We start from the raw sequence: 144,179 nt of genomic DNA, 5'->3' as shown, positions 1-144,179 counted from the left end.
CTTTCCGGAAACATCGGTGAGGCTTTGTGCAGGTATGCCGGTGCACAAAAAGTGGTGTCCTTTCTTTCTTTTGACCGGCAGCTTTCTCGACTCCTCCGGCGTGGTCACCCTCGGGCCAAATTTGAACCACAACAATACCCATCTTCTTTGAAAATATTTTAATTTTAAATTTTATTGAATATATTTGTATTGAGACCTATTTGTCTTATCAAAATAAAAAAAGGGTTTTTTGCATGGATACCCTTCTAAATATCAGATTTTGCATGAATACCTTCCAAAATTGATATTTGCATGTATACCCTCGTAAAACTCTGTTATTGTATAAATAACCCCTAAATATACGGTTGTTTTAAACGGTGTTAAAAAAAATTATATTTATATTAATTAAAATAAAATTAAAATTTGAAATGATGTTACTATCTTTTTTTTTTTTTTTTTTTTTCTCTCCACTTTTTATCTCTCGCAGAAAAAAAAAGAACTTTGTGTCGCACTTGGTTATCGATTCCGTGCGCACCTCGCAGCCCTCCCCGCTCCCTACTAAAACCCTCCCACGCCCCCCACCCTTCTCCCTCACTGCCTCTGGCCTCTCCCCACCCCCACATCAAGTCACTCTTTTCTTCTCTCTCCACACACAGCACACGACAGAAAAGATAAGAAAGCTATCTTGTTCTTCCAATCGCGTGATCCCACATAGCAGCCTATCTAAACCTTTTTAGCACCTAGAGAATCCCATCTGCTGCGTACCCTCTGCCTGCTTCTAATCCAAATGGCTGTTCCTCATTCACCCCATACGTTTCCTCGGCCGCCCTTTGAACACGAATTCCCAGGAGATAACTGTTTCAGCCGTTTCGGAATCGAACACATCGAATGGCATCCTCCGTAACCGAAACTAGCTGCATGAACTCAATGCCATGCTCATGGTCGTCCAATTACTCGCCATCACCGACTTCAAAGAAGAGAGGTTTGACGGGAGGCGGGGGGAAGCGGGTGCGGAACGGGAGCAAGCACCCGATGTACCGCGACGTGCGGAAGCGGGCATGGGGGAAGTGGGTGTCGGAGATCCGGGAGCCCTGTAAGAAGTCGCGCATTCTGGCTCGGGACCTTCCCGACGCCCGGAGATGGCTGTGCGAGCCCACGACGTGGCGACGCTTAGTGTGAAGGGCACCGCCGCCGTCCTCAACTTCTCCGACCTCACCGCCTCCCTCCCCCGCCCCGCCGCCTCTCCCCTTGCGACGTACAGGCCGCCGCCGCCGCCGGCGCTGCCGCTATGGACCCTCCCCTCTGCCGCCCACCCCACCTGTAATATCCGGGCCCAATTTGAGCCCCAATACCTTTTTGGGCCCGTACTTGAGCATTGGGCCAGGACACCTAATGGGCCCAACTGGGGCCCATTGTTAGCAGCCATTTGATGGCTGCTATCTCATACCCTGAGGATGGATGTGACTGTTAGATGTATGCCCTAGAAGCCAAATCTGGCTGACACATTATTATTCTAGGGACATAATTTCGTACTTGACTATTTATTATTGAATAAATAAAAGGTATCTTTTCATTCATATTATTTATGTGTCTATGAATCGTCCAAGAAATTAATAAGATGATGATACATATTCTCAAGGGTTGAGAATTTTGAGCCATGTATCATTGGTGATTAATTTCTAAATGCTCCTGATCAATGGATCATCATGAGGACGGTGATCGATCCGATCAGTGCATAGATCACTTTCCTTCTGGATGGACGAACTTGAAGTCCACAGTGTAGGGACACTGAAGTGATAGTGCAGATGCTTGTTTAGAGAACAAGGGTACTGAGCGTGACTAAGACAAGAAAGTCCTTGGATGTCTATCCACTCGTCAGTGACTTGCTTGATGTTGCAGCAGTGTGACTGTCCTTTGACACTACGGTGCTTCGGCTACTCCACAGTGAGGTTATTGTAGTTTGACTGCATACATACATGGTCCCTCTAGCCATATGGGTCCATGCAGTGTAGATTGGCTGCAGTAGGTTCACTGTAGGAGTAGGGTATGCACCTACAAGGAATCTATCGACCTTGATAGAAGAGGAGTGATCCTATGTGATTTGTTAGACTGAGTTCTAAGACCTTGGCCAGGGCAGTAATATAAAGTGGAGAAAGAGTTTTCCACTATCGAACTCGAGTCGAATAAATCTTGACATATGACAGACGATGGGGTTTGACGAGTTGTCCATGACTCCGTCCTGTAGGGATCCACGATAGTAGGACTGTATCACACGTTAACTGCACCTAGAGGTTCATCATTCCATTCTGCTGGGTAGCCACTACATGCTGCTAGGTGTCACTGGTGGATGGTGGGACTCACAGGGATTATCTCGATGATCGATAAATCCTAATGAGTTGAGTTGGAATCGTTCCAACCCATTGAAAGGAGTTTTCAATGATATAGTGATAGAGATCACAATATATCTCACTACCAGTCAGAATAGAACCTATGGGGTCACACACACTAGAAGTATTGACCGATCCGATGGTTGAAAAGTGATTATGAATCACGAGTAATCAATTCGATTGATAAGAAGTTGAAGAAGGAAAGGGAATTAATTAATTGGACTTGAAACAAGAGTCCTACTTCGAGTAGGATTCCTAGAGTCCTAATTAGATTAGGACTGAAAATCCTAGTTGGAGTAGGACTGGGATTCCTACTTGGAATAGGATTCCTGCAATCCTAATGAGATTAGGAGTTTTGAATCAAAATTGGATTCCTACTTGGAGTAGGATTCCTAGAGTCCTAATCGGATTAGGACTTCAGATTCAAATAGAGTCCTAATTGGATTAGGACTAAAATTAAATATGTCCTAATTTGGATTAGGATTTCTTAAGTCACAATTAATTATTAATCTAATGAATCAATAAGACTCCTAATTGGATTAGGATTGAAGAGTTCAATTGAGTCAAAATTGATTTAAGTTCTAATTGGATTAGGACTTACCTAGATTGGATCCAAATTGGTTCACCCTTGGGCTAAGCCTAGTTGGATTAGGGCTTGACCACATTAGGGCATTCCAATCCCTACCTAATATGGATTAGGGTTTACCATGAGGAGGGGGATAAGCCCCTCCCCTTTCCACGTGGAGAAGGGAGAAGAGACGGCGCCCCCTCTTAGGAAAGACATCAAGAGCTCCTAAATGTTAGGAGCTCCACATGTCTATAAAGGGATTGTGGGCGGCACCTAGGGCATAGAAGAAGTCCTCTTCCTCCTTGCGTACGCCTCCCTCTCCTCTCCTCTTGGTTCAGCCGCAGCAAGGAAGATAAAAGCCAAAGGTGTTGGCGGCATCCTCTTCCTCCCTTCTTCTTCCAACGCAGGGAAAGAAAGAAGGCTGCGTGGGGATTCTTCTTCTTCCTCTTCTTCATCCTTCTTCTTCCTCCTCTCAAGTGCATTCAAGAGTTGAAAGAAGAGAGGAGATCAGCCATCAAAAGCTATCTCTGCAAGGGAGCTAGCACCCGGTGAGATAGAGAGCTTGGATCGGATCTTGCTTCGTGTGGATACCCGTAGAGGCCGGACGTTTGAACGGCTTCAAACGAACCTTCATCCTAAAACCACGAACTTTAGTTTGCGGTGATCATCTACCCGCACAAGGTGAAGATCTGATCTTCCTAAGTATTTGAAAGTTTTAATTCTTATCTAACTGCGAACGGTTCATAAAACAACGTTCATGCGATGAACGTCGATCCCGCTTATGCCGATTCCGCTGCCATCTGATTTTTTTTGATTATCAGCAGCATGGGCGGGTTCCCAACAGTGGTATCAGAGCCTAGGCTTGTAGATTAAGGTAAGAATTAATTATCTAAAGGCATATTAGATTTGAAATTGAATGATCATGCATGCTGAAAATTTCTGCATGCAGATTTTTCAGGGGTGCTGATTTTTGCATGCTGATTTTTATGTGATAAAATGATGATTCTAATTGCGTTGTTAATGAGATTACAAAGTTTAGAATCATGATTAGCATGATCAGCACCTATGTCATGATATAATCAGTTAGTTTTCAGATCTGAAAATTTAATTGTTGCATATGGTGATGATCATAGGATTCCAAACCCTTTTGGTATCAAATGTAATGACCTGCGATGTGATCTGCGATGTCATGTAATTTTTTTCAGATGCTTGCATGCATCTTATTTGATGTTTTTGAGAGGCCCTGCGTGCCTCCTAAAAGGAGATGTATTATTTTTATTTTATTTTACATCTGGTTTGTATTTGTGTGATGTGATGTACGTCAACGATCAAGTTGAAGACAAGGCATGAGATGAACAGGTGATCTAAGCGGTTGATGGCGATTGGATCAAGAGTGATCAAGGATCGAATCAAGGAGGCTTGGAACCAATTCAAGAGTTGAAGACCAGTTGATCATTGCGTGCATTGTGCTTGTAATACGACCTAACTAGAATCCATGCATCATCACCTATTAAAGTTTAGCTTTAATTATGCTGCGATTATAACTGCCTGCAATGTGCCGTTTACATGTGATGTGAATGTGAGTCGGGTAGATAAGGTTTACAATATGATGTAGCCAAACCCAATTGAGACCTAAATCAAAACCTCCTCAATCAAGTCGAGAGTGAACCCGACATGAGCAAGTCATATTAGATTAATTGATCTAATTGGTGTCTAGGAAAGCATGAAAGGTGGTTACTATAATTAGGACCTTACTCTCTGAGTAAGGGGAGCCTCCACCTGCTTACCTGGCCAATTGTTCGATTACCTCTATGAAAGGCGTCAAGTTGCAAACACTAAGACCTGATTAACCAATTTAATCAATAGGTTTCCACTGTAGTAGAGCTGCTAAGGCCTTTCTGATGTGATTTGTCTCGGCTGGACACAGTGGTCAAGTTGCATCGGGGGGCTGGACCTCTCTATAGACATGAGATGTTGTAGGGTAAAGGTGGGGTTGGGCACTAATAACTGTTAGGTGAGGACCCAATGACGACTTTATTCCACGGTTATACGGTGGGTCTGACTTAACTAAGAAATGGGACCAATAACTGTTAGGTGAGGTTTTCATGGCTTTAGAGACCAAGTTGCACTGGCACATGCTTGAGAAGCATTGTACAAGAGTTGTACATTCATCAATCTATGTGTCAACCAATAACTATTAGGTGAGGTGGCATGTAAATTGGTGGGGAACCGCAGTACCCACTAGAAACCCTAGTCGTGTGGGATTTCCGTTTTCCCTACCAGGGGAGTGTGAGGGATTCCGGAAAATAGTGGGAGTTACATTTGTTCTAAAAGATCTTAGAATAGATTAGGACCAAGTACCAAAGTCTAACTCAGAATCTTTACTCTCTGCAGATACAATGTCAGCTTCAACCCTTTTGACCCCGTATTCTTGAGACCCAACCGACTGACCGAAACCAATTAAAAGACTGGCTTAGAATCTCAAATTATTTTGGACTGTGAGAAAATAGGCTACATACTCGATTCAGATATCCCCACACTACCAACACGTCCTACTGATGTTCAGCGTGAGATGCATAAAAAGTGGTTGGATGATGACATTAGAGTAAAATGCTATATGATGGCATCCATGTCAAATGAACTCCAATGCCAGCATGAAATATGAAGACTGCTAGGGACATACTGGCACCACCTGCGAAGAGTTTGTATGGTGAGCAGAGTCGCAGAGCTCATTTTGAAGTGTCCAAGAGGCTTTTCAAAGCGAAGATGCGCGAGGGGCAGTCTGTCCACGATCAGGTCTGACTAGATCAAGGATCTAGAGGAGCTGTGAGAGCTCAGTATGGACAGCACAAGGAATTACAAGTGGATTTGATCCTACAGTCACTTCTGATTCATTTGGTCAGTTTATAGTAAACTACCACATGAAATAAGATTGAATGCACTAAGACTGAACTGATAAACATGTTGGTAACTGCTGAGGGAGCCTTGAAGGTTCAAGGGGGCAATGTCCTTGCTGCTGAGCTGACTTCTGGTTCCCAAGAGACAGTCTACTTGGAAAGAAAAAGAAGCCTGCTAAGAAGGCAGAAGAAAGACAAGGAAAGCCAAGAAGCGAAAGTTTCACAAAGAAAAAAGGCTAACGACAAAGGAAAATGTTTCCCACTGCCAATGTCCGACGGCCACTGGAAGAGAAACTGTCCCTTCATACCTCGAGAGCCTTGTTGCCGCAGATAGACAACCCAAGAGGGGGGGGGGGTGAATTGGGGTTTTAAAAATTAATTTAGATAATTAAAAAAACGATGTGGTTGAATGTAATTAAAAACTATTGCCAGTTAATTAATTAATGCTAAGTGGCTGTGGAGTGGATGTGAGGGGAAGACGAAGAGAGATTAATCCAATGCCAGAACACAGAGTTTTATACGTGGTTCGGCCAGCTACCCCTTGCTCCTACGTCCACTCCCCAAGTTCTCTCTTGGGGAATTCAACTATAACCCCTGGAATTACAGTCGTTTTGTTTTGCAAGCCTCACAACCAAATTGTTGTTTTACGAGCTCACAACGACTCGGTCGGTTTCCAGGCTCACCGACTAGAACCAACCCCGATTGATTTTCCGGGCTCCACAATCAAAACCCTTACACGGGCGTTGGTTTTAACTTGGCTCACCAACCAACCTTAGTCCCTTGATTCATCCTCCGATTGAACCAAGTAAATACAAGTTATAGAAGGAAGGGAAATAAGCTTCTCAAAAGCAGATGTAAACAATATAATCAAAGAGGAGTTTAGAAGCCCTCAACGCTTTTAAGCTGAAGTAGAGGAATGGCTTCTTGAACTCCGGTCTCCTCTCGAATTGGTAGTCGACTTGAATGCTTGGAGGACAAGGCTTTAATTCCTGGAAAGATGTAGGTGGAGCTGTAAATGCAGATCTTCCCTTTTTCGTTGAAGAGCACGTTGCAGAGCTTGAATCCTTGATTAGTTGGAGTGGAATAACTGTTCTCCCTCTTGCTACAGTCTTCTGTGGCTATTTAGCCAACCCCCACGGAAATAGCCGTTACACTGCTTTTTCTGTCGTTCTGCACACTCTGCGCAGCCTGACAATATGACCGTTGGTGGGTTGGAGTCGACTCGCGCGATTAGGAGTCGACTCGGCTGTAGCAGGAGTCGCCTCAAGCTTTTCCGGAGTCGACTCGGCAACTGTTCCAAATTTGAATTAAAGTTGCCGTCACGACTGGGAGTCGACTCGTCTTGACCCGGAGTCGACTCGCCAACTTCTGGAGCTGACCTGGCAATTTTGGAGTCGGCTCATCCACTGAAGTCCGTGGATCCAATTTTGAATTTTGTCCACTCGAGTCGACTCGACTGTCCTTGGAGTCGACTCGAATTCAGAGCCCGAACTCCCGATTCTCTGTCTTTTGGCTCAATCCAGTCTTGGAGTCGACTCGAACTTCCTTGGAGTCGACTCGGCTCTCAGTTTCCGAAAGTTGGTCTTCTGCCTTTTGACGTGAAGCTTGTCTTGGAGTCGACTCGAGCTGTCTGGGAGTCGACTCGATCTCAGAGGCAGTAACATGGTTTTCTGTCTGTCGATGGTCGCACAGTCCGGAGTCGATCGGTATTACGGGAGTCGACTCGAATCTCAGAGTCCATAAATGCTCTCTGACCTTTTCTTTGTGTACCTCTTGGAGTCGACTCTTACTATCCTGGAGTCGACTCGTTGAACATTGGGAGTCGATCGCGCACTTCAGGAGTCGACTCGTGACAGGTTCTGAGATGAGGCTTTTCTGTTTTCTTCTTTCTGTTTTCAGTCGGAGTCGACTCGTACTCAGTCTGGAGTCGACTCGAGCTCGTGCCAGTGAACTTGATACGCTTGGAGTCGACTCGTGATACTCGGGAGTCGACTCGAGTCTCAGACTTTGGTTCCAGCCAGAACTTCTTAACTTATCCAAAATATATGAACCAAATCTAGAGACACTTGGACAGGATTTTCACTGAAACACTCAATTGATTCATTAGTAATCACAAGATATACTCAAATGCTTTGAGCTCATCAAAATCAATGGGTTTTAATCATCACTCCACAATCTCCCCCCTTTTTGATGATGACAAAACTTTGAGTATATGTAAAATGACTTGCTCAATAATAATGAAATAAAATCCATAATGAATTCAAATGTCTGATAATTTAATTTTATCCAAGTTTGAAAGGAGTGAAACAGCAAATTTCGGAGTTAAAGCTCCCCTTTCATTTGGAATTATATAAGCCTTCATATTATGCAATCAATTGTTTGGCTTATATGTCATTAATGATTTAGCTTGATTAAAATTCAGATTCTCCCCCTCACATATGCATTCAACTATGTTTTGATTCTCTGAATTTTCTTTTAATGCTTTGAAGTTTTTGAACTGAATTTTTTGTTTTAGAGGAAAAATCTGTCAATTTGTTCTTGAGTAGGATTCAACTAATCTCCGAATATCCCTTGAATAGATTCTGGAGATTACTCCATTAGGAGCCCCAAAAGAGAGATAATGAGCTCGAGGTACCGAATCCACTTAGAACAAATTTGTGTGTCTTTTTATTGATTTCCATTGATTTCTTTTACATATTTCATCCATATTTCTCCCCTTTTACATATTTTATACATATTTCTCCCCCTTTTTGTCATCATATCAAAAAGGAGGTAATCACACACAATCAATGGCACAAATGGCACAACCAATCATCAAATGGCACAGAAATGAAGATAAGATGTCTACTCATTGTATTGATATGAATGTGAATACATTTGAGCATACAATAAGTAAAGCAAAACAATACAAAACAAAACAAAAAGAACATCTATAGTCTCCTCGAGGATGAAGATCCCCCCTCGAGGATGTATCTCCCCCTCTCGATGAGGTGGCTCCTCCTCTCGAGGATGTGGCTCCTCCTCTCGAGGATGGTGCTCCTCCTCTCAATCGCTCTGCTCCATGAGGAGGGTGACTGCATCTGTAACATGTCCGAGCTGCGTGATGATAGACGTGGTGCTCTGCTATGTGTAGTGGAAAGCTCTGTCACCGACGCCTGAAGCCCAGTCACCGATGTCTGAAGTGCGTCCAGCTTGTCGATGAGTACATTCGCCAAGCGCTCGGCCCCCTCGGTGGTGGTGTGCATGTCACGACCTATCTCCTCTCGCATCTGTCGAGTGGAGCTCGTGACCTCACTCAATGCTGTGGAACTGGGCCTGGACCAAACTCCGGACATTGTAGATCTCTTCCCGTACATGAGCCGTCATGTCAGTCACGGCTGTCAAGGAAGGGACCAACTGAGAAGATACGGGTGCAGGAGTGGGAGCAGGTACCGCACCTCGGAGCTCCCGAAGCAGCTCATCCCTCACCTCTCTGACTATCTCCTGTCGCAGCTCCCGGAGCTGCTCAGGATCAATCCGGACCGCCATAGAGGGTGGTGCCGAGGAGGAAGGTCGGCGGAGGTGGTAGGAGCAGGAGGAAGTGGATGGGAGGTCTGGATGGTCTGGAAGGTCTGGGTAGTCTGAATCGAGCTTAGGACTAGGTGAAGGTCTGGTGGTCTGAGCGGTGAGGGTAGACTTCCTAACCCAGATCCCTTCTCTCTTCCGAAACCCCATCCTGTGCATGGTCCCCGTACACAAGCGATCTGTCCATCGCAATGCACGAGAGGGTTCCCTCTCAGGAATGGAAATCTCGTACTCCCTAAAGAGAAGAGTAAAAATCATGCCGTATAGGAGGGTGAGCCTAGGTCTATCTAGGGGCTCACACATATACCTATATATGAGTTTGGGGAAGTTGACCGGGGTGTCCTGAAGAATGTAAGACATAATAGCTAGGTCCCTCTCATTTACAAAATCAAATCTTCCTGTCTTAGGGAAGACAGACCTGGACAGAATACTCAAAAGGATTCTCACTTCAACAGGAAGTGAGCTAGCAGATACCTCGTCTAGGGGGACTGAGGTGGATGCCCTAAGACGACCGTAAGGGCCTCAACTCTATCCTCAGGGTGTGCGGGAGCCACCCCTACTAGTGGAAGGTGGAGGATGTGGCCAATAAGATCCTCCATGACAAACACAGGGACACCGGCTACTGTGCCCTCAATACCCCCATCTCCCCGATGGACGGTACCGTAAAACTCTCTAACGAGCCCTGGATATGTGGGGAGGTCCAATGTAAGGAAGAACTCTAAGCCCTGGACCCTAAGTCTTTCACCTATGGTGAACCCTTCCCGGGAGAGGAAGTCGAAATCGACATACCTCCCGGTGGAGACGACCTTCCCGGCCAATGGCCTCGCGGGAACCGCCCTAGGCGGGGAACGAGCCGGAGGTGGTTGCCTCGCGGGATCGTGCCGCGCCTTGGAGCGCCGCTCGGGACCGGCCTCGGGACGGGACCTCTTCCTAACCACGGTCTTACGTGGCATTCTGACCTAAAATGGAATGAAGAACCTAAAGGACGGAGAAGGGTCGACGGAGGAAGCTTGGGACGGACCGGAGACGACCTAGTAACGGACGAAAACCCTAAAAACCGGTGAAAAATCGACGGAAAAAGGGTTGGAGACGATCGGGGACGACCTAGGAGTCGGCTCTAGGGCTTTTTGAACAGTGGCGGCTTGAGAGAAAAGTGTTTGCGAAACAACAAACCTAGGGTTAAAAAGTCGGATCCCGACTGCGAGTCGACTCCCCTGAGTCGCGAGTCGACTCGACCTCGAGTCGACTCCAGAATATGCGCGAGTCGACTCTCCTTATGCGCCTGTAGACTTCGAGTCGACTTCCGACAATGTGCGAGTCGACTCCCCCTCAGCTGCCATCTTTGCGAGTCGACTCCCGCAAATGCGCGAGTCGACTCCCCCTTAGGAGCCGGCTCTGAAACTTACTCGAGTCGTCTCTAACCTTGGCACGCACCTAAAAGTCATGCTATAACCGTGCCAAATGAGGGAAAATCACCTAATTATGATCTGATTTGATGATCATTGAAAAGAAACTCTATTTTAACCGCATTCTAATCATCAAAATCAATTAATCTAGTGAAAACTCCCACTAGGATGGATCAATCACTCCTAATCCCCTCCTAAGCACGCTAAACCTCTCTTCACTTAGGGGTTTTGTAAAAATATCTGCTAATTGATTATCAGTACAAACAAATTGGAGTGACACATCACCATTCAATACATGATCTCTTATGAAGTGATGTCTTATCTCAATGTGTTTAGTTCTTGAATGTTGAATTGGATTTTTAGTTAGATTTATGGCACTTGTATTATCACAATTAATGGGGATTTTATCTTGTTTAATGCCATAATCTTCTAATTGTTGTTTAATCCACAAGATTTGAGCACAACAACTCCCGGCTGCCACATATTCAGCTTCTGCAGTGGATAATGCAACCGAGTTTTGTTTCTTGCTAAACCATGAGATTAGGTTTTCTCCTAGAAACTGACACGACCCGCTGGTACTTTTTCTATCAAGCTTACATCCAGCGAAGTCTGAATCTGTGTACCCTATTAAGTTTAGGCTAGATTCTTTAGAGTACCATAGCCCTATGTTCTTAGTTCCTATTAAGTATTTAAAAAATTCTCTTAACTGCAGCTAGGTGTGATTCTTTAGGATTAGCCTGATATCTAGCACACATGCAAAACACTAAACATAATATCAGGTCTACTTGCAGTAAGATATAGTAAAGATCCTATCATACCTCTATAAAGTTTTTGATCTACAGATTTACCTGATTCATCTTGATCTAATTTGCATGATGAGCTCATGGGGGTGCTGATTGATTTGTTTCCTTCCATATCAAACTTCTTGAGCATCTCCTTGACATATTTTGCTTGATTGATGAAGATGCCTCCTTCAGATTGTTTGATTTGAAGCCCGAGGAAGTAGTTCAGCTCTCCCATCATGCTCATCTCAAACTCACTCTGCATCAAATCAGCAAACTCTTCGCAGAGACGATTGTTAGTAGCACCGAAAATGATATCATCAACATAAATCTGTACTAATAGCATCTCCTTATTTTCCTTTTTCAGAAATAATGTTGTGTCTACATTTCCCCTAGAGAATTCATGTTCTAATAGGAATTTACTAAGTCTCTCATACCATGCTCTAGGTGCTTGTTTTAATCCATAAAGTGCTTTGTTCAGTTTATACACATGATTAGGGTATTGATGATTTTCAAAACCAGGAGGTTGTTCTACATACACTTTCCTCATTAATATACCCATTTAAAAATGCACTTTTTACATCCATTTGAAATAGTTTGAAATCCTTAGAGCATGCATATGCTAATAATAGTCTAATAGCCTCAAGTCTAGCTACGGGAGCAAAGGTTTCATCAAAATCTATGCCTTCTTCTTGATTATAACCCTTTGCCACTAGTCTAGCCTTATTCCTTATAACAATTCCATTTTCATCTAGCTTATTTTTATATATCCATTTTGTACCTATAATTGGATATTTAGAAGGTCTCTCTACTAGATCCCACACTTTGTTTCTAGTAAATTGGTTTAGTTCTTCTTGCATTGCATTTATCCAATTTACATCATTTTCGGCTTCTTCTATATGTTTGGGCTCAAAGTGTGAAACAAAAGCTAGATGGTTATTTAGATTTCTAAGTGAAGCTCTAGTCCTAACCGGTTGAGATGGATCATCTAGAATGAGTTCCTTAGGATGCCCGTGAGCATACCTCCAAGCTTTTGTTAGCCCATGATCCACAATAGCCTCTTGGCTTGATGATTCTCCTTCAATCAACTTTTGATTATCATCTTGTAATCCCATCTCATCTATCTTTTCCTCAAGTATTTCAACATCATCATCAAAATTAACTTTCTTACTAGAGGAGATGTCACTAGAGTCATCAAATACTACATGTATAGATTCTTCTATGACTAAGGTTCTTTTATTAAATACTCTATAGGCTTTACTAGTTGTAGAATAACCTAAGAATATTCCTTCATCAGATTTAGGGTCAAATTTCCCTAGATTATCTTTCCCATTATTATGCACAAAACACCTACATCCAAAAATATGAAAATAATTAACCTTTGGTTTTCTGTTTTTCCACAGTTCATAAGATGTTATCTTTATAATGGGTCTCAATAGAACTCTATTTAATATGTGACAAGAGGTATTAATGGCTTCTCCCCAAAAGTACTTAGGGAGGTTACTTTCACATAACATAGTTCTAGCCATTTCCTCTAGTGTTCTATTCTTCCTTTCCACAACTCCATTTTGTTGTGGTGTCCTAGGTGCTGAGAAATTATGGGTTATCCCCTTTTTACTACAAAATTCATCAAATGATTGATTTTCGAATTCGGTACCCATGGTCACTTTTAATGGCTATGACTGAAGACTCTCTAGCATTTGTTACTTCCTTATGGAACTTCTTAAAAACAGAAAATGCTTGATCCTTATGTGCTAGAAACATGACCCATGTGTACCTAGAGTAATCATCTACTATAACTAGACCATATTTATTTCCACCTAGGCTTGTTTGTTCTAGTTGGACCAAATAGGTCCATGTGTAGTAATTCTAGAGGCCTAGAAGTAGAGACACATTTTGTGGATTTAAAAGAGTTCCTAAATTGTTTGCCAAATTGACATGCTTCACATATTTTGTTCTTTTCAAATTTTAATTTTGGCAAACCTATCACGGAGTCTCTTTTAACTAGTTTAGTTATTGTGTCCATGCTTGCATGACCTAACTTACGGTGCCATAACCAACTAGCATCATTATCTTTAGTTTCATTTACAACTAGACATTGGTTATGTTTTGCAAGATCTTCTAGGTCTACAACATATACATTTCCACGTCTAATTCCTTTAAAAACTAAACTATTATCATTAGGATTTGTTATAATGCATAGTGATGGTTTAAACATAACATCATATCCTATATCACATAATTGACTAATGCTTAACAAGTTATGCTTAAGACCATCAACATATCTAACATTATCTATAAAAGTAGAAGGGGTGATTTGAACTTTACCAATACCAATGATATGACCTTGGTTGTTGTCTCCAAAAGTCACAGCACCTCCCTTCTTAGCTTCAAGGGTGAAAAATTGATCTTTATCACTCGTCATGTGCCTTGAGCAGCCACTATCCAAATACCAGCGGTTTTTGTTGACCTCGGCTGCAAGACACTCCTACACAAGCAAATCATGTCATCTTAGGTACCCAAGTTTTCTTGGGTCCTTCATGGTTAGTCAAGTTGGTTCCTTTTGGAACCCATACCCTTTTAATTTTTCTTTTTGTTTTACTTTTCCTATAGTCACATGCATTTGCCTTATGTCCTATAGTTCCACAACAAAAGCAGGTTATTTTCTTAGTTTTAGTTTCTCCAGCTTTAACAAAGAAGTTACTAAGAAGTTTTTGTTTATTTCTTGGTTTATACCCTAAACCCGCTTTATTAAATACTGCTCGTTGACTATTTAGTATCATGTTTAATTTTTCAGAACTATATGTAAATTTTTCAACTAAGGGTTTGTATTTGTTAAGTTCTTTAGTTAGTGTTTGATTTTCTGCTTTTAGATCATAAAGTTCTTTTGTAAGATCCTTATCTAAGGTTTGTTTATATTTTTTAAGTTCTAAAAATTCCTTAGTTAGTTTTTCATTATCTTTAGTTAAGGTGTTAGTCTTTTGAGTTAAAAGTTGGTTGTTTGTTTTAAGTTCAATATTTTCTTTGGTGATTAAGTCCTTATCCTTAACTAATTTATCGTATTTATGTAGGTATGATTGATTAGCTATTTTCAGTTCTTTATTCTTAAGATTTATAGCCTTATATTCTACCATTAACTCATTAAATGCATCATAAAGTTCATCAAAAGAAAAATCAAGATGCGTATCGGAAGTTACCCTCGTTTTCGTTGGCCATGAAGCAGAAATTGGCCTTCTCTTCTTGTTCATCATCTGATGAGGAGGATGATGAGTCGGAGTCGGATAGTGTAGTGACAAGAGCCTTCTTCTTCTTGTACTTACTCCCCTTCTTCAGTAAGGGGCACTCTGCTCTTATGTGACCCGGCTTCTTGCACTCGTAACACCCAATCCCCTCGTTTTTCCTTTTCTTACCTTTGTCCTTGCGGTAGAAATTTGAGGGGCCTCTCCTTTGATGATAGGACTTCTTGTGGTTGATGAATCTCTTGAACTTGCGCACAAGAAGAGCCTCACCATCATCTTCCTCATGTTCTTCTTCTTCACTGCTGCTACTGCAGAACAAGTCCTTGTTAGATGAAGTAGATTTAAGTGCTATTATCTTTTTCTTATGGGAGGACTCTTCTTCGCTGTGTTGCTTCATGGTTAGCTCGTGAGTCATTAGGGATCCAAGGAGCTCTTCGAGTGGAAGCTTGTTCAAGTCTTTAGCTTCTTGGATTGCCGTCACCTTGGCTTCCCATGACCTTGGTAGACAGCGAAGTATTTTCCTGACAAGATCACTGTTAGTATAGCTCTTGCCAAGGCTTTTTAGGCCATTGACAATGTCAGTAAACCTAGTGAACATGCTAGTGATTGTCTCATTAGAATCCATTTTAAATAGTTCATACTTATGAACCAATATATTAATTTTGGATTCTTTAACTTGATTCTTGCCCTCATGGGTCACTTCAAGTCTATCCCAGATCTCTTTTGCAGAGTTGCAAGTAGAGACCCTATTGAATTCATTTCTATCTAAGGCACAATAAAACACATTCATAGCTTTAGAGTTTAATTGTGCCTTCCTCATGTCATGTTCATCCCAATCCTTTTCTAATTTGGGTACCTTAACACCCTCTACATATGTGGATGGGATGTATGGGCCATTTACTACAATGGTCCACATCTCATAGTCTTGGGCTTGGACGAATATTCTCATCCTAGCCTTCCAGTATGAGTAGTCGGATCCATTGAAGAAAGGGGGTCTTTGGGTGGACTGACCCTCAATGTGAGAAGATCCAAATGGGGTTGTCATTTTGATCTTTTAACTCTTGAGTGGAAGAGTTTTTGGCTCTGATACCACTTGTTGCCCAGATAGACAACCCAAGAGGGGGGGGTGAATTGGGTTTTAAAATAATTTAGATAATTAAAACGATGTGGTTGATTAATTAAAAACTATTGCAAGTTATTTAATTAATGCTAAGTGCTGTGAGTGATGTGAGGGAAAGACGAAGAGAGACAATCCAATGCAAACACAGAGTTTTATAGTGGTTCGGAGCTACCCCTTGCTCCTACGTCCACTCCCCAAGTCTCTCTTGGGAATTCACTATAACCTCCTTGGATTACAGTCGGTTGTTTTGCAAGCTCACAACCAAACTTGTTGTTTTACGAGCTCACAACGAACTCGGTCGGTTTTCCCAGGCTCACCGACTAGAACCAACCCCGATTGTTTTCCCGGGCTCACAATCAAACCCTTACACGCGTTGGTTTTTAACTTGGCTCACCAACCAACCTTAGTCCCCTTGATTCAATCCCCCGATTGAACCAAGTAAATACAAGTTATAGAAGGAAGGGAAAATAAGCTTCTCAAAAGCAGATGTAAAACAATATAATCAAAAGAGGAGTTTAGAAGCCCTCAAACGCTTTTAAGCTGAAGTAGAGGAATGGCTTCTTGAACTCTGGTCTCCTCTCGAATGTGTAGTCGACTTGAATGCTGGAGGAGAAGGCTTTAATTCCTGGGAAGATGTAGGTGGAGCTGTAAATGCAGATCTTCCCTTTTTCGTTGAAGAGCACGTTGCAGAGCTTGAATCCTTGATTAGTTGGAGTGGAATAACTGTTCTCCCTCTTGCTACAGTCTTCTGTGGCTATTTAAGCCAACCCCCACGGAAACTAGCCGTTACACTGCTTTTTCTGCCCGTTCTGCACACTCTGCGCAGCCTGACAATATGACCGTTGGTGGGTTGGAGTCGACTCGCGCGATCAGAAGTCGACTCGGCTGTAGCGGGAGTCGATTCAAGCTTTTCCGGAGTCGACTCGGCAACTGTTCCAAATTTGAATTAAAGTTGCCGTCACGACTGGGAGTCGACTCGTCTTGACCCGGAGTCGACTCGCCAACTTCTGGAGCTGACCTGGCAATTTTAGAGTCGGCTCATCCACTGAAGTCCGTGGATCCAATTTTGAATTTTGTCCACTCGAGTCGACTCGACTGTCCTTGGAGTCGACTCGAATCTCAGAGCCCGAACTCCCGATTCTCTGTCTTTTGGCTCATCCAGTCTTGGAGTCGACTCGAACTTCCTTGGAGTCGACTCGGCTCTCAGTTTCTGAAAGTTGGTCTTCTGCCTTTTGACGTGAAGCTTGTCTTGGAGTCGACTCGAGCTGTCTGGGAGTCGACTCGAATCTCAGAGGCAGTAACATGGTTTTCTGTCTGTCGATGGTCGCACAGTCTCGGAGTCGACTCGCGTATTGCGGGAGTCGACTCGAATATCAGAGTCCATAAAATGCTCTCTGACCTTTTCTTTGTGTACCTCTTGGAGTCGACTCTTACTATCCTGGAGTCGACTCGTTGAACATTGGAGTCGACTCGCGCACTTCAGGAGTCGACTCGTTGACAGGTTCTGAGATGAGGCTTTCTGTTCTTCTTTCTGTTTTCAGTCGGAGTCGACTCGTACTAGTCTGGAGTCGACTCGAGCTCGTGCCAGTGAACTTGATACGCTTGGAGTCGACTCGTGATACTCGGGAGTCGACTCGAGTCTCAGACTTTGGTTCAGCAGACTTCTTAACTTATCCAAAATACTATGAACCAAATCTAGAGACACTTGGACAGGATTTTCACTGAAACACTCAATTGAATTCATTAGTAATCACAAGATATACTCAAATGCTTTGAGCTCATCAAAATCAAATGGGGTTTTAATCAATCACTCCACAAGCCTGAAGAACAAGAAAGATGACATACCTTCAGAAGGTATAGACTTGCTCATTATTGAAACTAATCTAACGGTTTCTTCTACTTCTAGTTGGGTTATAGATTCTGGTTCTAGTGCTCATTTGTGCACTACCATGCAGGGTCTAAAGGAAAGTAGAAGGTTGGCGGAAGGTGCGGTAACCCTTCGGGTTGGCAACGGGGCAAAAGTTGCTGCTGTGGCTGTGGGCACCTACCATCTGCGACTACCGTCTAGATTTAGTTTATTACTTAGAGACTGCTATTATGTACCTGCTGCTAGCAGAAATTTGATTTCTATTTCATGTCTAGCACAGGAAGGTCATGTTTTTTCTTTTGACAAAGACTGCTGTTCTATTTATTTCAGAAATAAAATAGTTACACGTGGTTTTATGATTGACAGTCTCTATCATTTACATATGGATGTATCTGTGAATGTTACCGAGCAAGAAGTGAGTGCCAAAGGATCCAAAAGATCCAGAGATGAGATAAACCAAAAATATTTGTGGCACCTCAGACTTGGCCATATTGGAGAAGATAGGATGAACAAAATGGATAAAGATGGGCTTCTCGGCTCATTGACTTCCGAGTCATATCCAGTTTGCGAGTCCTGTCTTCAAGAAAAAATGGCTAGATTGCCCTTTGTAGGACAAGGGGAGAGGACCACTGAAATACTTACCCTAGTACATACAGATGTATGTGGCCCATTCGATGTGCTATCCAGGGGACGTTATTCATACTTCATCACCTTTACCGATGATTATTCACGGTATGGGTATGTGTATCTTATGAGACACAAGTCTGAATCTTTTGAAAAGTTCAAAGAGTTCAAGAATGAAGTAGAAAAACAAACTGGAAAACCTCTTAAGGCTCTTCGATCAGATCGAGGAGGAGAATACCTTAGTGGGGAATTCCGGGACTATCTCAAAGAAAATGGCATAGTCTCACAGTGGACACCTCCGGGTACACCTCAACTCAACGGGGTGTCAGAGAGGAGGAATCGGACCCTATTGGATATGGTCAGGTCCATGATGAGCTTCACTGATTTACCTATGTTCCTTTGGGGAGATGCCTTACTCACAGCGATTTATTTATTAAATAGAGTTCCCTCTAAATCCGTTCCTACCACACCGTATGAGATATGGCATGGTAAGAAACCAAGTCTGGGTCATCTCAAGATTTGGGGATGTCCGGCCCACGTCAAGAGACTACAAGCGGACAAACTAGAGGCTAGGACCATAAGTGCTCGTTTTATAGGATATCCTAAAGAGTCATTAGGATACAATTTTTACGTCTCAGAGGATCACAATGTGTTTGTGAGCCGTCACGCCATCTTCTTGGAAAACCAGTTTATCCTTGATAGAGGCAGTGGGAGGAAAATTGAGCTTGAAGAGAAAGTCTCTGAAAAACAACGAGTCATGGATCCTATAGAACCCATTCATAAAGAGCCAGTACACGATGTCCCTCGACCACCTCGTAGATCTAGTAGGGTCTCCCATCCTCCCGATAGATACTTAGATATACTAGAAGAGGATACCGAGGAAATGTTCCTAGTGGGAGATAGGGATCATACACAAGATCCCAAAACCTACAACGAGGCGATATCTGATATCGATTCTGAGAAATGGTTGGAAGCTATGAAGTCAGAGATAGACTCCATGCATTCCAACCAAGTCTGGACCTTAGTAGACCCACCAGAAGGTATTGTACCTAATGGATGCAAATGGATCTACAAAAGGAAGATAGGTTCGGATGGAGAGGTAGAGACCTATAAGGCAAGGCTTGTGGCGAAAGGGTATAGTCAGCGCGAAGGTATTGACTATCAGGAGACCTTTTCACCTGTAGCCATGCTAAAATCCATCCGAACATTGCTTGCCATTGCAGCATTTCATGATTATGAAATCTGGCAGATGGATGTAAAAACTGCTTTCCTGAATGGATATCTTGATGAAGATATCTATATGGAACAGCCTTTGGGTTTCACTTCCAGTGATGGAGATCACAAGGTCTGCAAGCTGCAAAGGTCCATCTATGGACTAAAGCAAGCATCTCGAAGTTGGAACATTCGTTTCGATGACGCAATCAAAACGTTTGATTTCATCAAAAACGAAGAGGAACCGTGTGTTTACAAAAAGATTAGTGGGAGCGCTGTCGTATTTCTCGTACTGTACGTGGACGACATCCTACTGATAGGGAATGATTTTCCCATGCTAACCTCGGTCAAGGTCTGGTTGTCAAAAGAATTCTCCATGAAAGACCTTGGGGAAGCATCCTATATTTTGAGAATAAAGGTCTATAGAGATAGATCTAAAAGGATGCTTGGCCTTTCACAGAAGATGTACATAGAGGAGGTGCTCAAGAGGTTCAGCATGGAAAACTCCAAGAGGGGTCTCTTACCCCTTAGGCATGGAATTCATCTCTCCAAGAAGATGTGCCCCAATACATCTGAAGAGATTCAACGCATGAGCAAGATTCCCTATGCATCGGCAATAGGAAGCCTCATGTATGCCATGCTATGTACACGACCTGATATAGCTCTTGCTGTGAGTGTCACAAGCAGATATCAGTCGAATCCAGATGAAGAACACTGGACAGCTGTGAAGAATATTCTTAAGTACTTGAGAAGAACTAAAGATTTATTCTTGGTTTTTGGAGGATCATCAGAATTAAAGGTAGAAGGGTACACAGATTCAGATTTCATGACTGATGTCGACGACAGGAAGTCAACATCTGGATATGTGTTCTTGTGCAATGGTGGTACGGTGAATTGGAAGAGTTCTAAACAACCGATCATTGCTGATTCTACTATGGAAGCTGAATACATCGCCGCCTCTGAAGCTGCTAAGGAAGGCTTCTCGTTCAAGAAATTCATTGCAGAGTTGGACGTGATGACATCAGATGCCATAACACTCTACTGCGATAATAATGACGCCATAGCCCTTGCTAAGGAGCCAACGTCTCATCAGAAGTCTAAGCATATAGAGCGGCGCTTCCATCTCATACGCGACTATGTTGAGAAGAAATATGTAGAGGTGCAGAGAGTAGACTCCGCGGATAACGTGGCAGACCCGTTCACTAAGCAGCTAAGTCAGCAAAAGACTAAAGCCCACCTTGAGAAGATGGGGCTTAGATATATGACTGATTAGCTTTAGTGCAAGTGGGAGATTGTTAGATGTATGCCCTAGAAGTCAATCTGGCTGACACATTATTAATTCTAGAGACATAATTTTGTACTTGACTATTTATTATTGAATACATAAAAGGCATCTTTTCATTCATATTATTTATGTGTCTATGAATCGTCCAAGAAATTAATAAGATGATGATACATATTCTCAAGAGTTGAGAATTTGAGCCATGTATCATTGGTGATTAATTTCTAAATGCTCCTGATCAATGGATCATCACGAGGACGGTGATCGATCCGATCAGTGCATAGATCACTTTCCTTCTGGATGGACGAGACTTGAGTCCACAGTATAGGGACACTGAAGTGATAGTGCAGGTGCTTGTTAGAGAACAAGGGTACTGAGCGTGACCAAGACAAGAAGTCACTTGGATGTCTATCCACTCGTCAGTGACTTGCTTGATGTTGCAGTAGTGTGACTGGTCCTTTGACCTGCGGTGCTTCGGCTACTCACAGTGAGGTTATTGTAGTTTGACTGCACACATACATGGTCTCTAGCCATATGGGTCCATGCAGTGTAGATTGGCTGCAGTAGGTTCACTGTAGGAGTAGGGTATGCACCTACAAGGAATCTATCGACCTTGATAGAAGAGGAGTGATCCTATGTGATTTGTTAGACTGAGTTCTAAGACCTTGGCCAGGGCAGTAATATAAAGTGGAGAAAGAGTTTTCCACTATCGAACTCGAGTCGAATAAATCTTGACATATGACAGACGATGGGGTTTGACGAGTTGTCCATGACCTCCGTCCTGTAGGGATCCACGATAGTAGGACTGTATCACACGTTAACTGCACCTAGAGGTTCATCATTCCATTCTGCTGGGTAGCCACTACATGCTGCTAGGTGTCACTGGTGGATGGTGGGACTCACAGGGATTATCTCGATGATCGATAAACCCTAATGAGTTGAGTTGGAATCGTTCCAACCCATTGAAAGGAGTTTTCAATGATATAGTGATAGAGATCACAATATATCTCACTACCAGTCAGAATAGAACCTATGGGGTTACACACACTAGAAGTATTGACCGATCCGATGGTTGAAAAGTGATTATGAATCACGAGTAATCAATTCGATTGATAAGAAGTTGAAGAAGGAAAGGGAATTAATTAATTGGACTTGAAACAAGAGTCCTACTTCGAGTAGGATTCCTAGAGTCCTAATTAGATTAGGACTAAGAATCCTAGTTGGAGTAGGACTGGGATTCCTACTTGGAATAGGATTCCTGCAATCCTAATGAGATTAGGAGTTTTGAATCAAAATTGGATTCCTACTTGGAGTAGGATTCCTAGAGTCCTAATCGGATTAGGACTTCGGATTCAAATAGAGTCCTAATTGGATTAGGACTAAAATTAAATATGTCCTATGGATTAGGGTTTCTTAAGTCACAATTAATTATTAATCTAATGAATCAATAAGACTCCTAATTGGATTAGGATTGAAGAGTTCAATTGAGTCAAAATTGATTTAAGTTCTAATTGGATTAGGACTTACCTAGATTGGATCCAAATTGGTTCACCCTTGGGCTAAGCCTAATTGGATTAGGGCTTGACCACATTAGGGCATTCCAATCCCTACCTAATATGGATTAGGGTTTACCATGAGGAGGGGGATAAGCCCCTCCCCTTTCCACGTGGAGAAGGGAGAAGAGACGGCGCCCCCTCTTAGGAAAGACATCAAGAGCTCCTAAATGTTAGGAGCTCCACATGTCTATAAAAAGGGACTTGTGGGCGGCACCTAGGGCATAGAAGAAGTCCTCTTCCTCCTTGCCGTACGCCTCCCTCTCCTCTCCTCTTGGTTGAGCCGCAAGCAAGGAAGATAAAAGCCAAAGGTGTTGGCGGCATCCTCTTCCTCCCTTCTTCCTTCCAACGCAGGGAAAAGAAAGAAGGCTGCGTGGGGATTCTTCTTCTTCCTCTTCTTCATCCTTCTTCTTCCTCCTCTCAAGTGCATTCAAGAGTTGAAAGAAAGAGAGGAGATCAGCCATCAAAAGCTTCTCTGCAAGGGAGCTAGCACCCCGGTGAGATAGAGAGCTTGGATCGGATCCTGCTTCGTGTGGATACCCGTAGAGGCTGGACGTTTGAACGGCTTCAAACGAACCTTCATCCTAAAACCACGAACTTCAGTTTGCGGTGATCATCTACCCGCACAAGGTGAAGATCTGATCTTCCTAAAGTATTTGAAAGTTTTAATTCTTATCTAACTGCGAACGGTTCATGAAACAACGTTCATGCGATGAACGTCGATCCCGCTTATGCCGATTCCGCTGCCATCTGATTTTTTTTGAATTATCAGCGGCATGGGCGGGTTCCCAACAGTGACTAGGGTAGGGCCAGCTGGGAAGCTGTGGAAGACCCAGCTGTTAAGCCCTTCATGAAGAGGAAGCTGGGCGTGACACCTCGCCCCCCCCCCCCCCCCTTAACCACTTAAGAACCTACTGGTTCTTCCTTCAAAAATCTCAAGAACCTATGAACCGGCAGAAGAGGTGAGGATGATAGTGTTATTTTGATGATTAACAAGCAATTATCTAGAGTATGTTATAAGTTAAATCGATACTTCATTCATAAGTCCATTACTCTCAGTATATTTGTATGAATTGATATAGATACATTTCATTGTTCATTTGAATGAATCTAACCTTGAGTTGCAGCAAAGTGTGGATTGAGTCGACCCAAAGAATGATTGGGTCGACCCCGGCACATCAAGAAAACATTTGGCACACTTTTGCAAAAATGGCCAAGATGAACAGTGAGTTGGGTCGACCCAAGAAAAGCATGAGTCGACCCAAACATCAAGATCCTCAAAACAAGACAGAACAATGGTTCTCTGAATTTACTGAGAGGGTCGACCCAAGAAGTAGTTGAGTCGACCCAAGCTTGAGTCGACCCAAACCCTGAGAGGGTCGACCCAAAGGCAAGACAGAAAAGAAGACAGAAAATGGTTCTCTGGAATTACTGAGAGGGTCGACCCAAGAAGAAGTTGAGTCGACCCAAGTGAACTTTGAGTCGACCCAAAGAAAGGTTGGGTCGACCCAAGTGAAGGAAGGCTGAATTACAAGTTTCTGTGGATTCTGAGAGGGTCGACCCAAGGAATGTTTGAGTCGACCCAAGTGAAAGTTGGGTCGACCCAAGGACAGGTTGAGCCGACCCAAACACGGGCTGAAGCATAACGGCTAGTTCTGCAGATGTACTTTTTGTCCTTCCAAAAGGGAGTAACGGCTAGTTTTTGAATTCTAACCATTGGGGCTTGTCCAAAGGATGTAGGAAGCTATTTAAAGTGGCACTATTCATCAGATAGAACAACTTTTGCAAAGAATATCAAAGAGTACACAAGAAAATAAAAGTGCCCTAATCTTCTTCATCCAAGTGCTTCATTCAAGAATCAAAGAAAGGGGTTAAGCAGATTAAAAGAGTCATCAAGAGCTCCATCCTCCCTTGAAGAGTGAAGCATCCTTGACAAAGAAGAGAGAAGCCACTTCAAAGCGATAAATATTTTCTAACTCTTCTTTGTAGTTTATATTGTTTCATTTGCTCATTTAGGAGTTTAAATCTTTCTTTTTGGTTGTTAAACTACTTGTAAAGGTTGGTTGGTTAGCCCGCAAAACCAACGGGATAGGTTTTTGGTGAGCCCGGAAAACCAAAGTGTAAAGGTTCGTTGGTGAGCCCGTAAAACCAACAAAGGTTTTTGGTGAGCCCGGAAAACCAAAGTGTATAGGTTTTTGGTGAGCCCGGAAAACCAAAGTGTAAAGGTTTTTGGATTGTGAGCCTGAAAAACAATCCAATTGTAATCCGCGAGATTATAGTGAATTCCCAAGGGGTCGCTTGGGGAGTGGACGTAGGTGCTAAGGAGAGCACCGAACCACTATACTTTGTGTTGTTTGTATTGTGATTTGTTTCAACTTGCTAACCATTCATTTGACTCAAGTAAGTTAGTTAAAATTAAAAGAAACCAATTCACCCCCCCCTCTTGGCTTGTCACCTTGGGCAACAAGTGGTATCAGAGCAAGGTGCTCTAATAGTACTCATTGATTTCACAATCAAGAGTTAAAGATCATGACAACCCAAGTAGGATGCTCTATGAGTGAGGGGCAATCCACAAATAGACCACCTCTATTTAATGGCACAAACTACGCATATTGAAAAGCTAGAATGAGAATATTCATTCAAGCTTCAGACTATGAACTATGGTATATCATCACTAGAGGACCTCACACACCCACACTTAACATAGACGGCACTATCATACCCAAACCAGAAATGGATTAGAATGAGAGTGATAGAAGATTAGCACAGTTAAATGCAAAAGCTATAAATGTATTTTACTGCTCATTAGATGTAAATGAATTTAATAGAATATCTACTTGCACTACTGCCAAAGAAATTTGGGACAAACTTGAGGTCACATATGAAGGGACCAATCAAGTTAAGGAGTCAAAGATAAACATATTAGTACACAAGTATGAATTGTTTAAAATGGAATCTACTGAGTCCATAACTGATATGTTTACTCGTTTTACTGACATTATAAATGGGCTTAAGAGTTTAGGAAAGTCTTACTCTAACTCTGATTTGGTGCGAAAAATTCTCAGGTCTCTACCAAGGAATTGGGAGGCCAAGGTAACCGCCATTCAAGAAGCTAAAGACCTCAATACACTGCAATTAGAGGAGCTTCTAGGATCACTCATGACCCATGAGTTGACAATGAGGCAAAATTCAGAAGATGAAGTCAAGAGAAGAAAGCCCATTGCCCTAAAGACTACCACCCCTAAACAACAAACTGAATCGGAAGATTCAGATGATGATGAAGAAATTGATGAAGAAGGGATGGCTATGCTTGGAAGAAAATTCAGAAAATTTATGAGAGGTAGGAATAGATTCCATAAAAAGAAACCCTTCCTTAAAGGTAACTCAAGCAAAGAAAAGGGTAAGGACAAAAAAAAAGGAAAAAGAAACTCCCATTTGCTATGAGTGTAACAAACCCGGGCATTATAAGATAGATTGCCCAGATTTGAAGTGGATGGCAAGAAAGCTGAAAAAGAAGAATTTCATGGCTGAATGGAGTGAAAGTGAGGAATCAAGTTCAGAGGAGGAAGATCATCAAGAGACGGCCCAAATGTGTCATATGGCCAATGACGATGAGGTAGATTCTGAACTTGACTGTGATTTTACTGTTGATGAATTACATGATGCATTCTTAGAACTCATGGAAGAACATAAGAAACTGATTAATAAAAATAAAGTTCTAAAAGAAGAAAATCAATCTCTTATCAAAGATAAGTTAAAACTGTCTCATAACTGTGAAACATTAAGTAGGAAACTTACAAATGAAATCAAGAATCTGATTGCTGAAAATATCAAGCTAAAAGAAGATGCTGAAAAATATAAATCCTTGGTAGATAAATTTACACTTAGTTCTACCAAATTAAGTATGATTCTTGATAGTCAAAAAGCTGTATATGATAAGGCTGGCTTAGGATATAGAACAAATATGAAACAAAAATTCTTAAAGAACATTTTTGTAAAAGCTAAAAGTGAAAATATCACTTGTTATTGCTGCAATAGGTTAGGACATAGAGCATATGAATGTAACTTTAGAAAGTTCAGTCAAAACAAATCAAGTAATAATCAAAAGATTAAATTCAAGAAAGTTTGGGTTCCAAAAGGAACATGGAGTACTAACCCTAAAGGACCCAACTTAGTTTGGGTACCTAAAGTTTCTTCTTGATCATGATTGCAGGAGTGTCTTGCAGCTGATAAAGTGGAAAAACGATGGTATCTAGATAGCGGCTGTTCAAGACACATGACCGGTGACGTAGATCAATTTGTCACCTTGGAATCAAAGAAAGGTGGAGTAGTAACCTATGGAGACAATGGTAAAGGGCATATCATTGGAAAGGGTAAAATTTTCATTGCTCCATCTATTTTTATAGAAAATGTCTTATTAGTTAAGGGTTTGAAACATAACCTTCTTAGCATAAGTCAATTTTGTGATAAAGGGTTTAAAGTCACATTTGAAGCATCTGTATGCATAATCACAAATCCTAAAGATAATAGCATTGTACTTGTAGGACAAAGGCAAAGAAATATTTACTTAGTAGATCTTCATGAGTTAGGCAAGAAAAATGGTTTATGCTTAATTACTAATGAAGAAAAGAAAAATGAAACTAGTTGGCTTTGGCATCGAAGATTAGGACATGCTAGTATGGAATTAATATCAAAACTAGTTAAGAAGGAATTAATAAAAGATGTGCCAAAATTGATCTTTGAAAAGGACAAAATATGTGGACCATGTTCATTGGGAAAACAAACTAAATCATCTTTCAAATCGAAGAATGTAGTATCAACAACTAGACCATTCGAACTCATACACATGGATTTATTTGGACCTACTAGAACTACAAGTCTAGGAGGGAAGAAGTATGGGCTAGTTATTGTTGATGATTTTTCAAGGTATACATGGGTTTCATTTTTGGCACATAAGAATGAAGCATTTTCTGAATTCTTGAAACTATATAACAATATAATAAATGATAAGAAACTTATCTTAGTAGCAATTCGAAGTGATCATGGTACTGAATTTGAAAATCAACACTTTGAAGAATTTTGCACTAAAAATGGTATATCACATCAATTTTCAGCACCTAGAACGCCTCAACAAAATGGGGTTGTTGAAAGGAAAAATAGGACATTGGCAGAAATGACACGCACGATGTTGTGTGAGTCAAATCTTCCAAAGTACTTTTGGGCTGAAGCTATAAACACTGCTTGCCATATTCTAAATCGAGTTTTAATACGACCAATAACCAAGAAAACTCCTTATGAACTTTGGAAGAATAAGAAACCAACTGCTAAATATTTTAAAGTATTTGGATGTAGATGTTTCATATTAAACAATGGCAAGGAGGATCTAAGCAAATTTGATGCCAAGTCAGATGAAGGTATCTTCTTAGGATACTCCACATCTAGCAGGGCATACAGAGTATTCAATAAAAGAACCTTAGTAGTGGAAGAGTCAGTCAATATTATATTTGATGAGTCTGATAGTGAGTCTGCTAAGAAAGAAAATATTGTTGATGATGATACAGGAATTATCGACTTTGAAAAGTTGAATATTGATGACGTGCCAAATCAAGATAAGGGAGATGATTGCGTGCCACCACAATCCCAAAGCTTGCCAAAGGAATGGAGGTATGCATATGGACATCCCAAAGACTTAATCATTGGTGATCCATCTCAAGAGGTAAGAACTCGATCATCTCTTAGAAATTTAAATGATTATCTTGTTTTCGTTTCACAATTAGAACCTAAGACTTATGAAGAAGCTGAAAAAGATACTAATTGGATAAATGCCATGCAAGAAGAATTAAATCAATTCAAAAGAAGTAATGTATGGACATTAACTGAAAGACCAAAGCATAACTCAGTAATTGGAACAAAATGGGTATTTAGAAATAAATTAGATGAGAATGGATTAGTTATAAGAAATAAGGCTAGACTTGTAGCTAAGGGATACAATCAAGAAGAAGGAATAGATTTTGATGAAACATTTGCTCCTGTAGCTAGATTAGAGGCTATTAGATTACTTCTAGCATTTGCATGTTTCATGGATTTTAAATTATATCAAATGGATGTGAAGAGTGCGTTCTTAAATGGTTTTATTGAGGAGGAAGTATATGTAGAACAACCTCCTGGTTTTGAGAATCATGAATTGCCAAATCATGTGTTTAAATTACATAAGGCATTATATGGATTAAAGCAAGCACCTAGGGCTTGGTATGATTGATTAAGCAAATTTCTGCTTAATAATGACTTTAGTAGAGGAAATGTAGATAAAACTCTATTTCTCAAAAGAAAGGATAAAAATCTATTAGTGGTACAAATATATGTAGATGACATAATCTTTGGTGCCACAAATGATACTCTTTGCAAAAAATTTGCTGATTTAATGCACGGAGAATTTGAAATGAGTTTGATGGAAGAACTAAGTTTCTTTCTAGGATTACAAATCAAACAAACTAAAGAAGGCATTTTCATTCATCAAACTAAGTATACAAAGGAAATACTAAAGAAATTTGGGAATGAAAATCATAAGGGAGTAGGCACTCCAATGAATCCTACTAGTAAGCTAGACAAAGATGAAAAAGGGAAGAGTATTGATATTAAGCTCTATAGAGGACTAATTGGATCCTTGCTCTATCTTACTGCTAGTAGACCCGACATCGTATTTAGTGTAGGAATATGTGCTAGATACCAATCAGATCCTAAGGAGTCACATTTAAGTGCTGTTAAGAGAATCCTTAGATATTTAAGAGGAACTACCAATATAGGATTATGGTACTCAAGAGACTCCTGTCTAGATTTGCTTGCATATTCAGATGCTGATTTTGCCGGATGCAAATTAGATAGGAAGAGCACAAGTGGCACATGTCAATTCTTAGGAAATAACTTAGTATCATGGTTTAGCAAAAAGCAGAATTCAGTGGCACTATCCACAGCTGAAGCTGAATATATAGCTGCTGGCAGTTGTTGTGCTCAAGTATTATGGCTTAAGCAACAACTAGAAGACTATGGAGTTAAGCTAGATAATATTCCTATTAAATGTGATAATACTAGTGCCATCAATCTTACGAAAAATCCAGTTCAGCATTCCAAGGCCAAACACATAGAAATAAGGTATCATTTTATTAGGGATCATGTGCAAAATGGAAATATATGTATCGAGCATATATGCACTGAAAAATAATTAGCCGACATATTTACGAAACCATTGAGTGAAGATAGATTCTGCATGCTAAGGAGGGAATTAGGCATATGTGATCCTTTTTATTGAAGAAATATAAAAGGGAGCTAGTAGTCTCATGATACATTCCTCCAATCTCTAAAATCCCATGAAACATGAGTCAAATTTGTTATCTGTAGATTCCTTACTCATGTATCGTTGTCCCAGAAAGAATTTATAAGGATTGGAAGCAAAGAAAAGTTTTAGAAGCAAAAAGAAAGAAAAAAGAAAAATTCTGCACTTGGGTCGACCCAACCCAGAATAGGGTCGACCCAACGTTGAGTCGACCCAAGAAAATTCTTGAGTCGACCCAACGTCGGGACCCCACTGTTAAAAGGAAGACTCGAGAGCAAAGTTAGGGCACTGTTTGCCCTTGTCCTCTTCTGAATACTCTAATCCCCACTTTCCAAACTCCTCCAAGCAGTAGATTACCTTAAGATCTTGCAGAAATGGGACCCAAAAGAGCCGTAGCCAAGAGATCTGGAAGAGTCTCACGGATCCAACGGGAGGAAAGGCAACCTACGGAGCCATCTACCGTATCTCCACGACGTGAGGCACGTGCGGAGCCCCCTCCTCCTCCTTCCCCCTCAGTGATACTTGCAAGATTTGCGGGGAGACCGGTTACAACGGGGAGAAGGATCCATTCCGAGTTCTTTGATCAAGAAGGGTTTCGGTTGAGGGAATGGATCCAAAGGCAAGGTTCGGAGTATCTTTGCTCCCTAGATGTGATGATCTACCCCGAATTGGTTCAGGAGTTCTATGCCTTCCTTAAAACTGGTATGGGAGGGCTTGTTTCGGAAGTTCGAGGAGTTCGAGTTCGAGTTTCCGAGGAGAGCTTGAGTGAGCTGCTTCATCTACTCTGCGTAGGAGCCACTCCGGAAAAGCCTGAAAATAAAATGAGAGCCCTACAGCGGATCATGGAAAATGAGAACTTCGACTTTTCCGAGAAGGTAATAGCTAGTTCTCTTTCTGCTGAAATGAGATTACTGCTCAGTATAATAAATAGGATTTTATTTCCAAAGAGCGGGAGATTCGATCGCATCACAGAGCGAGATCTAGCAGTGATGGAGTGTATGATTCAGGGGATTCCCCTAAATCTTCCAGCCATGATACTGAGACAGATGAGGAAGGTGATCTGCAACTCGAGGGTATCACTACCTTATGGTATGATACTCACTTTGATTTTTCGACATCACGGTATATCTCTCGAGGGGGAGGCATCCAAGAGTCTGCATCATACTGACACATACACTGCACGGACACTTATACGCATGGGATATGAGAAAGTGAAGGGGCAGTGGATTAACACTGGAGCAGGCATTCAGGGTGAGGCACCAGAGGGCGATGCACTAGAGGCTGAGGATGAGGAGCATATGGATCATCCTACTGCACCTTTAGAGGCTGGACCATCGTCATCCGTTCCTCCGAGAGATACAGATGAGTTTTGGAGTAGGATGACTGAGATCATGTCAGCTCAGGCCAGGACTATTACTGACCGACTGGACATCATGTCTGCTGAGATCAGTGATCTGAGGTAGCAGATAGGAGCACTCCGGAGAGAGAGAGAGACCCATGGACCATCTGTGCCACAGGCTGCCGAGTCAGAGATTTCGGCACAGAGTCATCCAGCTCGTCGTGCTCCACGCGAGACACAGTCTCACCAGACTCGACCTCCCCTCGCCACATACACTAGGCGGATGAGGACTAGATCCCAGCCATTAGAGTCTCCCTAGGCTGATTTTAGCATTTCTGTTTAGAGCCTAGGCTAGATATCTAGTTCTCGTATGTATTTTGCTTTTATCATGTATCTTTAAACTTTGATTAAGGAACATTGTATTTGTTTTTGTTTTTGGCATGAATGTACGAAAATGTTCCTATTTTGATCAATGAAGTTTGAAGTTTGGTATTTATTGCATCTTTTCCCGTGTACCTATTTGATGATCACAAAAAGGGGGAGAAGTAAAGAAAGAGTAATAGGGGAGAAGTAAGTAATAGGGAAGAAGTAAAGATATCTTTAGAAGTAAAGAAAGAGTAATAAGAGGAGAAGTAAAAAAAATATATATATATATAAGAAGTTGAAATAAGAAGTTATGAACTTGTGTAAGAAGAGAGAAATAACTTGTGAAACAAATTGAAAATCATATAAGAAAGCATATACATCTAAGGGGGAGCAATTTGTAACAATGAAAATCTTCAAATCCAAAACTTCTATCAAATTTCAGAACTTGGCACATATAATTTCAGAATTTGGCACGCACCTTTCACACCTCGATACATAACCTGAAACTCATGTTTTATCTCAAATTTTTGGAGTTTCATCTTTAATGAATTATAAATGAAAGGGGGAGTAATTCAAAAAGTCAAATTGGCAACATTTAAATAATATAGGGGGAGACTTCACTCTTATATATGAAAAACTGAAATTCAGCAAGGTAAGCCCTTTCAAAAACTGATTTTAAAAGACAAGTATCAATAGGCTCATACTCTTTATTTTGTAATCATCAAAAAGGGGGAGATTTAGGATGATAGTGTTATTTTGATGATTAACAAGCAATTATCTAGAGTATGTTATAAGTTAAATCGATACTTCATTCATAAGTCCATTACTCTCAGTATATTTGTATAAATTGATATAGATACATTTCATTGTTCATTTGAATGAATCTAACCTTGAGTTGCAGCAAAGTGTGGATTGAGTCGACCCAAAGAATGATTGGGTCGACCCCGGCACATCAAGAAAACATTTGGCACACTTTTGCAAAAATGGCCAAGATGAACAGTGAGTTGGGTCGACCCAAGGAAAGCATGAGTCGACCCAAACATTAAGATCCTCAAAACAAGACAGAACAATGGTTCTCTGGATTTACTGAGAGGGTCGACCCAAGAAGTAGTTGAGTCGACCCAAGCTTGAGTCGACCCAAACCCTGAGAGGGTCGACCCAAAGGCAAGACAGAAAAGAAGACAGAAAATGGTTCTCTGGAATTACTGAGAGGGTCGACCCAAGAAGAAGTTGAGTCAACCCAAGTGAACTTTGAGTCGACCCAAAGAAAGGTTGGGTCGACCCAAGTGAAGGAAGGCTGAATTACAAGTTTCTGTGGATTCTGAGAGGGTCGACTCAAGGAATGTTTGAGTCGACCCAAGTGAAAGTTGGGTCGACCCAAGGACAAGTTGAGCCGACCCAAACACGGGCTGAAGCATAACGGCTAGTTCTGCAGATGTACTTTTTGTCCTTCCAAAAGGGAGTAACGGTTAGTTTTTGAATTCTAACCATTGGGGCTTGTCCAAAGGATGTAGGAAGCTATTTAAAGTGGCACTATTCATCAGATAGAACAACTTTTGCAAAGAATATCAAAGAGTACACAAGAAAACAAAAGTGCCCTAATCTTCTTCATCCAAGTGCTTCATTCAAGAATCAAAGAAAGGGGTTGAGCAGATTAAAAGAGTCATCAAGAGCTCCATCCTCCCTTGAAGAGTGAAGCATCCTTGACAAAGAAGAGAGAAGCCACTTCAAAGCGATAAATATTTTCTAACTCTTCTTTGTAGTTTATATTGTTTCATTTGCTCATTTAGGAGTTTAAATCTTTCTTTTTGGTTGTTAAACTACTTGTAAAGGTTGGTTGGTTAGCCCGCAAAACCAACGAGATAGGTTTTTGGTGAGTCCGGAAAACCAAAGTGTAAAGGTTCGTTGGTGAGCCCGTAAAACCAACAAAGGTTTTTGGTGAGCCCGGAAAACCAAAGTGTATACGTTTTTGGTGAGCCCGGAAAACCAAAGTGTAAAGGTTTTTGGATTGTGAGCCCGAAAAACAATCCAACTGTAATCTGCGAGATTATAGTGAATTCCCAAGGGTCGCTTGGGGAGTGGACGTAGGTGCTAAGGAGAGCACCGAACCACTATACTTTGTGTTGTTTGTATTATGATTTGTTTCAACTTGCTAACCATTCATTTGACTCAAGTAAGTTAGTTAAAATTAAAAGAAACCAATTCACCCTCCCCCCTCTTGGCTTGTCACCTTGGGCAACAAGAGGTGTTGGAGTGGAGGCACCGGGGCACGGGATACTGCAATCTCCTTCTCCTCTTCCCACAGAACGGAGTCTCAGAATCTGTTGCCCAGTAGATACAAGCCAAGAGGGGGGGTGAATTGGGTCTTTTAAAACTTTTAACCTACTTCTAAAAGTTTTTGATTAATTATGCTAAGTTGTTCAGATGCACAGTGTAAGCTAAAACTTAGCAACAGTTTGATGTAAAGAATGTGACTTGATTAAATATGCTTGCAACTAAAGGATGCGCGGATAACAGTTAAGCAAGCAATTTATCTAAGTAAGTAAGTGTGTTAGTTAGATAATAACAAGGAGCATTACAAACTCAACAAACATATAGTGGTTCGGTGCACCCCAGCACCTACATCCACTCCCCAAGACCTCTTGGGAATTTCACTATAATCCTACAGATTACAGGCGGTTGTTTTACAAGCTCACAACCCAACTTGTTGTTTTACGAGCTTACAACGAACTCGGTCGGTTTTCCCTGGCTCACCGACTAGAACCACCCCGATTGTTTTTCCGGGATCACAATCGAACCCTTACACGTTGGTTTTACCCTCGGCTCACCAACCAACCTCTCACCGTTGGTTTTTCCTTTGGCTCACCAACAAACCTTAACCCCTTGATTCAATCCCTTGATTGAATCAAGTTACAAGATATTAAAACAAAGGTTTAAAATAAATCAAAGCTTCTTAAACAAGCAAATATAACAAGATAAACAAATAGAACCCGGAAGAACCCTTTTAGCCGTTGGAAGCGTGGGAGATGATGGTTCTTCCAATGTGGATCGCGTTGGCTTGAATGTGAGCTTTGTATCCCGAGGGGAAGAGAGTAGTTGAGCTTGAAAATCACTTGAGAAGCTTGAAGGCACTTGATTTCTTCACTTGAATGCACTAACTCCCTTGAACCTCTTTTTCTTTCTTCTCTCTTGAATGATCTTGTGTTGGATTGGTGAGAAGATGTTAAGAAGCACTTAAGAGGTCCCTTTTATAGCCCAAAAAGCAAATATAGCCGTTAGACACAAAAAAGAGACGTTTGAAATTCAAATCAAACCTGAAAAAGTTGTCAGTCGCGTCCCAGGCGCTCCGGGGACGTCTCCGCGCTTTACGGGGACGTCTCCGCTTGTTTGCGCTTTTTGCATGGGGATGACTTCGCTGCTTCGGGGATGACTCCGCGTTCCGGGGACGTCTCCGCACTTTACGGGGACGTCTCCGCTTGTTTGCGCTTTTTGCATGGGGATGACTCCGCTGCTTCGGGGATGACTCCGCGCTCCGGGGACGTCTCCGCGCTTTACGGGGACGTCTCCGCTTTTTCAGGGGACGTCTCCGCTGCCTTATCTCCGAAAAAATCATTCTCTGGAAAACCCTGAGAGAGCCGTCTCCGCTATCTAGGGGACGACTCCGCTGGTCTGCTTTTTACTTGCGGGGACGACTCCGCAGGTACCGGGGACGTCTCCAGACGTGCCAGTTCTTCCTGTTTGTGCCAGAGACGTCTCTGAGACAACCCGGAGACGTCTCGGCTGTCCCTGATCTGTTTTCTTCAACTCAAAAATTCTTCAATAAATTCATAAAAATTATGGGAACTTGCCTAGACATTTCTTAACAATATTCTTAATTAAACACATGAAATCCTCAATTAAATTGTTAAGATAAATGAAATTATACTCTCGTGTTTTGTATTCATCAAAATCCATTAGGTGGTCAACAATCTCCCCCTTTTTGATGATGACAAAACACTGAGTATATGCAAAATTTAAGATTTAAACATATACACAGTATTTGAGTATGTGCAATATAAAATATATTGTGTTCTAGAACTAATGCATAGCTAAGTTGCATGAAGTAGAAAACATATATATTTAAAACATACTTCATGATAATGCTTTAGATTTAATCAGCTTAACACATTTTAATTTCAGCTGATTTGTATTCAATTCAAAAACACAAAGCATTATGAGCATATACTTAAATATTTCTCCCCCTTTTTGACAACATCAAAAAGATAGTGAAACATTAAGCACAAAGATAAGAATACTCAAATATTTCTTATTGTACTCTGATTTGCATGTCAAATTATTGCAAGGATATGAATCATATAACTCAAGGCAATAATATTAGAATCAGATTAATGAGCATAGATCAGAGCCAATTAAGATAATTTCAGAGCAGAACACAGATAGTTTTCTAATCAAGTGTAGGTGGAATCTTCCTTAGGTTAATTCAAGAAGTACCACAAATGATATTCAAGAAAAAAAAAATATGAGTGGAAATCTAACCTCTCATCAATAAGTATGAAAGCTTGTTCATTTAAGACCTTTTGCCCAATCTATTGAGTATTTTATCAACATGAGAGCAATTTAATTGATTTTCAGAGTAAAGGATCAAAACTTATATATTTGAAAGACATATCATCATGTTGGATCATTATTTCAAAGTTCTTTTTATGATAATAAGAGCATTGGGGCACAAATACCAAAATATGAATTCATGCAATTTTTGATACATCTTAGAGCTCTTTTAAAGACTTTCTTTTATTTCTTTAGAAAATAAGCACAATTTGTTAAAGAGAAATATGAATTGGCACAAAATTGAAGTTCTAAAGATCAACCCAATTAGGACTCATTAGTGAATTTCAAAATAGATTTTCTATGAGATACTCAAGAAAATTCAACATATTATTCTCCCCCTTTTTTCATTAAGTTAGAGGCTCTTAAGATCAACTATTTGAATTGCAATTTGGTTCATGAGTGATGCATAAGATATACTAACCAAATAACAAGCCTCAAGGTATATCATAAAGATTTTCAGATTTAAATTTCAGATGATACATATTGGAGAGTATTAGGATCACTTTTCTTTTAGTATTCTTTCCCTCTCCTTTAGTTATAGATTTATGCGATTAAGTTCCATAAGATCTCTCCTTCTGAAATTTTCTTTCTCCCCCTTAATTGATCATTCCATTTAAGAGTTTAGAATTTGAAGATAATGTTCAATAAAATTGTCAATCTCAAAAATATATTTTCTATAATTATCAGCTTATTTTCATAAGACTCAAGGTTTGAGATAAGACAACCTCTATAGAACTCATCTCAAGGTATAAACTTATGATTAAAGCAAGTATTGCAATATAAGGAGGTTCATCAAAATCAATCCATGAAAATCAAGGTATGCATCAAATTAAAGTAACTTTAGGATAAGATATCTAAAGCTCCCCCTCAAAAGATGCATTCCTCTTTAATCATTCTTTCCTTTGGTTGAATTTCAGATTTTAATGATAAATGTGAATAAAACTGAAATTCTATGTTATCGAGAATGTAGAGTGATCTAGAATTATTCAAAATTTATAGAAATCACTCTTTCTAATCCTTTAAGAACAAGTTATGCTTTCTCCTAATCTTAGAGAAAATGTATAGAAATATTAATCAGAAAATGATTCATTTGAAGCTCAGTTTCTTTCAAAAGCATTTACATTTTCTTTCTTTTAGAATCATTTGAGTGAGCTGAAATATTTCTAGCCTTAAGATCATTCACTCTATTGATGGAAGTCTTTAATAATATAGGAGAGAAGAACATATAGATGATCATTGAAATATTCATATATTTATAGAACTCAATTTCTTAATCATAGTTTTTCAGCAATGTATACATGAAGCACAATAAATATTTTTTAATATCAAAATAAAGTCATATATTTAAAAATCTTTGCTTGCAATCAAGATCATTGAAAGACACATCATTTAGACCAATATTAGTATACTTTGAAGATAAGAAATGATATGTTTCGGATGCGTATCGGAGCAATCAACCAAGGCATCAAAATTAATTCTGTTTTTCTTAAATTAAGACTTTATTTAGAAATCATATTAAGTTTAAACTTTTATACAAAATCAGATTCTGAATTTCATAAAGATTTTCAATAGAAGCTTTCAAAGTCATAATTTGAGATATGTATCTTCCTCATTGTAGCTCATCTTAAACCATTACGATTGAAAACTCATATTTCAAACATATAAGAGCATATTCAGATTCTTTGTATTTAATGTTGAGTTTTGGTACAACTTAGAACATTATATACCAAATTTAGGCAAGTTGATGGATAAAAACAGAATCAATTCATTTTCCCTAAATAGAGATATCCTTTTCTACAATTTTATTCAATTTTTAGATTTTAGGAATGATTGTTAATGACAAATCTGAAATTTCTTCCCAATAGAACCAAACAAAAGATGTTATGTATCATTTCAAACATTCAATCAAATTGTCCAAGTATGAAGCATTACAAAATATTGAGAACCCATAATTCAAGACATTATGTCACATGCAAAATATATTATGTGTTAAGTCATGTATTAAAATATTAAGAACAAGCATGTCAAGAATCAAACTCAATTCTTTTCAAATAAACTCCCCCTATTAAATATAATCTTGCAATGATTTCATCCTTAAAGTGTGTTTTCAAGTGATTAAAAATTTGACTTGATTCTTCTTATATACTTTCATTAACTTTGTCTTTCATTTTTACTTTCTTGTGCTCTATACTCTATTTGCTCCATATCCGGTGGAGTTGGGAAGGGGCACGAGGTACTACCACTAGCCTCCCTCTTGTGCCGTCCCTAATATGCCCTACACCGAATAGTTGGGTCAAATAGTGCCGGGTACTACCACTAGCCTCCCCATTGGCACCATCCCTATGATGAGCAATATTGAAAGGTTAAGATGTTTACTTCAAACTCTTCCTGTTTGAGTGTAATCAATTATGGATTTTATCCCTTCCATATGTGTCGAATATATTATGCTTGTTTTACTTTTCCTTAAGATTGGAGTACTTGCCTTGCTTAGATTTTTCACCTCTTAAATAATGTCCACTTTCTTTTCTTTATCTCTCTCTCTTTTTGTTATTCTCAAGTAATTTACATGAAAGAGCGGAATAAAGAAATAATCTTATGTATCATATAGATGTATATCAAGCAAACAACATTTTTATTGTGCTCAAGGATTCACAATTTCTCACAAGTTATTTTAAATCAAAATTTTAAGCATAAACTTGTGTATTTCATGGTTATTACATAGGCAAAGATATATTTTAGTTTGGGCAAACCATGAAACAATTTCTAAAAGTATAAGTCAATCAATACATATATGGACATGATATCAAAAGATTAACAATTAATGATTTTAATCATGTCATAATAAGATTTAAAGTTATTGACTTTGCTCAGCTAATTTGTGAGAGAGATATCTAGAATTACTTATTCATTATATATTCTTCAAGCCAAACTAGATTTCTTATGTGTGAACTTTTGGCTGAAGAAGGTTTTCTCTCTTGTTTGCATGTGAATGTTTTAGTGTATCTTACATGAAGATATCCTTCAAGTTGAAATCTCTCATTTTTCTTTCTTGAAGGAAGGTCATTAGTTTCGTTAAAATACAAAGCATTCATCCAACATATATACTTTTTTTAATTAGATGACTCAATATAAGATATGACAATAGTTGTATGTTGAGTCACTTTACTCAAGAGATTGCCTAAATATAAGCAAGCACATATCACTTGAACTAAAGAGATAGATCCAAGATAGTTCAAGGACAAGCATGTGAGGCAATAGAAAGATTTATCAAGGTCAACTTAGTTTAGTGTAGATTCTATTTTCTTAAGATAATTATCAATAGGATATGTTAGCTAAGTTTTAATCAACTTATCTTAAACGTTTGTTTCTATCAAGCTTTAGATTATGATTTATTTGTTATTAATGAAATATGATTCATTAACGTTAGATTGAAGTCTTGCACAAGGTCACATAATGAGCATACAATCTGGTCTACTAGCTGTATGATAAAATAATTATTCTATCATGCTTCAATACAGCTTTAAACAATAAATCTACTTTGCTCATCCTTTTCAATTTCTACAAGATGGGGTCATAGATATACCTTCTTCATGCCAATCTTCTATAAGAGTTATCTTGTGGACTAACGTTGGTCAATGAAGATCCCCTTTCCTGTTTGTCTTAATTTGGAGTTTGAGAGAAGATGTTCATTCATCATATTTCAAACTCACCTTGCAATATATCTCTTCATTAGTAGAACCAAAAATGATGTCATTACTGCATACTTTGAGCAAATAAGATATCACAAATTCTTCTTTTTGATGCATAGATTTATCACTATCATTCTCTATCAAAAAGGTTACTTAAGCTTTTATATCATGCTTTTGATGCTTGTTCCAAATCACGTAATGCTTTATCAGATATGTAATATGTATTTGTAAAAAAGGGGGTTATTTTACTTAGATGTCCTTTTTAATGAAATAACCACATAGGAGTGCATTCTACACATTCATTTGACAGAATATAAAGCTCATAAAGCAAGCAAATGATGATGGTGATCTTTACTTCTAATCATGTAAGAATCTTATCAAGATCTATTTCATCTTTTCTTGATTTAGTCTTTTAATAGTCATCAATTTTTCTTCATTAAGTGCATTTCTGAAAAACTCAATTTGGTTCTAATAAATTTTCAAATTTCATCGGCAAGATTTCAGATTAAAAAAAAATGATTTAGTTTAACTTAACCAATTATAATCTTATACATTCTTAAGTGTTTTAGTTTCAGATTATTAAATGTATGCAAAAAGATTAATCATAAACATGTCAAATAATCTGATTTTAGTGTCTTCATGAAAGATTATTAGTCTCATAAAGAGTAAGATGAATTGATATTTCTGCAACTAAAATCTTTTCATTGAATATTCTATATGCATTGCTTGATGAGTGATATCCAAGGATGGCATTATTTTCATAAGAACATATCAAGCATAGTATGAACGACTGAAAACTATGAAAGATATGCAATGGTTCATTTTCCATTTTTCAGAAGATCAAAAGGAGTTTTCATCAAAAATGGATCTAGTAGAAATCATATGTATGACACGCAGTGATGATAGCTTTCAAAAATCATTTAAGTAGATGACTATCATACACAATTGTCTTTTTTCATTTCTTCAAGAATTCTATTAATTCTATTTTATTTAAGGTGTCCTTGGTGCTGAAATAATCGAATTTAATATTATTTTCTATATAACCTTTATCAGGATTTTGGTTTTCGACATTGTGCCATGATACTCTTTATCTTCACAGTTTGGAAATCTTTTTCATTTGAAACACTTTTACAAGATTTAGTAAATACAGAAAAATACTTCAGTTTTATTTGCCAAGAACAAATCCAATGCAAGCTTTTGAAAAACTTAGAGATGGAAACAACATCTTTAGATTTAGAAATGATTTTTGTTTGTTTCCTTAGTTAGCATGCATAGCAAAACTTTGACCTTTAAGAAGATAATTTAAGTAAGCCAATGGCAAGGTCTTTTGAGATTAAGTACATACTAGCATGAGTTGATTTTGTATGCTAAAGATGGTTTCTTTAATCTTGGTATTCATAGTGCATATATTCAAAAGCATACCAAGTACACATTATCATATCTATGATCAATAAACAATAATGCCATGGATAAAAACTCTCAATCAAGCATATAGAGAATTCATAGAATTATTCTTAATAAATTAATCATTCTGCAACTTATCCAATAGTGAGTAAAGTATACTATAAAATGAAGTGATTTGATTATATTTCCAAAAGTATTCTCTATATCATAAAATTGATCAATACATGCAATTCATATTTTAATCAAATACTAAAGTAATTTCAATATGAGAGGATGCAATAATAACTTATATCATTATTTCTTTCATTTAACTCATTCTTCTTAATTACATTTTAAATTCAATTCCTTAGCACATGTCTAGAGCATCCATTGTTTAGATAACATCTTTTATTAGAACCTTGGATAGCTAGACATATTTGCTGAAGAATAATCATATTTTCAACTTAGGAACCCAAGCTCTTTTGGGTCCTTGTAGGTTAGCTATAATTGTTCCTTTTGTAACCCATATTTTCTTAATAGCTATTTTGTCCATGAATTTATAGATTTTAGGATTACAAGGGATGTATTTCTGTATCCTCTTGTTGAATTTAACAAACTTAGATCGAACATGAGTAGTAGAAAAACTTTCAGTTTTCTGTTTTTTCCTTTTAGGTTCATCAAATTTGTAATGTATAGATTTAGGAACAACAGAAGAGATTTTACTTAGTTTTTGTTTATCAGTATTATAAGAATCTGTTTTAGAATAATTAAAAACTGTTTTAACAAACATATTCTTAAAAGATTTTTGGATGTACCAAGGTTGATATCCTAATGTAGCTTTATCAAATTCAGCTCTTTGATTATTTATCATTAGGTTCAATTTTTCAGAGCTGAGGGTAAATTTTTCAACAACAGGTTTTAATTTGTCAACTTCTTTAGTTAATCTTCTGTTATCTTCTGAAAGTAATTCATTGTTTTTCTTAAGTTTATCATGACTTTTAGTGAGAGATTGATCTCTTTGATTTAGTTCTTGATTCTCTTTCATTAAGATTTCAGTTTTACTAGTTAGTTTCAGTTTTTCATCTATTAGAATTTGATTTTCATTCTTCAAGTTCTTGTTCTTACAAATAAGTTTCTTATATTCTAAATACAAATCAGAAAAGGCATCATGGAGTTCATCAAATGTAAAATTGCTTTCAGTTTCAGCATGTACCTCTTGTGCCACCAAGCATGGATTTTCAATATGATACTGCTCTCCTTCTACACATGATGTTTCAGATTTGTTAGTGCATTCATATTTGTCTTCAAGCATATTCCATATTTCTTTAGCAGTCATGCAAGAAGATATGCAATTAAACTCATTCCTATCTAATGCACAATATAAAAGGTTCATGGCATCAGCATTCAATTGTGCTAAGTCCTTTTCATTAAAAGTTTGAGAGAGTGTGTGAAGATCATTTATTATGATTTTCCATAAATAATAGTTTTGTGATTGAATAAAGATGCGCATGCGTATTTTCCAATGTGTATAGTTTATGCCATTAAATAGTGGTGGTGTATCAATTGATTGTCCTTCTCCTAGAAAACTATCTATTTGAGTTGTCATGATCTTTGGCTCTAGTCGGTTAAGACTACAAATAATATTTGAGCACCTGCTCTGATACCACTTGTTGCCCAGTAGATACAAGCCAAGAGGGGGGGTGAATTGGGTCTTTTAAAACTTTTAACCTACTTCTAAAAGTTTTTGATTAATTATGCTAAGTTGTTCAGATGCACAGTGTAAGCTAAAACTTAGCAACAGTTTGATGTAAAGAATGTGACTTGATTAAATATGCTTGCAACTAAAGGATGCGCGGATAACAGTTAAGCAAGCAATTTATCTAAGTAAGTAAGTGTGTTAGTTAGATAATAACAAGGAGCATTACAAACTCAACAAACATATAGTGGTTCGGTGCACCCCAGCACCTACATCCACTCCCCAAGACCTCTTGGGAATTTCACTATAATCCTACAGATTACAGCCGGTTGTTTTACAAGCTCACAACCCAACTTGTTGTTTTACGAGCTTACAACGAACTCGGTCGGTTTTCCCTGGCTCACCGACTAGAACCACCCCGATTGTTTTCCCGGGATCACAATCGAACCCTTACACGTTGGTTTTACCCTCGGCTCACCAACCAACCTCTCACCGTTGGTTTTTCCTTTGGCTCATCAACAAACCTTAACCCCTTGATTCAATCCCTTGATTGAATCAAGTTACAAGATATTAAAACAAAGGTTTAAAATAAATCAAAGCTTCTTAAACAAGCAAATATAACAAGATAAACAAATAGAACCCGGAAGAACCCTTTTAGCCGTTGGAAGCGTGGGAGATGATGGTTCTTCCAATGTGGATCGCGTTGGCTTGAATGTGAGCTTTGTATCCCGAGGGGAAGAGAGTAGTTGAGCTTGAAAATCACTTGAGAAGCTTGAAGGCACTTGATTTCTTCACTTGAATGCACTAACTCCCTTGAACCTCTTTTTCTTTCTTCTCTCTTGAATGATCTTGTGTTGGGTTGGTGAGAAGATGTTAAGAAGCACTTAAGAGGTCCCTTTTATAGCCCAAAAAGCAAATATAGCCGTTAGACACAAAAAAGAGACGTTTGAAATTCAAATCAAACCTGAAAAAGTTGTCAGTCGCGTCCCAGGCGCTCCGGGGACGTCTCCGCGCTTTACGGGGACGTCTCCGCTTGTTTGCGCTTTTTGCATGGGGATGACTCCGCTGCTTCGGGGATGACTCCGCGTTCCGGGGACGTCTCCGCGCTTTACGGGGACGTCTCCGCTTGTTTGCGCTTTTTGCATGGGGATGACTCCGCTGCTTCGGGGATGACTCCGCGCTCCGGGGACGTCTCCGCGCTTTACGGGGACGTCTCCGCTTTTTCAGGGGACGTCTCCGCTGCCTTATCTCCGAAAAAATCATTCTCTGGAAAACCCTGAGAGAGCCGTCTCCGCTATCTAGGGGACGACTCCGCTGGTCTGCTTTTTACTTGCGGGGACGACTCCGCAGGTACCGGGGACGTCTCCAGACGTGCCAGTTCTTCCTGTTTGTGCCAGAGACGTCTCTGAGACAACCCGGAGACGTCTCGGCTGTCCCTGATCTGTTTTCTTCAACTCAAAAATTCTTCAATAAATTCATAAAAATTATGGGAACTTGCCTAGACATTTCTTAACAATATTCTTAATTAAACACATGAAATCCTCAATTAAATTGTTAAGATAAATGAAATTATACTCTCGTGTTTTGTATTCATCAAAATCCATTAGGTGGTCAACAGAATCGTTAGCCTAGGCGTGGAAGCAGGGATCGTGGTACTCCCCAGAAGCTAGGTACGCCCCCGGGCTTGGCCACGGACGCCGCCGGTCGTGGCCCGGCCCCCCCCTTGTGCTCATCGTCCTCCCTTCATCGGAGAAGAGAGGAGGAGAAAGGGGAAAGAGAGGAGGGAGTCTGGAAGGTTCTGGAGAAGAGAAGAAAAAAAAGAAAAGAGAGAGAAAGAAAAAGAAAGAAAGAAAAAAAAGAGGGAAGAGGAAAAAAAAAGAAAAAAAAAGAGAGAGAGAAGATCCCTTTAACGGGTCCGGCCTAATGGGATGGATCGGGGTTCGGGTCCGAAACCCGTTAAGCCCAATAATAAGAAATTGGTTTAGCCAATTGAACTTGAACCCAAGCCCAATCAGATTGGGCTAAGTCTGGATGAGCCCAAACTGCAAATTGGGTCAAATCTGAACCGAATTAAGCCCAAATTAATTTGGGTCCGAATCCAATTAAGTTGAGTTAGTTCCAGCAGACGCAATTGAATATAAAGCAGGCCCAATTTAAACCCAATTCAACTAATTTGAGGCCAAATTGACCCCAGGCTGACCTTGACTCAGGCCCAAATGAGCCACACTGACCCTGAACCAAAATTAAACCCAATTAAACTAAGCCTATTGACCCGATCAGAAGACCGAATTAGCTAGAAAAGGCTGGACTCAATCATGAACCAGGCCCAATCCTTTAATTAAAAACCTAATTAACCTATGTGGACCCAATCTGGTTTTAAATTGAGCCCCAAAGGCTCTAAATTGGATAAATTGGACTTGGGCTAGATCCTTGGATGGGATCCAAGCAAGTAAGTTCATAGTATGATGAACTAAGAAATTTTATAATAAATAAATGGAGAATAATGTAATCCCTATGATGTTGTTTTAGGTGATTAAGGATTTGTCACCTGAACTCGAGAAATTTGGAAAGCGAATCACATTAAGGAACCTGTCCTAATCTTCTATGGATCACGCATGTAAGTAACCCGTCTTAATTTTGTTGTAGATCATGTATTATAAGAATGAGTGTTATTCATGCAATTTAAATTGCATATATATTTTGTGAAAAATGTAAGTAACCTGTTCTAATCCTATTATGGATCATGCCATGTTTACTAACATCTCCTAAACATTTTTTTAAAGTATATATGATTCATGCATGATATGTTATGATGCATAAGTAACTTGCCTGATCTCATAAGCTATGGCTATGTATGCAATATGATTATGCTGATATTTTAATCATGCATGTAAGTTAGTATAGCAAAATCCTATCTAGCCAAGAGGCACTATAATGGGCTCAAAGATGCTACTGATCGAATGCAACTGAGCTGGCCTTGCTAGTGGTCGAGAATAACTAAGTTGGCCTTGCTAGTGGCCGAGAATGACTAAGCTGGCCCCGCCAGTGACCGAGAATGACTTCGCAGTAGCATCCGAAAGAATGGACCACGGCATGCCGGGGGCACGGTTTCATATGTATACTTTATGAAAATATTTGATTGACTTAAATACTGCTTTGTTTACCCAGCATACATATTTTGCCATGATAAATTGTTAGATAATATACATGTCAGCTTCTCAAACCCTGATAAACATGTTTAGTCTTTTAGTTGATCCGATAAGATTATGCAGGATTACTTACTGAGCCGCGTAGCTCAAACCCGTTTATTTTTTATTTTCTTTCAGATCCTCACCAGTGATCGCCATCAGATGCATTTTTCTTTTGCAACAGGGCTTCTTTCTTTTGGGGTACAACAGCATACTTTTGTGTACATAAACTTCATAGAAGCTCTGTATTTGGGTACTGACCAGCATGTTGTACTAAGAATGCTTTCATATATAAAGGTTTGGTTGGTTTGACTACCCTGTTACCCATGTATGAGGCTTCGTGTTATTGGGGGCGGTAGTCGGCAATAGCACGGCCGTGTCACGGATCCGGGTTCGAGGCATGACATCTTGTGGTATCAGAGCAATAGGTTAATCATGAGTGAAAATTTTAAGTTTAATAAGGGAATGGGTAGTTAAGTCTCATCCAGTAAGATTCCGCATAATTGGAAAGAAAGAAAAGATTTTATTAGTCGTATCATCAGTCAGTCATGAAAAGTGCTTGACACAAATATTTTGATAGGTGACAATGAGCAACAAAAAGAAAGAAGTTAGGGCTAATACAAAACCATTCTTGGGGCATAATTGTGAAAGGTATGATATTAGAGTTTAAGATTAAGACTACTAAAGACTGTGACATAAGTGGCATCAAAGTTTGGATGTTTAAGATCATTGGGAATTGTAACAAAATTGGAGACAGAACATTGGTTTGAAACTAATAGAGACTGAGATAGAAGTATATGAGGGCTCAGATTTAAGACCTCTAAGAGATTATGATAAAGATAGACGTATTATATCTTAAGTGGTAGGATCGTTAAGATGTGTCGGAAAGTTGGCGAGATGGATAGCAATTAGGCAAGGAGACAAATATCATTATTTACTTTTGTTAGTGATAAATGATGTTATTTTATCAAAATTTTGAAATGCGGAAATCAGAATGATAGCGAGCCATGCCAAAATAAGAATAAGCTATTTTGGAGATTTCTCGATGGAGTAATTTGTATTTTGGATTATGATTAAATTAGATTTTGGCTGATATTAAGTGGAGTACTAGCTATGGAATATTAAAGTACATTGCATATCAGTATACATGTGATTTTGGAGGTTTAACTTGATACTGGGTACTATGGATAATACTTCTAGTTTGAAGTTAATTATTTTAATGGCAAGATAGGGTTCATTCATAAGTTGTTTAAGGCTTGGACAAGGAAAGGTTTTATATTCTTGAGGATGAAATCCGTATGACAATTATGCATGAAACTATTGTATAGAAAGAAAACATATTTGAGAATGAGATTTAAGAGTTTCTCCTTTATTTACTTGGGATGTGAAATATTAGATCTTTGCAAATTACAATGCAAGATTGGTATTTTGATTGGAAGTCATTTAGTAAATTTTGAGAATAATTTTCAATCCTGAAGAATATTTTAGGTTCAAATGTTCTACTATGGATAAAGTGCAGTAGTTTGTGATCCTGTGATAAATCCATTAAACGAATATTAGTTGATGTTTTGACCAAAAAAAAAAAAATTTGAATTAGATTTCTAATGGAGAAAAGTGTTGTTGATTCTATGAATAATCTGGAGATAGCCATATAATTTCACCAGTGAGTTTTTCTATTGTTGGCAATTCCTGGGAGATTTTGAGCATCTTAAATTTAGTATTAACGGATTGATGGTGCTTTGGATGAGCTTAGACCTGGAATGTTCCTTTCTCCTAGCTATGACATTTTCGATCTACCTATTTGAAAGGGGTTTGAAGTTTTGCTAGGATAAAAGTTGATCATTAAATTGTAGGCAAAGTTAAGAGAAGCAAGAGGATTATAGATATAAAAAGTATTTGATGCTAATGCTCTCACCTATTTCTGTTAAGCCGATTACGATCCTTGTGTGGACTTAATCGAAAGCAATTAATTTCTTGGGGCCAAGGATTATAGCATTTAAAATCTAAGGTGGGAAGATTAGTCTTCTTTTGGAAGAGATCAAAGGAACTCCTATATCATAGATGGAAGGGATTAAGTTCTGAAATACCATGACTTTGTATGTCGTAATTCTTTATGTCGAAATCTTGTGAGTAGGTACTCTGAGAGAGACTAACTGAGATCTCGAGGATGACTCGATGGTTGACTACTTTTAAAGCCTGAACCTTAAGGTATAACTAATTTCGAGGATGAAATTTATTTAAGAAGGGAAGAATGTAATATCCGGGCCCAATTTAAGCCCAATACCTTTTTGGGCCCGTACTTGAGCATTGGGCCAGGACACCTAATGGGCCCAACTGGGGCCCATTGTTGGCAGCCATTTGATGGCTGCTATCTCATTCCCTGAGGATGGATGTGACTAGGGTAGGGCCAGCTGGGAAGCTGTGGAAGATCCAGCTGTTAAGCCCTTCACGAAGAGAAAGCTGGGCGTGACACCTCGCACCCCCCCAAACCACTTAAGAACCTATTGGTTCTTCCTTCAAAAATCTCAAGAACCTGTGAACCGGCAGAAGAGGTGTTGGAGTGGAGGCACCGGGGCACGGGATACTGCAATCTCCTTCTCCTTTTCCCACAGAACGGAGTCTCAGAATCGTTAGCCTAAGCGTGGAAGTAGGGATCGTCGCTGGTACTCCCCAGAAGCTAGGTACGCCCCCTGCCTTCTCTTCTCCTGATTTATTCAGGATAACAAAGAAAGAAACAAAGAAAAGAAGATGAAGGGGGAGGGGGTTACCCATGCGCGGCCAGGGACGTCGCCGACGGCGTGAACGCTGCCGGTCTTGGCTCGGCCACAGGTACAGGCTGCAGACTGGCTGCGAGCACGGCCACGGACGAGCCCATTGGCCGCTGGAGTCAGCCGCGGGCGCCGCCAGCCGTGGCGTGACCCCAAGCTCGGCCTCTCCCGAGCCCCCTCATCTTCTTCCTTGTGATGAGAAGGGGAGGAGATTAGAGTGGAAAAAGGGTTCGGGAAAGCCTTCGGGAGAGAGAAGAAAGGGAGGAGAAAGGAGAATAAGAAAGAATGAGAGGGTTGAGAAGGAAGGTTGAAGAAGAAGAATAGGGAAAGGTGAAAGAAGAAAAGAAGAAGAGGGGACTCACCGGCTCGTCGTCGTGTGCGGCGGCCGTCGGCTTCGGCCGCGAGCACCGTCGGCACGAGCGTCGACCGCAGGCGCGGCCGAGGATGCCGCGGGGCTTGGCCGAGGGCATTGGCCGCAGGTGCGGCCGAAGGCGTCGCGGGCCTGGCCGCGGATGCCGCCGGTCGTGGCCCGCCCCCCCTTCTGCTCGCCGTCCTCCCTTCATCGGAGAAGAGAGGAGAGAAAGGGGGAAGAGAGGAGGGAGTCGGGAAGGTTCTGGAGAAGAGAAGAAAAAAAAAAGAAAAGAGGGAGAAAGAAAAAGAAAAAGAAAGAAAGAAAAAAAAAGAGGGAAGAGGAAAAAAAAAAGAAAAAAAAAAGAGAGAGAAGATCCCCTTAACGGGTCCGGCCTAATAGGACGGATCGGGGTTTGGGTCCGAAACCCGTTAAGCCCAATAATAAGAAATTGGTTTAGCCAATTGAACCTGAACCCGAGCCCAATCAGATTGGGCTAAGTCTGGATGAGCCCAAACTGCAAATTGGGTCAAATCCAAACCGAATTAAGCCCAAATTAATTTGGGTCCGAATCCAGTTAAGTTGAGTTAGTTCCAGAACCCTGATAAACATGTTTAGTCTTTTAGTTGATCCGATAAGATTATGCAGGATTACTTACTGAGCCGCGTAGCTCATACCCGTTTATTTTTCATTTTCTTTTAGATCCTCACCAGTGATCGCCATCAGATGCATTTTTCTTTTGCAACAGGGCTTCTTTCTTTTGGGGTACAACAAGTATACTTTTGTATACATAAACTTCATAGAAGCTCTGTATTTGGGTACTGACCAGCATGTTGTACTAAGAATGCTTTAATATATAAAGATTTGGTTGGTTTGACTACCCTGTTACCCATGTATGAGGCTTCGTGCTATTGGGGGCGGTAGCCGGCAGCCGTGTCACGGATCCGAGTTCGGGGCGTGACACCACCCGTCTCAACGAGTCCTCCGACGACCATTAGCCATTCTCTTCTTCTTCTTTGTTTCCCATTCGCTTAGTGGTTTTGCTTACGAGACCATTAGCCATTGTAACTGAATTAATCGCACGGTGCTCTTTTTCAAAGGGCAAGAGAGGGGAGGAGAGAAAAAAAAGAACGAGTAAGGATAATAACATCAATTTAAATTTAAATTTTATTTTTAATTAATATAAATATTATTTTTTAACATAGTTAGAACAACCATTATATTAAAGGTATTTATACAATAATAGAGTTTTACGGAAGTATACATGCAAATATCAATTTTGAAAGTATATTCATGCAAAATCTAATATTTATAAGGGTATGCATGTAAAAAAAATTTTAAAAAAAATTAATTCCCCAGAGGGCTACTACGACGTTGCACGAGATGACCGGTGAAACTCGCGGAAATAGGTGCGCTAAATGGATATTTAATTACCAAATCACTGTCGGCGGGCCCGATAAAATGTTCCTGTACGATTAACTGGCGTCCCAGAGCCGTCCCAGAGCATTTTCTTCCTTCGCCGTTGCTTCGTTTGGACCTTGCGGCGCTTCGATTGCGATCCCTCGCACCCTCCGCCCTCCCCGAGTCTACTGGAACCCGCACGCAACCACAGCCCCAAAAAACCGAAATACCAAACAATTTCGAAAAATTTATCTTCCACAATTCCCCGGCCTCCAACCAACCACAATGGAAAAACCCTAGATATTAATCCGGTGAGGGGGAGAGGTTCATGGATTACCCCCTCCATGGCTCCCGCCGCATTCCTCCACCCCCACCGCATCGCGCCCCTTCTCCCTCCCTCCCCCTCTCCCCGGCGCCACCGCCGGATTCTCTTCCCGATGTCCGCGGTGAGGGCGACGGCGGAGGTGAGGCGGCGCGAGGCAGCGAGGGAGGCTCGCAATGGGGCCGCGGTGGTGTGGTTTAAGCGTGATCTCCGCGCCGACGACCACCCGGGCCTCGTTGCTGCCGTGTCTCAGCACCAGACTGTTGTGCCGCTTTACGTGTTCGATCGCCGGATTTTATCCAGTTAGTTCCTGCTGTCCCTTTTTCGTCCTTCTAGATTCTCAATCTTGATTGATTTTATTTTTTTTTAGCAATGCACTGAATGAGTATGGTCACTGAGATATTCAAGTACTCCATGTTTGGTTTTGTTTGCTTTCTAGCTAATGCTTTTGACTGAAGTGGTAAGCTAGTGAGAGCAGAGCAGGTATACATATTATCGGGTCTGAACGGAAGATTGATTTTTTCCTTCATATTAGACATTGTATGTATCAGAGTCGGGATATTTTTATTTGATCAGCTTAAAGTTTTCTTTGAGTAAAGCCCACAAAAGAAGTGACTTGTAGACAAATGTCCTAGATACTCATTATGAGTAAAGCTACTGTGCTACTGGTATGCAGGTTTATTTCATTTGGTGTCATCTATTTTATTATAGAAATACAGCATGTGCAGCAGAATTGGCAGGTGGATGTACGATCCAGAGTTCTAGGGTGTAGAAATACATGTAAAAGGCAAGCGTGCTAATTTATAAATGTCAACATTGTTTTTATATGCTAAGGTGCACTTTGTATTTTTTTTATCAGAGATATTTTTTTTATCTTTTTCATTTTAAGTATTCCTTAGTTTCATTTTCTTTTTTCTTAAGCCCAACCTTAGTTAGCCAGTATTCTAAATTAATAACAAATTGTGAAGTGATACAAAATGGGCATTTGATAATGTTTGAAAGAAGAGAACAAGTAATTTAAGGTTTACATAATATTTTCTAGTCATAATGCATGAGAATCTCTTGAGATGTTTCTTACTTCTGATCTCTGGTAATTTAATATATTCAAACACTCACTGGTAAATGTGATAAAAACTGAAACATATTTTGATACTGCAATATTGTAGTTAAAGAGAGAGGATTTTTTGTCTGATCCAAGGTATATACAGCGCATTCTGAAAGTGAAAATTAAAATTCATGAATTTGAATTAACATAGAAAACTAACTTCGTTGACTAGGACCTCTCTTTATAGTCAACTTTTTGGACCTTGTCATACTACCGCCCAGTTTTCTTTTGTATGCATTAAAACCTATAGACTCATTTAGATCATGTCATGTGACAGTTTTTGTACAATCATCCTTGTCTCCACATTGCATTTGGTAGACATGTCAAGCTTCAATCACTCTCTTGCATGTATTCTTATCTTTTCTCTAGTGATGATATAGTTTTGCATTTGAAGTTAAACAACCTTCTTTTTTCTGGAATAATGGGGTAGCTCATCAGATCCATTCTAGTGTATCATATTGTGCATTTCTATGATTTGGTATACATCATTCATGCCATTTACTCTTTTGTTATCAGGGGATGGTCTACTTATGACACATGATACTCTTTGCAACTTCTATTGTGGAGTCCTCCACTGCATTCTTTGCTGTATCCTTGTGCAATACTTCGATTTTGATTTCTTGCTCTAGTTCTTGCATCTCTTCTTGTATAGGTGTCTTGGTTCTAACCTACTTGTGGTGCATAAGCAATGAAACTACACATCTCCTCTCCCATATCTGTTGGCATCGTTGGACAAATGGAATATAAAAGCCTATTGACATCAAGAGTTGCAGGCTCATGACAAGGTCATCATTATGTTTGCTTGTAAGTATGGTGATGAAATACCTCTTGAGTGTGGCTTCCTTATGCGTAGGTGGAAATGATGGGGTATGAAGTGTAGGATTTTGCTCACTTTTGCTGCTTGCTACCTTACCTCAGAAAACAAGGTAGAAGGGAATGGTTTTTTGGATACAAAAGTTTTCTATGCTTGCACTAGGATTTGGAGAATGAGGTTTGCTGTTAGGCAAGGGGTAATGGGGATTCTAAGATTAAAGCAGAAAGTACAATGTTGGCCCAATATTGAATTTTAGACAGTAATACTTATTTTTCTAGATTAAAGAGAAGATTAAAAGAAGAAAGGGAACAGAAAATAAAGGTTTAATAAGGGATGAGAGAAGAAAAAAGAAGGCACTAGAGAGAGAGAGAGAGAGCAAAATCTGGCCAAAGAAAATACATTCTTTCTTAGTTAAATACTCATACAAATCTGTACTACCCTTTTATCCAGCCTAAAACGATAACTTAATTGCCAAGTTGCCAAATAGCTTAAGGGCTCGTTTGGTTCGCGGGAAGCATTTTCCCTTAGGGCTCGTTTGGTTCGCGGAAAAAGAAGGGGGGAAAGTGTGGTCAACGGAAAAGTAATGAGATGCCTCTTGTTTGGTTGGAGTTTTCAAAGAAGAGAGACGGAAAAGTTGTATTTCCATGGGAATATGATTCCCACATTTCATGGGAAAGTCTTTCCCATGAGAAACATGGGAAAGCTACTTTCCCATGAGGCGGGAATCATTCCATTTTTACTTTTTTCCAAATTGGCCCTTCAGCATTAAAGAAGCATTAAAGAGGCATTAAAGATCTAATTTTTATTAAGGGCATAATAGGAATTATACATAACTTTTCTAGGAAAGTGGATGACCAACCAAATATAAGCACTTTGAAAATTTGTCATTTTTCCATGGTCAACCAAACATGCCAAAAGTACTTTCCTAGGCATCCTCTTCCTAGGAATTTGTTTCCCAGGAATCATATTCCTAGGAGGGAAAATGCTTCCCGCGAACCAAACGAGCCCTTATAGGAATATAATTCCTGGGAAACAAATTCCCAGGAAGATGATGTCTAGGAAAGTACTTTTGGCATGTTTGATTAACCATGGAAAAGTGACAAATTTCCAAAGTGCCTATGTTTGGTTGGTCATCCACTTTCCTGGAAAAGTTATGTATGATTCCTATTACGCCCTTAATAAAAATTAGATCTTTAATGCCTCTTTAATGCTTCTTCAATGCTGAAGGGTCTTTTTGGAAAAAAGTAAAAATAGAGTTATTCCCGCCTCATGGGAAAGTAACTTTCCCATGTTTCTCATGGGAAAGACTTTCTCATGAAATGTAGGAATCATATTCTCATGGGAATACAACTTTTCCATCTCTTTCCTTTGAAAACTCCAACCAAACAAGAAGCATCTCATTACTTTCCCGTTGACCACACTTTCTCCCCTTCTTTTCCCGCGAACCAAACGAACCCTAAGTAACTAGTAACTTGAGGTTTATATGACTTGCAAGCAAAGAAATTTGATGGCCAAGTAACTTGAGGCTATTAGACTAAGTAAGTGGACAATTAACTTGAAGTCCAATAACTTAAAAACCAAATAACCTAGGACTAAGACTCTAAAACAATGATAGACTTAATATATGATTAGATTTGGACCATTCATTCTTAGGGTTGATACTGACTTGACAAAAAACTCCTCATGTCAGGATCAAAGACTAATACACCCTTTCATGCTATCGATCAGACAATCGAATTCCTTCATCGCTTCTGGGCCCTCAATCTAAGGTTCACTATCTCGCTACTAGACCTTATATTGGTGCCGCGCTGGTATAGTATTGGTACGCTATATGGAGGTCGGTTCAGTGTGCCGATACTTGATATCCCTTCTGTACCGAGTTTTGGTCTGGTACTGGCACGGTACAATATGCATGGTATGGGGATGTGCACACTGGCATGGTGAACCATATCTCTACTATTGCACCATATGGGTGCTGATATTATTATTGGTTTCTGTATTTTTTTGTTCCTGCTTTCTTGCAAAAACATCCATTTTAGATGTATGTGTCCTAGTAGGCAATAATTTTTCTAGAAGGCTTATTCCATCTGATCTGTTGTACAAGTTGAATGGTGTCACATTGACCAATGTTGAGGATGATAGTGTTATTTTGATGATTAACACAATGATTGAGGAAATATTTAATTAGTATTACAAGTTAATGTGATACATCACTACTGAGTTCGACACTCTCGATACATTAGAAGAATGAGTTCAAGATGTCTTTCAACGATTAAGAATGAGATTAAATTTGTGATAGAAAAGGGATAGAAAATTCTAAATTCTAATTTAGCAAAGTTTCAAGTAAAATGTACTCTTAAGGGCAAAATAGTAATTTTAATTGTTAAAAGTATGTAGCACTACCATGGCATACATTTAAAACTGCTTGAAACATATTTCATTGATTGTATGGATAAGTCTAACCTCAAGATGCAGCAAAGTGTGAAATAAGTCGACTCCAACATCGGTGGAGTCGACCCTGGTACATCATGGAACCATCAGGCACACCTCTGCAAAAATGGCACGGATGAACAGTAGTGGAGTCGACCCCAAGTAAGCTTGAGTCGACCCCAGAAGAGGAGCCGACCCCAAGGAACCTTGAGTCGACCCCAGCTTCAAGCCTCAAGAAAACAAGTCTCTGGAATTTACTGAGAGGGCCGACCCCAACTTTTCTTGAGCCGACCCCAGATGGAGCCGCCCCCAGGAATGCTTGAGTCGACCCCAACTGAACATAAGTCGACCCCAAGGCTATGTCGTTCAAAATTGTGTCTCTGGAATCTCTGAGGGGGTCAACTTGAGTCGATCCCACTATGGCTTGAGTCGACCCCAAAAGGAGTTGAGTTGACCCCAGTGAAAAACAGCTGAAATATAAGGTTCTGTGTTTCTAGAGAGGGCCGACCCCAATGTAGCAGGAGTCGACCCCAGTGAAAGTTGGGTCGACCCCAGTGAAAGTTGAGTCGACCCCAAGTATGATGAACAGTGGTTTGAGTCGACCACAGGAAAGTTTGGGTCGACCCCAGCACGGGCAGAAGCATAACGGCTAGTTCTGCAGAAGTACTTTTTGACCTCCCAACAGCAAGTAACGGCTAGTTTTTGAAATCTAACCAATGGGGGGTGACCAATGGATGAGGGAAAGTATTTAAAGTGACACTATTCATCAGAGAAGATATCCTTTTGCAAAGAAATCAAAGCTCATTCAAGAAAGAAAAAGCCCTAGCATTCTTCATTCAAATGCTTCACTCAAAGAGACAAAAGAAAGTGGTTGAGCAGATTCTAAGAGACATTAAGAGCTCCACCAACCCTTGAAGAGTGAAACAATTTTGACAAAGAAGAGAGAAGTCTCATCAAAGCGATAACTATATTCTAAACTCTTCTTTGTAGCTCATAGTTGTTATATTTGCTAATCTAGGAGTTTCAACTTTCTTCTTTTTCTTAATCACCTTGTAAAGGTTTGTTGGTGAGCCCGTAAAACCAACGGTGTAGGTTTGTTGGTGATCCCGTAAAACCAACTGTGAAGGTTTGTTGGTGAGCCCGTAAAACCAACATAGGTTTTTGGTGATCCCGAAAAATCAAAGTGTAAAGGTTTTTGGATTGTGAGCCCGGAAAACAATCCAACTGTAATCCGCGGGATTATAGTAAATTCCCAAGGGGTCGCTTGGGGAGTGGACGTAGGTGCTTAGGAGAGCACCGAACCACTATACTTCTTGTGTGTTTGCATTGTGTATTGTTTTAACTTCACTTACTCATCAATTAACTCAATCAAGGTAGTAAAAAATTTAGAGAAACCAATTCACCCTCCCTTTTGGCTTGTCACCTTGGGCAACAAGTGGTATCAGAGCAAGGTGCTCTCATAGTATTTGTTGATCTCACAATCAAGAGACAAAGATCATGATAACCCAAGTAGGATGTTCTATGAACGAGGGGCAATCCACAAATAGACCTCCTCTGTTTAATGACACTAATTACACATACTGGAAAGCTAGGATGAGGATATTCATTTAAGCTCTAAACTATGACTTGTGGAATATCATAACTAGAGGACCACACACACCCACAATTAGTATAGAGGGCACAATCATTCCCAAACCAGAAATGGATTGGAATGAGAGTGATAGAAGACTAGCACAACTAAATGCTAAAGCAATTAATGTACTTTACTGTTCACTAGATGTAAGTGAATTTAATAGAATATCTACATGCATCTCCGCGAAAGAAATTTGGGATAAACTGGAGGTCACACATGAAGGAACTAATCAAGTTAAAGAGTCAAAAATAAATATATTAGTACATAAGCATGAGTTGTTTAAAATGGAATCCACTGAGTCCATAACTGAAATGTTTACTTGATTCACGGAAATCATAAATGGGCTAAAGAGCTTAGGAAAGTCTTATACTAACTCTGAACTAGTGCGAAAAATTCTCAGGTCTCTACCAAGAGTTTAGGAGGCCAAGGTAACTGCAATTCAAGAAGCAAAAGACCTCAATACACTGCAATTGGAAGAACTTCTAGGATCACTCATGACCCATTAGTTGACCATGAGGCAAAACTGAGAAGATGAGGTCAAGAAAAGAAAGACCATTGCCTTGAAGTCTACCACTCCAAAATAGGAAACTGAATCAGAAGAATCTGATGATGAGGAGGAATATGATGAAGAAGGAATAGCTATGCTTGCAAGAAAATTTAGAAAATTTATGAGAGGAAAGAAGAAATTTCATAAAAGGAAGCCCTTCCTCAAAGGTAGCTCAAGCAAGAAAAAGGGTAAGGACAAAGAAAAGGAAAGGGAAACGCCAATTTGCTATGAGTGTAACAAGCCCGGGCATTTCAAGATAGATTGTCCGGAATTGAAATGGATGACAAGAAAACTTAAGAAGAGGAACCTTATGGCTGAATGGAGTGAAAGTGAGGAGTCAAGTTCGGAAGAGGAAGATCAACAAGAGACGGCCCAAATCTGCTACATGGCCAATGACGATGAGGTAGATTCTGAACTTGAATGTGATTTTACAGTAGAAGAGTTACATGATGCATTTTTAAAACTCATGGAAGAACACAAGAGATTAATCAATAAAAATAAGGTTCTAAAAGATGAAAATCAATCTCTTATCAAAGAAAAGCTAAAACTATCTAATGACTATGAAACATTAAGTAGGAGATTCACCAATGAAACCAAAAGTCAAATTGCTGAAAATGTCAAGTTAAAAGAAGATGCAGAAAAATACAAATCCTTAGTGGACAAGTTTACACTTAGCTCAACTAAATTAAATATGATTCTTGATAGTCAAAAAGCTGTATATGATAAAGTTGGGTTAGGATATAAAACAAATAGAAAGCAAAAATACTCAAAGAACATATTTGTGAAAGCCAAAAATGAAAATATAACTTGTCATTGTTGCAATAAAGTAGGACATAAAGCATATGAATGTAATTATAAAAAGTCTAGCTACAACAAATTGAGTGATAATTATAAGCTAAAATCCAAGAAGATTTGGGTTCCAAAAGGAACATCAAGTACTAACCCTAAAGGACCCAACATAGTTTGGGTACCTAAAGCATATTCTTAATCTTGATTGCAGGGGTGTCTTGCAGCTAATAAGGGGGATAAACGATGGTATCTAGATAGCGGTTGTTCAAGACACATGATAGGTGACGTAGAACAATTTGTCACCTTGGAATCTAAGAAAGATGGAGTGGTAACCTATGGAGACAATGGAAAAGAACTTATCATTGGAAAGGGTAAAATTTATATTACTCCATCCACCTTTATAGAAAATATTTTATTAGTTAATGGTCTGAAACATAACCTACTTAGCATAAGTCAATTTTGTGATAAAGGTCTTAAAGTCACATTTGAAGCCTTAGTATGCATAATCACAAATCCTAAAGATAATAGCATTGTACTTATAGGACAAAGGCATGGAAATATTTACATGGTAGATCTTCATGATTTAGGCAAGAAAAATGGATTATGCTTAATTACTAATGAAGAAAGGAAAAGTGAAACAAGTTGGCTTTGGCATCGTAGACTAGGACATGCTAGTATGGACTTAATATCAAAACTAGTCAAGAAGGATTTGATAAAAGATGTGCCAAAATTGATCTTTGAAAAGGACAAGATCTGTGGACCATGCTCATTAGGAAAGCAAACAAAATCATCCTTCAAATCAAAGAATATAGTATCAACCACTAGGCCTTTTGAACTCATACACATGGATCTATTTGGACCTACTAGAACTGCGAGTCTAGGAGGAAAAAAGTATGGATTGGTTATAGTAGATGATTTTTCAAGATATACATGGGTTTCATTTCTTGCACATAAGAATGAAGCATTTTCAGCATTCTTAAAATATTATAAAAATATCATAACTGAAAAGAAGCTCACCTTAATAGCAATTCAAAGTGATAATGGAACTGAATTTGAAAATCAACACTTTGAAGAATTTTGTAATGAAAACGGTATCTCACATCAATTTTCAGCACCTAGAACGCCTCAACAAAATGGGGTTGTTGAAAGGAACAATAGGATATTGGCAGAAATGGCACGCACAATGTTGTGCGAGTCAAATCTTCCAAAGTACTTTTGGGCTGAAGCTATAAGTACTGCTTGCCATATTTTAAATCGTGTTTTAATACGACTTATAACCAAGAAAACTCCTTATGAACTTTGGAAGAATAAGAAACCAACTGCTAAATATCTTAGAGTATTTGGATGTAGATGTTTCATTTTAAACAATGGCAAGGAGGATCTAAGTAAATTTGATACCAAGTCAGATGAATGTATCTTCTTAGGATACTTTACATCTAGAAGGACATACAGAGTGTTTAACAAAAGAACTCTTGTAGTTGAAGAGTCAATTAATATCATTTTTGATGAGTCTGATAGTGAGTCTCCTAAGAGAGAAAATACTCTTGATGATGATGCAGGAATTATTGACTTTAAAAAATTGAATCTTGATGACGTGCCAAATTAAGAAAAGAAAAATGATTGCGTGCCACCACAATCTCAAGACTTGCCAAAGGATGGAGGTACGCACATGGACACCCTAAAGACTTAATCATTGGTGATCTATCTCAAGGGGTAAGAACTCGATCCTCTCTTAGAAATTTAAACGACTATCTTGCTTTTGTTTCACAAATAGAACCTAAGACTTATGAAGAAGCTGAAAAAGACATTTTTTAAAATTCTATGCAAGAAGAATTAAATCAATTCAAAAGAAGCAATGTATGGATATTAACTGAGAGACCAAAGCATAACTCTGTAATTGGAACAAAATAGATCTTTAGAAATAAATTAGATGAAAATGGGGTAGTTATAAGAAATAAAGCTAGACTTGTAGCTAAGGGATACAATCAAGAAGAAGGGATAGATTTTGAGGAAACATTTGCTCTCGTGGCCAGATTAGAAGCTATTAGATTACTTCTAGCTTTTACATGCTTCATGGATTTCAAATTGTATCAAATGGATATAAAAAGTGCCTTCTTAAACGGTTTTATAGAGGAAAAAGTATATGTAGAGCAACCTCCTGGTTTTGAGAATCATGAATTGCCAAATCATGTGTTTAGATTACATAAGGCATTATATGGATTGAAACAAGCACCTAGGGCTTGGTATGATCGACTAAGCAAATTTCTACTGAATAATGATTTCAATAGAGGAAATGTAGATAAAACATTTTTTCTCAAAAGAAAAGACAAAAATCTGCTAGTAGTACAAATATATGAAGATGACATAATCTTTGGTGCCACTAATGATAATCTTTGCAAAGAGTTTGCTAAATTAATGCAAGGAGAATTCGAGATGAGTATGATGGAAGAACTAAATTTCTTTCTCGGATTACAAATCAAGCAAACTAAGGAAGGTATCTTTATTCATCAAACTAAGTACACAAAGGAAATATTAAAGAAGTTTGGAAATGAAAATCACAAGGGAATAGGCATCCCAATGAATCCCACTAGTAAGCTAGACAAAGATGAAAAAGAAAAAAGTATAGATATGAAGCTTTATAGAGGCTTAATTGGATCTTTGCTTTACCTTACTGCTAGTAGGCCAGACATAGTGTTTAGTGTGGGAATATGTGCTAGATACTAATCAGATCCTAAGGAGTCACATCTAAGTACTGTCAAAAGAATCCTTAGATATTTGAGAGCAACCACAAACATAGGTTTATGGTACTCTAGAGACTCTTATCTAGATTTACCTGCATATTCTGATGCAGATTTTGCTGGATGCAAATTAGATAGGAAGAGCAGTAGTGGAACATGTCAATTTTTAGGGAATAACTTAATATCATGGTTTAGTAAAAAGCATAATTCAGTAGCATTGTCAACGGCTGAGGCCGAATATATAGCTGCCGGGAGTTGCTGTGCTCAAGTACTATGGCTCAAGCAACAACTAGAGGACTATGGAATTAAACTAGATAGCATTCCTATAAAGTGTGATAACACTAGTGCCATTAACCTTACCAAAAATCCAGTTCAGCACTCTAAAGCCAAATATATTGAAATAAGGTATCATTTCATTAGAGATCATGTTCAAAATGGAAATGTATGTATTGAGCATGTGTGTACCGAGAAACAACTAGCTGACATATTCACAAAACCTTTAAGTGAAGATAGATTTTGCATGCTTAGGAGGGAATTAGGCATATGTGATCCTTTTGATTGAAGACATATAAAAGGAACAAGTTGTCTCATGGTACTCTCCTCCCATTTCCAAAAACCCATGAAACATTAGTCAAATTAGCCATTTATAGACTCCTTACTCATTTATCATTGTCCCATAAAGAATTGGTAAGGATTGGAAGAAAGGAAGAATTTAATTTTTTTTTTTTTAAAAGCCTGAACTGGGGCCGACCCGAGCCAGAATGGGGTCGACCCCACGTTGAGTCGACCCAAAAAAATCTAGGGTCGACCCAACGGCGGGACCCTGTTTTTAAAGAGGGACCCGTGAGCTATTCTAGGGCACTGTTTCATCTTGTCCTCTTCCTAAAATCCTATTTTCCACTTTCCAATCCCTTCCAATCATCTCCAAACAGTGCTAGATTGCTTCTCTACGCCGTTAGATCAAGACCTAAGGAAGGATTTGGTGAAAATGGGACCCAAGCGAGCCGTTGCTAAGAGATCCGGGAGAGTCTCACGCCCAACCATTGTAGATAGACATGCTAGAGATTCCTCTACAGTTTCCCCACAAGGTGAGACACGTGTAGAGCCTCCTCCACCTCCTTCCCCTTCAGTTCAACTTGCTAAATATGCGGGGAGACCGGTTACCACGGGGAGAAGGATCCACTCCGAATTTTTGGATCAAGAAGGGTTCCGTTTGGAGGATTGGATCCGAAGGCAAGGATGGGAGTATCTTTGCTCCCTAGACTTGGTGACCTACCCGGGCTTGATTTGTGAGTTCTATGCCTTCCTAAAAGTTGGAATGGGAGGGCTTGTGTCTGAGGTCCGAGGAGTACGGGTTAGAATTTCAGAAGAAAGTTTGAGTGAGTTGCTCCATCTCCCCTGCGAAGGTGCAACTCCAGAAAGGCCGGAAAGCAAGTTGAGAGCTCTACAGTTGATCTTTGAGAGAGATGATTTTGACTATTCCGAAAATGTGATAGCTAGCTCTCTATCAGCTGAGATGAGGTTGTTGCACAACTTCATAGGTCGGATTTTGTTTCCGAAAAGTGGGAGATTTGTTCACATATCTGAGCGAGATTTGGTCATTATGGAGCACGTCATTCAGGGCATTCCCCTGAACCTCCCAGCTATGATGATCAGGCAGATGAGAGAGGCTATATGCAAGTCGAGAGTTTTTCTGCCCTATGTTATGATACTCACCCTGGTTTTCCGACAGCATGACATATCAGTGGAGGGAGAGATCTCCAGGCATCTATTATTCACTGACACTTACACTGCACGGTCCCTAGTTCGTATGGGTTATGAGAAGGTGAACGGGCAGTGGGTGCGTGGAGGAGCAGGGATGCATGCACCGGAGGATGATGCACCAGAGGTCGGAGACTCCATCCCTAAGGCTGAGGTACCTGAAGATCATCCTACGGCACCTTCAGAGGCTGGACCGTCGTCATCCGTACCTACGGGGTGCACAGAGGAGTTTTGGAGTAGGATGACTGAGCTTGTGTCAGCTCAGGTGAGGACTCTCTCTGATGGGTTGACGAGCAGGATGGACATTATGACTGCTGAGATTAGAGATCTCAGAGAGCAGGTGGGAGCATTACAGAGAGAGAGGCTCACGGTCCATCTGTGCCCCGAGCAGCTGAGTCGGAGGTTTCGGCACAGAGTCATCCAGCTCAGCGAGGTCCATGCCAGACTCAGTCCCATCAGGCTCGACCTTCCCTCGCCACTTATGCTAGGAGGATGAGGACTAGATCACAGCCCTTAAATTCCCCCTAGGCCTGATGTTAGCATTATAGGAGTCCATCATGACTAGTGCCTAGGATTTATCTAGTTCTCATATGCATTTTACTTGGTTGATGTACCTTGAACCTTAATTTTAGAACATTGTACTTTTGGCTTCAATGTACTACAATGTTCCATTTTACTCAATGAAATTTGGATGTTTATCATTTATTGCTTCTACTTATCTATTGTCATACACTAGTTTGATGATAACAAAAAGGGGGAGAAGTAAGAAAAGAAGGAAGTTGCGATGTAAAGGGAGAAATAAGTTTAAAAATTATAGGAAGAAATAATATTCACTTAAGGGGGAGAAATATGTAACAATGAAATTTTTTTTTTAAAAAAACAAGAAAGTCTGAATTTTCAATCAAAATTTCTGAATTTGGCACATACTTCTCGTGCCTCGATACATAACCTGAAATTCTTGCTTTATCTCAAATTTTTGGAGTTTCATCCTTAACCAAATAGAAAAAAAGGGGGAGAAAATCAAAAGTTCTAATTGGCAATATTTGAATGAAAGAGGGGGAGTATTCACTTTCAAATTTGAAAAGCTGAAATTCAGCAACTTGAGCTCTTTCTAAAACAAAACTCCTAATTTTAATATAAGTATCAATCTATTTATACTCAATGTTTTGTAATCATCAAAAAAGGGGAGATTAAGGATGATAGTGTTATTTTGATGATTAACACAATGATTGAGGAAATATCTTATTAGTACTACAAGTTAATGTGATACATCACTACTGAGTTCGACACTCTCGATACATTAGAAGAATGAGTTCAAGATGTCTTTCAACGATTAAGAATGAGATTAAATTTGTGATAGAAAAGGGATAGAAAATTCTAAATTCTAATTTAGCAAAGTTTCAAGTAAAATGTACTCTTAAGGGCAAAATAGTAATTTTAATTGTTAAGAGTATGTAGCACTACCATGGCATACATTTAAAACTGCTTGAAATATATTTTATTGATTGTATGGATAAGTCTAACCTCAAGATGTAGCAAAGTGTGAAATGAGTCGACCCCAACATCGGTGGAGTTGACCTTGGTACATCATGGAACCATCAGGCACACCTCTGCAAAAATGGCACGGATGAACAGTAGTGGAGTCGACCCCAAGTAAGCTTGAGTCGACCCCAGGAGAGGAGCCGACCCCAAGGAACCTTGAGTCGATCCCAGCTTCAAGCCTTAAGAAAACAAGTCTCTGGAATTTACTGAGAGGGCCGACCCCAACTTTTCTTGAGCCGACCCTAGATGGAGCCGACCCCAGGAATGCTTGAGTCGACCCCAATTGAACATGAGTCGACCCCAAGGCTGTCGTTCAAAATTGTATCTCTGGAATCCCTGAGAGGGTCGACCCCAATGGAACTTGAGTCGACCCCACTATGGCTTGAGTCGACCCCAGTGAAAAACAGCTGAAATATAAGGTTCTGTGTTTCCTGAGAGGGCCGACCCCAATGTAGCAGGAGTCGACCCCAGTGAAAGTTTGATCGACCCCAGTAAAAGTTGAGTCGATCCCAAGTATGATGAACAATGGTTTGAGTCGACCCCAGAAAAGTTTGGGTCGACCCCAGCACGGGCAGAAGCATAACGGCTAGTTCTGCAGAAGTACTTTTTGACCTCCCAACAGCAAGTAACGGCTAGTTTTTGAAATCGAACCAATGGGGGGTGACCAATGGATGAGGGAAAGTATTTAAAGTGACACTATTCATTAGAGAAGATATCCTTTTGCAAAGAAATCAAAGCTCATTCAAGAAAGAAAAAGTCCTAGCATTCTTCATTCAAGTGCTTCATTCAAAGAGACAAAAGGAAGTGGTTGAGCAGATTCTAAGAGACATTAAGAGCTCCACCAACCCTTGAAGAGTGAAGCAATCTTGACAAAGAAGAGAGAAGTCTCATCAAAGCGATAACTATATTCTAAACTCTTCTTTGTAGCTCATAGTTGTTATATTTGCTAATCTAGGAGTTTGAACTTTCTTATTCTTCTTAATCACCTTGTAAAGGTTCGTTAGTGAGTCCGTAAAACCAACGGTGTAGGTTTGTTAGTGAACCCGTAAAACCAACTGTGAAGGTTTGTTGGTGAGCCCGTAAAACCAACATAGGTTTTTGGTGATCCCGGAAAACCAAAGTGTAAATGTTTTTGGATTGTAAGCTCAGAAAACAATCCAACTGTAATCCGCGGGATTATAGTGATTCGGTGTTCTCCTAAGCACCTACGTCCAAAAACACTTATTGATTCGGTGCTTGTCACCTTGGGCAACAAATGTCTTTATTAAAATACTTATTAATTTGTATGAAGAAAACTTTATAGTGTTCTGTAGATTATTTATCATTGCTGACAAGAAAATTTAGCAGCCTTATTCTATTCTTGTTTAATTTATAAAAATTTTTTGTATGCAGATTTTTCAGATGAGATGCTAAAGCTGCTTCTCCTTGCTTTGGAAGATCTTAAACAATTACTGAAGGATCAGGGATCTGATCTGTTTATTGCTTTCGGAAGTGCAGAAGATGTCATACTGAAACTTGTGAATGAGGTTGCTACACAAGGCTTATTGTGATTTTATGTCTGAAAATGTAAATACATGTCAGATGGCTTTTGACTTCTCTTTGCATGAGCAGAACATTTATTCAAACCACGTAGTTGAACTCATGGTATCAAAGTGTAACAGGTGAAGGCTAGCTACATATTTGCAGAAGAGGAGGTAGAATATAATCTTCATAGTGTGATGTCTCTTGTTCAATCATCTGTGTCTTCTGAACCATTTGTATGGGGAAACCCTGAGTTTGTCTTTTGGAGAACTCCATTTTATAATGTTGGGGTATGCATCTCTATGGTTTTACAGTTGCTTCCACGTAAGAAAATATTTGATACAATATAATGTTTCCAATGCCTGCCTTTTCAGAACCTGGAGGAACTACCTGCATCATATCATGACTTTCTGAAGTTGCAGTTATCTCAAACCATTCCAGTTGCAGCCCCAACCTTACCTATATTGGACATGGAAGTGGACAGAGGTATGCTGTTAAGTTCCTGAGATTTAACTTATCTTGCTGATTTTGTTTAAAAAATTAATTCATTGTTGATCCAATTTTTAAATATCTTTGTGAATACATGCATGCTTGTATAAATATGAATACTGTAACAATACATGTTTCTTACGATAGTTTTATTCTTCAGGTGCTCTTCCCATATTTGATGATGTAAAAAAGTACTTGCAAGGGAAACCTTGCCAATCAGATAAGTGCTGGATTTCTCTTAAGAAAGTATCAGCTGAAAGCATTTTAAGGAAGGAGTGCATCAGTCAAGCTGTGATGAAATCTGATCCTAGTGAAAGCCTTAAAAGTAACGAAGGGAAGAATATAATCTCATCAACATTAAACAATGTCAAAAGCACAAAAATTGCAAAATCTGTGTTTGCATCAGTAGAAGGAACTCAAGTAAGAGGCGGAACGAACAATGTCTTGAATGCCTTAGCTGCTTACTTGAGATACCTGGAGGGCACTGCACGGGATGATTGGCAAGAGTATGCTGGTTAATAGTACTCTAATTTAATTAGTTTATTTTGGTGACAGCTGGGTTCTTTTCTTTAATTCACCCAGTTTGGAAATTGATATTAGGTTTACCTGGTGCTTAACATAATCTTTTAGAAAATTTGTTAGAAGATTTTTTGAAGCATGATGTTTGTACTTCTTTACCCTTTCTTTTATTGAAAAAACTGAGTACTTTACATCTGGAACCTTAGCAGGGCCTTAGAATTTGTTTCTTAATCAGTCCGCCTATGCTCTTAGAAGATCATGGTTGGCAAGTGATCATTTAATGGAAAACTAATACTTAATGTAGGCCTTCGCTATGCATTGGTAAGCAGTATTGAGGCTCAATAGTTCCTTGAATAACTTTCATTAGTAATTGTATATAGTATTCATAATTTGAATATTGTTACCCAAGCACCGTCTTTCTGTAAAAATTCAGCATATGGTTGATAAATCAGTTCAGTTTCTTGTTCAAAACTTCATTATTTAGATTGAGTTCTAAACCTCATCTGATGAACTTCATTTTTTGCTTGCTTTATAAACCGTCTTGCGCTTGTTCTTATTGGAGGTTACATCGCAGGCTAGTGTTTTCCTAGCTCTCTCTCTACTTCAACTAGCCTTGTAAAACATACTAGCATCACTGCATCTTCTATTTTTATGGCTTACAACCCTGCCATCTCAACCATTGCTCTTTGTCTAGATCCCTGGATTATAAAGTTCTTATGCTTCCTATCATGCACATATTTTTTGCTTCCTACTAGTTTTCTTATGCATCCATTGAGCATATTCGTTCCTGCTAGTCTAGTGGACCTTGGACCTTTTCATTTCCAAACTTTTATGCTACATATAATAAGGGGTGTATTGTGCTGGGCTTGATTGAGTATGGTCTCATCAAGCTTGGTTTGATATTTTTTTTTAAGCTTAAATTTATGATCAAGCTTGGCTCATTTAATATTTGCTTGAGCATAATTTTGAGCCAAGTGGAAAATGAGTCTAATTTGAGCTTTTAAACCAAGCTAAACTTGAATCAAGTTTGGATCAAGCTCAGTTCAATTTTGACCATTAAACCCAGGACCCATTTCATTGTCATATACTCATGAGAGTGATCACATCATGAACTACAATGATGTAGTTAAGCCATCATGTTGTTTAAATAAAGCATTATGTTAAAACTATTGCCGAATCTGTTTCTATGGTTGGTTATAAATGTTTGTCATATACTCATCAGACTGATCACATCATGAACTACAATGATCTAGTTAAGCCATCATGTTGTTTAAGTAAAGCATTATGTTAAAATTATTGCCGAATCTGTTTCTATGGTTGGTTATAAATGTGTGCCTATAACTCGATATCTCATCATTTTGCTATATTAGATATAAATTGTACAACATATATTCCTTGTGTATATAATATAATTTAAATACATATTTCTGAGCCATATTGAGCTAAGTCTGATTGAGTGGTGGCTTGGCTTAAAATCAATGTCAATCCTAAAAGCGAAGATCAAGCTTTGCTTGTTGAGATTCAATTTGAGCTTATTGGAGCCTAAAATGATGCGATACACGAGCTGCTTGCAAGTGGCTTGAAACAACTGCCAGACCTGCGTATTATATTACTGTCCTTAAGGGTGTCTTCATAACTTTTTATTGCATGCAATTAATTGTCCTTAAATTATTGCAACAAGAAGACCTTAAGGAGTGTCCTTCCAGCAAAAGTGATACATTACTAAAATGGTTTTTTCGTATATCTCGTCTTTCTTTCATATTCTGTAATAATACATCCTTGATCATATCTTATTGCCTTCTTGGGGAACTTCTTTAAGACTGCCTCATTTGCTTCATCCGTGGGATTTTCATCCATGTTTAATTTTTAAGATTTATATTCATACTTTCAGAATTACTGATAAACATGACTCTCTATGCAAAGAATTCGTATTAAAGTTTCTGAAAGAAAGGTTTCAACTTGTGACTTCCATCATCAATACTGATGTGGTGATTTGCATCAATCGTTGTTCTGCATAGGTTTGTGATTGTTGGATTGCATTTTGTCTTTTATCCATTTCCAATTACATTAAAGGACTAAAAATTATGATAATTATTAGGGGTCAATATTAGATTAATGCTCCTGTAAATAAGAAGTTTAAATATTAGTTGGTTTGACATATGTCTTCCTCTTTGGAAAACTAGAATTTAGTGTTATTATTATTATTGTTACGAGAGGGATAAGAGCTAAGGAGTTCTAGGTTAATTGTGGTCTGTGGCAGGGTGAGAGTCATAGCATGATTAGAAATAATTTTCAAAGAGGGGGTATTTGAAATTTTTATTTATAAGGCTTTATGGAGATGGATTGCTAAGATCCTGTGAGGCCTGGCTCATTGGTCGGCCTAACACTACATGGGCCTAGTCCATTGACCATGAAGGATGAGGCTTGGCCCCCTTTGGCTTGGCTTGTTGCTAGCATGTCTTGCTCCCAAAATTTGATGGGGCAAAGCCTCTGTTTCTACTTGAATGAGGCAGACTTCGCTTCCTTGATCACCAACGGGGGCTAGGAAACCCTAGCCTCCATTAGCCATAAGACTCCCACCACCCCTAGTGAGGCTGCACCCCAAGCTCTCTCTTCTCCTTGTTTTTCTCTCTTTCTTGGGCTTTTTCTACCATCTGCAACTGTTGTCCAGGTCCGCAATCTCGGTACTAGTATCATATTGGTGCATTATCGGTTTGGTATGGTATGGGCTGATATGGTACGATATGTACCTCGTACTGAGATAGATTTCAAGCCTTTTGCCTCACTTTTTATCATGGTATTGCTTGAAACTAGGTATTATGGGTCGGTACGAGTCAGTACATCCCTCGGTTCACCTTGGTATGTCTCAGCTCATCTCGGTGTAGGTCGGTACGAGTCGCCGAAGATGAGGAATTAGCATCTCACTATTTTCTTTCTTCCTACCTATTTCTGTCGAGAAGATCCACTGTCGGACCTAGCCCATCACCATGTGGACTAAGGGACACTGCAATATGGGTCTAGATTGGATTTGTGGTACTTGTGATTGGATTTGAACTGATTTAAAACCTTAGCCTGGCTAGGATGACAGAGTTTAAATGGAGGGAGTATGTGAGGACTTGTGTGGGTGTGTCTACTCCCACATCGGCTATGCAATTGGTGGATCCCAAATACTTACATAGGACCAAAGAACCTAAATAATACATTTCAGGTGGCCTTTTTGGGTGAAGCCGTGGGTTGTGACAAACTAGGGTTATCCTAAAAGCATATCCTAAGGTACCAATTGCTAGCTCTCATATAGTCCTATGTCAAACCCTTGTGATCATAAACCTAGCTTTGATACCGTTATAATTATCACATGCTTGACCCAAGCATGATTGAGGAATGCGACAACCCATCGCACACATGTAGGGCTGGCCCCACTAGCATACATGCGACAACTTGTCAAATATACAATTAGTAATTAAAACCTCCAAAACTCAATAATTTCTAGAAACTCATCAAGCTAATTTTCAAAACATTATTAATTTACATATTCAAGTGAAACTACACCTCAACCAACATAACCACTTCATTATTTCCAAAGAAAATTGTAAAGGCTGGTCTGATACAATTGGATCTTAAGTCTCACTCTATTCTCACAATCTAACCTTTCTATTCGTTCCCTTCCTATGCCTATAGAAATCCAAAGAATGAGCTAGCCTAGTAAGTAACAAAAACCATTATCTAAGAGATCAAACAAGTATAACAAATAAAACCATGATGACTGTATGATACAAAATAACTTATATAGAGATATAATACTCCCATAATTAAAGTTTTATATTTGTAATTTTAAAATACTGCAATATATCATTTTCTAAATCAATAATTCAGATATGATTCCAAAGAGCATTTTCAATATCAATACCAGAGCCAAGAACTTTGCCAATATTATCAATAAAATTATTTTCTAAAATAATTTACTTACTCATCAATCTATAAAACTACAACCACATTATTTTTATGACAGGGGCCAAAATACGGCACTTAACCCCTATGGAGTAGGTCCAAAGTATTGCACATAACCCCTATGTAGGTCCAAGTATCATACTTATTCCTTGTGGAGTATGTCCAAAGTAATCAAGTTCTGGAACTGCCAAGATATGATCTCCATTGGCGGGATCCAAAAGATAGTTAGATTGAGTGTTCAATCATTGCACACAAAATCCACTTATTTAACCAATATTATTGTATTTTATTTTGCATTGTACAAGTATGGCTCAACACTTTACAAATCCACAATTATGCAAAAATATCATTCCAATAGTTGATATGCAAGCATGATTTTCCAAATCAATATATATTAAAACTTCAAAATATAAAATATGTAGGTTCATACAAAAGTTTCCAAAAATTCAATTATTTGGAATAATTTTAGTAATAACTCATGATTATGAAAAACGCGTAGATGCCATGGATATCCAAAAGCTCAATAATATGATAGCTTCATGCTTGATCTAATTTAAAGGTACACAAAACAAACTGGACAATTCTCAAGACAATTCTCAAAGTATTTAACAATAATTAATACAAAATATTTTTCAAAATATATATAAGTTAGAATTGCTCTTGTTAGGCTGAGGTTACTTACCTTCTCGCACTAACCAACATCTTGAAAATTTGTGAACACTCCAAAATCAACCTAAAACAAGGTAATTGAGAGTTAAATGCTAGCTTCCTGTCCACCCTTTTATACATTATTAATTCTAGATATTTCTAACTTCCGAGTCTATACTACTATTAGCTAATCTAATATAACTTTTGTTTCTCCCTATAGGAATATCCTAAACTTACAAAATTTTAGGATTAATAAGTAAATTCATCCCACTTATGATCATGGTATGCTGAACCGGCCCGTACCGGCCGGTTCAACCCGTACCGGACTGATCCGGTACAGCGGTGGAAAACAGGAGCCAGAACCAAGCAGTACTGAGGGTGTACCGGTGCGAACCAGACCGGTTCGCATCGGTACAAGGCCGAACCGGACCGGTTCCGTCTGGTTCGGCTAGGACTCGGTGCGAACCGGCACCGAGTTCGGTCCAATGTGGCATTTACAGCTACAATGGCATTAAATGCAGTGCTACAGTGGCATTAAATGCCACTATAACAGCTATAACGCAGCTATAGTATCATTATAATTCAGCTACAATATTATTACAATGGCATTTAATGCTACTGTAGCTGTGCTGTGGCATTTTTGCACGCGCTCGCGCTTGCTGTAGCCGGAAAAAAAGGCGCCGTAGCCGAAACCTGGCTGAACCGGTTCAGTAAGGCCCGAACTGGTACCGAACCTGTCTGGATCGCCACCGGTACGCCGACCGGTACCGGTTCGACGTACCTTGCATATGATATGCAAAATTTTTAGAGTTAATTTCATATCTAAATAGTGAAATAATTAATCCAAATCAGGGCTTCATAATTTGCTTTATTTTATATAGCTATAGTAATATAGCGATTTTCCATGCTTCTTTTATGAAATAATATTTGAAATATTTTAGATCCAAAAAAATTATTATTATTATTATAATTTCATCAAAAATCATGCCAAAACACTAAGTTTATGTAAGATTCTAATCAAATGCAAGGTCAACACCCTACATGTCAGGCCATTTCGACAATTTAATCAACCAAGTTATAATCGTTTTAAAAATTCTCAAATTTTGCAGGTTTATTCATCCATGAGTTAACAATTTCTAGTTAAAATTTCAGATTGAAATACTCACCCAATTTTGAGGTAAAATTTTTGGTTATAATAGGGCAGAACCTATCCATCCTATGATCACCATCAAATTACATAAAATCCCCACTCTACTCTAGTTCATTGTTACCCAATATGTCTGATATTTTAGACATTCAGTCTTACCCTAAACCTTCCAAGATTACTCCTATAATATCAAAAATTCTGATTTAATGAAATGGTTGAGATCTTACTATGATAATAGAACTGACCGGTTCTAGGCCGGTTCGCATCGGTTGCGGCTGGTTCTGGTTGCTTTGGGATCTGTTCCCGCTAGTACAGTATCGGTTTCGGCCGGTTCGGGGCTGAAACTAAATATTAAAGGCAAACCGACTCGATTTCGCACCGGGTCGGCTCGATACTTTCCGAACCGAGCGGCTCGGCTCGGTTCGGCAGACCATGAGCCAAACATTATCGTCGGCCAACCCTATTCCCTTTCTTCAACTCTTCCTCCTAGTTTTCTAAAATTGCTCGTATTTCCTTTGTAATCTTTTCTAATTGTTGGACTTGATTCCATGTAGATGTATAACCGTTTGAACAAGAAGTCCAATAAGGGGTTATTACACAACAGCTTCTTAAATCAAAATTTTTATTGGGAAATTTTTAGAATTTATTTGGATTTGTATATCTACTGTAGGGTAAGTAATGATCCATCTTTTCTAGATTTTTCAAATAATTATTCTGAATATATTTTTACATTAAATAAATTATAAGTTGATTTACTTGCGATTTATAATTTTATGGAACTATGTTTGAATGGAAATTAAATTTGTAATTCAGAGGTAATATTTTTATTATGGAATATTATGCAAGTTGTTTATTGGTTTTATTTGGAATATGCATATTTGGATTAGAATAAAATATATATGATTTTGTAAAGACCTCTAACATGTTTTGGATTTGGACTCTCAGCTAGACTATATTATTGATTCGGTTAAACTTTGGTACTTTGACCATTCTGGGACTTGATTAGTATGGACTTGCTCCGTAGGGGTTAAGTGTGCTAAAATGGACTTACTCCGTTGGATTAAATATGGTACTATGGACCTATACTGCAGGGGTTGAGTGCTGTATTATACACCTACTTTATAGGGGTTAAACGCGGTACTTTGGACCTACTCTACGAGGTCTAAATGTGATATATGGGCCCTGCCATAGAGATGATGCGCTAATAGTTAAAACAATTTACAGCATACCATACTAAATCAGATGGTACAGGGCGTACTATACGATTTTGGTTCAGTACCGGTATGTGGTAGGGGGGAGGGGGGGTACCGACACTGTATATCGAACTGGACCTTGTACCGAGGTACCGACATAGTTATAAGATAGCATCGGTATGGAGCCCAGTACCGAGACGGCGTACCTTGAGTTAAAAGGTTGTTGAGTTGAACATGATATTTTCAAATTGAACTTAGTATTAAGAATATGAGTATTTGAGCAATACTGGATATTCTAGATTTGTTTGGTATTATGTAATGCTTTTGTTTATATTGCATATTATCCATAAATTTATTTATTTAATTTATTATGTGAATTATCTAGTTAAGTTGTTCATCATTACTTATTGGGTTGTTGAGCTTGTTATCCGATGTCTTCTTTCCTTACAGATTTAAAGAATTGGTCATTGATAAGGTACTCTATAGATGTGTATTAGAAGCAAGAGCCGATCGTGAGGTGTAGCTCTGATTTAGTATTGCTTTCATAGTTTGGTATAGAAACATTTATAGGTTTCTTATTTTGATCAGTGTTTGAAGAATAATCGATGTAAAACTCTCATGAACAAAATTCTGAACGTCTCTTGTTAGTTGGATTTATTAATTATTGGAATTTGGATTTTAGTTGCTTTGGTTGTATTCGGTTGAATTATTATGATATCATGATGGTAGCGTTGCATGCATATGGGAAAAGAGCACTATGAGTATGCGGCAATTGCCATGTCCCTATCTCGTAATTTCGGATCCGGGACATGATAGATCCCATCATTACTTACTGGATTGTTGAGCTTATTATCCGATGTCTTGTTTCCTTACAGATTTAAAGAATTAGTCGTTGACAAGGTATTCTATAGGTGTGTATTAGAAGCAAGAGCCGATCGTGAGGTGTAGCTCAGAATTAGTATTGCTTTCATAGTTTGGCATTAGAAACATTTTATAGGTTTCTTATTTTGATCAGTGTTTGAAGAATAATCGATGTAAAACTCTCATGAACAAAATTCTGAATGTCTCTTGTTAGTTGGATTTATTAATTATTAGAATTTGGATTTTAGTTGCTTTGGTTGTATTCGGCTGAATTATTATGATATCATGATTATAGCGTTGCATGCTTGTGGGAGAAGAGCCCTATGAGTATGCGGCAATTGTCATGTCCCTATCTCGTAATTTTAGATTCGGGACATGATAGATCCCATCATTGCTTACTAGGTTGTTGAGCTTATTATCCGATGTCTTGTTTTCTTACAGATTTAAAGAATTAGTTGTTGACAAGGTACTCTATAGATGTGTATTAGAAGCAAGAGCCCTATGAGTATGCGGCAATTGTCATGTCCCTATCTCGTAATTTTGGATCCGGGACACGATAGATCCCATCATTACTTACTGGGTTGTTGAGCTTATTATCCGATGTCTTGTTTTCTTACAGATTTAAAGAATTAGTTGTTGACAAGGTACTCTATAGATGTGTATTAGAAGCAAGAGCCGATCGTGAGGTGTAGCTTAGAGTTAGTATTGCTTTCATAGTTTGGCATTAGAAACATTTTATAGGTTTCTTATTTTGATCAGTGTTTGAAGAATAATCGATGTAAAACTCTCATGAACAAAATTCTGAATGTCTCTTGTTAGTTGGATTTATTAATTATTAGAATTTGGATTTTAGTTTTTTTGGTTGTATTCGGCTGAATTATTATGATATCATGATGATAGCGTTGCATGCTTGTGGGAGAAGAGCCCTATGAGTATGCGGCAATTGTCATGTCCCTATCTCGTAATTTTGGATCCGAGACATGATAGATCCCATCATACTTACTGGGTTGTTAAGCTTATTATCCGATGTCTTGTTTCCTTACAGATTTAAAGAATTAGTCGTTGACAAGGTACTCTATAGATGTGTATTAGAAGCAAGGGCCGATCGTGAGGTGTAGCTCAGAGTTAGTATTGCTTTCATAGTTTGGCATTAGAAACATTTTATAGGTTTCTTATTTTGATTAGTGTTTGAAAAATAATCGATGTAAAACTCTCATGAACAAAATTCTGAGTGTCTCTTGTTAGTTGGATTTATTAATTATTGGAATTTGGATTTTAGTTGCTTTGGTTGTATTCGGATGAATTATTATGATATCATGATGATAGCATTGCATGCTTGTGGGAGAAGAGCCCTATGAGTATGCGGCAATTGCCATGTCCCTATCTCATAATTTCGGATAAGGGACATGATAGATCCCATCTCAAAATTTATTTTGTTCTAAAATAGTAGCAAAAAAACTCATATTTTTGCTTTGTGGGCTTCTCTTATTTTATCTCCCTTAAAGATAGAGCAAAGAATCAAGTGATGTGTAAAAATAGTAGGAGTATTATCTCCTTATTGGAGTAAAAAATTTTAGAGATTTTTCCTAAGAAATTGTGCTTTCTTGTAGAGTTGTGTGATGCAATTCTAACCTAGGTGTGGTGCCTACGGGATTCTAAATGTGGTGCCTGGAACATCTGTCTTTTCTTCTTTTTCTTTAACTACAACACCCTAAAACCTCAAATTCAGATTTGATTCTGTCTCCACTAAACCCTAGCAACCATGATACGCTATTCTGTACCAAATCGTACGGTATTGGGCGTACCAAATCGTACGGTATGGGGAGTACCGTACCATACCGCTTTGGCGTCGGTATACGGTATAGGGGCGTATCGATACTCAATATGCCGAACCAGCTCTGTATTGTACCATGTCGACATAGTGATAGCGTGGCACTAGTATGGGGCCCGGTACTGAGACGGTGTATCTTGTTAATAACCAAAAGCAACAAAACCCATATCCACCCATCCATCATTTATCCTTCAAATTCACAAAACAAACAAAAATTTTAGGCTTTTTTTGCATGGATACCCTTCTAAATATCGGATTTTGCACGAATACCCTTCCAAAATTGCTATTTTTATGTATACCCTCGTAAAACTCTGTTATTGTACAATTGCCCCTAATATAATGGTTGTTCTAATGATGTTAAGAAAAAACCATATTTATATTAATTAAAAATAAAATATTTTTTTAAAATTACGCTACTGTCCCTGTCTTTTTTTTCTGCTATTGGGATTGTGATCGTGATTGATTGTATACCCATATAAATATTTCTATTTGCACGTCTACCCATTATGGATATTTTAGTCATTTTAATTTGATACCGTTAATTTTTTAACGGCATTAGATAGCATGGGTACATATGCAAAGACAAGAATAAAAAAGGGTAGAATAGCAAAACAAGTGTTTTAAGAGGGTATACATGCAAATATCAATTTTAGAAGGGTATTTATGCAAAATTTGATATTTAGGAGGGTATTCATACAAAAAATCCAAAATTTTGTTCCCATTTTTTCTACTTCCAGCTTACTTAAAACCCTTAAAACTGCATCGTTTTGCTTTATTTTGAACCCAATTCGCTCCCCATCCATATAGCAACATAAACCTCAGCTTCTTACACAATTTCCCTACCCTTTTAGCTCAAAACTGCCCATTAATCATCCCTGAATTTTCCATAATCAAGTCTGTCCTACATTAGAAGTTCTATATATATTCTTGTCCAGATGATGGATCCATTATCATGTTTACCATTATGCAATGAAACATATCAAAAGCTTGTCACTTTGGTTTAATTTTAATGTCAAAAAGGAGAAATTATAATACATTAGGTAAAATATCTTATGTAATTGGTGCCAAAATTGGTATTCGCTCTAATTCTCTTGAATTGACACAAAACAAAGTACTGGGAAGATAATAATCATGCATGATGGAAACGCAAGTTGAGACATAATCTGGGCATTCACATTGTAGCAGCAGAGCTAGACATGTCACCTTAGTCATGAATAAAAATGGACTCAGATTGGTGACTGATGGATGCAAACTTCATTCGTCTTGTATCAAACCTATTATGTCAATTTTTTTTTTTGTTTTATTTTGTAATTTAGTTCATGTTATTATCAGTATTCTTATACAACATTATATTATTATTCATTGTTTCTGAGAGGTTACTGAACAATCTGATTTATGATGCGATTTTCCAACTTGAGTCACAGATATGACAATATTGGCATGCCTGTTATCATTCAACAGGCAGTTTATTATGTGGAAGCAATGCTTCATTTTGGTGTTCAGAAACCTGAAGAGTACTTTTGCCTGATATGTTGAACAGGTTACATGAGAAGTTACGGAAGGCTGAATGTAGAAAAGGAGCTTCATTTGGTGCTCTGTTTGGTTCTGCCCTTTATCTTGGAACTATATCCAGGAGGAGAGTTTACTATGAAGCTATAAAATATGAGAGAGAACGCAATGCAGGCTATGTATCACCATTTGGATACTCAGCACCTACTGTTGCAGCTGCAATTGATGCTGTTTGTTCGATGGAGGTACGGTTCAAAAGAATGAATTGTGTTGGAGGTTATGTGCGCTAAATTGTCTAGTATTGTTAAATACTTATTAAAGTTTATCGTCTTGGATTTCATCATTCTTTCTTGCATGCATCTCAAAGTGCAACTGATGTGTGACAGTGGTATCGGCTCTTGGCTTTGAAATGCCAAAAATGCAATGAAGGGATATATCCTATACGCATTTGGAGTTGGAAAAGCTATTTAATTCAGGTATTTGGTGGTATTTCTTCATGAACTTTTTAGCTGTACTTTTCCTGCTTTATTTCCTTTGATGTTGACCATGCACCAGGTAGCATCAGAAGTAAGGTTGGTTGTACTGGTATGGTGCGATACTATGCCTTGCTGTGTTCTAGGGCATACCGACAAAGGGAGATCTAGAGAGAGAGGGAGAGGGAGAAGGAGAGAGGAAAAGGGAGGGAGAGGGAGAGCAAGGAAGGGAGGGAGAGAGAGGGAAACTTGAACTGAAGTCGGCTGCTGACTTCAGTTCAAGTAGGCAAAATAAAAAATGGCGCCTTGTTTCGGAACACAATAGGGGTCATTGTTTTTGACGAGGGCTTTTGTCCCTTCCACCATCTCTCTCGGCCTCCCTCTCCCTCCGTCCCTTTCTCTCTCTCTTTTCCTCTCTCCTTCTCCCTCTCCCCCTCCCTCGCCTGCTTTATCGAATTGAGGGGTGGAATTATGCCGGTCCGCTTTTGGTATGGTTTGGTACACCCCGAACCTGGCGGTTGCCCGATTCGGTGTGGTACAAGTGAATGCTGATCAGAAGTTTTACAAATCTTATAATAGAGAAGTGTAGGCTTATATTTGGGGATAATAATATAAGAAAGATGAATATTCATGTTATGCAAATACAGAAAGCAGTTTGCAGCCTTGTTTTTCTTTTTTTGAAACAAAAAATTCTGAATACACATTTTATGAAGCGAGCCATGTGGAGAAGTCATCACAATATTAAATCTTATCCCTTTTGCTAAAAAAATCCATTGAGTGAATTTTTGATTTATCAGAAAAGTCTGCATTATGAATTCCTTGATATCCTGCATGAGGATATCAAAATAAAATCATGATTGATAAAGGAGCTTGAGTGTAGTTCATACTGTTTCTGTTGTATGATAGCGATGTGGCCCATGCCAGTAAAATGGTCCTAGGTCTGACTTGGCACATAAGCTGATACAAAACTGGCTTGGGATTGCATATTGAGTTTCTGGGTTGATTTGAGTTTTGAAACCACTTTATTATTCTGGCAGAAAATGTTGGTTTTCCATAGTGTTGGGTAGATCTAGCTGTAGGTTCTCTTGGCAAATATTGACATATCTGAGCCCAGCTTCAACATGACCAGTGGGCCTGTATTGCATAGGATTTGCTGTCAGCTTGCTATTTTTGTGCAGGATTTTGAATGTGTAGGCACTGAAGTTTGATCTATATGTAGGAACTGTCTTTGGAAACCAAATCTTCTTCAAAATTGTAAATGTTAAAGCTTGCTTGTTTCATACTCAATGTACATACACTTTTTGCAAGACAACCATGTATATATTTGTCAGTATATTTTTATTTGGTCCTTGAACACAATACCTCATGCCAGTGTTGTAGCACTAAATCTGATCCTTTTTGCATGCAACATAACCCATTTGTTGTTGGGCTTAAAATGTGATACCTCCCAACAATGTTCAACATCACATCTGCACCTTCCTGAATATAGCGTTGCCCAAACCATCATTAGTTTGGTCTTACAATGGGCCCATCACCCATGCTTGTGTCTTCTCCTACACCTTCTGCGTGTAACATAATGCAAACAATTGCTATCTGGTCACCTGGTCTTGTGATACTTTAATACATGCTTCTCCTGCTACCCTGCCTGGTCAAGGCTATCCTCCAGCCTTCTTTTAGCACGATCACATTAGCAAAAGATGCTAAGTTGTCCTCCCACAAAAAAAAAAGAAAAACGTGTAGGGTTTTAGCATGTTATAATGCGCAGCGGAAGCTAGGGATTTTAAAAATTTCTTAATAAAGTCCCTATGCATGAAACCCTTTTAAGCCTAGATCACCTTAATGATTACAATCAAATGATATAAAATAAATGCAGAATTAGTAGAATACCTCAAACGCTAATCCAAAGTGTACAATTTTCACGAGGCGTCCAAGTGTCCGCCCTCCAATGGTGATCCACACGAAAACTTGATCAAGACTTTAGCTCCAAAGACTTTTGATCCTTAATGCAGAATTCTTCTAAAGAACTCTAATGGCTTGCTTTCCTTCCTTTCTATTTTCCTTTAGCCTTCTAAAATCACTTCTAATCCTTTTGTCCTAAAGAAGACCACCTTGTCTTGGCTTAGGACACACTAGAAGCAATGCTAGAAAGAAAGAAACTAATGTAAGAAAGAAAGAAAAGAGGAGTGGGGTGGAATTGGAATGATGAAACCCATGGAGTGCTAACCTATTTATAATAGGTGTAGGGATGCATCTCCAAGGGATGCATCCCATCCACACATCCTCTCATGAAAGGGCATCATCTAAAGGGCCATATCAAATAAGAGGAGGTGCAGATCAAGTGAGGAGGTGTATCAAATGATATGTCCTTTCATGTGGTGCCATATTTTGACCAAGTCAACATCACATGCTAATCACATGTCCATCACGCCTCACCTCTTGATCTTTCATGATGATGATCCAAGGGCTCCAATGCAAGGCGCCATTCACTTGACCCATTATGTCTTCATCCAATGGTGGGATTAAGATCCAATGGTCAATTATGGTAGCCATCCTCTAACCCAATCCAATTGGGTTAAACCAACTCTCCATTATGTCTTCATCCAACGGTAGATCAAGATCTAACGGTCTAGATTGAATGATTTATTAAATCTAATCCAATTAGACTCAAACCAAGCCAATTAGGTGCCAACTCTTGGCTAACCCATATTAGAATTTGATCTAATCAAATTAGATCAATTAAGAATCAGATTCGAATCCAATTCGAATCAGATTCGAATCCAATTCGAATTAGGAGCTAAGGTTTGCAACACCTGCTAGGATGTTTATCTTGCAAACATGATCTAATCCAATTAGACCCTTGATAAGTTTTCTTGTGTGTGACCCATTGGGTTCCATACTTAGCCAGCAATAGGTGTGAGTGCGAGTTGACCCAACTTGATTAGAACTCTTCTAATCGATTTAAGTCCAAACTGCGCGAACCCGAACTTAACAATTAGAATCCTTTCAAATTGGTGATCGAATTAACTCTTTAATTTGATCAAACCTATAAAACAAGATTGACGTCTAGCAACGTGTCATGTCTACCCGGAAAATATGGAATTTGGTTGAAATACCAAAAATACCCTTCAGTGGCAAGTTACCATGCAATTCAATCCTTTAATCAAACTGCATCCCAAAAATGCATATGAGTATGAATATATGTCAAACTCAATTTCATATTCATATTTTTCTCAATCTTTTAATGATAATTCAAATAATGAAACATTAGAAACTCTTTCTAATTTTCATTCTACTTTGATCAAAGGTTTCCTGAATTATCATATGATTAGAATAAATAGGATGCTATCTTCTCTTACTAGAAGTGATTAATTCCTTGTTGACCTACTCATAATCTTCGTACACAATTCACCATATCCAGAAGACCTCGTACATAACTTATTGTCATGAATGAGTGTAAACCAAAATATGGGTTCATGTGCACAAGATACCATGGTGATCTCAGGTCATAGGATCAGTTGCACAACTCCCACTAAGAGAATCATCTTTTGACATGTAAGTAAGACTTCATAAGATTTCTCTTTGTAGGTCAATTCAGTGAACTCATTCCTCTAATGAGCACCCACATCTTTGTATTAGTGTCTCCACACAAATGATTGTGAAATCAATCATCCTCTGCATCGAGCATACATAAGACATGCCAGTCTTTCCGGTAATCATTGATCCCCGACTCAATGTACCAATGACTGGGAATATTTAAGATTAGGATTTTAGGATTTTAAGTCTCACTAGTATGATCTCATCATAGTCTTAAAACCATTGCCCTAATCTAAGGAGTTTATCATAAATATAATCAACAGCATATGATAAAACATAACGCCTTTATTCATATTTAAATGTCATGTACATGATTTGGACAAATCAAAACAAAAAACCTTTCGCAATACATATTGCGATTGGCTTGTAGGGCATCTACTCTTTCAATCTCCCACTTGCACTAAAGCCAATCGCTCTTATATTTTATCCCCATACAATCGAGGTGGCGATCGAACTGCTGTTGTGGTAGAGCTTTAGTGAACGGGTCTGCTAAGTTGTTCTTTGTGTCTACTCGTTCAATGACTATGTCTTGTCTCTCGACGATCTCTCGAACGAGGTGGAAGCGTCTTTGAATGTGCTTGGATTTGTGATGAGATCTTGGTTCCTTTGCTTGAGTAACAGCTCCAGTGTTGTCACAATAAACTGAAACTGGTCCAGCAATCTCAGGAACTACTCCCAACTCAGCGATGAACTTCTTCATCCAGACAGCTTCCTTAGCGGCTTCACTTACAGCGATGTATTCTGCCTCAGTAGTTGAGTCAGCTACAGTTTGCTGCTTGGAACTCTTCCAGCTCACTGCACTACCATTTAGGGTAAAAACATACCCTGAAGTGGACTTGCTATCATCTGGATCTGATTGAAAACTAGAATCAAAAAATCCTTCTAGTTTCAACTCAGATCCTCCATAAACTAGAAAAATATCTTTAGTCCTTCTTAAGTACTTAAGAATATTTTTCACAGCTATCCAATGATTTTCTCCTGGATCAGCCTGGAATCTGCTTGTTATGCCTAAGGCATAAGCAACATCAGGCATAGTACATAGCATAGCATACATAATTGATCCTACTGCCGAAGCATAGGGAATAGAATTCATTCTATTCCTCTCTTCAGATGTCTTAGGAGACATCTTCTTAGAGAGACGTATGCCATGACTCATAGGTAAGTAACCTCTTTTACTTCCTTCCATGCTGAATCTTTTTAGCACACGATCTATGTACTTAGACTGGGACAAGCCTAGCATCCTTTTAGATCTATCCCTATAGATCTTTATACCAAGTATATAGGATGCTTCTCCCAAGTCTTTCATGGAAAAGCTTTTTGATAGCCAAGTCTTGACCGATTGTAACATTGGAATATTATTTCCAATGATTAGTATGTCATCTACATACAATATTAAGAAGACAACGGCACTCCCACTAGTCTTCTTGTACACACATGGTTCATCCACATTTTTGATAAAACCAAACTCTTTGACTGTTGTATCAAAACGGATGTTCCAACTCCTCGATGCTTGCTTTAATCCATAAATGGATCTCTTAAGCTTGCATACTTGATTTGCTCTCCCACTTGAGACAAATCCTTCTGGCTGTGTCATGTAAACCTCTTCCTCAAGATAACCATTAAGGAAGGCGGTTTTGACATTCATCTGCCAAATTTCATAATCATAGTATGCAGCTATTGCAAGCAAAATCCGAATAGATTTAAGCATGGCAACTGGTGAAAAAATTTCATCATAGTCAATTCCTTGCTTTTGCCTGAAATCTTTTGCCACCAATCTAGCCTTGTAGGTTTCTACTTGGCCATCTGCTCCAATCTTCTTCTTATAGACCCATTTGCAACCTATAGGGTTAACACCTTCTGGTGCATCAACCAAAGTCCATACTTGGTTGGTATACATAGAGTCTATTTCGGATTTCATAGATTCTATCCATTTGTTAGAGTCATTACTCATGATAGCTTCCGAATAGGTCAGAGGATCATCATTTTCGATGATGTGGGCTTCATCATTCTCAATGATAAACCCATACCTCTTAGGTGCATTTCGCACTCTATCTGACCTTTGGAGAGGAGATGTGTGTTGTGGTTGTACTTCATCAATGGGTACATCTGGTTGAAGAATTTCTTGTGTTTCTATTTGTAGGTCTTGAACTTCATTAAGTTCAATTCTTCTTTCACTGCCCTTTTCTAAGATAAACTCTTTTTCTAAGAAAGTGGCATGCCTACTAACAAATACCTTTTGTTCAGTAGGGTGATAGAAGAGATATCCAATACTTTCTTTGGAATAACCTATAAATGTACATTTATCTGATCTAGCACTTAGCTTATGTCCAAAATTTCTTTTGACATATGCTTGGCAGCCCCATATTTTAAAATATTTAAGATTGGGCTTTCTACCTCTCCATATCTCATATGGAGTACTAGATACAGATTTTGAAGGTATCCTGTTTAGCACATATGTAGCAGTTTCTAAGGCATAACCCCAGAAGGAAATAGGAAGATCTGTAAAGCACATCATGGACCTTACCATATCTAATAGAGTACGATTCCTCCGTTCAGCTACACCATTTAGTTGTGGCGTATACGGAGGTGTCCATTCAGAGAGAATGCCCTTTTCTTTAAGATGATTTAAAAATTCACTAGAAAGGTATTCACCTCCTCGATCAGATTGAAGGATTTTAATACACTTTCCGGTTTGTTTTTCAACCATACTTTGATACTCTTTAAACTTATCAAAGGCTTCGTATTTATGTTTCATAAGATACACAAATCCGAACCTTGATAAATCATCAGTGAATATGATGAAGTAAGAGTATCCACCTCTAGCTGGAGTTGTCATAGGACCACATACATCTGTATGTATAAGTCCTAATAACTCAGTTGCCCTTTCTCCATGTCCAGTGAATGGAGACTTGGTCATTTTTCCCATAAGACAAGATTCACAAGTTCCTAATGATTCATAATCATAAGGATCAAAGAACTCTTCTTTGTATAACTTGTTAATTCTTGATTCACTTATGTGACCAAGTCGGCAATGCCAAAGGAGGGTATTATTCACTTCCTCTCTCTTTCTTTTATTGCTTTTATTAATATGAAAGACATTGTCATTAAGTAATAAAACTAGAAGACCATTTTCCATAATGCCATTGCAAAGATGCTTATTAGAAAAATAAATAGAGCAACCATTGCCCTTTCCATTAATTTCAAAACCTTTCTTTAACAACAAAGGAATGGAAATTACATTTCTAATAATTTTGGGCATATAATAACAATTTTTTAATTGTAGGAGCTTTCCCGAAGGCAATTCCAAGTTGTAGGTTCCAACAGCTTCAGCCTGGATGGACTCTCCTCCAGCGCCATACAGCTCGAAGTCACCTTTCTTCAAAATTTTAATTTTCTGTAGTCCATGCAAAGATTTGCAAATGTGAAAACCACAGCCGGTATCCAATACCCATGAATTTGAATTTGAAGAACTTAATGACAAGTTGGCATGTAACATAAACATACCTTTTGATGCAACTCTTGCATCGGTCTTCATACTTGCAAGAAAACTCTTGCAATTCCTTTTCCAGTGGCCAGCTTTGCCGCAATGAAAACAGGTACTTGATCCGGAGTTTTTCTTTCCTTTTTTCTTTTTGATGCTACTCTTGGGGTTCAATCGTTTCTTAGAACCCTTATTTTCCGATTTTCTCATAGAGGTGCTATTTATAAGAAGGAGTGGACCTTTATCCTTCTTAATATGCCCTTCAGCTGTTTTGAGCATATTTAACAGCTCGGGCAGGGAGGTGTTCAGCTTGTTCATGTGAAAGTTCACAACAAACTGAGAGAATGAATCAGGCAGTGATTGCAGGATCAAATCCTGACTGAGCTCACTATCCATAGCAAAACCTAATTGACTTAATCTGGTGATCAAGTCTATAACCATAAGAACATGGTTTTGCACTGGAGTTCCTTCATTCATTCTAGCACGGAACAACTGCTTAGATATCTCATACCTAGCAGTCCTGCTTTGTTCTCCATACAACTCTTTTAAATTGAGAAGTATGGATTGAGTGTCCATGCCTTCATGTTGCCTCTGTAATTCATTGTTCATAGAGGCAAGTATGATACATTTGACAGTCACACTGTCATTTTTCCACATCTTATGTGCGGCAACCTCCTCTTCTGTAGCATCATCCCCTAGATCTCCAAGATCAGGGGTTTCAAGTATATAGGAAATTTTCTCCTGAGTGAGTACTATCTTTAAATTCCTCAACCAGTCCACATAGTTTGGTCCGGTCAACTTGTTGGCATCTAAGATGCCTCTTAGTGAAAGTGAAGAAGCCATTTAATAATTCTACATATGCAAGAACAAAACTAATATAAGCAGACCAATCATGATGACATGTTTGCAACTAGATAAGGACTTTAATCTAATTTGTCTCCTACTATTTTTATCGAATATCATAGCCCTCCCCTATGATAAACGTGAAAATATAATTTTTCTTAGTAGGGTTGAGATCCTAATTCATCATAAAAAGCCTTGTGTTTACACAACAAACTCTTATGAGTTCAAAGGTAGGAAACTCTTTCCAATTGCATCTCATGCAATTCTCAACTTTATCTTGTCCTCTTAAAATACTTATTGCCTTGTGTTAGCACAACAAACAATAATATTTTAGTTAAGTCAAACCCTTCATTTCCATATAGTCATATTCGAATAATATTGCCCTTGTGGTTGCACAACAAGGCAATATATTAAAATATGCCATAAGCATCTTAATGCACCAAGACAGTATAACATCAGTCCCCATTGCAAGTCTTGTGTTAGCACAACAAACTAGCATGGATCTTGACATAATAATATCGAGGCATGAAGGAAGGCTATCAATAGTGTTATATCAATATTAAGCTTATCCATAATAGGCAATCAAACAATTGGCCAGGTAAGCAGGTGGGAGGCTCCCCTTACTCAGAGAGTAAGGTCCTAATTAAGTAACCACCTTTAGTGCTTTCCTTAGACACCAATTAGATTAATTGTTCTAGAATGGGTTAGCTCAAAGTTTTTCAACACTATGACTTAATATAATTTTTATTGAGGGCTTACTAGTCTCTAGCACATTCTTTAATTGTAACATACATTTAACATGTCTAAAATAAACTATTATGCATCATGGCTATCTCATAGCATGTATAAATCATAAGCAATTAATTAACATGCTTCAACATATTTTCATATGGAAAATTTCATATCATGATATTTTATTACATAACATATCATATATTAATCATACATTTCAGCATTTCTCTAAGCATATGACATTACTATCTCATAGTAAATTAATAATCATACATCATACATAATTATTTGATTGAACCAATTAAGGATGGCTCTGATACCACTGTAGGGTTTTAGCATGTTATAATGCGCAGCGGAAGCTAGGGATTTTAAAAATTTCTTAATAAAGTCCCTATGCATGAAACCCTTTTAAGCCTAGATCACCTTAATGATTACAATCAAATGATATAAAATAAATGCAGAATTAGTAGAATACCTCAAACGCTAATCCAAAGTGTACAATTTTCACGAGGCGTCCAAGTGTCCGCCCTCCAATGGTGATCCACACGAAAACTTGATCAAGACTTTAGCTCCAAAGACTTTTGATCCTTAATGCAGAATTCTTCTAAAGAACTCTAATGGCTTGCTTTCCTTCCTTTCTATTTTCCTTTAGCCTTCTAAAATCACTTCTAATCCTTTTGTCCTAAAGAAGACCACCTTGTCTTGGCTTAGGACACACTAGAAGCAATGCTAGAAAGAAAGAAACTAATGTAAGAAAGAAAGAAAAGAGGAGTGGGGTGGAATTGGAATGATGAAACCCATGGAGTGCTAACCTATTTATAATAGGTGTAGGGATGCATCTCCAAGGGATGCATCCCATCCACACATCCTCTCATGAAAGGGCATCATCTAAAGGGCCATATCAAATAAGAGGAGGTGCAGATCAAGTGAGGAGGTGTATCAAATGATGTGTCCTTTCATGTGGTGCCATATTTTGACCAAGTCAACATCACATGCTAATCACATGTCCATCACGCCTCACCTCTTGATCTTTCATGATGATGATCCAAGGGCTCCAATGCAAGGCGCCATTCACTTGACCCATTATGTCTTCATCCAATGGTGGGATTAAGATCCAATGGTCAATTATGGTAGCCATCCTCTAACCCAATCCAATTGGGTTAAACCAACTCTCCATTATGTCTTCATCCAACGGTAGATCAAGATCTAACGGTCTAGATTGAATGATTTATTAAATCTAATCCAAATAGACTCAAACCAAGCCAATTAGGTGCCAACTCTTGGCTAACCCATATTAGAATTTGATCTAATCAAATTAGATCAATTAAGAATCAGATTCGAATCCAATTCGAATCAGATTCGAATCCAATTCGAATCAGATTCGAATCCAATTCGAATTAGGAGCTAAGGTTTGCAACACCTGCTAGGATGTTTATCTTGCAAACATGATCTAATCCAATTAGACCCTTGATAAGTTTTCTTGTGTGTGACCCATTGGGTTCCATACTTAGCCAGCAATAGGTGTGAGTGCGAGTTGACCCAACTTGATTAGAACTCTTCTAATCGATTTAAGTCCAAACTGCGCGAACCCGAACTTAACAATTAGAATCCTTTCAAATTGGTGATCGAATTAACTCTTTAATTTGATCAAACCTATAAAACAAGATTGACGTCTAGCAACGTGTCATGTCTACCCAGAAAATATGGAATTTGGTTGAAATACCAAAAATACCCTTCAGTGGCAAGTTACCATGCAATTCAATCCTTTAATCAAACTGCATCCCAAAAATGCATATGAGTATGAATATATGTCAAACTCAATTTCATATTCATATTTTTCTCAATCTTTTAATGATAATTCAAATAATGAAACATTAGAAACTCTTTCTAATTTTCATTCTACTTTGATCAAAGGTTTCCTGAATTATCATATGATTAGAATAAATAGGATGCTATCTTCTCTTACTAGAAGTGATTAATTCCTTGTTGACCTACTCATAATCTTCGTATACAATTCACCATATCCAGAAGACCTCGTACAAAACTTATTGTCATGAATGAGTGTAAACCAAAATATGGGTTCATGTGCACAAGATACCATGGTGATCTCAGGTCATAGGATCAGTTGCACAACTCCCACTAAGAGAATCATCTTTTGACATGTAAGTAAGACTTCATAAGATTTCTCTTTGTAGGTCAATTCAGTGAACTCATTCCTCTAATGAGCACCCACATCTTTGTATTAGTGTCTCCACACAAATGATTGTGAGATCAATCATCCTCTGCATCGAGCATACATAAGACATGCCAGTCTTTCCGGTAATCATTGATCCCCGACTCAATGTACCAATGACTGGAAATATTTAAGATTAGGATTTTAGGATTTTAAGTCTCACTAGTATGATCTCATCATAGTCTTAAAACCATTGCCCTAATCTAAGGAGTTTATCATAAATATAATCAACAGCATATGATAAAACATAACGCCTTTATTCATATTTAAATGTCATGTACATGATTTGGACAAATCAAAACAAAAAACCTTTCGCAATACATATTGCGATTGGCTTGTAGGGCATCTACTCTTTCAAAACGTTGCTAGGTTGAAAGATACAGATTATTGCTTAAAAGGTTTATTTGGCTGGTCTAAATGTATCTGAAGCCTAGGCACCTGGTTACTATTGTCAAGGCTATCAAAAAAAAAAATTGAATTACTATCCTATTGTTAAACACTAAAGCCTACGATTATTTAAGTTTGAACATATCACTGATTCAACATTTTTGAATCACACTTTAGGAAATTGATACAGAAATAATGGGATCTTCTCCATAAAATGCTCCATGCAAGGGATCTTTTATTTTAGGAAGCTGTTAATATTTAAGATCAAATTTATCTCATCATATATGTACACATTTATATATGTGTCTTTGTATAGATAGTGCAGTACATGTTTCTGCAACCTTGAACAATTACTCTCTGCGGCTTGGAAGAGATCAATCTGGGTGCATGAAGACTCTAGTATTTCTCATATTGGTCTGATTTAAGCTTCGAGAGTTTTTCCTATGTAATTTCTATTGCCTTAGTTTTTTCACAACCATGCCGCTTGAGAAATTCTCAATCTCCTTCCATGCATGTAAAATTGTTTGTCATAAATATTTTTCCCTTCTTATTTATCTTTTCTCTCTTCTTTAAAGTTGAAGTCAAATGCGGAATGAATGGTGTAGGAAGAGAAGAAAAGGGAATATGGATATATTAGGTAGAGGTGTTGGTGGTAAGATGGGTTGGTTGGAAAAAGGTTAAGGGATTCAACAAGTTCCAATGGCCTTGACTGAGGAGGCAATGGAATTAGTTCAATAGGTCTTCTAGTCTAACAACTGGTAACCATCTGCACTATGACATGGGATAACTGATTGAGATGCCACATGCAAACTTAGCCATGGGAAGGATCTGATTGAGATGCTGTAAGCAAGCTTAGGCAAACATAGGCACACTTAGCATGCTCACAAACTAAACACATAGGCAAAACACCTAGGTCTGTCCCCAGGTGAAACCCTTCCAGGATGTCGAATTATTGGGAACATAACTAGGTAATGACTTCTTATATGGGTTCACAAATGAATCAAGTTCAATCTGATGGTTTTGTTTGATGCAGATTTTAGTTGGGCTTGATATATGTATTTAATAATGTTAATATGTTAATTATGTTATAAGTATTTTGCTATTAGGTATTAAACACTCATTATTGTTCATTGTTATTAATATTGTTTGTCTATTGATAAAATATTAATATTGTTGTTGCTATTTTTATTATATTTAATATAATTTATTTATTTTTAATTAGTAAAATACTAAAAATAGTAACTGCATGTATCTGCTTGTGTGGGCCGTATATCGCATATCCACTATATGCTCCCTTGGCTGCCTGCATACTGAAGCCACCTTTCAGAAGACTGACCTCAAGTAATTTATATGGTGGCCAAGTAACTTAACGACTAAGCTACTTGAGGGCCAAGTAATGTAATAATTAATACTTAAAAATTAAATAAATATGAACTCGGTATATGAAGAAATTTATAGAGAGTTCTGATGCTATGATAGGATCCATCGATGCTGATAGCTATTGGTTGAGGGCTTGGATCATCATGATTGAAATTGTGCCCCATGATATAGCAATTTACCTCTAATGCCAACTTGATGCTGGATAATTAAGGGGATGGCTTGCAATAATGTAGATAGGCCTAAGAGGTGAAAGAAATCAAGGAAACAAAGAGAGGAGAGAGATTAGAGAAGAAAGCAGTATAGGGGGAGTAGGATGGAGTTTGAGAGAGGGAAGCAACAGAGGGGTAGGAGTCCAAACCTTGCCAAAGAATACACTCTTTCTTAATTAAACTCACATATAAAATATGACTCAGGACTATTCTTTTAGCTTGCCTATGTCCTATATATATATAGCTTACCCTGATTTGAGGATTAACTAACCAATAAATAATATATAACATTGGGACCAAATCACTTACAAGTCAAGAAGTTGATAACTGAGTAACTAGAAAGTGTTTGTTACATAGGGGCCAAGTAACCTAATGGCTGATTCTCTAATTAAAGACTGAATAAATACAGACTCAATACTCGAAGCAATTTGGCCCATCAGATAGTTTTGGTGCTTGAATATTCTCCATTGAAACTCCCAGAAATTATGCCATGTGATCGAAATCCTTGACTTCATCATCCCCTTCTGTTTAGTGTTAAAACTATTGTGTTGGAAAGTGGGGGAGCAGAATTACCAGCTCTTAATTGTTTATCACTTTCTTTTAGGTAAGGGACTGCTTGGCTTGCGAGCTAAACACCTTAATGACATGTCTAAGGTACTTTTCCAACTCTAGTGCCAATAGGAGGCCTGGCTAACATTATCCACTAGGGGAATCATTTCTTGCTTAATATTAGGCTGCAATCCATTATGGAACCGAGAAATTGTGGGGTAGGACAGCCTTGATTAGGGAAAATTCAGGGAATGGGTTGTTTTGGGCTAAAAAAGGTAGGGACTTTGTGTAAGAAGCTAGGTTTTATGTTGGTATATGTATGGGAAGCGATTTGGGTGCAAAATAGGATCAAAAAGAAGAAGTTTTGAGGATTTTACGTGGGCTGGGAAAAGAAAAACGGGAATAAAAATTTGTTTGTTTTGTAAATCTGAAGGCTAGTTGATGGATGGGTGGCTATGGATTTGTTGCTTTTGCTTGCAAGTGTTTAGTCGGGATGTAATCAGATCTGAATTTGAGATTTTAGGGTGCTATAATTAAAGAAAAAGAAGAAGAAAAGAGAGATTTTCTAGGAATCACACCTAGAATTCCATAGGTATCACACCTAGTGTTAGACTTGCATCACACAACTCTAAAAGAAAGCATAACTGCTTAGGAAAAATCTCTGAAATTTTTGATTTCCTTCATAATAAGAGATTACAGCCCTATTTATAGAGTTCTAATACTCCTACTCCTATGAGGACTTGGATTCCAAATAACAAATCTATAATTTTGACTAATTAGACCCCACTAAGGACCATAAATTAAGCCTCAAAATATAAATAAACCTAAAACACAAAACATGAGCCCTATGACAGTCCATGTCCAGCAAATCTAGAAAATTACAAAAATACTCGACTCTAAAAACTTAAGAAAATGTTCATTTGTCTCTATTTGCTTCCATGTCATGCTACTTGCCTTCCTTGGCTTTGCATGGCCAAGGAGCGACTTCAACTTTTGCTTTTCTTTTTTCAAATCTTATGCTTTGCAAAGTGTGGTGAAGATTAGCAACTTCTGTTAAGGATTACTAAACTTACACACTTATACGTCAATTTACATTTTTGTTCTACTTCTTGTATCATATTTTTCATGCAAACTCCTTGCTTTATTTTCAGTATACAGTTGTCGGGCATGAAGGTCCTGCAGTTCTTTTTGTTCATGGTTTTGGAGCTTTTCTGGAACATTTCCGTGACAATCTATCCAGCATTGCTGATGGTGGACATCGGGTTTGGGCAATCACACTTCTAGGTTTTGGGAAGTCAGAAAAACCAAATGTCATATACACCAAACTTGTGTGGGCAGAGTTATTGAGAGATTTTATCATTGATGTTGTGGGTGAACCAGTCCACCTTGTTGGCAACTCAATTGGTGGTACTTCCTAATTCATGATAATAAATGAAACTGTTTTTGAATAGATAGCATCTTCCCCCAACTTAATGCTGACAGTGTTCTTCATTATAACTTATTAGTCCTTACCGCCATTTGCTTTCAGGCTATTTTGTATCTATTGTGGCTGGTTTATGGCCGGCTCTTGCAAAGTCTTTGGTTCTTTTGAACACTGCTGGTTCAATTGTTCCAAGCTATTCCTCTATTCCATTAGTAGAAGTAAGGGCATTCAGGCTCTATATCAGCTCTCTGTTTGTATTGTTGCTTCACTTATTTAAATGCATCAAGTATCGTACTCATGTTGGTTAGCAGTTAGCATGGTATATATCGTATGATGCTGGCTACAAAAAAAAAAAAGGGAAACTTATATTTTTCATATTATAGAATGCTGTGTTGCGACAAATATTGAAATTTTGTATCTTAAGTAAATTTAAAAAACATGCTCGTGTCGATGAGTGTAACATAAATAGACATAATGCATGATGGCAACATGTTTGGTCACAAATTAATCTAAATAATTTGAGCAAAATATTAATCTATCATTAACTTATGTAGCTAATAACATCCCAAGGTCAGAAGAAGGAAAGAAGATGTAAAAGGAGCCTCTTGGCTATCAATGCGTCATGTGTGATCAATTAATCAATCCGCAAAGTGATATTTTGATGATAGTGAGCTGACAACTCGATTCTTTAGAATAGTACAGAATATCTTGAAAAACATTAGTAGTTTTAACCGAAACGGTTGCTTGTTTGTTGGATTACTGAGCATTTGACTCTCCTATATTGGATAATATTCTGTGCTTTGAAATAAGATGCCTTGATATGTAAAGCTTGGGTTTTCACACTCTCAAAACTCAAAATACTAGAAACTGTTCGATATAGCTTTTGATTGTTAGTGTTTTTTAAAATTATCATTTTCCTCTTTAGTCCATTTTACCCTTCTCATCATCTCCTTCTTTGCCATATTCATCTCATAAAAATATGCCACCTTTAGAATTCTAAGCCATGCAACATAGCCAATATTTGCTTGTTTTTTATTGTTTATTAATATCAAAGTACCATCATGATGAACAATTTTGGTTTATAGAACATTTGCTTCCCATTTTTTTGTTTTTTAGGTAACAAAGATACGAAAAATGAATACCTTTTATAGAGTTTATCTCAAGGTCCTCCGAACCGGTACCGAGATTCGTACCGGTCGGTGGGCGAGTCGGTTTGGTACTGTATCGACACATGGTATGCTTGGGCATGCCGGTTCTGAATCGGCATGTCCTTTTTTTTTAATTTGTCAAGTTTGATTAATCGGTAATCAATTTTTTTAATTATTTCAATAATTTTAAGTATAATTTGATGTTTTTTTGATGTTTTTATGATTCCGGTATAACCTAAATGATGCATCTTGTTGTTTTAAAGTGATACAAAATATAAAATGATTAGTGAGATGTTGCATGCTATATGAATCCACATGAAATATCCTAAAATCAACAAGTGAGGTGAAAATATAAAATAATACAATCAATTACATATATTTAAAGTATAACATATATACTGATATTTAAAATTTTGTCGAGTGGCTATGTTTCGTAGATATCCGGATCATTAGTATAGTTAGGAGGCACATCGTATAGATCATCCATAGATCTACAACATATCATAAAATCAAGCTAAAATTAAAAATTTTGGCATGATTTCTCCTTATTTCACAAATTTCAAGATATTTTTTGGCGTCCAAAGAAAGAGGAAATGAGATAGGAGAGGGAAAACATACCTTATTTAGGGTTGGATCCTCCTTCAATCATACTGAATCAGCGTATTTTTTGCTCTGGAGAAGGAGGGAGTATTTGATAGGTTGGAAAGGCCTGAGAAACTTCTCGGGCCTCCCCCATTAGCCTTTACAACAAAAGAAAGAGAGAGGGAGAGGGGGGCGGTTCGGAACCGGTCTGACTCAGTGTGAACCGGACGGTTTGTACCGGTTCCGCACGGAACCGGCTGGTTTGGACTAAGTTCGGGTGGTTCACGACCGGTTCTGGCCCGTTTCGAGTGGTTCTTATTGATTCGGAGCTGGTTATGGTCAGTTTGGAGCCGGTTCCGGAAAAAAGAGATGAACCGACCCGGTCCCCCAGCGGGTCGGCTCGGAACGGGCCGAGCTAGGTGGTTCGGCCTGGTTCGGCGGATCTTGGTTTATCGTTATCAAATTTAGTTTTATCGTATCTCCATTTATAGTTTTATCATAATATGTTTCTTGCACTTATCCTTTCTGATACTTATGCACTTTTAGGTTCAGCATTGAATTCTTGCATGTCTCATCAACCAATTTGGAGCAGGGTGCTAGTTTAACATTATTATAAGCATTTGATATTTGCTCATGTTTGGTCAGATTAGAAGGTGTAGATGATTATTTTGGAGGTGGAATAATTTACTGAATGGCTAGTTCCGCTTTGCTGATGCAGCACTGCACAGTCCGTGATGTTACTTTTTCTTCCAGTTTTGTTCTCCCTCAAGTCTTAAGATTATCCATTAATTTGGCAGTTCCATGTTTCCATCTCACTTGCAATCAGGATATAACCTTTAACATAGAGCATTAACGTAGTCGGTCAGTTTAGAAAATTTGTTCTTTTTCAGCTCTTCACTGATTTTTTCTTGAAAGATTAGGATTCAGGACATCTTTTCGAGTTTTGTCATTCCAATTAATAAAAACTAAGCTTTGAATGTTATTGGAGAATCATCTGAAAGAATTTTTTTCCCCTAAGAAGGTGATGAAATGGAAGTGGAGGTTGGGCCAATGGAATGAAAAGAAAGTGATTCAGGCTTCAAAGGGACAAGTTCTTGTTCTATTTGTTTTGGGTTTTTAAGTATAATTACATCCTTGGCTTGTTAGGCCAACAACTTGGGATTCAGGAGTTTCGGTTTAAATTATATGTGTACTGTGAAATGTATCTTTGATGTATTACATGCATCAAGTGATATGATTTTTTTTAATGTTTAGTCACGAGCATGGTATACCATCCTGTCTAAACCGGACGATACGGGACCTACCGTATTATACCAATTCAGTACTAGTATACGGTATGGAGGGTAGCTAACACTCGGTGCGCCAAACCGGCCCACGTACCGGGCGTACCGACACAGTGACAAGGTGGCACCGGTACGGGGCCTAGTACCGAGATGGCGTACCTTGGTCACGAGTTTGATTTTAAAATCTGAAATTTTATTACTTAAATCGGTGACTAAATTTAGTTCTTTTAGAATATTTTTAGGATTTTAAAAGGACCTACTTTAAAAAAATATTTTTGAAAATTAAATAAAGGATCTGATTTTTTTCTCTCTCTTCTCTTCTTCCTCAATTTCTTTTTGTATTTTTAATTGATCTTCTTTAACCTAAGGCTGATCTATTGCCTCCAAGAAGCAGTTGCTTATTGAATGTTTTCAGTTGAAGTTTATTCTTGTTCTAGGCTTTCCTTGGGAGATCCAATTGAGAATGCTGCTGCACGAAATTTGTTATTAAGCAAAGACACTACTAAATCATGGATGTTGAGCTGAAAAATCTGTCCTTGAGAAGTGCAGAGCTTGAAATTGTTATTTCATATTTTATGAGGATGTTCAAGTTAATGGAAAGATGTGTTGTGAACTTGTGATAAAAAGTTTTCTCTAGTTCCTACTTTGGTTCCAAGCATGGAATGCCGTACCGGCCCGTACCGGCCGGTACGGGCCGGTACGTACCGGTCCGGACCTAGACCGGTACCGGAACGGATAAAAAACCGGTATTTCCCGGTTTTTTATCCGAACCGGCCGGTACGGGTGCGTACCGGCCGGTTCGGGCCCGTACCGGCCGGTTCGGAGCCCGTACCGGCCGGTTCGCACCGGTACGATTTTTTTTTTTTTTTTTTAGAACCACAGCGCCGCGCGCTGTGGTTTTTGAAACCACCGGTACCGGCCGGTACGGACCGGACCGGACCGGTACCGTACCGGTTCGGCCGGCCACCGGTACGCCGACCGGTACCGGTACGGCGGACCTTGGTTCCAAGTCTAAAAGTCAAGCTTGGAGGACAAAAGAGAGACTGGCAGTTTTATTGAGGCCAGCGAGGTCTTCCATTTCTGTCATTTCTATATCATGAAGTAAAATTGTGGTATGCATTTTAGTAGTTGTGTAAAGTCAAGAACCATCTACCTTCTTCAAAAGTTAAAGCTAATTCACAGGATGGTTGGATGAAAAGGCTTTTTGTTGACAAAATGACTAAAGCAATTGAAGAGCAAAAGATGATGCAGATTGGAAATTTACCAATATCTTCAGAATGGTGGGTGCTAGTGGACCATTAAGGAAATCATTGATAGCAAAACATTGGAAAATTTTGTTTCCACCAAAGTAGTAAATTTGAACTTAAAGAGATGGTGCAGAAGGTGGCCCTAAATCGATTAATAGGGCTACATGACCGTGAATATGATATTGAGTCGTTTGAAGCAGCACTGCATGATTTCTTCTGCTATTGACAAATTCATGAATCAGGTGCTTTATAATGCCATTGCCTTGATGGCTCCATATTCTTATTAGGAAAGCCATGACTTCTGTGTGTTTTATCAATTAGCCATGAGTCCCAGGACAACCTTTGATCTGTTGATGAATTAACAGAAAACAAGATAATCTGAAAGTTTAAGAAGCGTCATTATACTTGGATTTGTATTAGCACTTGGTAATATAAATATATGAAGAACATCATGGAGATTCAAAGCTCTTTCAACTCTCAACTTAGCCGGTCCACCCTAGTTGCACTGCTTTCCCAGTGGGAGGAGAAAAAGAATGTGTGTGAATAGAATAGGTGGAACGAGAAAGAGAGAGAAGGAGAGAGAAAACATATTCATCTGATCTTATCTTAAACTGACTTACTCTAAGTCGGTCATATACCTGGTTCAGTACTAAACTAGACAGCTCCATCATATGACTTGATCCAATGGCTCTCCTTCTCTCTCTCTAATTCATTGGATGCTATCTAGAGTAAGACCTTATACCAGGACATAATATAGATTTGTGTTCCACCTTATCACAGATCACATCAACAACCCCGAATTGAGCATATTAATAAATATGATTCTCCATCTATATTGTCACCAATTGCAATTAAAACTACAAATTGGATGGTCCAGATTGACCCACTCTGACATATACAAGTGTAACTGTCCGATTCATTGAATTGCACAATTTTAAATTGAAAACAATATTTATTTTAACAAAGAAACAAAAAAAATCTATAAGGTCACATAAATCTACTTGATCTACATTTTTTTGCAAAAATTCTGAGAACTTTTTTTTTGCAAATAAATTTGTGTTCGAGCTCCTAAACTCGCAATTCATGTGTAAACAGTGAGCTATTACACACTCTTCGTTAACAATTCCCATGCAAGCTCAATCATAAATACATGTGTGCTCTTAGTATACCAACCAATGTTAAAGCAAGCATACTAATCATGAAAGTTGAGCAAATTACATGAAGTACATAATAAGCTTTGATATTCTCATGGAACAAGACATCAGCAACCAAAATAATAATGAGAGGTTTACCTAATGTGTTGCCTAATCATACCTAAGCATTTCAGGAATCAGACATATCGAGTACTAAGATCGTTCTAGAGGCGCCCACTAACCAGATACCAATGATCTGTGTTTTTTTCAAGGACTGCCTCTTCCAAATCCAGGAAGACATCTCTTATTCCAAAGACAGCATTGGTGGTCATTGGTTGGTTGTCATTGATGAATCAGAAGTAGATTTCGTGCGAGTGATTTTTTTCCTTGAGATCTTGATTGCCCCTCTTGGTCCAGTGTTTATCAGAATTTAAATTTGAAAGGATTTGCTTTCATGATTTTTTTTTTATTTTTTTGTCAACTCCCATGATGATGGTGAAGAAATTGGGTATCTCTTTTATTTGGACTTTTTTAATAATGTACTGACCCTATTTCTTTGTCATGTTTCTTCAAATGCATAGTTAATCAACATACATATAGTACACATTATATCTGAATTTGGTGAATTTTCAAACAAAAGAACATTTCTTTTTTTGATGTTCTTTTTGAATTATACAATAAACTTTGTATATGTTTTGAATGGGTGTGAAAGTACTTGTTTTATATGAATGAACGGCAAAGCTGTGGCTTAAAAGTGCAACAAATGTGGGCTTTAATTTATTGAATCACATATTTCCTTCTTCCTTCCCTTCCTCTGCCAAAAGCCTTCCATCTTTTTTCAGACCCTAAAGAGAAAGGAAGAAAATGCCTATCAACTCTCCCTGGTCCCCATTTTTGCAGTCCAGTAGCAAGCAATGATGGCAGCCTTATGGGCAACAAGATCACAAACTCACAATCAAATCTGTTTGCCTTACTTGTTTGCAATTTGACTCCCATGTTCCCCTTTTCTCTCAATGGACATGTAGAACTCCTCTTTGATTTTTTTTAAATTTTAACTCATGGTCCAAAGTACAGAGGAATGAAGGAATTGTTTCAAAAAAAAAAATTGCTCGAGTGTTTATGCTTCCTTTCCTTGCCACAGTGGCAGCAATTAATTCATAAGTGGGTTACTTTAATAATTTTAGTTGTCAGCTGTAATATGTTCATGACCCAAATGTAGAAAGCCACAAAACTGTAATATTCAGCTGTTTCCTTTGAACAAAATGACTGTATTTAATGTTAGCATTTGTGTGTGACAACCGTTACTTTTTCCCCTTTCAGTTGTACACTTGTGCTGGAACCCTCCCCCAATGTTATTTTATAAACAATAACTTACTTATGTAGAAAATATTATTTTAAATTGGAGAATCTAATTTTGGCTATGGGTTGCACTCACACCTGTTGCGTGTGAGCCATTGTTGTACCAAAAAAAAAAAAAGGTATGAATGAATTCTATCTATTTACACTTATGTGTTGAATTTTTGTCTTCCACCAGACTTTGAAATCATACTGAGCTATATTTGTATATATTTGTATCCCGATTTGGGCCAGCCATGTTATTTGACTAAGCTTCAGATGGTATTATTTTTGCTGAATATGAAATGACTAACAATGATCATGTGAAGGCGATTGAATGACTGATGGATGCCCCCATAGAGCTTGCTTTATCTGTTAGTATAGATATAAACATAAAAATGTAAAGAAGGGTGTTCGGTGCACAAGTTTCTCATCATTATAAGATCTGGAGAGAGTCGGATGTGCACAGCCTTACCCCTAGGTGTGGAGAGATTGTTTTCGTGTTACAAGCCCATAACAGCCAAGTTACGATGGGTCTGAAATATGATTTGGAACAGTTTCAACCAAAGGCTGCGGAACCAGGCCGAACCGGCCGGTTCGGCAGTACTGAGTTGACCCGGTTTCGCATTGGGTCGGCTCTCCATTTTAATTCGGTTCCAGCCCGTATGGTTCGCCATTTCAATTCATCTGGCCCCTATGGGCTGGAATCGCAGAGGGACCGGTCGGAACCGACCGAAATTGGCCGGTTCAATGTCGACTCGGTGCAAACCGGTTGATTCGCATCGAGTCAACCCGGTTTCGAACCGGGTTGATTGTGGGCACTATGGATACTTGTTTCTTGTAGCATACAACATCTCACTAATCATTTTATAATTTGTATAATTTTAAAATAATAAAATGCATTATTACGTTAAACCAGGATCATAGAAACATTAAAAAATCAAAAAATATCAAAAAATATCAAGAAAACATTAAGAAAACATCAAATTATACTTAAAATCATTGAAAAACTTCAAAAAGAGTGATTACTAATTAAATATTCTTGAAAAGTAAAAAAAAAAAATGGTGTGCCAGTACGGAACCGACACGCCCTAGCCGTACTGGTTCCAGTTCAGTACTGAACCGTACCGACTGCCGACCGGTACAGGTCCTGGTATCCGTTCGGCGGTTCCTGGCTTCAACCATTTATTATTGGCTTTTTTTATGAAATGGGAAACACCATTGCAAGGACTAAGATGGAATTGTGCATTTCATATAGTCTTTAGGATTAATCTCGCCCTGTGTATCTTTTACTTTCTTTGCGTTAATGTAGTGTCATTATGTCATATACAGGAGAGAAAGAAAATGCTTGATGAAGATTTTCTGGTCTTTTTTACATTTCATTATGAGAAATTTGACCTTTAAGCTCTTGATCTCAAGAAAATAGGAATCATCAAGTAAAATTCTTCGTTTCTGACATTTTCAGGAAGGACAAACATCAGGGCTTGCATGGTTGCAGGCACGCCTCCTTTTGCTGTACCTTAGGTCAAGAGCTGGAAACATTCTTAAGAAGTGTTATCCAACTGTATGTGAGCCTAAAAAGCTCCTTCCTTTAATGTCTTTATTACAAAGCTTGACCTCATTGATAGGTAGGTGTTGTGTTTTCTCATTTCTTTGTGCAGAATACAGAGAGGGCTGATGACTGGCTCATTGGTGAAATGCTTAGAGCTGTATCCTTTATATTACTTTTGGCAGAGAAATAGTATCTCCAAATTAATTACTAAAGTGTTATCTGCTGCATAGTTGGAATATACTACTATTTACTACAATCTGATACTTTTCCTATTGTATGTCATAACTTTGTCTATTTGCAAGGAACCAGGTAATAAATGCATCTTATAGGTGCTTGATCATTAATTTATTGGACCATGGTTTCAACTTAAAGTTTAAATGTAGATGTAGCCATGAAATTATTATTTTAATGGGGTCTAATTTCATTAGTAAGCCCTTATTAATTCTTCTTAAAATGATTTTATATAAATGGTTTTAAAAATGACTAAATTATGTAAGCAAGATTGCAAGTGATGGCCTGTGCTTGTTTGTGTCAGCGAGCAACTATGCCATGCCAAAGTTGTTGCCTGGCACAAGTTGACACAACAGTCATTGATTCTTCTTTTATAATATTTTTAATTAAACAAAGTTCTTTTGTGTTTTCATTTTTTTTTGACAATGTGGTATGTGCCCTGTTGACCATGGCTACTATACCCATTGGCACTAGCACTTAAATCCTTGTCCTTCTTTGAAGATATTTTAACTTGATTGTTATATTAGTTTAAAATTAATTGTTTCATTTGCACAATTTATTTGAGCTAGAAACTGATAGTAACTAATAGTAATAGTAGGTTGGGTTGAGATCTGTGAAAGCCTGGACTCTATATGTCACTATGAGCCCCAAGCTTGCAGTTGTTAGAGGTTGTAATAGTTGATACTAATATGGTTCATTGGAAGTATGTTAAACGTGAATATTGTGTGAAGCATTCCAAATGTAAATGATATGTCCTAAACAATAAATAAATTGATTCTAAATCAACTTAATTTTATGCATGACTTTCTCTATTGCTTAGCCCTAGCCTACACTTTTTAAGTTCTGAAAATCAATCTTCAATGAGTCTAAGTGAGAATCTTTTGCATTTGTACTTGCATGGTGATTACCTTATAATTACTATAGACATCAAAATTTTTGCTTGCTTGACTTGCTAGTTCACTTATATGAACAGGATATTTTGAGGGAAAAGTAGGAATAATCCTTAAAACAATACACTTGACCAAATGAAGATACACAACTAAAGGTTTTATTAGTATTGCAATGATATACCTTGAGGTTTGAAATACTGATTTGTATGGTTTGTACTAATGTTCACTGAACTGGTATCGGAGATCATACCAGCCGACGACTGGTTTGGTACGATACAAGTCAGTACCGTACCATTCCAAGGCATATCGAAAGGGTGGGGGAGAGGGAGAAGTAGAGGGAGGAAGAAAGAGGGATGGAGAGGGAGGTTGAGAGAGAGGATGGAGGAGGGAAAGAGAGAGGGAGGGAGGAAGGTGGGGAGGGGCTTACTTGGGAACTAAGGTTAGTCCCCATCTCGATAGCGAAGGCAAAGGTAGAGGGGTGGGGGGAGGTGGCGCGGAAGGCGAGGGAGAGGTCGGAGGGTGGAGACAATGGGGCCGTAGAGACGAAGGGCGGGAGAATTTGCTAGAAAGACAATGGGAGAGGCAGAGAGGGAGAGAGGACCTGGGAGTGTCTTGGAGGGGTTGGGGGGAGAGGGAGAGAGAGGACCTAGGGCATCGGGGAGGGGGGTTTGGAGGAGGTGCTCGAGAGGCTGTAAAGGGCTGTATCGACCCAACTGTCCGAATTATTCCATTTCTTAACCTATTTAGTTCGGTACGGCTCAAACTACATGGTTCGGGTTAGCTCGGTCTTCCTTAGTCTGTACCAACCCCTTGACAATGAAAGAGGGCATCATTTTGGCAAATATTGCCTTAATTGCTTGAACCGGCCCTAGATCAAGCGGTTGAGGGCACTTAAAGGATGATACACATTTGGCCGGTCTTGAACCAAGCATACTACCTCGTATTACTTGGGATGGCTAAAACAATCCTTTTTGCAATTAAATGTTTGAAATGAAGTTGGGAGAAGAAAAGACTAACTAGGGAGATTGGCTTGTAGGACCAAAGCTTGGTTTTTGAAAATTATTCAAGCTAGGTTTATATTCTCTCATCTTTTTTCCCTTATTTCAGAAATCCAAGTGGAATCTTGTTTTCTTGTAATAATCACATGGAAATTGTTGAATGAGGATTCAATATTGCTTGATCATTGGATTCATATATAGGGCATGGCTTTGAGATCAAAATCAATGATATTTGATGTTGTAATGAACCCCAAAACTTACACAAAAATTGTATAAATCTGAAATAGTCCAAAAATGGCTGATCAAGACATGCAGACGGCTCTCTATGCAAATCCATTAACACCATTTGTCAGCACAGTCCTCGATATGATGCGTCTTGTACCACCCCAGGTGGGCATGCTCCCATACCTTGATATTCCAACTCTTGGTTTAAAATTATAGACATGACCAAACCTATGATGCCATATATTATGAGGTGATGATGGTATTGTAGAAAAAAAAAGGGCAACATTAAGAGTAGGAAGATGACAATCAAGGTTCGCCGAACCAGTATTGAAGGACATACTAGCTGATGACAGGTTTGGCATGATACGGTTCCGTATCATGCCTTTCTAGAGCATACCAAAATAGGGAAACCTAGAGAGGGAGGGGGAGAGGGAGAAGGAGAGAAAGGAAGAGAGAGAGGGAGGAGAGATAGGAAGAGAGAGAGGGAGGATGAGAGGGAGAGGGAGAGGGAGAGAGTGCAACTTACCTAGGTTGCACGACGTTGTCTTCAACTGGCCGGGGATGGAGGGGCTTGGTTAGGGTTTTGACACTGTACAAGGGGCGAATGAAATTGGCCGCAGCCCTCCAAGAGGATCGCAATCGCAGTCCTCTATTACAAATCCATTTTTTTATTTTTAAATTTTGAATTGAAGTTGGCAGATTGTTTGCCAACTTCAATTCGAAATTTAAAAAGACAAAAGGGTTTCAAAATAGAGGACCGGGATTGCAATCCTCTTCTTTGTTCCCTTTTCCCCTTGTTCCACCGGATGACACTATGGTTGGTCCTCTTTCTCTCTCTCCCCCCCTTCTTGGCGATGGAAGAGGGCGATCATGCATTTTTTATATGCCGAACCGAATGGGACGATTGAAGCATGCCTTTTCAATAATATATTTGTAGAGCTGTTTCACCTATGTCCATTTCCAATCATTCATCAAGAGTTGAGCAAAAACAAAATGAGATAATGCCATGGCAATCATTAAGTTGGCCAATGAAAATATATTTGTAGTATGAAAGACAAAACAAAAAACATCCATCTACAGGTGGATAGTGATAGTCAACTTTAAAGACCACGCAATAGCACGTATCTAGTAGGATAGTGATTACGGGTATCGATCCACAGAGATTGGGGTATAGTTGTTTTCTTAAAAAAAAATATTTAAAAGAAAAAGTTTGTGAAGAAAATTAAACTAAGAAATTTAATAAAAGAAAATACAATTAAAATGATATCAGTTTGGGGGAACCTAGGGCAAGGAATTCACCACTAACATCGGAATAAGGGTTATTTATATTTTAATTCGTTCTTAGATTAACATGCAAATTGGCTACAAGCCCTATAAGCATTCAAATAAAATTTCACAAAAGTAATTTAGGAACATCCATCTTCAGTTAGCATGAAATGTCTACCCTAAACTAATGTGGCAGGACACTGCATCTTCCTTAAGCATGGATGATCTTACATTAACTTAGTGATCATGAAAAACAGTTGTATAAACATCATACTTAAAATCACAGAAATTAAATATGGGATGAAATAAAATATTCATTAAGAACAGAATAAAGTTTATACAACTCCAAGAATAGAAATCAAAAATATAAAACCCGTATCCCTTTGTTAGGGCTGCATCCAGCCCTAGTGAAGAGATCAGCCTTCCATGGTATGGGAGGTAGCAGCAACGACGCAGAAGGCCTTCATCATGACTGGGTTCCTCCCTTCTTCGTCTTCCCTCTCAGACTAATCTCAACACGAACTGAATAAAAATCAAACTCCCTCATATATTTTGTTCTTTCCGTGGGGAGTTATTCCCATAATACCTCTTCCTTATTTCGAATCATGGATAAGGATGAACCCTTTGCCGTTGGGATGAAGTTTGGCCTGATTCGCTGGACTGCTGTGGTTCGGATCTTGGATCCGGCTGCTGGGATGCTGATCAAAGGAGAAGATGCGTGAAGCAGGGGAATGACGATCACGGCTGAGAGAAGATGCCGAAAGATGCGTGAGGATAAATCGTGGGGAAGGAAGGCTGGGATCTTGCTGGAGTTGGACGTGAAGCTCGGGATACTGTGAACAGATGCGTGGAAGAAGATTACAAGGCAGGTTCGGATCCGTGAGTTGCTGTCCGTGGGCGACGAAAGAAATCGGCGCTTCTTCAACGCGGAGAGGATCTTGAACGCGGCTGGGACGCGTTGGATTCATCATGGGCGATGGATTTGCTGGACAACTGCGAATGGGAGGGAGTTTGGAACTTATCCGAAGCAGGGGATGAAGGTTGGATGGATCCTTCGGCTGTGGTGTGGAGCTGGGAATCTAGTTGGGATAAGGATTGGTCTTTTTGGGAGGAAGGATTGATCTGTTGGGATGAGGAGATTGCTGGGATTTTGAATGCGGAAGGGAGAGTGAAGTTGAGAATATCTCGGCCGGGAAGAAGTGGTTCCGAAACATGGGATTGGCTGCAGGAGAAATCCGTGGATGGTGAGTGATCCGGAAGGATGAAGCTGCGGGCGTGGAGCAGCATGTAAACGGGATGAAAAGATTTCCGGTAGAGAGGAATGTCGTGTGAGACTTCATTCGTGGACAAATGGGATCAAGCCAAAAGAAGAGGATGCGGTTCATACGGCTGGGAACAGGGGATTCGGATAAAGCTTGGATGATGTTTGAGAGTATCTCGGCTGAGGCTTTGGGATCCGGCTGTAGGCGTTTGAGAAGATCTCGGAGGGAGAGGATGAGGATGCTGGGAAAATGTGGACGTGGGAAGCACAGGAGATTCGGGAAGATGAAGCTAAGGAGGGATGTTTGGATTGCGGAAGACGTGGTCCTGTTCCGCTGAAGCAAGGAGAGTTGGATTTGGTGGAAAATCCGGATGGGGTTGATCCGGAATAATGGCTGGGACATTGAAATGTTGACGCGGAGATTTGGAGGGAAATTGGTTGCTTTGGGATTCGTGCAAATATGATGGTATGCTTTGAGATCTGAGAGACAAATAATTGAAGGGATTTTATTGTTTTTGAGATTAAAATAGGAGAATTGAATCATGTGAAAAAAGAGTTGGAACGAGTGGGAAGAAATTTAGGTGAACTTGTGAAGAGTCAGGAATTAATGGGAAGCACTGGGTTCTGGAGAAGAGTTCTTGGAGTCGACTCTGGAGGATGTAAAATTATGAAATGATGCAGTGTTAGTTTAGGCTTTACCTCATTAAGCTTGACTTGACCTGCATACATTAAGCTCAATCAGTAAATAAATAAGTAAAACTCGAATTACCTTTAATAATTTATTAAAATGCAGTGATGAAGGTAACACATTTTTTTAGTTGAATTTACAAAATATGTGAATTAAAATAATGATAAGTGCTATGAATAAGATATTAATTTGTGCATTATTTAGCACTTATCACACCCTCCAACCTACATTTTGCTAGTCCTCGAGCAAAATAAAAAACTCACTTTCGTAGGAATCGCGATTGCATTTACCATATGCAATAAGGCTTTAAACCCCTAGGTGGCCCTAGTGGACGAGTTTTGTCTCGTGAGGGTTTCCGGCTCAGATACCCACAAACTGCTGTCTAAAGAATTTATTTTATTGTTTTATAAAATCTAATTTCAAATGCATTGATGCCAATAATTTCAAAAGCACACAAAGTTTAATTACTAAGTCAGCCCAAATCCTATGTCAGTATGCAACTTAAGTTGAAGTCGTTAAGTTTCCGTTAGGGAGTTGTAAGACTTTTTATACTTGGGTGCTCGGTGATATCTGGACCATACACAAGCTAAGACTTTAGATTCCCCAAAATACTGCTAAAACTAGTAGTTTCCAAGAATTGATCAGATAAGACCTAATCACTGATTCAAAATCATTCTATCTTGCAGGATTTCGAGAGTTGTGGATGTTTACTTTAATACCTCATGGGCTTTATCTGTAATATTCCAGTTTACTTGAATTTTTACAACGACGGCTTTTACATTATTGTCTTTTTCAAGGTCAATATTATTTTCTCTTTCTCTATTTTTTTACTTTGTATAAATTACGCACTTTTACTCTTGTAATGATTCCTCCGTGTAGCGAGCATTCAGTCAACACTCCCACACCAGATGGCATAAGGTGTTGGGCATCAAGACTCCCCTACGGACCTATGCTCGGGTTTCTCATACAAGCCCGCTGACCTTTGACAATAGATAGCCCTTTTCGATGTACCTGACTAAATTCACCTCTTTTTTCTTTTTTTTTTTTTTTAAAAAAAAATAAGATCATGGTGAATTAGATAGGTATGATTCATCAGGACTCAAGGTTGCTACCAGATTTAACAACATAATGTTGAACCTAACCCTTAGAAGTGCAGGCCATATGTGTTGTGAAATTCCAAAGTAAAAATTATCTTACAACTCACTAAAAGAACTTTTAATGAAAAGAACTCAAATTGTCTTACTCTTGACTAGTCATTAGGCTTTTTAGATTTTATATACTTTGTGTGTTTATCATTTCAGCACTAAAGCATAGAAATTAGTTTTTTTTTTCAAGTAAAAATTCGAAAAACTTATTCACAAAATCAAAAATTTCGAATTTTTTTTTTAAAAATTTTCAATCTCATATCCCCCAACCTAAATCAGACATTGTCCTCAATGTTTTTTTTTAATATTGTATTATTTTATTATTATTATTATTATTATTATTATTATTATTTTGGACGAAAATATGATGCATATGGAGGATAGAAGTATTTTACCTTAGTTGCATCAGTAATATGAGGACTCCTGCTAAGAAATTGAAAAAAATGCAATAAGAAAAAAAATGCAAAAATGACCTACGAAAATTGGATTGCCTCCCAACAAGCGCTAAGTTTAACGTCTTCAGTCAGACGCAGATCATCCTTAATTATATCATGCCGGGCTCATGTCGAGTTTTCCAAGGAAGAAAATTTGTGGGAGACTGATTGTTGGGCAAGGAGTTGACTGCTTCTATGGCCTTGTCTATTTCAAAGTTAAAATGGGCCAAGTATGTTTTCAGAGGGTCATCTGCCAAAATATAGGGAAGGGTTTTTTCTACAAGATCGTCCATTTTGTCTATTAGGAAGCACTCAACTTCTTTTGCGGGTTGATCAGAGGCACGAAATATATTTAACTTGACCTTCATATTTCCAAAAGATATATTCATCACCCCAGTTCTACAATTTATACTCGTATTGGCTGTAGCTAAAAAGGGACGACCTAGAATCATAGGGATCTGTTTCTTAAGATTAGGCACAGGTTCCATATCAAGGACGATAAAATCGACTGGAAAATAGAATTTGTCTGCCTTGACTAGGACGTCTTCAATTATTCCTCGTGGTATTTTTACAGATCGATCAGCCAATTGAAGAGATACCGAGGTTGGTTTTAACTCACCTAACCCAAGTTTCTCATAAACTGAGTAAGGTAAAAGGTTGACACTTGCTCCTAGATCTAAGAGTGCTCGATCAATTAAATTATTTCCTAAGACACAGGAGATGGTGGGAGCACCAGGATCTTTGAATTTCGGAGGGGTGTTGTGTTGGAGAATAGAACTCACTTGCTCAGTTAGGAAGACCTTTTTAGGCACATGTGTCCTAGATTTTCGCTTTTGGGTATAAAGGTCTTTGAGAAATTTAGCATAGGAGGGAACTTGTCTAATAGCATCAAGAAGCGGGAGGTTAATTTTGACTTGTTTGAAAACCTCCATCATCTCCTCTAGTGAAGTTTCCTTTTTGCCAAAGGGAGAGGGTGAATTAAGAGCTTCAGGAAATGGGGCCTTTGGGATGTGAGTTTTGGCAGAAGGTGGACTAGCTGAAGAAGAAGAAGAAGAAGGTTTTAGATTTTCATTTAACATATTTCTATCTTCTTCTTCACCTTTCTTATTGTTGTCCTCCCCAATCTTATTGTCTACTACACGTCCACTCCTTAGGGTAGTCAAAGCATTGGCTTGTTCATGATGAATTGTATTTAGTTGATTTTCTTGAGCCATGTATTGTCCCCTAGGATTACTTAGTGGTTGGCTTGGAATCTTTCCTTCCTCTCGCTTGTTCAGTGCATTAGCTAGTTGCCCCATTTGGGATTCTAGCTTGGCGATGGATTGCGTGTGAGAGTGCACCAATTGTGTAATAGTTTCCAAACCTTGAAGGGCGGTCAACACTTTCTTCTCAAAGGCTGTGTTTCTTTGGGATGGAGGAGGATTGTGTTGAAATTGAGTCGAGGGACGGTAGGGATGCATATTTTGTGGGGTTTGAAAATTCTGAGGGTTTTGAAAATTTTGGGAGTAGGGTTGGGCAGTATTCGAAGCTTGCTGCTTCCAAGAAAAGTTTGGATGATTTCGCCATCCCGGGTTGTAAGTGGTAGAATATGGATCATTATCCGGTCGGGATTGTGTTTGGGCAGCATTTACTTGTTCTTGCACAAATTCAGGAAATTGAGCTGCGGAAGGGCATTCATGAATAGGGTGAGACGGGCTAGAACAAAGAGCACAGACTTGTGCTTGGGGAAAGTTTGGAAGCTGTTCTCTAGACATTAGCTGGTCCAACTTGCGGGATAGTGCATCTACTTTGTCAGATAGACCTATGGACTGGCTAACTTCATATATGGTCCCTTTTCTTTAAGAACTCGGGGGTGCTTGACGAGCGGAGGAGGCATGGTGGAGGAAATTTTCATTAAGGTTTTCAAACATCTGCCATGCCTCATGCTCACTCTTAAGCATGAAAGTTCCCCCACAAGAAGCATCAACCATTTGACGATTTCGTTCAGACAACCCGTCATAAAAGCATTGCACTAACTGCCATTTGGGTATTTGATGATGCGGACATTTTCGGAGTAAATCTCTAAATTTTTCCCAGGTTTCATGAAATTCTTCACCGTTAGATTGGGAGAAGCTCGTGATCGCACGCCTAAATTGGTTCGTTCTTTCTATGGAAAAATATTTTTTCAGAAATTCATGTTGCATTTGAGCCCAAGAGAGAATGGAATTGGCTTCTAATGAATGGAGCCACTGCTTAGCTCTATCCTTAAGGGAAAAAGGAAACAGCCTAAGTTTTAGAGCATCATCAGTGAAGTTCTGAATTTTGACAGTAGTGCAGATCTCAAGAAACTCATCTAAATGTTTGTATGGGTCTTCATTGTTGAGTCCATAAAAAGATGGGAGCATTTGTATCACACTAGACTTTATTTCATACTGTACAGCAGCAGTTGTATCAGGTAGTCGAATACAAGATGGAGAGGTATAAATGGAAGGAGTAAAGTACTCCTTTAACAGTTTGGGTTGTTCTTCAGCCATCTCGATAAGTGGTGTAAATCCTATTGTTCTATAGGTGCGGATTTCGGCTCGAAGGGCCCTAATAGAACGCTCTATTTCAGAATCAAAAGGTATTAATTCAGGAGATCTGGAACGACACCCTAGCATACACTAAAACTTTTCTGATCAATCAAGTGCAGTCAAGCATTCATTAAAATAAAACACATCAAATCCTTGTGTTTACCCTAAAATCACTAGACAGCTCCTAACTGGTTTGAAGAGGGCACCTAAGCCTCCAATCCGGTCTAATAACTGAGTTGACCAGGTAAGCTCCCAGGTAAGTGGGGGGGTTACGATGCGTTGCAAAGGTCCCACTTAAAAACCACTTGCCTCGAACAGATGAACTGTCTCCCTTGGGACAAAGCTTGCCTAGACATCAACTGAGCCACAGAGTGAAATTGGTGCAACTTTCGGTGATCTTCGTCCTATTGAGCTCGAATGTCCCTAGGAGTCAACGTCTAATTGATTTTAATTAAAGTGATAGCTATGTGCGAATTGGTTCACCTAATTTGGGCAAGAATCTGGTGATGAAATCCAGTTCTTATCTTGTTGGGGTGATTGCCCTTACTATGTGCGGATTAATTGGTGTATGTGTATCAAGCATGCATTCACACTTTTACTGAAATTAAAATCAAACAATCACCACAAAATTTCAAGCAAACTGGGAATCAATTTAAACAAGAAAGGTTTAAAGGTTACCAAAGGAAATTTCTCCAGCAAATTTTTTTTTATTTTTAGGCAAACCTCTACAGCATTCCTTTTTCAGCAGTTCCCTTTTTGATCGTCCCAGATTTCCTCTTCGATTCCTGATCAAATAATACCAAAAGAAAAACCAAAAATTAGTAAGAGCGAAGAATGAGATAAGGAAAGTAACAAAAATAGAAAATATTTTTATTTTATTTTAGATATATATATATATTTTGAAAGTTTAATTTATGAAAAGAAAAACAACTATGCTAGCAATCCCCGGCAACGGCGCCAAAAATTGATAGTCAACTTTAAAGATCACGCAATAGCACGTATCTAGTAGGATAGTGATTACGGGTATCGATCTACAGGGATTGGGGTATAGTTGTTTTCTTAAAAAAAAAATATTTAAAAGAAAAAGTTTTTGAAGAAAATTAAACTAAGAAATTTAATAAAAAAAATGCAATTAAAATGATATCAGTTTGGGGGAACCTAGGGCAAGGAATTCACCACTAACATCGGAACAAGGGTTATTTATATTTTAATTGGTTCTTGGATTAACATGCAAATTGGCTACAAGCCTTATAAGCATTCAAATAAAATTTCACAAAAGTAATTTAGGAACATCCATCTTCAGTTAGCATGAAATGTCTACCCTAAACTAATGCGGCTGGACACTGCATCTTCCCTAAGCATGGATGATCTTACATTAACTTAGTGATCATGAAAAACAGTTGTATAAACATCATACTTAAAATCACAGAAATTAAATATGGGATGAAATAAAATATTCATTAAGAACAGAATAAAGTTTATACAACTCAAGGAAATAGAAATCAAAAATATAAAATCCGTATCCCTTTGTTAGGGCTGCATCCAGCCCTAGTGAAGAGATCAGCCTTCCATGGTATCGGAGGTAGCAACAACGACGCAGAAGGCCTTCATCATGACTGGGTTCCTCCCTTCTTCGTCTTTCCTCTCAGACTAATCTCAACACGAACTGAATAAAAATCAAACTCCCTTCCTCATATATTTTGTTATTTCCGTGGGGAGTTATTCCCATAATACCCAAAAGTTCTCTCTCCCCTTTTATTCTTGTGGGAACTCAACCTGAGAAGAGCCGAAGAGGAGGGGATCCCCAGCCAAGTTGCTTCCTCTGTTTCACGCCTGGCCTTTTATAGGCTCCAATCTCTCTTTCCTCTTCCTTATTTCGAATCATGGGTAAGGATGAACCCTTTGCTGTTGGGATGAAGTTTGGCCTGATTCGCTGGACTGCTGTAGTTCGAATCTTGGATCCGGCTGCTGGGATGCTGATCAAAGGAGAAGATGCGTGAAGCAGGGGAATGACGATCACGGCTGAGAGAAGATGCCGAAAGATGCGTGAGGATAAATCGTGGGGAAGGAAGGCTGGGATCTTGCTGGAGTTGGACGTGAAGCTCGGGATACTGTGAACAGACGCGTGGAAGAAGATTACAAGGCAGGTTTGGATCCGTGAGCTGCTGTCCGTGGGCGATGGAAGAAATCGGCGTTTCTTCAACGCGGAGAGGATCTTGAACGCGGCTGGGACGCGTTGGATTCATCATGGGCGATGAAGGATTTGCTGGACAACTGCGAATGGGAGGGAGTTTGGAACTTATCCGAAGCAGGGGATGTAGGTTGGATGGATCCTTCGGCTGTGGTGTGGAGCTGGGAATCTAGTTGGGATAAGGATTGGTCGGTTTGGGAGGAAGGATTGATCTGTTGGGGTGAGGAGATTGCTGGGATTTTGAATGCGGAAGGGAGAGTGAAGTTGAGAATATCTCGGCTGGGAAGAAGTGGTTCCGAAACAGGGGATTGGCTGCAGGAGAAATCCGTGGATGGTGGAGTGATCCGGAAGGATGAAGCTGCGGACGTGGAGCAGCATGTAAACGGGATGAAAAGATTTTCGGGAGAGAGGAATGTCGTGTGAGACTTCATTCGTGGACAAATGGGATCAAGCCAAAAGAAGAGGATGCGGTTCATACGGTTGGGAACAGGGAATTCGGATAAAGCTTGGATGATGTTTGAGAGTATCTCGGCTGAGGCTTTGGGATCCGGCTGTAGGTGTTTGAGAAGATCTCGGAGGGAGAGGATGAGGATGCTGGGAAAATGTGGACGTGGGAAGCACAGGAGATTCGGGAAGATGAAGCTAAGGAGGGATGTTTGGATTGCAGAAGACGTGGTCCTGTTCCGCTGAAGCAAGGAGAGTTGGATTTGGTGGAAAATCCGGATGGGGTTGATCCGGAATAACGGCTGGGACATTGAAATGTTGACGCGGAGATTTGGAGGGAAATTGGTTGCTTTGGGATTCGTGCAAATATGATGGTATGCTTTGAGATCTGAGAGACAAATAATTGAAGGGATTTTATTGTTTTTGAGATTAAAATAGGAGAATTGAATCATGTGAAAAAAGAGTTGGAACGAGTGGGAAGAAATTTAGGTGAACTTGTGAAGAGTCAGGAATTAATGGGAAGCACTGGGTTCTGGAGAAGAGTTCTTGGAGTCGACTCTGGAGGATGTAAAATTATGAAATGATGCAGTGTTAGTTTAGGCTTTACCTAATTAAGCTTGATTTGACCCGCATACATTAAGCTCAATCAGTAAATAAATAAGTAAAACTCGAATTACTTTTAATAATTTATTAAAATGCAGTGATGAAGGTAACACATTTTTTTAGTTGAATTTACAAAATATGTGAATTAAAATAATAATAAGTGCTATGAATAAGATATTAATTTGTGCATTATTTAGCACTTATCAGATAGTTTGTTGGAGACAATGGAATAACCATCAATAGCATATAGACTTGAAGTGGCAATAGCAAGGATATGTTAATGGGAAAAAGGGCGGAACCTCAAGCATTTAGGGCTTAGAGTTGCTTGAGATATGTATGGTAGGATTGCTTATGGTAATAATGGTTGCACATATGAGGGTTTCAACTAAGCTAGGTACATGATAAGGGTCTTAAAGGGAGGAGTGGCGGTCATAAAAGCAAGAGGCTAGGGCATAGTAGACATGATAACAGTGATGACAAAAGCATTGAATAATTGTTGTTGCATCTTGGCATCTTAGAAGTGGTATCTAATTAGATGGTCGAATTCTGACAATACCCATGAAAGATCATGTCAGAAAAGTAGAAGCATTCAATGAGTTAGTCGATGGTTATCAAGAGCATTTAAGATTTGGGGGAAAAAAGCATGATTATAGGTTTTCGATCAATTCAACAATAGATAAGTCTCCTTAACAAGCTAGTTAAAGAGCAATGTCAAGACATTGGTAGAGAGGGATGCAAGAAATGCTGAACCGACCTGTACCGGCCGGTTCAGCCTGTACCAAACCGGTACCAGCGCCGACCGGTCCGGTTCGGCATTAAAAAATGGATCCGGCTCTTATGGGGCCGGAACTGACCTAAACCGGCCGATACTAGATGCGTACCGGATGGAACCGGACGGTTCTGTCTGGTATAGGTTGGAATTGGTACGAACCGACCGGTTCGCATTGGTTTGCTAAAGCACGCGGGTCGGTTTGCACCGGTTTTCTGGTTCGCATTGGTTTGCCACAGCGCGCCGCCCGCGCGCTGTGGGTAGTGTGCCATTGATTTGGCAATTCATCCCCTTAAAATCCTGATGTTGATGCATTAGAAGTCCGCGGCGCGCTGTGGGCAGTGCGCCATTGATTTGTTAATTCATCCCCTTAAAATCCTGATGTTGATGCATTAGAAGTCAAAGGTTCAATTACTAGTACTAGTGCCCATACTAGTACCTTTTTAGTACAGTATGATTTTGTAGACACATTATACATCTTTTAGTGCCTATATAGTACTAGTGAGGTGTTTTACCATGTATTCGTACCTCAGTTGTAGAAACCTTTTACCTAGGTTAACATATCCACTTTGGAAATTCCCTGAAAACTTGAATCGGCACCAGCTTCCCTAGTGCATCCTTCAAATAAATAAAGGGTATCCTAGTGCATGACTCTTCTGCCATTGCAGGGTCTAGGACAGATGTATGTAGCCTTATCCCCACTTGTAGAGTGGCAAGTTCCACGTTTCAAACCTGTGACTTTTAAGTGACAATGGGGCAACCTTATTGTTGCACCAAGCATGGTCTGCTGAACCGTCCCGTACCGGCCGGTTCAGCACGTACCAGACCGGTTCGGTACGATGGTAGAAAATGGTTCCGACCCTAAAGAGGCCGAACCGAACGGTACGGAGGCGTACTGGTGGGAATCGGACCGGTTCTCACCGGTACAAGCTTGATACCGCCTTGTACTGGTGTGAACCGGACTGGTTTTTATCGGTACGGCTTCAGAGTACCGCGCGCTGGGCAGCCCGGAATGCTGGCACAACGGACAAGTATGCCAATATGGAGGAGGCCATGGCCTCCCATCGCGTATCTACTGGCGGGAGATCTCCCTAAGGAGGCAAGAGGGGGCTTGCGGCGACCCAAGAGCCCTCTTTGGAAGTTTGAAAGGTATAATCCTCTTACTGCTTCGAGGACTTATATCCTTATGGAGATTGATGGTCGAGGCTACCTGCGCCCTTCGCATCGGATGAAGGGCTTGGTGACTAAGAGAGACCAGAAGAAGTATTGCCACTTCATCGGGTTCACGACCATGACACCGAAGATGGCATCGAGCTCAAGGATGAAATTGAGGCACTCATTCGGTGCGAGCAGCTGGACCGGTACGTGTGCACTCGGCAAGACCGGAGAGCGCCCACTTCGGCCTCTGATCCGCCATCCTCGGAGCTGATCGATAATTGTTCGACTACTAGGATCATCAACTCCATCTCCAGCGGTCCTACCGAGGTCCTAGGCACCTCAGGTAGCCGAGCCTCAAGGTCGAGGCTATCCCGAAGAGAGTGCACGGGAGAGAACATCACCTTCTCCAATGCCGACCAAGGGGGACTTCGAACTCATGACCACGCCATAGTTATTTTTCTTACTATTACAAAATACAATGTAAAGAGTGCTTATTGATAATTGAAGCTCGACCGACGTATTATTTTATGATGCTTTCCAAAGAGAGTACTTATTGATAATGGGAGATTGTATGCTGAACAACTTTGGAGAGTCAACACTCATCTGGTCAGTTTCTCGAAAAACTCGGTTCTCATAGGAGTGATCAATCTACCGGTTACTGCAGGACAAGAACTCCGAAGTAACACTTTGAGGCTAGACTTCCTCGTGGTTTGAGTGCCCTCAGCCTGCAATGCAATCTTGGGCTGATCTTGTCTGAACACTTTTTGAGATGTGGTATCCACCTACCATCTGCTCATGCGATTCTCCATGAGGAGCAGAGGTAGAAATTCGAGGTGACCAAGCAATGGTTCGTCAATGCTACATGGCCACCCTCAAAGGAAAGAAGCCGGTAGAAATCCTACTGATCGAGAGGCTGGACACAAGGGACAAGCTGAAGGAGCAATGAGGATAATGGCCGAAGAGTTGGCGCAGGTCCCTTTTCGAAAAGATGAGCCAGACCGAACTGTCTAGATCAGGTCCAGGCTAAGTGAAGAAAACCGAGCTGAAGTGATCAACTTTCTCCGCACAAACACGTATGTCTGCGCCTGGTCGGCTGCTGACGTGCTAGGCATAAGCCCTGAGGTGATGGCTCACGAGCTCAATGTGGACCCGACTCACCGACCTGTGCGGCAGAAGAAAAGGACTTTGCCGCGGAAAGGCAGCAAATCATAAACTAGGAGATTGACAAGCTTTTGGAGGCCGGCTTTGTTCATGAGGCAAGCTGCCCTGACTGGCTAGCCAATGTACTTGTCAGAAAATCTAATGAAAAGTGGTGAGTCTGCATCGATTACACCGATCTGAATATGGCCTACCTAAAAGACCTTCATGAATGCTTTCTTTGGGTACAACCAAATCCCGATGGCGCCCGAGAATGAGGAGAAGATAGCCTTTCTTACTGACAAAGTCCTCTACTATTACAAGGTAATGCCCTTTGGCTTAAAGAATAAAGGGCCACTTACCAGTGCTTTGTCAACAAAATCTTCAAGGAGCAGATTGGCCGAAATATAAAGGTGTACGTGGACGATATGCTCGTGAAAAGTCGAGCAGTGGAGCAGCACATCGTTAACCTGGAGGATTCTTTTGCGACCCTCAGAAGGTACCAAATGAAGTTCAACCTGACGAAGTGCGTTTGTGGGGTCACCACAAAAAAATTTCTAGGATCTATGGTGATGCAGCGAGGCATTAAGGCAAATTCCGAGAAGATCCGAGCAGTGCAAGAGATGCATCCGCCAAGGAATGTAAAAGAAGTCCAACGCCTGATTGGATGGATTGCCGCATTTGCGATATTCGTCTCCAAATCGGTAGAGCGCTCCCTCTCATTCTTCAAGGCCTTGAAGCACCCGAAAAACTTTCATTGGATCGAGGAGTGTCGAGAGGCCTTCGACCAATTGAAGGAGTACCTTAGCTCATCGTCCCTTACAAAACCACAGGTTGGAGAATCCTCTACTTGTATCTGGCCGTTTCTCCTTCTGCTGCGAGTTTAGTCTTGGTGTCGGAAGAAAAAAGGTGCTAGAAGCCGATCTACTACACGAGCCGAATCCTGCAGAATGTCGAGACCAGATATTCCAAGCTTGAGAAGATATATGCCCTTATCATCTCAGCTCGAAAGCTTCGGCCGTCTTTTCAGGCCCATTCTGTCACAATCCTAATTGACCAGCTAGTCAAGTAGATCTTGCAGAAGCCCGAAAATGTAGGTCGGCTAGCAAAGTGGGCGGTGGAGCTCAGAGAGTTCGACCTGGAGTACCGACCTCGGCTGCCTATCAAGGCGCAGGTGTTAGCAGATTTTCTGGTGGGGTGCGCCATTGCCGACGAAGATTCTGCCGAGCTTTCCAAAAGGAAGACCATAGAGCGGTCGTGGATCCTGCATGTAGATGGGTCAATAGGCCCGGAGGGCAGTGGGGCTGAACTCATACTCACCAGCTCGGACAGAGTAATCACAAAGTATGCTCTGTGGTTCAAGTTCTCAGCCTTAAATAACGAGGCCGAGTATGAAGCGCTCATCACTGAGCTCGAGCTTTCCAAGAAGCTTGGGGTCCAGCAGCTGAAGTTCTTCAGCGAAAGATGCGGCTGACCTCGTCAAGAAGTGCAATCGATGTCAACGACACACAAACATCCAATGACGACTAGCTGTCCCAATGACACCGATCAGTGCCTCTTGGCTATTGGCACAGTGGGAAATTGACATCCACGGACCCTTCGTAATGGCGACAGGGCAGCACAAGTTCCTCTTTGTGGCGTGGACTACACCAAGCGGGCAGAAGCTGAGCCGGTGACTCGGATCACCGAGGCAAATGCTCGGGACTGTCTGGAAGGCCATGCTCTGCAAGTTCGGGTTCTCTCAAATTATCATAGACAACGAGCGTTAATTCGACAATGCCCGATTCAAAGAGTTCTGCTCCGAGCTCGGGATCGACCATCGGTTCACCTCAGTGGCACATCCGCAGACCAATGGGGAAGTCGAGGTGACCAACTGGACTATCTTGCTATGGCTAAAGGGAAGGCTCGATCGAGCAAAAGGGTTGTGGGCCGAAAGAGCTATACAATGTCCTATGGGCATACCGCACAACACATCGGATTTTCACCGGAGAAACGCCCTTCAAGCTCGCCTTTGGAATGGAGGCGATGATCCTACTGGAGATCGGGCTTCCATCACTCTAGGTAAAAAGCTCCAACGATTAGACGAATTTAGGTCGGCTCTGGGCTAATCTCGATCTGCTGGAAGAAACCAGAGAGCAAGCTCAAGTCCGCCTAGCAATGTACTAGAGGAAAGCTACTCGGTACTACAACTCCAGAATCAAAGGCAAGCTCTTTCGACCTAGCGACCTCGTCTTAAGGAAAACTGAAGTGTCACAGCTAGGGAAACTTGAGAAGCTGAGCCCAAACTAGGAAGGCCCATACCGCATGATTGAAGCAGTGCGGCTAGGAACATATAGGCTTGAGCACCTTGACGGTGCTCCTATCCCACGAACTTGAAACTCCGACAACCTCTGCATCTATTATCATTAAAGCTCATTGTAGTCCGAACTGATTTTCAATAAAAATTCTCTTATTGTGCGTCTTTCAGATTGGATGACTATGACAGACGTATTCAATTTTGGTACACCCCAGAGGCGCATGGGCCCCAACAAGGGAGATACCCTAGGGGCACCTGGGGCCTCCTCAAGTCGAGCCCACTTGGAATTCCTTTAGGACCATAGTCCAGAGATGCTTCTAGGACCATAGTCCAAAAATGAACAAGCCGAGCCCACTCGGAATTCTTCTAGGACTATAGTCTAGAGATGCCTCTAGGGCCATTGTCCAGAGATGAACAAGCCGAGCCCATTCGAAATTTCTTTAGGACCATAGTCTAGAGATGCCTCTGGGACCATAGTCCAGAGATGAACAAGCTGAGCCCACTTGGAATTTTTTTGGGACCATAGTCCAGATATGAACAAGCCGAGCCCACTCAAATTCCTTTGGGACTATAGTCCAGGGATTCCTCTGGGACCATAGTCTAGAGATGAACAAGCTGAGCCCACTCGAAATTTTTCTGGAACCATAGTCAAGATAATCAACTAAGGAGGCACCTCGTGCCGACCCTTGACCTCCTTCAATCAAACCCACTCGGAATTTCTCTAGGACCATAGTTCAGAGATGAACAAGACGAGCCTACTCGGAATTTCTCTAGGACCATAGTCTAGAGATGAGCAACTATGGAGACACCCTGGACTGACTTGGGACCTTCTTAAGCCGAGCCCACTCGGAATTCTTTGAGAGCCGAACTCCGGAAAGATTGACAGAAGAGACCAAGACAGGCTAAAGCCCTACAAGGGGAAGAGTTCGGTGCAACGATCTGAACTCAAGCCAAGAAATGAACAAGTAAAGGCTGAAGCCAGGTATTTTGAAAATTTTCTTACATTATCTTTTAGTACATGCATTGACCTCGGCAGAAATCGAGCAAAAAGAGATACAAGAAAAGATCGAAGCTCGGGGCGATGACCTGAGCTCAAGCAAAAAAACAAACAACAAGAACAAAAGCCGAAGTCATGTACTTTGGGAAATTCTTTACTTTCATTAGTTTTAAATTTTTACACTTACCTCAGTGGAGGCCAAACAAAAAAAAGAGTACATGCTCGGTTTACCCGAGCGAAAAGAAAAACAAGCAAAAAGATGAAAAGGCAAGACTTCAATCCTCGCCTTCCCCCCCTTCGCCGCTGCCGAGGCCGCCATCGCCATCACTTGCCGAGGTATCTAGTTTCATTCGGTTGAAAAAAAAGTTTCCAACCCAATCTTGCAAGATGCAGATCTTTGTGAAGACCTTCGCCAGCAAGACCATTACCCTGGAGGTCGACTGTTTCCGAGAGGTTACTGAACAATATATTCAATGCTTATCACATCTAACTGTTTGGATTGGCTAATGACTTGCTCAATATATTCAATGATCCATGGATGATGTCACAAAGGGCTTAGGATTAAGTTCACTTGAGAGGCAAGGTTAGATTTTATAGCCTATGTTGCATGGACATGGATGTGAAATTTGGATTCTGACACATATAATTGTCTGACACAGTATGATAAGGAAAGGACATTTGGAGACATGTAGGAAAAATGATATTGTTAACTGAAATCTTTTTGTTTTTAAAATAGTATAAATGAAAAATTATATTTATTTTAAATTAGTATAAATGAAAAGATTGAAAATTTGATTTGTTGAAGTCTTTCAGTATGCAAATTTCTCATGCAAACTCCAAAATTAGTTTAAGGATGTAATCATGCAAGAAACATCACATTTTGCAAAGTTTCTTGACACCGAATTCCTCTAAAAAGAGCAATTGCCCACTTTTAACATCATCATGATGGGTCTAATTTATCATTTGAATATTCCAACTCTCGATCAATCTAAAGCCACAAAAAATCATTTGAATACTCCCACTCACCATCAATCTGAAGCTACAAATATAAAATAAGTATCTAGGTGTCTAAATGTGTCTGACTCAGTATGTATCAGAGACAAATTCTTTGAGCTGGATGCAAGTGCCCAGGTAACACAAGCTATAGCATGAACCTTGGTGGAGGCTTTTGTGCATAGTCAAAACATACAAATGTAAAAGGTTGTCGTCATGGTGAGAATACCAGATACAACCCATAGTAAGATACAATGTAAAGCACTGCACAAAATAGTATGACCTCTGTGCAACTACATTCTTCTACTAGTTTTTTTTATAGAATAGTTCCTCCTAAGTATGAAAACATGGCCTTTTTCTGTTTTGTCTGAATTTGGACAAAATTTTATTTCGTCCATTTCTTTTAATAGAACTCAATTCCATTTTTTCATTATTGTAATCTCCAAACTAGACTGTGGAATGGAAATCCATTTTTAAGAAAATTTCCTCCTTGTTGTGACTCTAAATGAATTTATGTTTTTGTGCATAACAAGCATGGATAATGTTGGAGCAAGATATGGAAGGTCAAACTGGCACTATTGAAAAGGTTTTTGAAAAAGAAAAAATTCACTTTATTTTCACGTTTGAAAAAGGGTTCCCTTTGTTTCACAGATATAAGCCATTTTGGACTTTACGACACCATCATGCCTCTGCCCTTGGATGAAGGCACGTGTTTATTTTAGTCAATGCAAGCAATTGTTAATGGATGCACATGTTATACAAGTTGATGTACACTTAAAACCATACCTATAAGTATTTTAAAAGGAAGGGTCTACTGGTCCAGTAAAATTCAAATCTAGATGTTCCTACAGAAAAAAAAATGTGGTTGTTTTCTGCAAATTTAATAATCAAATGGATTCTTTATGTAATCTAGCTTATTGGTCATGAAATACATTTTGTGTTTTCTTTTGTTGAGATGGATGCTGCTGACTGTAGTATCATAGCGTGCCATGTGTAGAGAGACCCAACCTTGCCACTGTTTTCCTTGACAATTTTGTGATAATACAGAATTAGAGATTCTACGCATAGCATAAGAGTGCAATGTTCTCAATCTTAGGAATGTATTTAGTGCACGTGTCAAATATGTGATCCCCTAATGCTATACACCTTCCTTGACAAGTATCTCAGTCATACGATCCTGGTGTACCTATAGTGCTGGAGAGCATATTAAACATTAATCTGTCAATTCCTCTAAATTATTTATTTGACTCCTTTGGTGGAAAAATCTTAATTATACAAGTAAGTGCATTACTAAGATTTAGTTTAGTCAAGCTGGCAGTTGATCAATTGATCAGCTAATTATGATTGCTTCATCTAAAGCTCGTTTCTTTTCTTGATAAACCAGGGAATGCGAGATCCACTCTCCAAATCCAAGTTATTCTTGTCCATGCTCAGAGAGCATTGCATCAGGGTCACAATCAGTGAACTGGATGCAGGTAACTGATTCAGGCTTTCTGATGTAAAATATAATGCTATTATTGTTTAGTTCTTGTACATGTTATGCATTTTATTCAGTGCATATGGTTGATGGTCCATCTGATGCACTGCACTGGAATATGATTTTAAAAAGCTGAAACATCATTGGAGGTCAAGATATATATGCATGGGTCTTGGCACATTTGCTCCTTGTCACCTTATTCATTGTTCATGCTGTTGATGTTCTTTCAGGTCATTGCCCGCATGATGAGCTGCCAGCGGAAGTTAATTCAATCCTAAGTGAATGGATGAGTACAGCTGAAAGTTTCACAAATACAGTTGAAGGAGCTAAATCATTTTAATGTAGCTTGAGCTTTTATTAGACATTGCCTGACATATTTCATTTCCTGAAAAGGTGATTGGCCACTGATAGGTATTTCATAAGGTGTTCACTACATGACACAACATTAATAATTAATGAAAAAATTCAGTTGCCGAAAATTTTGTGCTGCAACTGCCTCCAAGGTATGCTGCCCCTCCTTTTTCACTGCTTGGACAATAAATTCAGCTCAATACCTTTAGCAACTGTCAGGAAGTTTGACATTAATTTTATCTCTTGATATTTTTATTTGGTGAATGATTTCCTTGTAGTTGTTGCTTCTTATTTGTTTGTTTTACATTGGGGTTAATCACAGCTTCTTTTTGAGGCTGGACATGAGGTATCTTCATAAATGGATGTGGACTGTAGCTCCCTTTTAGTAGTTTCTTAGAGGCTATTCATCGTTGGAACTTCTATCTGCTTAAGGAGTTCGAATCCTACTTTACATCCTTTTTCACTTGTGTACTTATTTATTATAATAGAATAACAGAGTAATCCACTACAGACCATCTGATTAAGGGCATAACTGGGGCGAGTCTCTGTGGTATGGTTAATAAAAGACTTACATAAGAGTGAAAAGCTTACTGGATTATTTCTGCATGAGGATGCTTCAGTGCGAATGCTCTAATTTCGTGCGACGTGTGAGGACTTCTTTCAAACAGTTGGTGGGTAAGGAGAATGCGTGATCGCAGGCCGGGAAAGATGAAGGAAATGACCATAGGATCAAAGATTGGCGAGGAGCGACCATCCTCGGGGGTGACTGTGACCAACCCATTGTGGGCGGAGGTGGCGAAGGGGTCTTCTTGGCAGGCGGCATGGACCAATCTCCAGATCTTGGACAAGGAACTGGTGGCTCTACAGAGGCACTTCACTAAAGTCCCTATCCCTGAGCTGCTCTCGAAGAGAGTGGCAAAGGCTAGGGAAGCTTGGATGTTCGTGGCAGTGGTTCTGCAAAGCTTAAGGAGGCAAGCCTCAGCGGAGGGGGTCACCTGAGAGATGCGCCTGAAGGGGAAGCTCGACTATCAGGTCGAGGCCTTCCCGATGGCAGAGTAGTACCACACCCTCCACTTCAAGTGTGAGGCGGACTAGGAAGCAGCAGTGAACGGGCCATGGTTGGTTGCTGGCGAGCTTCTCGACATGGAGAGGTGGCAGCCAGACTTCGTCCTTCGGCTCAAAGAGGTGAACTGGGTGGCGGCATGGCTTCGACTCCCATGGCTCTTGCTCGAGTACTTGGAGGAGTCTTGGAGATTGCAGCTACAATGGGTTGGCCAATCACGATTGATGGCTTCACCGATCAACTCCGAAAATTAGGCTACGCGAGGGTGAAGATGGAGCTAGATGCTAGATCCCCTATCAGGCCCGAAGTCTTCATTAAGGGGCTAGCGGAGGAATTTTGGCAGCCTTTCATCCATGAAAACCTGCCAGCTTTTTGCTATAAGTTCGCCTAGATCAGCCATGGGGAGGGCGCTTGCCGCTTCACTTCCCCGACACCGGCTGGGGCGGAGGGAGTGGGGGTTCGGACAACACCAGAGCCCATGGTGATGGAGGCTGCCTTGGAGGCCTCGGGATAGCCAGCCAGGGAGGGGACTTGGGAGGGTAGCCACCCAATCTTAGGACCGTGGTTAGCCACCAACAGTATCTGGTTGCCCAAGGATGCCAAGGAGTGGAGTTTGCCGAGGAGGACCACCGGGATGCCGGCCGAGTCTGCAGCAGGGCCGACTTCCACGTAGTTGGGGCCGAGTGCATATGGGGTAAGGCAGAACTTACTGGAGTCTCCGCTGGATCTGGAGGGCTGGCAGAAGCCAGCCAAAGTCACTCGAAGGAGATCGCCGGGGAGGGATGGCTCAGTCGGCGACTTGGGAGCTTCAGGAGCAATTGGGGCGAAGGCGGGTCAACTCCGACTGGGCACCGAGTCAAGCTTCGGGTTGGGCTGCATGGTGGGCCAAGCCCACCGTGGTGGTCGGCTGGATCGGGCGGAGGAAGCCTAGTTGGAAATGCCGAGGACAGAGCTGGCTTTGGGCCTAGGCTTGTTGAAGAGGGCTAGAAGCCCACCCAGGGTATGCGTGGGAACTAGGCTGGAGAAGGCTGGGTTGGGCTGCTAGAGGCCTGAGGCATCCTCATCTTCTTCTTCGGTGGAGGGGAGTTGGAGGTGGCGAGGTGACCACAGCAGCACGAGGGACCGTAGCCCTTCTCCCTCTAGGATGGTGCTCGCTCGGTTGTCCCGGGCTAGCGATGAAGGCGAGGGGGTAGCTCCGAGAGTGGTGAGGAGCAGCCCGTCGCAGGGGCCTCCGGTGACGGCGCCTCCTTTGGTGGCTGGGGAGGCGGCCCCAACACCAACAAAGAAGGCCTCGGCCGGAGTGGATGCTTCGGAGGAGTTGAGCTGGGTAGGGGGAGTCTTCAGGAAGCCATGCATGTTTTACCGAGATCTTGGGGGTTCTATGTAGTAGAAATCTAAGGGTTGTCAGGCGGTATCGTTGCAACTTGGAGACAAGGGAGTTTTAACCTTGACATATTCAATGTATGCAACCAACAAATAGTCATGGTGATATCTAAAGAAAATGGCACTCCATGGGTTCTAGCTGCAGTGTATGCCAGCATGGACTTTAGGAACAAGAGGGTCCTGTGGGAGGAGACAACCAAGCTGATCCAACAGGAACATCCCATGGTTGTGGCAAGAAAGTTCAACTGCATCGATAGCTCGCAAGAGAAGCTGGGGGGAAGGGCCTTCACCAACAAGAGGGAGGTTAGAAAGTTCCAAGACTTCATCATGGCTAATGGAATGGTCGATTTGGGGTACATTGGTCCTAGATTAACTTGGTGCAACAACAGATAGAGACATGCTAGAGTTTGGGAGAGACTGGAAAGAGCGTTTGCCACTGCTGGATGGGTTCAAGATCACATGGACTACAACATAAGCCATCTGCTTCGGATTGCATTAGACCACTGCTCAATCCTGGTCAATACATCACACTCCTTACTTTACCAGTGTCCTTTTAGATATAAGAAGTTTTTGATATGTTGCCTCCGGTCGTGGGAGATTATTCGGGAGGCATGGTGTGTGCCGATGAGGGGGGATGTTTTGTGTAGGGTGTCCCGCAAATTGGAAATGACCAAGTGGCTGTTGCGGTGGTGGAATCGGTTAGAGGTAGGGAACATTTTCAGCAGGCTATAGGAGGTTGAAGCTACAATTGCAAAACTACAATCTCAAGAGGAGTAGAGAGGGGGCTTGACGGCAGAGGAGCTGGGGGAGCTCAGAACTCATTTATCCCTTTATGACTCGCTCCTTCGACAACAAGAGATCCTATGGAGGCAGAAGTCGTAGATTCAGTGGATCTTGGAGAAAGACTAGAACACTAGATTTTTCCACTAGACGGTGATTATTCGAAGGTAGAGGAACAAAATTAGAGCCATCAGAGGGTCGGATGGTTAGAAGACGGAGGAGCCAGATGACATTAGATGGGTGCTGGAGCAGTTCTGCAGGTCCAGATGGACGAATTAGGTTGGCAGTAAGAGCCCGCCCATGATGCCGGTGCCATCGGTCACAATGCTGCCCTGGTCAGGCTGGTGTCAACGGAGGAAATCTAGAGGCATTTTGGTTTTCAGTTGAGGACAAGGCCCCAGGACCAGATGATTTTTCCTCAACATTTTTCAAGAGATATTAGGTTGTGGTTAGACAGGATGTAGTAGAGGCCATCTAGCAGTTCTTCAGCACAACGGTGATGCCTGAGGATTGGAAGAGGACCTTCGTTACCTTGATCCTAAAGAAATCAAATACCACGGAGTCGGGCTACTACCATCCGATCAGTCTTTGCACCACCTTGTACAAGCCTATGACGAAGATCCTGGTGGCCAGATTGAGGAGCATTTTGTCGAGGATTATTAGTTTGGAGTAGAGAGCCTTTGTGGGAGGTCGGATCATCATTGACAATGTTCTTATTGCTCAGGAGTTCATGTTTGATCTCCGGAGAGCCTCGAGTCAGAGTAACTTGATGGGGATCAAGCTAGATATGAAGAGGGCCTATGATAGGATGAGCTGGGGCTTCCTGAGGCCATCACTAGTGAGCTTTGGATTTCATGAGAGGTGGATTGATTGGGTGATGGGGTGAATCAGGACTCCTTCCTTCGCCATCATAGTGAACGACACAGGCACGCCTACGCAGTTTTTTGTGTCTTTGGTAGGGCTATGCTAGGGATGCCCGCTATCTCCACTACATTTCATCATGTGCGTGGATTTGCTGTCTAGAGCCCTTCGGCGGGCTACCGAGACCCAGGTTCTACAGGCCTATAGGCCGGGGCCAAAATTTCATTCAGATCTCGCATCTGCTATTTGCAGATGATTGTTTGCTTCTAGCTCCGGTGACAAGGCAGACGATATTGGTCATTCAGAGGATCTTCGAGGATTATTGTGCAGCCTCCGGCCAACGGGTCAATCTGGCCAAGTCAGCTATTTGTTTTATTCCATGGACCAAGTCTCAGGTGAAGACCTACATTAAGCAGATTTTGGAAGTGGGCGAGCAGGAGGGTACACTAAAATATTTGGAGGTATCTATCACTAGTCGCCGCCTTCGATGCAAGGACTGCTCCTCTATTGAGCAGAGCATTAGACACAGGCTTGAGGGGTGGCAGATGGATGCTCTCTCTATGATAGGCAGGGTGACATTGGTGTGGGCGGTCCTCAACTCGATTCCGGTATACCTGCTATCGAACACCATCATGTCGTTGGCACCTTTGAGGTCTTTGGAGCAAACTCCATCTAGGCAGGAGGGAGGGCAGAGGTGGCATCCACTTGGTGGCATGGGAGGTAATTTGTCAGCTGGTCAGGTTTGGTGGGTTGGGTGTGCACTTTTTGGAAGTGAGAAGAGAGATCCTGGCGGCGAGACATGCAGCCAGGTATATTCTAGAACTAGACAGCCCGTGGAGTGCCCTTATGAGGGGCAAGTATGGTGCACACATTGCGGCGGCTAACTTCCGGGCAGGGCACTATTGCTCCTTCATTTGGAAGGAGATTTGTGCCTATGCTCCGACGGTGCTCTCTGCGATCAGGTGGTTCATTGGCGATGGACATACGATGTGTTGGAGGACTCTTGGGTGATCGAGCCGCCGTTGGGTCGGATGCCGGCAATGGTTGATTCTATGAGGCTGGCCGGTTGCAGAGTCAGTGATCTGATCTCCAAGAGTGGGTAGATGGAATGAAGTGCTTATCTGGGACACATCTGGGGAGTAGTTGGCTGAGAGGGTTCTGACACTTTCGATTCCTGTGGGGAGATGACGGACAGACTAGTTGGGACTTCGACAAGGCGGGCGAAGATACGTGCCAAGGACTTGTAGGTACTGATGGGAGGGGAGACAACCTAATAGATCGATGGTGAGTGGATTTGCAAGATGTGTATGCACCCTCGCGTAGTCTTGTTCATCTGAAAGGTGGCGGGGCTTTGTGATTAGGGATCACAACTCCAGACTAATTTTCGCGGGAGGGCGTCGCACCTGTGACATGACAGCCATTGGGGCGGAGCTCAGGGCAGATTGGGAGGGCATCACCTTCGCGAGGCGTATTCTAGGGGTTGACAATATTTTTCTGGAAGGAGACTTAGTGACGATGGTCGAGTGGATTCGGGATGAGGAGTGAAAGGGAGATGGCCACCCACTGCTCAAGAATATCTATAGGATAGCGAGAGACTGTAACTCATTTCAGGTTGCTCATGTATATCAAAAAGCAAAAAAGGCGGTAAATTGGGTCGCCTCCTTTGCTGCTTACCACTCGGAAGAGATTCTTTGGACATGTTTTGTAGCCGCCCCTCCACTCTTGTGTCATCTCCTTTTTTTCGACTCTATTAGTTGCACTTACACTAGAGCAGTGTGAGAAGCCGTTGTACTTATAAAAAAAAAGAAGAAAAAAAAGAGATATGACGAATGAGGTGGCATGGAAAAAGCTAAACACTTCACAATTCATCTTCCAATAGTGCTAGCAGTCATGCATGACTTCAGTCTGCTGCCTTTCTGATGTCATGGCAGTATAACAGTTTCCTTGGGTGAGGGATCATACAGGAACAATAGTGGATGAAATGGCTTCACAATTCATGAGCAATGCTAAAAGCGAGAACAGATAGCATGTACATAAAAAATTCATTCATTGTTTAAAAGCCCATTAATAGTAGTGAATTAATTGTCTGCTGTGATGAATGACGAGTCCATATTTAAGCATTTAGGCTGAGAAAAGGTGCATTAGTAAACTCTTTTTGGAATAGTGATTCCACAAGTTATTCTTGTTTTTATTTAGCAATCTCGGGAGTAACTTTAGACTGCATTTTTTTTTCTGTCCAAAGAAGGAAAGAGGTAAATAAATGGGAAGTTTATGGCAGGAAGAAATTATGCCAGAAAACTTATTCTGGCTGTTCCTTATTCCTGTTTGGCCGGCACAAAATTTATTCGAAGAACCAACCGCTGCCTTAATATCATGTAAGAAATGTTTCTAGAATAACATCTGATGATGAAGGATCCAAATTAGAGAAAAGTGCCTTTTGTTGAAAGGCTTATCTAAATCTCAAATGCAAAATCATTCCAAAGGACAAGAATAGTGCCTTTTATTTGGTATGTATAATACTAGCATCATAAAAATTCAACGAAAAGTACAAAAGTTCAATGCGTTTTCCTCTGGAAATTTATTAATCCAGAGTGCCAATAAATAACTAGAAGCCCCACACCAAGCAGCCACGGAAATATCCCTGAAACTGTTAAAGCTGGGTAAATATTCCGTTCAATCACTGACATGGCAGGCTCCTATTTCACCGCTGAAATGGTGGTTATATTGTCTGCTCAGTTTGAGAGAAGTCATAACCAAGCACATCTTTGTTTCTAATTAATCTATTCAACATCTGTTTTTCTAATTAATATATTCAACATCCACTTGAGCAATTTTCCTAGATTAAGATAAATAAATCGGCTAAGGCTCAATTTGGTAGAGCGGTTGGCAGTAGAGCTTTTTGAACTAGTACTTTTATATAAAACTATTTTCTTTTTTTTGTAACTATATTTCTAAAGTACTGTAGAATTTTAATATATATTTGATAAATAAACTAAAAAAGTACTTTAGTATAACAAAATGATCATAAAAAATATTGCATAATATTATACAACAGGACATAATGAGATATAATATGTATTAATATATAAATATATGATATAGTATAATATTACTATAATGTAATATAATATTATTATAATATAGTAATTGATGAGAGGCAACATGGATCGTCCTATTCCAGTGTGGAGCCACCCAATTCTGGCCAAGCATATTTCAGAGCTGAGCAGGCCAGACTTCGGTCCCGCTAAGAGCCAGGTCGACCTCGGACCCCGTCGAAGGCCAAGCTAACCCGTCCGAGGTCAGCGTGGAGCCTCCCTGTTCCGTCCGAGCCGACCTCAGACCTCGCTGAAGGCCGAGCCGACCCTGGCACGAGGCCGAGGCGACCTCGGCCCTTTCAACCTTGATCTTCGTGATTCACGTCGCCTCCAGCTAACGGCCAGCTGATCACAGCTCGGCCCGAGACTACAAGTAACGGCCGAGACTCCCACCTTATAAAAAGGGGATAGAGAAAGGCCCTTCGTAAGCTATTAAGAGCGATGGTAAGCCACACTTGTCAAGAGCCATACCCTGTCACACCTGCCAAGGGCCATGCCCTGCTACACCAGCCAACACTACGCCGTGCACAAGGACTGCCCAAACCGTGTGCCTCAAGCGAGCCCTGGCCTTGGCTGCACGCCACCTGGCCAAGACCATCTCCTCCCATGACGAGGATGGACCATATCTCAGTCACCTGGGCACCCTTGTGAGGACTATAAATAAGCCATATCAAAAACACTCAGAGACTTTTCTCAGAAAAATGCTGGATCAACCCAAACTTAGCCATCGGAGGGCTTTCGCTGGAATCTCCGGTCAAGGCTTTGTGCAAGTACCCCAGAGCGTAGGAGGTGGCCCTCTTTTTCGGGCCAGCTCGGCATCTTCTCGGCTTTTTCCGGCGTGGTCACCCTCAGGCCAAATTTCAACCCCAACAGTAACATAATATTGTATACTATTGCATAATAATATAATATACTTTGATATTATATAACATAACATATCAATGTATTATGATATAATATAATATAATATAATATAATATTTATAGTATAATGCAATAATAAAGATATAAAATATTATAATTATTATCATTATATATTAATAAATATAAAGGAACATTGTCTGTCATTATAATATTTTATCATGGGTATTTTAGTCCAAAAAGAAAAAAATTAGAAATCAAAATAACTTTTTTTTTTTGGGTAAAAAACGGCTACTCATTCATATAGATCTAATATGAGTACAACCCGCCACGTCCGTAGAAATAAAAGACAACAAAAGAGAAGGAGCGTCTATAGCAGACGTCCACAAAACATCCCCGGAATGCCGGGCCACAAAAGAGGCGACCCAGTCTGCGGCCCTGTTCGCCTCTCTAAACACATGACCAATCTGGAATCTGACCATCATCTAAGCCATCCTCCGAGTCTCCCGAATAAGGGGGTGACCGTCACCGTACCTGTCCACCCCCCGAATCCAATCGATCACCACCACAGAGTCTCCCTCAAGGAACACTCGCTCGGCGCCAAGGACCTGCCTGGCATAGGATAAACCCTCCCAAGCAGCCCGCAGCTCCGTTCCAACAACTGTAATCCCAGGTACTTTTGATGCATGCTAAAAGTACTTTTTCGAAGAAGCTCTATTTTGGAGCTTCTCCTAAGAAGCTATTTTAGCTTTCTGGCAAAACTAAAACTGCTTCCCCTTTTTTTACGAAACACTTCTATTTCATCCAAAAGTACTTTCTGGCCAACCAAAAGCTTTGCTAAATGGGGCTTAAGTGGTTCCCAAGCAGCAAAGGAGGGGGGCATAGCTTATGATCAAGTGAATGCTATGGAGCTTCCATGACATGTGCACGAACAGTACTCTTGCCATGTGATAAGAGAGAATTAGGTAACTCGTAAGATTTGTTACAATACATATGCATTGGTCGATTATAAAATTATAAAATCTGCAACTGTAAGCTCCATGAACCTTCGAGGCATGCATGATCAAATATTCAACCTTTCACTGTCTCGACCCGTTCTCCACAAATAACTTGCCTAGATCATGGTTGTCTCTCTCCTATCTAGACGTTGAGCTAAGTTGTCTTTTTCCCAAAAAAGTAATTTTAAGTTAAAACTTCGAAACTGTCTAAGAAAGAAGTAAAAATTAAAAATTTATCATGTTTTATTGATTTAGTTATTGATGGGAGGCGAAATGGATTGTCCTATTCTGGCATGGAGTCACCTAATTCCGACCGAGCAAACCCCAGAGCCGAGCAGACCGAAGAGGCAGACCTCGGCCCCACCGAGAGCCTGGCAGACCACGGCCCGCCAAGAGCTGACCTCGGCCCCGCCAAGAGCCAGGCAGACCTCGGCCCCGCCAAGAGCCGACGTCGGCCCTCGCCAAGAGCCGACGTCGGCCCCCGCCAAGAGCCGACGTCGGTCCCCGCCAAGAGACAGGCTGACCTCGGCCCCGCCAAGAGACAAGCGAACCTCGGCCCCGCCTAGAGCCGGGCCAACCTCAGCTCGCCAAAGGCCGAACCGACCTCTACTAGAGGCTAGGCCGACCTCAGCCCACCAAAGGCTAGAGCCGATCTCGCCAAGCGCACATCGCAGCCTCCAAGCTTGCCCGACCTTGGCCGTGGCCATACCTGGCCATGCCATGATGCGCCAACCAAGGGCCACACCCTGCCACACCTGTCAAGGGTCATAACCTGCGACACCTGTCAAGGGTCATACCCTGCCACACCTGTCAAGGGTCACACCCCGCCGCACCCGCCGACATTCTATCTCCAACTATTGGCCCGTTGAACACATCTCAGCCCGAGATTTTAGGTAACATCCATCATCCTCACCCCATAAAAAGGGGATGGGGAAGGCCCTCAGTAAGCTTTACAAGCCTTTACAAGCTTCTACAAGCTATTATAAGCTATTTTAAGCTACAAGAGGCCATCCAAGGTACTCAGATACTTCTCCAAAAGCCCGGCTAACTTAGCCATCGGAGGGCCTTCGCCGGAATTTTCGGCCAAGGCTTTGTGCAGGTACCTGTTAGCATCTCTCATATGCCATGAAAATTTCGAAATAATTTTCAGATTGCAGCGGAAAAACATATGCGGGATCCGTTCATCGCATGAACGTGTTTTAAAACCTTTCGTTTGTAGATAGATTAGAATTAAATTATTTTAAACCATTTTAAAATCATTAAGAAGATCAGATCTTCACCTTGTGCGGGTAGATAGTCTCCGCAAATCTGATTTACGTGGTATTTGATCAAGGCTCAGTGGAAGCCGCACACGCGTCCGGCCTCTACAGGTATCCACACGAAATAATGATTCGATCGAAGCCTTTGGATCTCCCTGGGGTGCTAGCTCCCTTGCAGAGAAGGCTATTGATGGCTGAAGTCCTCTCCTTTGAATCAACCTTTGATTGGCTTGAGAGGAGGAAGAAGAAGGAAATGCCAAGGAAGAAGAAACAAAGGCTCTTCGCAGCCTTTTACTTTCCCTTGCGCTAGAACTAAAAGAAGAAGAGAAAGGAGATGACGCCACCTTTATTTTCTTTCCTTGCTCTTGTGGCTGAATGGAGGAATGGGAGATGGTTCCTTGCTGCCAAAAATCCCAAGAAAAATCATGAAAAATTCGTAGCCCCTTTGAACCCCTCTTTTATGGTGTGTGGATAGAGATGAGCTCCTAAATTTTAGGAGCTCATCTTTATCCCTTTGTGAATTCAAATTAGGAGGGGGGTGGCCCCTCCTTTTTTCCTTCACGCCACCAGCCAAGGGAGGGGTGTAGGCCCCTCCCTCTTCTTCCATTTGGTTAGCCCCACTTAATCAAATTAAGTGGGGATTGGGTTAGGACTAGTTCTAGGTCCAATCCTATTCAAAATAGGACTAAGTGCACCCAATTTAATTCCTCCAAATCCTAATCCAATTAGATTTTAATTGAACTATGACTCAATTGAACTTTTCAATCCTAATCCAATTAGGAGTCATTTAATTAATTAGATTAAAATTAAAATTAATTAGGACTTAAGAAAATCCTAATCTAATTAGGACTTATTCAAATTTCAGCCCTAAGATAATTAGGACTTTAGAAATCCTATTCCAAGTAGGACTCTAATTTAATTTGAAATCCTAATCCAATTAGGACTTCATGAATCCCACTCCAAGTAGGACTCATGATCAAGTCCAATGAATTAAATCCAATTAATTAAATTAAATTGTAATCCGATTGCAATTATTCCTTCTTCTAACCACTAACTCTTAGCGGGTTATCCATTTATCAATCTAATTGATTATTTGTGATTCCTAATCACATTCAACCATCGGATCGGTCAATACCTCTAATGTGTATGACCCCATAGGTTCTATTCTGACTGGTAGTGAGATATATTGCGATCTCTATCACAATATCATTGAAAACTCCTTTTAATGGGTTGAAACATTTTCAACTCAACTCACCTGGAATTATCGACCATCAAGATGATCCCTGTGAGTCTCACCATCCAGCAGTGACACCTAGTAGTATGTAGTGGCTATCCAGCAGAATAGAATGATGAACCTCTAGGTGCAGTTTTCGTATGATATAGTCCTTCTATCATGGATCCCTACAGACAGGAGGTTATGGATAACTCGTCAAACCCCGTCGTCTGTCATATGTCTAGATTTATTCGACTTGAGTTCGAGAGTAGAAAACTCTTTTCCACTATGTATTCTGCCCTGGCTAAGGTCTTAGAACTCAGTCTAATAAATCACATAGGATCACTCCTCTTCTATCAAGGTCGATAGATTTCATATAGGTGCATACCCTACTCCTACAGTGAACCTACTGCAGCCAATCTACACTATAAGGACTCAAATGACTAGAGACCATGTATATGTGCAGTCAAACTACAATAACCTCACTGTGAATAGCCGAAGCACCGTAGATCAAAGGACCAGTCACACTACTGCAACATCAAGCAAGCATTGACGAGTGGATAGACATCCAAGTAATTTCTTGTCTTGGTCACGCTCAGTACCCTTGTTCTCTAATAAGCACCTGCACTATCACTTCAGTGTCCCTACACTGTGGACTCGAGTCTCGTCCATCCACAAGGAAAGCGATCTGTGCACTGATCGGATCGATCACCGTCCTCGTGATGATCCATTGATCAGGAGCATTTAGAAATTAATCACCAATGATACATGACTCAAATTCTCAACTCTTGAGAGTATGCATCATTATCTTATTAATTTCTTGGACCATTCATAGACACATAAACAATATAAATGAAAAGATTGCCCTTTTATTATTCAATAATAATAAAGTCAAGTACAAATCTATGTCCCAGAAATAATAATGTGTCCGCCATATTGGCTTCTAGGGCATATATCTAACAATCTCTCACTTGCACTAAAGCCAATCAGACATATATCTAAGTTCCATCTTCTCAAGGTGGGCTTCAGTCTTCTGCTGACTTTGCTGCTTAGTGAGCGGGTCCACCACGTTGTCCGCGGAGTCTACTCTCTGTACGTCGACATATTTCTTCTCGAGGTAATCGCGTATGAGGTGAAAGCGCCGCTCTATATGCTTGGACTTCTGATGAGACCTTGGCTCCTTAGCAAGAGCTATGGCGCCATTATTATCGCAGTAGAGTGGGATGGCATCTGATGGCATTACATCTAGCTCTGCAATGAATTTCTTGAACCAGAAGGCTTCCTTTGTAGCTTCAAAGGCGGCGATATACTCAGCTTCCATGGTAGAATCAGCAATGATCGGTTGTTTGGAACTTTTTCAATTTACCGTACCACCATTGCACAAGAACACATATCCAGATGTAGACTTTCTATCATCAATATCAGTCATGAAGTCTGAATCTGTGTATCTTTCTACCTTTAACTCTGATGCTCCCCCAAAGACCAAGAACAAATCTTTAGTTCTTCTTAAGTACTTAAGAATGTTCTTCACAGCTGTCCAGTGCTCTTCGCCTGGATTCGACTGATATCTGCTAGTGACACTCACAGCTAGGGCTATATCAGGTCGTGTACACAGCATGGCATACATGAGGCTTCCTATTGTAGAAGCATAAGGAATCCTGCTCATGCGTTGAATCTCTTCAGATGTGTTGGGGCACATCTTCTTGGAGAGATGAATCCCATGCCTAAGGGGTAATAGATCCCTTTTGGAGTTTTCCATGCTGAACCTTTTCAGCACCTCCTCTATGTACATCTTCTGTGATAGGCCAAGCAACCTCTTAGATCTATCTCTATAGATCTTAATCCCTAAAATGTAGGATGCTTCCCCAAGGTCTTTCATGGAGAACTCTTTTGACAACCAGACCTTAACCGAGGTTAGCATGGGAACATCATTCCCAATCAAGAGGATGTCATCCACGTACAGTATAAGGAACACGACAGCACTCCCACTAACCTTCTTGTAAACACACGGTTCCTCTTCGTTCTTGATGAAATCAAATGATTTGATCGCATCATTGAAACGAGTGTTCCAACTCCGAGATGCTTGCTTTAGTCCATAGATGGACCTTTGCAGCTTGCAGACCTTGTGATCTCCATCACTAAAAGTGAAACCCAAAGGCTGCTCCATATAGATATCTTCATCAAGATATCCATTCAGAAAAGCAGTTTTCACATCCATCTGCCATATTTTATAATCATGAAATGTTGCAATGGCAAGCAATGTTCGAATAGATTTCAGCATGGCTACAGGTGAAAAGGTCTCCTGATAGTCAATGCCTTCGCGCTGACTATACCCTTTTGCCACTAGCCTTACTTTATAGGTCTCTACCTTTCCATCCGAACCTATTTTCCTTTTGTAGATCCATTTGCATCCAATAGTTACTATACCTTCTGGTGGATCTACTAAGGTCCAGATTTGGTTGGAATACATGGAGTCTATCTCTGACTTCATGGCTTCCAGCCATTTCTCGGAATCGATATCAGATATTGCCTCGTTATAGATATTGGGATCCTGTACATGTTCCCTATCTCCCATGAGGAACATTTTCTCGGTGTCCTCTACTAGTATACCTAAGTATCTATCGGGAGGATGGGAGACCCTACTAGATCTACGAGGTGGAGGAGGTACTATGTGTACTGTCTCTGTATGAATAGGTTGTATAGGATCCATAACTCGTTGCTTTTCATAGACTCTCTCTTCAAGCTCAATTTTCCTCCCACTTCCTCTATCAAGGATAGACTGTTTTTTCAGGAAGACGGCATGTCGGCTCACAAATACATTGTGATCCTCTGAGAAGTAAAAATTGTATCCTAATGACTCTTTAGGATATCCTATGAAACGAGCACTTATGGTCCTATGCTCTAACTTGTCCGCCTATAGTCGCTTGACGTGAGCCGGACATCCCCAAATCTTGAGATGACCAAGACTCGGTTTCTTACCATGCCATATCTCATACGGTGTGGTAGGAACGGATTTAGAGGGAACTTTATTCAATAAGTAAATTGCGGATAATAAGGCATCTCCCCAAAGAAACATAGGTAGATCTGTGAAGCTCATCATGGATCGGACCATATCCAATAGAGTCCGATTTCTCCTTTCTGACACCCCGTTGAGTTAAGGTGTTCCTGGAGGCGTCCATTGTAAGACTATGCCATTCTCCTTGAGATAGACCCGGAATTCCCCACTAAGGTATTCTCCTCCTCGATCTGATCGAAGAACCTTAAGGGTTTTTTCAGTCTGTTTTTCTACTTCATTTCTGAACTCTTTGAACTTTTCAAAAGACTCAGATTTGTATCTCATAAGATACACATACCCATATCGTGAATAGTCATCGGTAAAGGTAATGAAGTACGAATAACGACCCCTGGCTGACACATCAAATGGGCCACACACATCAGTGTGTACCAGGATAAGTATTTCAGTGGTCCTCTCCCCATGTCCTACAAAAGGTAATCTAGCTATTTTTCCTTGAAGACAGGACTCACAAACTGGATATGACTCGGAAGTCAATGGACCGAGAAGCCTATCTTTCTCCATTTTGTTCATTCTGTCCTCTCCAATATGGCCAAGCCTGAGGTGCCACAAATACTTCTGGTTTATCTCATCTTTGGATCTTTTAGATTCTACGGCACTCACTACTTGCTCAGACACATTCACTAACACATCAACATGCAAGTGATAGAGACTGTCAATCATGAAACCACGTGCAACTAATTTATTTCTGAAATAAATAGAACAGCAGTCTTTGTCAAAGGTCAAAACATGACCATTCTGTGCTAAACACGAAACAGAAATCAAATTCCTGCTAGCAGCAGGGACATAATAACAGTCTCTAAGCAATAAACTAAATCCAGACGGTAATCACAGAGGATAGGTGCCCACAGCTACAGCAGCAACTCTTGCCCCATTGCCAACCCGAAGGGTTACTGCACCTTCCGCCAGCCTCCTACTTTCCTTCAGACCCTGCATAGTAGTGCACAAATGAGCACTAGAACCAGAATCTATAACCCAACTAGAAGTAGAAGAAATCGTAAGGTTAGTTTCAATTATGAGCAAGTCTAACATACCTTCAGAAGGTGTGTCCTTTTTGTTTTTCAGGCTCTCGAGGTATGAAGGGCAGTTCCTTTTCCAGTGGCCGTTGACGTTGCAGTGGAAACATTTTCCTTTGTCATCAGCCTTTTTCTTGTGAACTTCCTTCTTAGGCTTCTTGTCTTTCTTTTGCTTCTTAGCAGGCTTCTTTTTCTTCCAAGTAGACTTTCTCTTGGAACCAGAAGTCAGCTCAGCAGCTAGAACAGAGCCCCCTTCAGTAGTTACCAACATATTCAACAATTCGGTCTTAGTGCATTCAATCTTATTCATATGGTAGTTTACTATAAACTGCCCAAATGAATCAGGAAGGAATTGCAGGATCAGATCTATCTGCAGTTCCTTATGCATGGACATACCAAGCTTCTCAAGCTCCTCGAGGTCCTTGATCATAGTCAGACAATGATCATGGACAGTGTGGAGTGATTGATTATAACCCTATTTGATTTTGATGAGCTCAAAGCATTTGAGTATATCTTATGTTTACTAATGAATTCAATCTAGTGTTTCAGTGAAAATTCTTGTATATTTATGGTTAAGTGTCTCTAGATTTGGTTCAAGACATTTTGGATAAGTTAAGAAGTCAATGTGAACCAAAGTCTGAGACTCGAGTCTACTCCGGGAGATTATGAGTCGACTCCAAGCGTATCAGAAGCACTGGCATAGGCTCGAGTCGACTCCTGTACATTACGAGTCGACTCCAACTGAGAACAGACAGACGAACAGAAAGATCCAACTCAAATCTGTCAACGAGTCGACTCCTGAAGAACGCGAGTCGACTCCGATACTGCCGAGTCGACTCCAGGATAGTACGAGTCGACTCCAGGGAGTTACAGACAGAAAGACAGAGAAGTTATTTTGGACCCTGAGAGCCGAGTCGACTCCTGAGGAACTCGAGTCGACTCCGATGGTTGGCAGGTCGACTCCAAAGGAAGCGAGAGTTGACTCCCAGTGTGATACAAGGCAAAAGTCAGAGAGCAACTTTCGGACACTGAGAGCCGAGTCGACTCCCGCAAAGTTCGAGTCGACTCCAAGACAGCGCGACCCTAAAAGACAGAAGACGGTATTTTCGTCTCTGAGAGGTGAGTCGACTCCAAGACAGTTCGAGTCGACTCCAAGGCAGCGCAACCCCAAAAAGACAGAAGACTGTTTTTCGGATACTGAGAGCCGAGTCGACTCCAAAACAGTCCAAGTCGACTCCAAGATAGCACGAGCTAAAAGACAGAAGCTCGGGAGTTCGGACTCTGAGCGCCGAGTCGACTCCCAGAATTTCCGAGTCGACTCGAGTGAGCAAAGTTGAAGAATACATCTATGGATTCCTTGGAATGAGCCGACTCCAAAAGTGCCAGGTCAGCTCCAGACTTTGGGGAGTCGACTCCAGGTTAAGTCGAGTCGACTCCCAGTCGAGAAGAGCACTTTAATTCAAATCCGGAACAGTTGCCGAGCCGACTCCAGAAAAGCATGAGTCGACTCCTGCTGCAGCCAAGTCGACTCCAGATCGCGCGAGTCGACTCCGATCCCAACGGAAACATTGTCAGGATGTGCAGAGTGTGCAGAACGGCTAGAAGATTGTGTCTAACGGCTAGTTTTCGTGGGAAATGGCTTAAATAGCCACAGAGAACTGTAGCAAGGTAGAGAAGCGACATTCCATTCAAAGAAAACAAGAAATCTTCATCTACCAAAGGATTTCAAAGGAAAAGAAGGAAGAGGGCCATTAACTCCATTCAACCAACTCTTTTCAGCATTAAAGGAGTCTCCTTCAGTCTTCAAGTCTTCAAGACATTCAAGAGGAGACCCCGAGTTCCAGAAGCCCTCCTTTACATCTTCATAAATTTGTTTGAGGGCTCTTAACTTCTCTCTTATTTATATCGCTGTATATCTGCTTGTTTAGAAGCTTTATTTTTCTGTTTGTGTTTGTTCAAACCGTTTGTTCCTTACTTGATTCAATCAGGGGATTGAATCAAGGGTGTAAAGGTTTGTTGGTGAGCCTAGGTTGAAACCAACGTGTAAGGGTTTGATTGTGAGCCCGGGAAAACAATCGGGTGGTTCTAGTCGGTGAGCCTGGGAAAACCGACCGAGTTCGTTGTGATCTCGCAAAACAACAAGTTAGGTTGTGAGCTTGTAAAACAACCGGCTGTAATTCGAGGGGTTATAGTGAATTCCCAAGTGAGGCTTGGGGAGTGGACGTAGGAGCAAGGGTTAGCTCCGAACCACTATAAATTCCTTGTGTTTGTGATTGCTTAGTTGTCTCTTACCTTCATTTCATTCACTGCACATAGCATCTAATTAATCAACTTGCAAAAAGTATTAATTAGTTATCCACAAACATTTTAATTATAATAATTATTTTAAAACCCAATTCACCCCCCCTCTTGGGTTGTCTATCTGGGCAACAAGTAGTATTAGAGCCGGAACTCTATTACCCAAAGAGTAAAAGATCAAAATGACAACCCCATTTGGATCTTCTCATATTGAGGGCCAGTCCACCCAAAGACCTCCATTCTTTAATGGATCCGACTACTCATATTGGAAGGCAAGGATGAAAATATTCATCCAAGCACAAGACTATGAGATGTGGACCATCATACTTAATGGACCATATGTCCCATCAATTTTTGTAGAGGGTGTAACTATACCCAAACTTGAAAAGGATTGGGATGACAATGATAGAAGGAAGGCACAACTAAATGCCAAAGCAATGAATGTGCTTTATTGTGCTTTAGATAGAAATGAATTTAATAGAGTCTCTACTTGCAATTCTACAAAAGAGATTTGGGATAGACTTGAAGTGACCCACGAGGGCACAAATCAAGTAAAAGAATCCAAAATAAATATATTAGTTCATAAGTACGAATTATTTAAAATGGATTCTAATGAAACAATCACTTGCATGTTCACTAGATTTACTGACATTGTCAATGGCCTAAAAAGCCTTGGCAAAAATTATACTAACAGTGAGATTGTCAGGAAGATTCTTCGTTGTCTACCAAGGTCATGGGAAGCCAAGGTGACGGCAATCCAAGAAGCCAAGGACTTAAACAAGCTGCCACTCGAGGAGCTACTTGGATCCCTCATGACGCATGAGCTAACAATGAAACAACACAATGAAGAAGAGTCCTCTCACAAGAAAAAGGTAATAGCACTAAAATCTGTTTCCACTAACAAAGATTTGTCTTGCAGCAGTAGCAGTGAAGAGGAAGACAATGAGGGAGATGATGATGAGGCTCTCCTTGTAAGAAAATTCCGTAGATTCATCAACCGGAAGAAGTCCTCTCATCAAAGGAGAGGCCCCTCAAGTTTCTATCACAAGGATAAAGGTAAGAAAAGAAAAAATGAGGGGATCGGTTGTTATGAGTGTAAGAAGCCGGGGCACTTCAGAGCTGAGTGTCCTTTGTTGAAGAAGGGGAGCAAGTACAAGAAAAAGAAAGTCCTCGTCTCCACCCTATCGGACTCCGACACATCATCTTATCATCGGATGAGGAACAAGAAGAAAAGGCCAACCTTTGTTTTATGGCTAACGACAATGAGGTAACATCCGGAACACATTTAGACTTTACTTTCGATGAATTATATGATGCCTTCAATGAATTAATGGACGAGTATAAGACAATAAACATTAAAAATAAAGAATTAAAACTAACTAACCAAACTCACCTCCGTAAGTATGATACATTAGTTAAGGATAAAGATGTTATTATTAAAGAAAATTCAGAACTTAAGACAAGCAACCAAATCTTAATTCAAAAGACTAATCCTTAATTAAAGATAACGAAAGGCTGACCAAAGAAATATTAGAACTTAAAAACAATAAACAAATCTTAAAAGAGAGTCTCACAAAAGACCTAAATGGACTAAAAACAGAAAAACAAAAATTAGCACTAGAACTTGAAAAGTACAAGCCTTTTGTAGAAAAATTTACATATAGCTCAGAAAAATTAGAAATGATACTTAATAGTCAACGAGCTGTGTTCAATAGAGCTGGTTTAGGGTATAAACCTAAAAATAAACAAAAGCTCCTTAGTAATTTCTTTGTAAAAGCAGGGAAAATCAAAACTAAGAAAATAACATGTTTTTGCTGTGGAACATTAGGACACAAAGCAAATGTGTGTGATTATAGAAAAGAAAAAACTAAGAGAAAAATTAAAAGGGTTTGGGTTCCAAAAGGAACCAACATTACTAACCATGAAGGACCCAAGAAAACTTGGGTACCTAAAATTATATGATTTGCTTGTGTAGGAGTGTCTTGTAGCCAAGGTCGACAAAAATTGTTGGTACTTGGATAGTAGCTGCTCAAGACACATGACGGGTGACAAAGACCAATTCTTCACCCTTGAGCCTAAGAAGGGAGGTGCTGTGACATTTGGAGACAATAACCAAGGTCACATCTTTGGTATAGGTAAAGTACAAATCACCCCTTCAATCTTTATCGATAATGTTAGATATGTTGATGGTCTTAAGCATAATCTACTTAGCATTAGTCAATTGTGTGATAGAGGTTTTGATGTTTTGTTCAAACCATCTTTATGCATCATAACCAACTCAAATGACAACAGTTTAGTTTTTAAAGGAATAAGACGTGGGAATGTGTATGTAGTAGACCTTGAGGATCTTGCCAAACATAACCCATGTTTAGTTGTTAATGAAACTAAGGATAATAATGCTAGTTGGTTATGGCACCGTAAGTTGGGTCATGCAAGTATGGACACAATATCAAAACTAGTTAAAAGAGATTCCGTGATAGGTTTGCCAAAACTAAAGTTTGAGAAGAATAAAATATGTGAAGCTTGTCAATATGGCAAACAATCAAGGAACTCATTTAAATCCATAAATTGTGTCTCTACCTCTAGACCTCTAGAACTACTACACATGGATCTATTCGGACCAACTAGAACCACAAGTCTAGGTGG

The 144,179-nt window shown here is 39.9% G+C and overlaps 1 protein-coding gene and 1 pseudogene across 4 annotated transcripts; both read left to right on the top strand.

Moving 5' to 3' along the window:
- The first annotated feature begins 793 nt into the window (after positions 1-793).
- Positions 794-1,303, top strand: LOC120104327 (annotated as a pseudogene).
- A 49,383-nt stretch (positions 1,304-50,686) lies between these two features.
- Positions 50,687-123,762, top strand: LOC120103895. 4 transcript variants are annotated; one of them, XM_039114696.1, is made up of 15 exons: positions 50,689-51,221; positions 52,541-52,828; positions 65,671-65,804; positions 65,940-66,089; positions 66,174-66,285; positions 66,449-66,794; positions 77,976-78,189; positions 78,331-78,420; positions 92,977-93,232; positions 93,354-93,466; positions 101,442-101,540; positions 101,638-101,685; positions 122,974-123,084; positions 123,191-123,281; positions 123,514-123,762. In XM_039114696.1, the coding sequence occupies exons 2-15, from the start codon at positions 52,819-52,821 to the stop codon at positions 123,621-123,623; spliced, it is 1,884 nt and encodes a 627-aa protein (XP_038970624.1). In that variant the 5' UTR covers positions 50,689-51,221; positions 52,541-52,818; the 3' UTR covers positions 123,624-123,762. The 4 variants fall into 4 exon arrangements, with proteins under 4 accessions (XP_038970626.1, XP_038970623.1, XP_038970624.1 ...); XM_039114695.1 differs by lacking the exon at positions 52,541-52,828 and having other exon boundaries at positions 50,688-51,221; XM_039114697.1 differs by lacking the exons at positions 50,689-51,221; positions 52,541-52,828 and having other exon boundaries at positions 65,671-65,844.
- The last annotated feature ends 20,417 nt before the right edge of the window (positions 123,763-144,179 follow it).

Source organism: Phoenix dactylifera, chromosome 17 (genome assembly GCF_009389715.1).
Source record: "Phoenix dactylifera cultivar Barhee BC4 chromosome 17, palm_55x_up_171113_PBpolish2nd_filt_p, whole genome shotgun sequence".
Classification (NCBI taxonomy): domain Eukaryota; kingdom Viridiplantae; phylum Streptophyta; class Magnoliopsida; order Arecales; family Arecaceae; genus Phoenix; species Phoenix dactylifera.
The sequence above is the reverse complement of the archived record's forward strand: the minus strand, read 5'-3'. Positions and strand labels throughout refer to the sequence as shown.

What these genes read in the sequence shown, in the direction of transcription:
- LOC120103895 (XM_039114695.1), top strand. Translation starts at nt 50,942, where the DNA reads ATGGCTCCCGCCGCATTCCTCCACCCCCACCGCATCGCGCCCCTTCTC. An exon ending in CGATCGCCGGATTTTATCCA is followed by an intron (nt 51,222 to 65,670) that starts GTTAGTTCCTGC and finishes TTTTGTATGCAG; the next exon opens with ATTTTTCAGATGAGATGCTA. An exon ending in TACTGAAACTTGTGAATGAG is followed by an intron (nt 65,805 to 65,939) that starts GTTGCTACACAA and finishes AAAGTGTAACAG; the next exon opens with GTGAAGGCTAGCTACATATT.